The following is a 144179-nucleotide window of genomic DNA, read 5'->3' as shown; positions in this document are numbered from 1 at the left end:
GTCTAGAGTAAATCAGTAATAGGTAGAGCTCAAATCAGAAATCTGATTAAGTTGATAGCCAAGATGATACAGAGTCTTTATGGCTTAACAAAATCACATTTGGGTGAGCAGAAATCCCGAAATTGGATTTTGCGTGAAGGGTATGACTTGAGACGCGATAGGTTGAGGGTGCATTGTGAAATGGGAGTTTGGATATCAATATTTGAGCTTTTTGTTTCCATTCAACCCGCTAAAAGGCTTCTATTGATCCTTTGTATGTTATTAATGTTTTTAGACCAAGAACAAACTAAACCCGAAAGAGGAAAGCTCCTACACTTTAGAGTTGTCAAAGCTTGACTTTGAGGTAGGTAATTATTTTATTTGTCATATGTGTTTCATGTACTTGGTAAATTACTTCATTGTATGCATATGTGCATACGAATAGGGAAGCATGATATGAATTATGTGAAATGATCACTTACTGACCTGACTTGTGATGAACCTATTGATGATATGATGTTGACTATTAAATGTAATTGTGGCTGCCTTGTATGTTCTAGATCGGGTGTCACATTATGACACATAATTGGATATAGTGTTATGTACTGACACACCTTTTTATCAAGTGTCACTTTTTAACATAAACCTTGGATCAGGTGTCACATTTCGACACATAAATAAGTATTTGCACGTCCTATAATAGGACCCTTATGTGAAACTGCATAATATTGAGACTAGTGAACTATGATCTTGTTGAGTACTATTTGACATGGAAATGCTCAAGTTTATTCTGTATATATGTACTTACTGTGCTGGGTTTGCTTGTCCATGACTCACTTACTGGCTAGCCGTGTAATCCTACCATTACACTATTGATTTTGTGTATTGATACTACACTTGCTCTATTTTGTTGAGTACAGGAAATATTTAGTCGATTGCGGAGAGATCTCACTTAGAAGACTGTTAGCTGCTAAAGTCTAAGGGTGAGCCATTCCTTGAAGTTGTCGTGGAATATTCCTACTATAGTCCTTCTTTCAAGACTTGATTTTTAAACTCGGTTTGTTTTATGACATATTGGGATTGCATTCATTTTTCTAGACTTGATGATTTGCTAGAGTTTTGGTATGATTGAATTGCAGTTCCTAGGATGTTTTTTGTATGTTTTAAGTTGTAGATTGAATTTTGCTGAGTGTATGAGGACTCAGGCTTATTTCTCTAGTTAAGACTGCTTCTGCATCCTTATCTTATTCTATCTACTATGTGTTAATTATTGAGCTGTCATAATGGCTCTCTCACTGAAGGGTTAGTGTGGATGACAGTTACGGCATATCGATCTAGTAAAGTTTTGCGAAACTATATAGAGACGTCTATACTTTACTTCGAGAGGCTATAGAATTATAGGAAAAAGTTTCTCTATCTTCTTTTCTTCGTGCTTTAACTTGATTCCAATTGGTATCTAGTGTTCTAAATTGGTATCTAACCTCTTTCACTCTCTTGTCCATAAATTGTTAATACCTGCTATAATGGTGTTCGACCCGTAGCTCTAATTGAACTAGAGGAAGAGCCAGCCATATGAGGGAGTATCCAAGGTAGAGGCAGGAAGAGAAGGCGTGTCAGAGGCTGAGGGAGAATAACACTCGCAAAGGTTTAGGCTCTAGTTCAAAAAGTAGCAGTAGGTAAGGCCCCTTTAGCTTCCCAAAATAAGTTAAAGGAGAATATAAAAGTGGAGGGAGAAGGAGTTGCTAAGCAGGTGGAAGAAGACCAAGCTAGGACTATCGGTCTTCTCCCTTTGGACCCTATTTTAGGGTAGAAGATCATAGCTTTTCTATGAGGGTTGGCTGGCACTGGAGCCATTTCCACCATGCCTGCAGTACCCGTCCCTGTTCCTCATCCATTTGATGCTAAAACTCCCTTGGTAGATAAGGTGGTAAGCACTGATGCTGTCTTCAAAACCCTCATGGGTCCAGTTATGACCGACACTGAACATGTCACTAAGTTCCTAAAACTTAATCCCTTAGTATTCCATGGTTCTGAAAATGAGGAATCCTATAAGCTCATCCTTGACTGCTAAGAGAGGTTGCATAAGTTGGACATATTACATCATCATGGGGCAGAATTTGTGACTTTCCAATTATAGGGTGAGGCCAAGCAATGATGGAGAGCATATGTAGAGTGTCACTCGCCAGTGTTGTCCCTACTTACTTGAGTCTAATTTCATGCCTTTTTCCCAGAGAAATATGTGCCACGTACTTGAGGGACTACAAAAAGGATGAGTTCATGGCATTGGAGCAGGGTGGTATGTTAGTGGCTGCTTATGCCAAATTTCATGCGCTGTCCATGTATGCTACTCAGTTGGAAACTATAGAGGAAGAAAGAATCTGGTTGTTTGTAAAAGGGTTGAACCCCAAATTATAGGTGTTGTAAATTCACATTACTTTATCAAGCAGGAGATAAAGTCACATATGTTGTGAAGAAGGTAGAGGGTGTGGTGGGATGGGCAGGCCAAGACTTTGGCTAAGAAGTCCAAGAGTATAGGTAATTTCCAAATATCATATTCTAGAGGGTCAGTCAGGTCGATAATTACAGACTAGAAATTCATTCAGCTCTACCCCAACTTCTACTAGTGGTAGTTTTTTAGGTACTCCACAGCAACATCCTACCCACGAGGGTTAGGAAACATCTTTTTCAGGTAGCAGGCTATCCTTTAAGTGAGACTATTTTAATTATTGAGATTCGAGGCATATAAGGAGTGTGTCCTCACCCCCATGGGACAGATTTAGCACCCTAGTAAGCTAAAGCAGTATTACCCGAGGGTGGGGGAGGAAATTATAGAAGGCATCTATAAGGTGGCTGAGGAGGAAACCAGAGAGACCAGAGAGGCCATGGAGGCCGAGGTAATGGTAGTGCAGGTCTAGGAGTAGCGCAACCAGACAGGGAGGTGGCCGGTAAGGATTATATGTCCCAATTCTATGCGTTTGCAGGTGAGACCAAGGCTAAGACGTCTAACGCAGTAATCACATATACTATTCTTGTCTATGATTGGATAGCTACTATTTTATTTGATCCGGGGTGTACTTATTCATATGTATCTGTGAAATATACCTTGGGTTATGATGCACTTTGTGATATACTTGATGCCCCCATCCATGTTTCTACCCTTGTTGGAGAGTCGGTTATAGTCACCCATGTTTATCATGCTTATTCTATGATGTTTGTGGGATTCCAAACTTGGGTTTACTTGGTGAGTTTAGACATGAAAGATTTTAATGTAATATTTGGCATTATTTGGTAGTCCCCCTATTTTTCTATACTTAATTGTAATGATAAAACTGTGGCTCTAGAGATCACGGGGAAGGAAAGTTAGAGTGGGAAAGAGTGTACAAGACTAAGCTAACTAAGGTCATATCCTTTCTCTAGTCTAGAATAATGGTGGGGCAGGGATGTTTGGCCTATCTGGCTCATATTCAAAATATTGATATAGAGTCTCCCTTTATTGAGTCTATTCCGATAGTGCGCGAGTTTCCAGAAGTGGTTCCTCCAAACTTGTCTGGGGTGCCTCCTGATAGAGACATAGACTTCTGCATTGACTTAGATCTGGGCACTCACTCAATTTCTATTCTTCCCTACTGTATAGCTTCAGCAGATTTAAGAGAGTATAAGGCTCAAATCCAAGAACTCCTTGATAAGGGGTTCATCCATCACAATTCTTCCCTGTGGGGTGCTCCGGTATTATTTGTTAAGAAAAATGATGGTAGCATGAGAATGTGCTTTGATTATAGGCAACTGAATAAGGTCACCATCCGGAATAAGTATCCCTTTCAACGTATTGATGACCTCTTTGACCATTTGCAAGGTGCATCAATCTTTTCAAAGAAGATGATAGATGCAACCTATAGAAACCATTTTTTGAGCTTTAGGCACGAAATGAATTGACCTTTAAATATGAAATTTCTACCTTTCCATCTAGCACTAGCTCATAAGAAAACTGAAACTTAACCACACGAGTCCTATAACACATGACGCATAACATGCATGAAGACAATCCATATCGAGAATATATCAAAATCGCTCATGTCAAGCTCTACAAGATCAACCGAAGTGACTTTATGAAAAATTGAAACAGGAAAATTTCTATAGACTCTCTTATCCATAACTGAATCACCACAGGAGTGTAGATCGAAAAAGGATTTGATAAGATCTCGGGACTAACAATGAATTTTATTGCAAGATAAAGAGTAATAAATGATAGAGTAGCACCTGGACCTAACAATGCCTAGACATCAAATTCAAAGAGTTTCAACATACCGAATGAAGTATCCTACTGGGTTGGGCAATCTGAAGAATCACTAGGCTCAACTCATTGACAAATCTCCCTTTCCTTCCTAAAAGCCACTAGACAATCCCTCATCTTATGTCCACTCTTACCATAATCGTAGCAATTTTTATACCGACAAAGCACTCCCCTGAATAATTCTTACCACACCAATAGCACAAAGGGTAGGATCTTTCCTTTCCATCACTTTTCCTTGAATATAAGCCAGATGTTTCTCCCTTTGATACCTTCTAATGGTTATAGTCATTCCCTTTCCTAATATTCCTTTTTCTCACCTATTTTCTTTTCTTAACACTCGTGTTCACAGGAGTTACCATTTGTTCATTCAATTGAGTGGTCACCATCGTGGCAATAACAAGATGGCATCATGAAATTCTTTATTAGAGATATCGATACTTGAAGGTAGGTTAACCGGAGCGAAAAGGCTACTATCTTGATCAATCTTTTGGCTTCTTTCTTCTTGATGAGATATATTCTAAAATGCGTAAGATATAGGTTAGAAGGAATCCCTATAGAATTCAACTCTATTTCACGATAAGATTATTAAAGAAGTGATGTTTTTCCTAAGACACCTTATAGGCTCTTATTCATAGCTGTGGCACGTATCACACTGATGAATAATGCTCTACTTGATGTAGCATGTTAGAATCCCTAGGATACTTTAAATCTTGTGTTGTGATACCAAGTTTGTCATGACCTAAGCTACACCCTAGGTGCGACACGGTGATTAAAATCCCAAATAACCCCAAAAAAGCCTCTTAGCATAACATACATGAGCATACATAATGTATTTTAAACAACAAAACCAGCACACTATTGTGAAAATAAAGTCTCAATAGGAATATCTCAAGAAAGGAGAGAACAACATCCACAAAGCGGCAACATAGAATCCATTAACATCTCACATGCTTCTACTAGTCTCGATGGGGGGAATAAGACAAGATCCTAGCTTACCTATGACAAAATATAAAATTCATACGAATGGTGAAAGGATAAAAGTATTGTCCTTGAAGTATAAGGACTCACCAACTATAAGAAAGTGAGGCTCAACTCTATCCACGAGTAGGTGGTGCGCGATGATCGTTTGACCCTACATTATGATACAGTGTAGGCAATAAGTATGTATTAGTACATGGAATACACTAAGTATGTGAGAAGTATGCATGAACAATGTAAATATGACATAGTCAATATGAGTATGGGATTCATCACCAATATCTTTAAAACATGAGTAAAACCTTAAAAACATTTAAACATCATAATCATATAGTCAATGCATCAAAATATAATCATGAGAACTTATACCGTTACATATCTTTTGTGTGGTATAGGGCTTTTAACTGACATTTAAGACCATGCGAGCTAAAACATGGAATATGATATACTTTCATATCGAGAAGGGGGAGGCTACTTGCTAAGGTATACTCCACGATGAGACCTTTCTTTAACATTAAGTTATTTGTCGATCCACTAGCCACACGATAGTAGCACTTTAAACCTATACATGCAATGTAGTTAGGGACTAAAGGTTGCTACTATGATTCCCTTGGGTAGCTACTTCTCTACCGACCGAACCCCACCTTAAATTCTTCATAGTGCTTAGTTATTATCCTAATGGAATTCATGGAAACATATTCATTAACATCATTAGGAAAGATAATAATAGATATCAATCTTCATTATAAAATAATCATAAGAATAACTCGTTCATCATCTTTATGATGAGTGTGTGAGGGAAATCCCACCACAATCTTTATAGTTTTCTTGAATCATCGTTTGGAACATCATAGTTCATCATCATTCATTACTTTTTACTAGTCATTCATAAGCCTTGATAATCATTCATTAAATCAATAAAAATCCTTCATAGTTCATGATCATAAATCCTTGAAAATATACTTGAAAATAGCATATAGCACGGGTCATTAAAATTCAACTTGAAATCATGCAATGTAATGAAATTTATGCATAATGTAATCAATAATGATAAGATAAATCATAATTAAGAAGATTCAATGTATTAGGACTTTAGAAGAAGAATTCATAAAGAGAATTTGGAAAGAACCTTAGGACTCCATGGGTGAAAGGATCCATGGATGAATTAACAGATAACTTAGACTTTAGAAGCCCAAGTTTGATCTTGAATTGAATACTTAACTTGAATACTTGACTTAATTTCTCTCGGAGTTAGCTTGAGGAAGAAGAAGACCCTTCAATCAAAACTTTATAGAGAAGATTTTGGAATTTGGGTGTTAGGGTAAGAATGAAAGAGTTAAGAGGTCCTAGCTTAGTTAATAAGATAGAATAAACCCTTAAAAACCGTCCATATTAATTTATTAATGATTCAATAAAGAAAAGACCAAAATACCCCTAACTTAATTTATTAGGCACCTACATGGAAGGGACACCACGGCTCGTGAAGCTCAATACGACCCATGGTGGTGTGGTGATATTAAAGTTGAACTTAGATTGGAGGGGTTTCCATCATTGAGGGAACCACAGTCTGTATAGGGTTCCACAGACTATGGACCCTGTCGTGGTTCTCATATTTACTCAGGGATCTTAGGGATTGAATTACGGAAGGGTCTACGATCTGTGTAGGGTCCATATGTCGTAGTCCCTCTCGTATTCCTCTCCCCTATTTCCCCAAGTTCAAAGTCTCTACCATGAAGCCCATTATGGTCTGTGTTCGGGTTCACGTCTCATGAATTATGCCCGTGAAAGGCATCTAGTACATAAAAGTTGTGATTTTTTAGGAAATTCCTTTAAACTCCATTTTCGACCCTTTTGACTTTAAAGTTCTTACATGCCCCTAGATTTAGGAGGGTCAGTCCAATTAGTATGTTCAGGAGACATTAGCTACTGAGATAGTAGCTAACACTGTATGGGTGGTCCTAGCATGTGCCAGATTCTTAGGGGGTCAAATTCGGGTTCTATAGGTTGTGGTGTTCGATTTTATGTGAGTCATTCCTCTTAGGATTGTTATGATTGTGGTAAGTTAAACCACTATTGTTGGGATTGACCCTTCATGGGTTAGTCACTCCAGCTCCTACTATAACTAGGCCAATATTAGTGGTACCCCCTCTAGCTAAAGGTGGTGGTCAGGATCAGAATCATCGGAGCAGCCAACAGGGTGCTAAAGGTGGAGCATGGGTAGGTAGTTTAGGCGGTAGGTTAGATGCATAGGGAAAAGGTGCTTAGGTCCATTTATATATGTCTTTGTCAAGGGCGGAGGCTGAGGCATATGAAAATATAATCACATATATGCTTCTTTTATCTTATCAGCCCACCACAACTTTATTAGATTTGGGATCTACATTGTCATATGTATCAATTTATTATTCTTCCTAATTGGGTGTGAGTTCAAAGTCTTTGGCAGAGGCGGTTCATGTTTCGACCCCGGTGAGTGAGTCCTTAGTAGTTTATCATGTATTGCAATCTTTCTTAATGACTATCTAGAGTTATGGCACTTGGGTTGATCTTATTTTGCTTGACATGCTAGATTTTGATGTGATTCTTGGTATGGACTGGTTATCCCCTTCCACGTGGTTTCCTATTGCTACGCTAATACCATTATTTTAGCTATGCTTGGCATTCCTTCAATGTTGTGGTAGGGTGCTTATAGTCTCACAACGATGGGGATTATCTCTTTTATTTAAGCTCAACGGTTGGTTGCTACCATTGCAGCACCATTGACTTAGTTGAATTGCTAAGATTTTCTTTATGAGTAGTCTGAGGAGTGTGAGTTGAGCTCTTTGAAGCTCAAGGAGCTACTTACCACCACTTCGGTATTGATTCTTTCAGTTAAGGGTAGGGGCTTCATGGTCTATAGTAATACATTTGACATTAGTCTAAGTTTTGTGTTAATGCAGCGTGGCCGGGTTATATCTTATATGTCTAGGAATCTTAAGCTGCATGAGCGAAGCTACCCCATACATGACTTGGAGTTGGAAGCAGTAATTTTTGGGCTTAAGATTTTAAGGCACTACCTATATGGAGTTCGTTGTGAGACCTACACTAATCCATGAGCTTTCAATATATTATGAGCCAAAGGGACCTTAACTCGAGGGTACATTGTTAGATTGAGCTCCTAAAGGACTACGATCTCTTTATTCTCTACTATCTGGGCAATGCAAATATAGTATCACATTCTTTGAGTCAAAAGGAAATGGGTATGGATAATATAGACTTTCTTTCTATTGTGGAGCAACCTTTAGCTTTGGACATTCAGTCCTTGGCCAACAATATAATTCAGCTTAATATTTCAGGTTTGAGGCATATGCTAGACTATGTGCGAGTTCATTCATCTTTATTAGATCGGATTCCTGGTAGACAATTTGAGGATGAGGAGTTGGTAGCCCTTGGAGATAGAGTTTTAGGGGGTGACGCTAGTCAGGCTACCTTAGATTCAAATGGTGTGTTGAGGTTTGATGGACGCCTATGTATTCTGAGAGTTGGGGATTTAATTTAGTTTATCCTTAGATGGGATCATGATTCCAAATACTACATCTATCCGAGCACCACTAAGATGTACGTGACCTGAGGTAGCATTATTGGTGGAGTAGTATTAGGAGAGACATTACAAACTATGTATCTCATTATTTAAGTTACAGTAGGTGCATGCCGAGCATTCAAAATCCAGTGGCAAGTTTAGATATACCCATTTCAGAGTGGAAGTGGGAGCATATCACCATGGATTTCATTGTGGGGTTTCCTTGTACATCCCATTCATACTTCCTTCGATACTGAGAGATAGGCCCGTATCTACATTTAGGAGGTGGTTTGTCTTTATGGTGTTCCTGTGTCTATTATCTTAGACCGGGTCTCAAAGTTCATATCTAGCTTTTGGAGGATTTTTAGGAGGATTTGGGAACCCATGTTGATCTTAGCATATGTTTTCATCGACAAATAGATGGTCAGTTGGAGCGCACTATTCAGGTTTTTGAGGATGTGTTGTGGTCCTGTATTTTGGACTTTGGAGGTCAGGGGACCAGTTCTTTCCTTTGGCGGAGTTTGCATACAACAATAGCTACTAATTTAGTACTCTGATGGTCCAGTTTGAGGCCTTATATTATAGACATTGTTTCTCTCCAATTTGTTGGTTCGAGTCTATAGATCCTAGGCCGAGTGGTACAAATTTAATTCAAAAGGCCTTAGATCACATGAAGGTGATTCAGTATAGGCTTAGGATGGCTTAAGTAGACACTACAGTTATGCTTATCATAGACATCGGCCACTAAGATTTGTTATTGGTGATAGATTATTCCTCCAAGTATCGTCCATAAATGGCATAATGAGATTTGGGAGGTGGGGAAAGCTTATCCCCAGGTATATCGGTCCTTTTGAGATTTTAAGGACAATTGACATTGTTGCTTATGATTTGGCCTTGCCTCCAACATTCTTAGCGATTTATACAGTTTTCCAAGTTTTGATATTGCATCGATATTTTCTAGATGAGTCGCATGTGCTCCAGTATGGTTCAGTTAAATTAGAAGATCATATGACCTTTGTTGAGGATCTAGTTTCCATTCTAGCCAGAGATATGTGGTGGTTGCAACCTAGAGAAACTCTTATGGTTAAGGTCCATTGGAGGCATCGTCATGTCATTCTCCAAGAGGGTAACCGATGTGTGGCCGGCACTCGGAGACCATTGTTGGCCCCAATGAACCACTTGGTCCAAATTGATCATTCAGATCTATTAGTGAAAGACTTAAAATACTAAAAAGAGATACTCTAGTGGGCTATCAATTGATACTCATGTAGGTAAAATATAATTAAAAAAAATCTCAAATCAACTTCATATCATAAGAATAGTTTTTCAAGGAACATGTTTGAAACCAAAAAAGTAGCTCACACTATCACCATCTGACTATGAAGCCTCTATCATGATCAAGAAGGTGCAATGACAAGTCCATGGCTACCCCAAAATAAAATACTCAAAGCAAAAGATGAATCATATGGAGTTCCTCTAGATGTGAGGAGGACTCACCAAAAGCTAAAAGGGTAATGATCTTCAACGATGCATCTCTATCTGACAACTAGCTTTTATGAGCTAGTGATGATACAACAGTTTGCACTGTAGTTGTCGCAGCTATCCAATACCTTGCCAGGGTAAGGGACGATCAACCTCAATGGATCCACAATCAATCAAAGTCCATCATTTCTGGACTTGAGAGACATGGCCTCTATACTACACTAGCTAAGTAGTTTATGAGATTCGAGATATTATTTACTCTTACCCAAATTTGTGCTCAATACTACTCCCAATGGAACCAATATGCTCATATACTCAATTAATTATTATGATCAAATCAACTCATTTAGTCTCATTGGACCCTCATCAAACTCAATTTATCTCAATCATCAAACTCTTGCATTTAAAGCATGCTTTTGACTCATTCATAACTCCTCAGGACTCTATCGCAAATCCTTCATTTAACTCAATACACATCCTTTTTCATTCCTGAATCAAATGTTCTTAAACTTAGTTTTAAAATAATAATTTGTTAAATGCATACAAATCATTTTCCTCATCTCAAAATACATGCATATGACACAACAATGATCAACTCAGCTGGGGTTCATGGGAAAAGAGATCATGAATAGTCAACTAAGACTACAATCATAAGAATCAATATGATATATTAGTATATATGTATAGAACTCGATAAGGAAATACATAACAACTCAAGAACTCATTTAAATGGGACTAGAACTCCAACTAAATCTCAATTATGAGAGAAGGAATCCTTAGGGTGTGGTCAAACTCATTCTAATGTTACAATTAGCCTTACATACCTGGAACTCAAAGAACAATCGAAACTTGAAGAATGGAAGTGAACGCTTGAACCCTAGTCACTTTCTCCTCTCTAACCGTTGGTCTCAATTACTTCTATGTGTTTAATGGTTTTAGTATATAGGGTTCTGATAAGGGACTCAAAGTAATCCCAAAATGTTAGGGTTTTAGTTTGGGAAGGGTAGGAAAAGACCAAACTACCCTTCATTAGAAAATGATAATGACCGCCTATGGGTCGTCCTACAAGTCGTAGAAGACCATTCATAGAAGCCTGGACCCAAAACTTGGGCTTACTGGAATTTGCACTTCTCCCTATGAGTCATGTCTATTTGTTGTATACATGTCTACTTTTCGAAGAAATGACTCGTAGAATACGTTCACACTTTGTCAAATAACAGACCTTAGATCCTATCATACAATTCTTTTCTACAATTTGTCAACATTCCTACGACTCATCTTGTTAAGTCTTAACAAAAGTACTGAGGATTTTTTATTCTTCAAAAATCCAACATTGACCTACTACTCATTTCTACGAGTCAGAAACTTTCTTATGGGTCGTAAGGTGATTTGTAGGAAAGGTATTAAGAACACAAGATTTCACTAAATGTTAGAGGGACTACGGGTCATCCCTACAACTCGTAGAACTTTCTACGTATCATAGGGGACACTAGTGGTCCACTAGATTAGTACATTTTCTCAACTTTTCTCATGTTCCTCGAATTTAATCTAGACCAATTAAGGTTTTACTCAGACCACGAATATAATCTCGAACTCAGATATTTAGACACTCAAACAATAAACAACTCAGACTGAGGAATACTCATTATATATTCAAACTTGGAATAAACATCAACTCAAAGATAAGGGAAAGGAACATTACCCTTAATATCATCATTAGAAGGCTTGAATAGATGCTGAAATTTAACCTTCATATCCTCTTCAGCTTCCTTTGTGGCCTCTTCAACCAATTGATTTTGCCATATAACTTTGACAAATGTACCCTCCTTGGTCCTTAACTTGCGAACCCGGTGATCAAGAATCTGAAATGGAACCTCTTTGTAAGACAAAATCTCTTTCACTCCAATGATCTCAGTCGGAACAACAAGTCAATGATCTCCTAAACACTTCTTAAGCATAGAAATGTGAACCACAGGATGAATAGCCTCTAACTATGATAGTAGCTCCATTTCATAAGCTACATTACTAACCCTCCTCACAATCTGGTAAGGAACAACGTAATAGGAACTAAACTTCCCTCTCTTCCCAAACCTCATCACACCTTTCATGGGTAAAATGTTCAAGTATATCCCATCATTTGCCTCAAAGTCCATATCTCTCCTCCTAACATCAATGTTGGATTTTTGGCGACTCTAAGCAGTCCTCAACTTCTCTTAGATGATTTTTACCTTCTCCATGGCGTAGTGAACTAAGTTTGGTCCAATTAACTCAACTTTACCAACCTCAAACCAACCAATTGGTAATCTACATCTTCTCCCATACAGAGAGTCATAAGGAGCCATTTGGATACTCGAATAAGATATTATTATACACAAACTCAATAATAGGTAAATGATCATCTCAATTACCTTTGAAGTAGATAACACACGCTCTCAATATATCCTCCAAAGTCTGAATTGTATGATCTACCTTGCCGTTTGTCTGCCGATGAAAATTAATGTTAAGGTTCACTCTTAAACCCAAACCTCTGTGGAACAACTTCCAAAACTGAGCAGTAAATTAAACTCCCCTATCTGAGATGATAGACAAAGGGACCCCATGAAGTCTGAAAATTTCTCAAAGGTACAATATTGCATAGTCCTCTATGGTGTTCGTAGTCTTAACTAGTAGGAAATGGGTTGATTTGATCATGTTATCCACAATCACCCAAATAGAATTATGCTGCCTGTGGGATAGTGGTAAATCTGTAATGAAGTCCATATTTATCATCCCCCACTTCCATTCTAGAATTTGAATGTTCTGATCTACTCCACAAGGACTTTGGTGCTCAATTTTAATTTGTTGGCAGTTCGAGCACTTGGACACAAACTCTGATATATATTTTTTTATTACACTCCACCAATATACCTCTCTCAAGTCATGGTACATCTTTGTAGATCTTGGATGGATGGAATACCTGAAGCTATGGGCCTTTGTCATGATACTCTCTCGAATGCCTTCAACACTTGGAATACACAATCTCCCTTGATACCTTAAAAATACATCTCCCTTTTTGGAAAAAACCATTACCATCTACTCTTGGACATCCTCTTTCAATTGGAGTAGAATGGGATCTTGATCTTTTATTTTTAACTAGAGATTATACAGCCCCATTCTAACAAATAGTATCACCCTCAATAGAGTCAATAAGTTAAACTCCCAATTATGTAAGCCTATGCACCTCTTTAGCCAACTCTTTCTTTTCCTCCTCTACATGGGAAGTGCTTCCCATAGATAATCTGTTAAGAGCATCAGCAATCACATTATCTTTATCTGGTGGTAGAGGATACTCATGTCATAATCTTTGAGCAACTCAAGCCATCTTTTCTGCCACAGGTTCAACTCTTTCTGAGTAAGAACCTATTGCAGGTTCTTGTGATTAGTGAACACATAAATATGTATGCCATACAGATAATGGCGCCAAATCTTGAGAGCAAACACTACGATTTCCAACTCAAGGTCATGAGTCGGGTAGTTCCTCTCATAAATATTAAGTTTCCTTAAAGTATAGGCGATAAACTTATCCTTCTACATCAATTCACAACCCAATACAACTCTGGACACGTCATAATAGATAACAAACTCATTTGTTCCCTTGGATAGGGAATAAACTAGAGTAGTAGTCAACCTCATTTTTAGCACTTGAAAACTTTTCTTGCAAGCGTCTGACCATTGGAACTTAGTGTTACTATCAAAGCACACGCAAGTGTATGCGGTCACACAAGTAATACAGTGGCTCTTTTCAGAACCCGATTGTCGAACCCATAGGGACTTGTCAATTAATTATTTTCTAAATTATATTAAATCTAATTATGTATTTAATCAAAATAAAAATAATACTATTAATATTTTTATACTATAAATTACAAGAATTAAATAATAAAGTAAACTTCCAATATTATTGGGAAAATTCCAGGGTTGCAGCCTACTAAAAATTCATGTTTCGCATCTCTTTAATGAATTTCAGAAAGTTATCAAATTACTGATTTACAGGGTTGATTTTACAATCATGGTCTCTCAAACTCTAATTGACTACCTTTGTTAACAACCTAACTACATCGTTGAGCGGGGCTAAATATGAACCAACAGAGATGCATTAATTCTATCATCCTGTCTACTAACCAAACATGGTGTATAGGTATGTGTCACGTGCATCCTATACAAGAATTATCCTAAGCAATTCTAGAACAAACATGTTCCCTATATCCTAGTTTTCTATCTCCTTTATGTCTCTCGAGTTTCAGGTAGACAGCAAATTTATTCTAATGGTGCTCAGGCATTAAAATAGTATAAGTAAGAATATAGGGCTAATAAAAATGATATCAACTTCGTTCATAAAATAAATGTTCAACAATCTTTCATAGCCGTAGCCTCAGTACAAGGGTCTTTAGCTACTAATGTCTCAAGAAAACAAGAAGAAGAAAACAACCCTTGAACAAAAAGTTAAAAGTTAAATTCTCCTTTAAAAACTAATTTTATGAAATATTTATAGGTGTTGGAAAAAATTCAAATAGAATAACTGAGTCCAAAACAAATTGGGAAGCCCAAAACCGAAAAGAATATGTGTGAACTATTGTTGTGCGTGAACTGGGCGTCTCTTCAAATTTGACGCGTGGTAGGTTTTGCAATTTGAAGGTTTCATATATATAAATATTAATATAATATTCAATTTTATCCATTAAGTTGTTTGCTTTATTTACTTCTTTGATCTTCCATCTTTAATTCGTTTTGGCTCCAAATTTCTTAATTTTCATTTCAAATTAATCTCACAAATAAAATATATTATTTAGCACAATTCATAAAATTTATTCTCAAAAAGGATAAATAAAAAGACTAATTATGAGACAAATAATGATTAAAAATATGTATTTTTGGCTTTACATTACCAACTACACTTAAAGTTTTGCTAGTCCTTGAGTAAACAGCTCATTAAAAAGTCAATCTAGGAATTCCACCGTTTGGTTGATACAAACAAATAGACCATACACAAATTTCAAAACACCAAGTACTATTTCCGCTCATTATGCAAGATATAAAATAAAACAATAAACTTCTAACTTCCAAGCCTCAATGAAGGAATCTAACGCATCAAATTTAGGCTTGCTCACCTATTCCATCAAAGAAAGCTAATAAATCACCTATATATCATGAAAGAAGTGCCCTCATCAAAAGAAATAGCCCACACACTTAATTTCAGAATAGATATAAATTAAGGATTTAGTATCAAAGAGCAACTCACACACTCATAAAAGAATTCACATGTATGCACAAAGAACAATAGTCTTGCCCATTTTGTACATCTCCACTAATTAAGCATGCTCGAATAGAATCAAATATAACTTTTAACGAGTTGTAATATAGGCTAGGGGACAGGTAGGAAAATTATATAATAGTGACTTATACTTTTCTAAGCACTTTTGCACTTTAAGATGTCATCACCCATTTTTTTCTTTTTTAATATATTTTTTTATCCATCTTTTCAATAATTATTTCACTAGTAATTTCATCTCATCAAGAAAGTTTCACTTTTTTTTAATCCATTGTTTTCTCTTTTTATTTTCATGACACATTCTTTCAGAGAGAGTTTTTTCATCACTTTGTAGATATCATTGATTACCTTTTAAACTCAACCATCCCTTTTATTCAAATTTAGCAATTATAATAACTCTATGCTACAGTGATCAAGGAAGCAAGGTTCAAAAACTAGGGATTCAACAAAATAGTTAAGGCAAAAATATGGCAACTAACAAAAGGCTACAGACTCAAAATGGATAACTAGTGGCATAATAGCGGAAAAGGCTAAAATTTATAAGACAAATTAAAGAACGCCTATTATAATCTTCTAAACAGAGCAACACTTTTTCTTTTGCTTCAATAACATGCAGGGAAAGTTTTAGATTAAATGCAAAACATGGAATATATGCAAATTCTCACCACACATGGCACAAGTTTCAATTAAGATGGATTTTGCTTCTAAGATAGACAAATTCATAACAAATTATAAAATAAAATAAACTATATATAGAGTCACAACAATGAGCTTAGATGTCAAAAAATCTATTATTTAATGAGCAATCAAACATTCATAAAAAAATACCACTCAAGATTAGGCCTAAATAGCAAGTACCAAGTCAAAAAGGTTTTTTCTTTTCCTTCCAAAAAAATTAAAATACATAAATAAATAAAATTAAAAGAAAATTTACTCCTAAAAAATTAAAATATAATCGTTTGAAAGGGACCCCCCTCGGAAAAGAACCGAAAAGAAAAATCAAAGGATGGGCAAAGTGTTCTTGGACTAAAGAATAAAAAATGAAAAATAAACAAAAAAATATTAAAATATTTTTGTATTTTTTATATTTAAAAAGTAGATTAAGTGAGAAGAAAAAGAAAAGAAAAAAACAAATTATTAATTATTTTTTTCTGATTTTGTTTTGTTCCAGTGGAGTTCGCGACAAATTCGCGTTGCTGACCAGGCACGACAAATTTGTTTTATAAATAGAAAGAAAATTAAAATTTAAAAATTACTAAACAAACCTAAAGCGCACTCCACCCAAAATAATATATCGGAAGAATCTCCACCGCACATTTGCAAAGATGCTATGTCCCCAAAGCATTAATTATGATTTAAAGCAAGGGTTAAGAAAAACTTCCTGAGTCCTCTAGGCTTAGCTGGTAGCACGTTCTCTCAATGTTCATCAAGGGTCGTACGCACCACACACTTAAGCTCAAACATGCATGCTTCTTTGCTTCAAATATTTGGGTATTCAGACTTCCCTTTATCTGCAAAACTAAAAACACAAAAAAGTGACATTAAAAAATATTTTAAAAAATAAAATAAAAATAAGAATTTACACTACTAATTGGGTTACCTCCCAACAAGCGCTTGATTTAACGTCGCGGCACGACTCAAGTCTCCACCCCTATTTATCTCCACTTTGAGGATACGAATTGTACCCCTAATTTTGCACAAATAATAGAAGAATCATAATCAGGGCTCAGGGGGAGAGGGATAAGAGTTGTGACAACCATTCAAATTGTCATCTTGACCTCCACATATATGACAAATATTGCATTCAAAAAATTGGATAGGTGTGCATAATCGGCTAATCTTAATAATATGACAATTGACACCCTAGTGGAGTCCTCCACAGTAACAACACAGATATCCATCACCCAACCACCATTTATCCCACTCATCCATATCAATAAAATTATCAAGTTCTTTTTTAAATGAAATATATACACAAAAAATTAAAAAATAAAAAATTAAAACATAACCTAGAAAAATAATTAATTTCTAAGTCACTGGCAAAAAAATATTGCTACCAAATGTAACGACCCTTTAGGTCGTTTTGTATACTATGGCTTTTTATTTCATAAAAGACTCACCCCGTAAATTTGTAATGGGTACTTTGGACTAATTGATAACTAAGGTTATTTAATTGAGGGGTAACTTTAGATATTTAATTTAAATTTGTGGTTAAAGTGTTAATTTAATTAATACCCTATACCACTTATCCCCTATTTATTAAATTAAAGTAGATTAGGGTTGTATTTTTCTTCATGAGTTGCTACAACTGAAACAAAAAACGAAACGAAAGAAGAGGCAGAACCGTGAAAAAGAGGAGATAGCGAGCAATTACATTCAGGTGGCTAAACTCAATTGCTTTCTGCATGCTAATTTCTAAGTTATGTAAACATATATATAGTCAGCGCATTATTGAGATATGTAATTAAATATTAGATGTAGTGTTTATATGAAATCCATCAAAGTTATATTATTTGGAGGAATTAAGGTTTAACCCTAGTTTTGAAATTCATAAAATATGAGAGTTGACATGTTAAGTGACATCAAGATTAGAAAGGTGTTTATAGAATTGAGTGAGTTATTGGGGCTAGGTTAAACATATATATAATATTGGTGTTTATGGATTAGTTTACTTATAAATATTATATATTTGATAGACTGAGATTGGCCTGAGGCATTGAAGAAGGGGAAAGACATTGGTGGATTAGCTTGCTTTACTTCGGTTCTTTGGTTGAGGTAGGTTATGGTTTTTATTCTATATCATAGATAGACTCTTAATAGTGATTGATATTCATTGAGTAATGTGTGAAGTTTACTATGCATTTAATTGTTGTGGTTTGGATGGTTGATATGTTGTTGTGATTAGTCTGAAATCCCGAGGCCATGAAATCCATAATCTTAAACTTACCCTATCAAAAATGGTGCCTTGAATAAAGAAGGCTTGATAAAATATTGTTAATGAAGTGGAATGTAATCATGAAGAATGATAAATTAATTTGGATCGGGTGTCACATTCCGACACGGTATATTTGGATCGGATGTCACGTTCTGGTATGGTATATTTGGATCGGGTGCCACGTTCCAACACGATATATTTGGATCGGGTGTCACGTTCCGACATGGTATTATTGGATCGGGTGTCACGTTCCGGCACGGTAATATAAAAGGAGAACAATTTAAAATGACTTAATGCTACCCAATCTCCAATAACTCATTTTCCAAAAGAGTGTGTTGTGTAGACATGAGTCCTCCTGTGTGATCTTGATATTGTTGATTGGTTATGAAATTGTTCATTGTGTTGTCACTTGATCTTGATCTTGTTGGTTGCCACATATTAAGTGCTACGGTTGATTTTCCGCTATTACTTATTGCATATTGATTCCTATTTTGAGTCGGCCGATGATACCTACTCAATACATGTTGTCCTGTACTGACCCCTACTTGTATCTTTCTTTGTTTTATTTGTGGAGTGCAGCGAGTCTTCCATCGGCTTCGACTTGACTTCAGCTCTAGTTAATCTTCAGTTCATAAGATTTCAGGGTGAGCTATCCTTCTAGCTGACGATGAATTCTCTTAGTCACGACATGATGTCCTTAGTGTTTGGACATGAACTATGTCACTTATTTTATTTTAGTGTTTGACATTCTAGACTTAGTATTTTAGAAGTTAGATGTCCTTAATGTGATGACTTTCAGGTTTTGGGGAAAATGTATTTATTTGAGCTTCCGCGTTATTGTTATATTTATTAGTTGGGGTTTGTATCGTTGGTTCTCCCACTTAGGAGGTTAAGTGTGGGTGCCACTCATGGCCCATTTTGGGTCGTGATAAACTTGGTATCAGAGCTTTAGGTTCATCGATCTCATCACACAAGGACAGGTCTAGTAGAGTCTTGCGGAACGGTACGGGGACGCCTTTACTTTTCTTCGAGAGGCTATAGGACTTTAGGAAAACTCCATTCTTTCTTTCTTTCGTGCTATTACTTGAATCCAATTGGTATCTAGGTGATACAAATTGGTATCTGACCTTCTTCACTTTACTTTCGCAGATGGTTAGAACTAGAGCAACAAGAGCACCTGAGCCAGCTGTTGGGGCTGTAGGCAGAGGAAGAGTAGCAATGAGAGGCCGTAGTAGAGGTCGCAGAAGAAAGCCCACCAGAGGCAGGGTCCAAACAGCTGGGCCAGCTAGGGAAAGAGCAGCGACCCCTCCACTGGCTAAAGAGGTAGTTAGAGATGATGTTGAGGTGAAGGAGGAACAGGTTCATGAGAGGGAAGAACCACCTCAGCCTACTCCAGAGATGATCCACCAGGTTCTCACCTATATTAGTGGGTTATCCGGTCAGGGACAAGCTCCCCCAGCACCTCATATTCCAGGAGTTCAACATGCAGCTGTTATGGCTTCCCGCATGACTGCGTCCTTGGGGACAAGCATGTTTCCTCAATTGACTACAGGGCCGGTAATGACAAGTGACCAGCATGATCTCTTTGTTAAGTTCTTGAAATTGAAACCCCCAGTCTTCAGGGGTACTGAATCTGAGGTGGCAGTCTCACATGGAGTGCCGACCAGCAGAGGCACCACCTATGACCTGGGCAACCTTTTCTAATTGTTTTATGGAGAAGTATATTCCCCGGACCTTGAGGGACAGGAGAAGAGACGAGTTCCTAAATATAGAGAAGGGGAGGATGTCTGTTGCCGCTTATGAGGCCAAGTTTCGTGCCTTAGCCAGATATGTTACTCAGCTTTGCTTCAGTCTAGAGGAGCGAATTCGCCGCTTTGTGAAGGGATTAAGGTCAGATTTGCGAATTCCAGCTTTACAGGTTGCTGCTTCAGCAAAATCCTTTCAGGAAGTGGATGATTTTGTGATAGAGATAGAGGGGGTGAAGCCAGATAACTTCACTAAAGAGACAACATTCAAGAAGTTTCATAAAGGAGGTGAGTTTAGTGGTTCTTACTCTAGAGGGCAAAGTTCTGGAGATTATTCGACCCGTCCTATTCAGTCTTCATTGTAGGTTTCAGATGGAGGTCTGTTAAAGACTAGTCAGCCTTTTTCTAACTTTGGGGGTTATCTTCAGTCTTCTTCATCTTCACAAAGACCCACTCTTGACCTTAAGACTTGTTATGGATATGGTGAGCTTGGACATATCAGAAAATATTGTCCAATGCAGAGTCAGGCTTGGCATGAGCAGGGTTATAGAGTCCCAGCAGTTAGAGGTGGAGGCAACGGCTATGGTAGGGGCCGTCATTCTAGAGGATGTGGTGGCCAAGGTCGTGGTGGTCGCCAGTCTGGCTGGGGTAGCGGGCAGGTTGGAACTACTAAAGTACAGCCCGACAAGGGAAATAGTCAGATAGGTGACAGAGCCTATTGTTATGCTTTCCCAGGGAGGTCAGAGGCAGAGGCATCCGATGCTGTTATCACAGGTACTCTTCTGGTCTGCGATAGCTTGGCTTTCGTATTGTTTGATCCTGGATCCACATTTTTTTATGTATCTTCCGCATTTGTTGATGGACTTGATTTACATTGTGACTTACTTGACATGCCTATTCATGTTTCTACACCTGTTGGTGAGTCTGTGCTAGTTGAGAAAGTGTATAGGTCTTGTCTTGTGACTTTTGTGAGGAGCAGAACTTATGTAGATTTGATTATTCTGGAGATGGTTGACTTTGATGTAATCTTGGGTATGACTTGGCTCTCTCCAAATTTTGCTATCTTAGACTGCAATGCTAAGACTGTGACATTAGCCAAGCCTGGGATGGATCACTTGGTATGGGAGGGTGACTATCTTCCCGCCCCAGTTCGGATTCTCTCTTTTCTTTGTGCTAAAAGGTTGGTTAGTAAGGGTTGTTTAGCCTTTCTAGTACATCTCAGGGATGATAGTTCTGAAGTGCCATCGATTGAGTCTATTTCGATAGTGCGTGAGTTCATGGATATTTTCCCCGCAGACTTACCAGGTATGCCACCTGATAGGGATATAGATTTTTATATCGATCTAGAGCCCGGTACTCGCCCTATTTCTACTCCACCTTATAGAATGGCCCCAGCTGAGTTGAGGGAGTTGAAGACCCAACTTCAGGAGTTGTTGGGTAAAGGTTTTATTAGACCGAGTGCCTCTCCTTGGGGTGCTCCAGTCTTATTTGTAAAGAAGAAAGATGGTAGCCTTCGTATGTGCATAGACTACAGGCAGCTGAACAAGGTGACTATTAAAAATAGGTATCCTCTTCCTCGCATTGATGACTTATTCGATCAGTTGGAGGGTGTTTGTGTTTTCTCAAAAATTGATTTGAGGTCTGGTTACCATCAACTGAAAATACGGACGACAGATGTACCGAAGACGGCTTTTCGAACCAGGTATGGTCACTATGAATTCTTAGTAATGTCTTTTGGGCTTACAAATGCGCCTGCTGCTTTTATGAGTCTGATGAATGGAATTTTTAAGCCATATTTGGATCTCTTTGTTATTGTCTTTATTGATGATATATTGATCTACTCAAAGAGCAAAGAAGAACATGAAGAGCATCTGAGGATTTTTCTGGGATTGTTAAGGGAGAAAAGGCTATATGCCAAATTCTCTAAGTGTGAGTTCTGGCTTGATTCAGTGTCTTTCTTAGGGCACGTAGTTTCTAAAGATGGAGTGATGGTGGATCCCCAAAAGATTGAAGCAGTGAAGAGTTGGGCAAGGCCCACTAATGTCTTAGAGGTAAGGAGCTTTATTGGTTTGGCTAGCTACTACCGCCGGTTCGTCAAGGGATTTGCTTCTATTGCTTCCCAACTGACTAATTTGACCAAGCAGAAAGTTCCATTTGTGTGGTCGGATGAGTGTGAAGAGAGTTTTCTGAAACTCAAGACCTTATTGACTTCTGCACCGATTCTTACCCTGCTAGTAGAAGGTAAGAATTTCATTGTTTATTGTGATGCATCATATTCTGGTTTAGGTGCAGTGCTAATGCAGGAGAAGAAGATAATTGCCTATGCTTCAAGGCAATTAAAGGTGCATGAGCGTAATTACCCCACTCATGATTTGGAGTTAGCTGCGGTTGTATTTGCATTGAAGCAGTGGAGACATTATCTATATGGGGTGAAGTGTGAAGTGTATACAGATCATCGCAGCTTACAACATGTGTTCACTCAAAGAGACTTGAATTTGAGGCAAAGGAGGTGGATGGAATTGTTAAAGGACTATGATATCACTATTCTTTATCACCCCGGAAAAGCTAATGTAGTGGCAGATGCCTTGAGCAGAAAAGCAGGGAGTATGGCAAGTTTAGCTCATTTGCAGGTTTCCCAACGCCCATTGGTTAGAGAGGTTCAAACTCTGGCTAATGACTTTATGAGGCTAGAAGTAACGGAGAAAGGAGGATTTTTGGCCTGTGTGGAGGCAAAATCTTTTTTCCTTGACAAGATTAAAGAAAAGCAGTTTGATGATGAGAAGCTGAGCCGGATTCGTGATATGGTCTTGCAGGGAGAGGCCAAAGAGGCTGTGATCGATGAGGAAGGCGTCTTGAGGATTAAAGGGCGGGTATGTGTGCCCCGTATTGATACTTTGATCCAGACTATTCTTGCAGAGGCTCATAGTTCGAGGTACTCTATACATCTTGGTGCAACCAAGATGTATCGTGATCTGAGACAGCATTATTGGTGGAGCAGAATGAAGCGTGACATTGCTGATTTTGTTGCCCATTGTCCAAATTGTCAGCAAATAAAATATGAACACCAAAGGCCTGGAGGGACACTTCAAAGAATGCCCATTCTTGAATGGAAGTGGGAAAGGATTGCAATGGATTTTGTGGTCGGCCTTCCAAAGACATTGGGTAAGTTTGATTCGATATGGGTGATTGTTGATAGGTTAACTAAGTCTGCTCACTTCGTTCCAGTCAAGGTGACTTATGATGCCGAGAAGTTAGCCAAACTCTATATCCACGAGATTGTTCGATTATATGGAGTTCCAGTTTCTATCATATCAAATAGATGTACACAATTCACTTCTAACTTTTGGAGAACCTTGCATGCCGAGTTAGGTACTAGATTGGATCTTAGTACTACATTTCACCCTCAGACCGATGGGCAGTCTGAGAGGACAATTCAAGTGCTAGAGGATATACTTCGTGCATGCGTGATAGATTTTGGTGGTCATTGGGATCAGTTTCTACCCCTGGCAGAGTTTTCGTATAATAATAGCTATCACTTGAGTATTGATATGGTTTGAGGCATTATATGGGAGGAGATGTAGGTCTCCTATTGGTTGGTTTGACACGTTTGAGGTGAGACCTTGGGGAACTGATCTTTTGAGGGAATCACTAGAGAAGGTGAAATTTATTCAGGAGAAGCTTCTAGTAGCTCAGAGTAGGCAAAAGGAGTATGCAGACCGAAAGGTCAGGGACATGGAGTTTATGGAGGGAGAGCAAGTGTTGTTGAAGGTTTCACCCATGAAGGGTGTGGTGAGATTCGGTAAGCAAGGTAAGCTCAGTCCTAGGTATATTGGGCCGTTTGAAGTTCTTAAGCGTGTTGGAGAGGTGGCCTATGAATTGGCTTTACCTCTAGGTTTATCTGGAGTGCACCCAGTGTTTCATGTGTCTATGCTAAATAAATATCATGGAGATGGGAACTACATTATTCACTGGGATTCGGTCTTGCTTGATGAGAATTTATCTTATGAGGAGGAGCCTGTAGCTATTCTTGATAGGGAGGTCCGCAAGTTGAGGTCAAGAGAGATTGCATCTGTGAAGGTCCAGTGGAAGAATCGTCCTATTGAGGAGTCCACTTGGGAGATTGAGGCTGATATGTGTAGAACATATCCACATTTGTTCGTCGAGTCAGGTACCCTTTTCTTTATGGTCATAATATTGTAATTCAAGTTTCGACATATTGAGATATGTAATTAAATATTAGATGTAGTGTTTATATGAAATCCATCAAAGTTATATTATTTGGAGGAATTAAGGTTTAACCCTAGATTTGAAATTCATAAAATATGGGATTTGACATGTTAAGTGACATCAAGATTAGAAAGGTGTTTATAGAATTGAGTGAGTTATTGGGGCTAGGTTAAACATATATATAATATTGGTGTTTACGGATTAGTTTACTTATAAATATTATATATTTGATAGACAGAGATTGGCCTGAGGCATTGAAGAAGGGGAAAGACATTGGTGGATTAGCTTGCTTTACTTCGGTTCTTTGGTTGAGGTAGGTTATGGTTTTTATTCTATATCATAGATAGACTCTTAATAGTGATTGATATTCATTGAGTAATGTTTGAAGTTAACTATGCATTTAATTGTTGTGGTTTGGATGGTTGATATGTTGTTGTGATTAGTCTGAAATTCCGAGGCCATGAAATCCATAATCTTAAACTTGCCCTATCAAAAATGGTGCCTTGAATAAAGAAGGCTTGATAAAATATTGTTAATGAAGTAGAATGTAATCATGAAGAATGATAAATTAATTTAGATCGGGTGTCACGTTCCGACACGGTATATTTCGATCGGGTGTCACATTTCAGCACGGTATATTTGGATCGGGTGTCACGTTCCGACACGATATATTTAGATCGGGTGTCACATTCCGACACGGTATTATTGGATCGGGTGTCACGTTCCGGCACGGTAATATAAAAGGAGAACAATTTAAAATGACTTAATGCTACCCAATCTCCAATAACTCATTTTCCAAATGAGTGTGATGTGGAGGAATGAGTCCTCCTGTGTGATCTTGATATTGTTGATTGGTTATGAAATTGTTCATTGTGTTGTCACTTGATCTTGATCTTGTTGGTTGCCACATATTAAGTGCTACGGTTGATTTTCCGCTATTACTTATTGCATATTGATTCCTATTTTGAGTCAGCCGATGATACCTACTCAATACATGTTGTCCTGTACTGACCCCTACTTGTATCTTTCTTTGTTTTATTTGTGGAGTGCAGCGAGTCTTCCATCGGCTTCGACTTGACTTCAGCTCTAGTCAATCTTCAGTTCATAAGATTTCAGGGTGAGCTATCCTTCTAGCTGACGATGAATTCTCTTAGTCATGACATGATGTCCTTAGTGTTCGGACACGAACTATGTCACTTATTTTATTTTAGTGTTTGACATTCTAGACTTAGTATTTTAGAAGTTAGATGTCCTTAATGTGATGACTTTCAGGTTTTGGGGAAAATGTATTTATTTGAGCTTCCGCGTTATTGTTATATTTATTAGTTGGGGTTTGTATCGTTGGTTCTCCCACCTAGGAGGTTAAGTGTGGGTGCCACTCATGGCCCATTTTGGGTCGTGACACCAAAGCACATGCAAGTGTACACGGTCTCACAAATAATACAGTGACTCTTTTTAAAATCGGATTGTCGAACCCAAATGGACTTGTCAATTAATTATTTTTTCTAAATTATATTAAATCTAATTATTTATTTATTCAAAATAAAAATAATACTATTAAAAATTTTATACAATAAATTCCAAAATTAAATATTAAAGTAAACTTACAATATTATTGTGAAAATTTCAGGGCTGCAATGTACTAAATATTCATATTTCGCATCTCTTTCATGGATTTCAGAAGGTTATCAAATTATAAATTTAGAAGGTTGTTTTACAATCATGGTCTCTCAATGTCTAATTGCCTACCTTTGTTGACAGTCAAACTACATTGTTGAGCGGGAATAAACATGAACCAACAAAGATGCATTAATTCTATCATCCTGTCTAGTAACCAAATATGGTGTATAGGTATGTATCACGGGCATCCTATACACGCATTATCCTAGGCAATTCTAAAACAAACATATTCCCTATATCCTACTATTCTATCTCCTTTCCCTCTCTCGAGTTCCAGGTAGACAACAAATTTATTCTAATGGTGATAAGGAAATAAAATAGTAGAAGAAAGAATATAGGAGTAATAAAAATGATACCAACTTCATCCATAAAATTAATTTTCAACAATCATTCGTAGCCGCAGCCCCAGAATAAGGGTCTTTAGCTATTAATGTCTTAAGAAAAGAGGAAGAAGAAAAGAACCCTAGGGTAAAATATTGAAATTAAATTCTCTTCTAAAAACTAATTATATAAAATATTTATAGCTGTAGTAAAAACCAACTAAAATAACTGAATTCAAAACTAATTGGAAAATCCTAACCCCAAAAGAATTGGGTCTCGTACACATGAACTATTATTGTGCGTGAACTAGGCGTCTCTTCAAATTTGACATGTGGCAGACTTTTACAATTTGAAAGTTTTATTTATATAAATATTAATATAATATTTAATTTAATCCATTAGGTTGTCTGCTTAATTTCTTTCTTTGATCTTCCATCTTTAATTCGTTCTGACTCCGAATTTCTTCATTTTTGCTTAAAATAATCCTGCAAATAAAATAAACTATTTAGTACAATGCATAAAATTTATGCTAAAAAAGGAACAATAAAAAGATTAAATATGAGGCAAATAATGACTAAAATATGTATTTTTTGCCACAATCACTTAGTCTTCTTCTGAGTCAGCTTAGTCAATGGAGATGATATAGATAAAATCCCCTCAACAAATGTCCGATAGTAACCAACCAAGCCATCACTTTTGTGTAGTGTGTTTCTTTTCAATTTCATGAAATCTCACTTGTTCTACTCTTTTTACAAGACGGCTCACTCGATGGTACTGTAGGCGGGGCTGATGCACCTGAGCCTGTTAATAGAGCCCCAACTAGGGGTAGGGGATGACCTTGAGGTCATGCCAGGGCTACAACACTAGCCCAATATCGAGAGCAAACTCCGAAGTATGAGGTAGAGCCGCAAGTGAATCAAATTCACCACCAGCTGATGGTGCCAGGCCATCCCAACCACCACCTGCAAATTATGTCCCCTGATCTTCAGGCAACCATCACCCAACTACTGACCGTACTTGGGAGTATGCGGTAGTAAGCCTAAGCTTCAGCCATATCATGTCAGCACAATAAGGTCAGCCTACATAGCGACTCTAGGGATTTGACAACCACAAACACATGCCACCGCTCAGCCTGATGATTTGGATAGCATCATACTATTAAGAGAACAGAAGATGCTCAGGATTTTCTATGTCTATCAACATTGATATTTTCTGGGGCTAATAGGGATGATGCCCACGAGTTACATACAACTTACCGAGAGTGGCTATAGGCTTTAGAATTGGTGGATTCATAAGGAGACGACTTCACTGTATATCATCTAGATGGTCAAGCAAAACAGTGATTGCATTCATTTCTAAAGACTAGACCAACAATGTATCTACCGGTGTCACGGTCAGACTTTTCAAAGGCCTTCTTGGCTTGATTCATCCTCTAAAGTGTTAGAGATCAGCTTTGAGATAAGTTCTTGTGGTTTGAGCAGGGATCCATGAATCTGTCAGAGTATGAGGAAACATTCTGTGAGCTCTCTTAACATGCCACTTTAATTTTACCTACTGAGGAGGAGAGAGTTTAGTGTTTTGTTAGGGGATTGAGACTACAACTGCCGATTGAGACTTAGTGGTTTCAGTGGGCTGCTCCTTTCGAGATTTCATGGACCATTCTCTCACACTTTAGTAGCTCCATCTCGAGGCCCAATGGTGGAACAATAAGAGGACTAGATAGGATGATAGCAAAAGCGAGCCTTGTTTTATACCCAGGGATTCATATGATAGACCCAACCAAAGGTTCCAGCAGGGTAAGTCCTATCGCCTATTTCAAACTTCGTTGCATGATTTAGAGGGTGACAAGCACTGTCTGGGTATTTCTTGTGTCGGTCTGAGTGAGGGTTGTGGTAGTGCTTTGTCTAGTTCTTTAGGCTGTGGTGGTCGACCTCTAGTTAAGAGTAGACTACCATATGGTTGTTATGATTGCAGGGAGCTCAACCCCTAGTCCAGAGAATATCCTCTCCACAAGTCAGCCACACTAGGTCCACAAGCGGTGAGATCCATACTAATATAAGCACCTCTAATTAGAGGAGGAGACCACGGTTAGGACTGTCGAGTTGGCCATCAGAATGCATAGAGAGGTCCCTGGGGAGGCATGTCAGGTATCTTAGTTGATGTACGTGGTAGAGGCACCTAGGGCCACTTCTATGCAACTCCATCTAGAGCAAAGACTAAGATACCAGACGATGTGATTACATGTACGATTCTTTTATAACATTAACCCGCCTCCGCTTTATTTGATCCAGGCTCCATCTATTCATATGTATCAATAAATTTCTCTAAGTGTCGTTGCATGTTTTCACCCTAGTAGGTAATTCTTTAGTAGTGGATCAGGTTTTAAGATTCTGTTTGGTGACTATTAAGGGGAGGGACACTAGGGCTAATATTATTTTATTTGATATGTTGGATTTTGATATGATTCCTAGAATGGAATGGTTATCCCCTTACCTAACGGTCTTGGATTGCTATGCCAAGACCATTACCTTAGCCATGCTTGATATTTTGCTTATGGTGTGGCATGGCTTTTATAGTCGGATGCTAGTTTGGGTGATTTATTTCATTCGGGCTCAAAGGTTAGTGGTTAGCTGGTGCTTGGCTAACTTGGCTTATGTTAGAGATATTAGTAGGGAGGGACCTGTGGTTGATTTTGTGCCTATAGTCGGAGAGTATGCAGATGTGTTTCCTTCAGACCTGCCCGGCTTCCCCCGGATTGTGATATTGACTTTGCTATTGACTTGAGCTAGGTACTCTCCCTATCTCTATTCTATTACATCGTATAGCCCCAACAGAGCTCAAGGAGATCAGTGTTTAGCTTCAGGATCTCTTAGGTAAGGAATTCATTCGGCCTAGCATACTACCTTGGGGTGCCCCAATCTTGTTTGTGAAGAAGAAGGATGGTACTATGCGGATATATGTTGACAACAAGCAACTGAACAAGGTGATGGTGAAGAACTGTTGCCCTATGCCTCATATTGATGATTTAATTGACCAACATCAGGGTGCCATCATTTTTCAGAGATTTATTTGAGATTTGGTTATCATCAACTGAGGATTAGGGTAGAGGACATCCCTAAGAGCACATTTAGGACTTATTACGACCATTATGAGTTCTTAGTGATGTCTTTTGGGTTGACTAATGCACCTATCTCCTTCATGCACTTGATAAATTATGTATTCAGACCGTATCTTGCTTTCTTTGTCATAGTCTTCATTAATGACATATTGGTATTCTCGAAGAGCCGAAGTGAGCATGAGCAACATTTGAGGATAGTGCTCCAGACATTGAGATACCATTGGTTTTATGCCAAGTTCTCAAAGTTCTTTTCCCTAATTTTTTTTAAAATCTCACTAATTAATGCAATATATTTCTTATGAAACACTTTTTACCTATCAATTTTCACTTGTAATCATTAACAATCATAGCCATTTTATTTTATTTTATATTTACCTATGAATTATTTTTTGTAGCAATAGTTGAATTATTCAATTATAAATTTTAACTAGTTACTATTTAACAATTCTCATAGTTGGTGCTAATTTTTTGTTGCCACTAAATCACAAGGTGATTAGAGACAATAAAGTAATCGTCACTAATTTTTTATATTATTAATGAAAAAAATTAAGGTCACAAATTAAAGCTAAAATTTTGTAGCTAAAGATTACAACATTTAACTACAAATTTCAACATGTCACTATTGAATAACATATTTTTTGTGACAAATTTTTTTCGTGTCCAAATTTTAAATAATTTTTAGACAAAAATTAGTTCGTCACAAAATGGTGCATTATTAGTGACAAATATTATGTCACTGATAACCTAATATTCGTGGCTAATATTACTCAATAAATGGAGCCAACTTATTTTTTGATGGAAAATTCTAGAAGACAAAAAAATTTCTACGAAATATTGTGTTTCATTACTAAAAATATGTGATTCGGGCATTTAAGCACAAAATATAATATTTTTCACAAAAAATGAATAAGCAGTGTCGAATTTTGTATCGTAACTAATAATTTCATAGCTAAATATCAAATTTGTTGTAGTGATGGACAAACGGTTGGTGGCTTTGGAAACAAAACTCATAGACCTAATTTGATAGGTTATGGGCCACCTAACTTCTCATATTCTAAGAGATATGATTGTTAAGCTGACCCAAGTAAATTTTTTTATCAAAACTCAATCAGTAAAGAAGCTTTCAACTCAATTTTTTTCTAGAGAATTCTTATGACATTAATTAATCTACAAATTTCTCCTACACTATAAAAATTAACTTTACACCTATACACAATTAAAAATTACTCGGTACGATCCTATACGCATATGAAGAATGGTTCGGATCTTAGCTTAAAAATATTTGGGGTGTTATAGTATCTCCCCCTTGAAATTTTTCGTCCTGGAATGACGGTCAAGTTGGACTAAAAGAGAAATGATCTACTTTTACTATCTTTATGACTTTTGAACTTGCCCATTAACATAAATAGAACTGGTTTATGTTGAGAGTTTGAAAATAAACTAGAACACGCTTGGCATGAATGCTCACATAAGATTTCAAGGTTACATGTAGGCATGAAGTTTCTAAGAATCGTAATAGGAATAAGGCTATCACCTAAAAGGTTCTCATCAAAATTTCTTATAACCTTTTGAAGAAAGAATTACTGGCATGATGCATGTGAGATATCTTAACATAAAGCACTAACATAGTCTAAGTATCTGATTTATCTGACATGGGTTCATAAAGGATGAATGGTTTGGATTTAAACATAAGTCATACTCTATTTGAATCTATTTGACATGAAACATGGATATCTTTGGCATAAAATAAAAATAGGACTATTGATCCCAAGCAATAAGACTGGTAGCTTTTAAACTTAGCAACACTCTCAACTATGCCCCTCTTTTTGACACACCTAATTAGTTATGGCGTATAGATCCCACAAGGGTATATGTGTCTACTCCTACCAATGTCTGAGTTTAAGTGTATTTACTTATCATGTTCAATCCTAACTTGAAGTAACAAGGTGCTACACATAAGATGATTATATTAGTCTACACTACGAGATTCATGCTTTATAGCTCTATAGGTACAATCATCTCAAGAATACAACTTCTTCTTACAAACTCATTCAATAAACCTCAAGTTCATATTAAAGAGTGCTTAGTGCTTTATCCACATGTATATGAATACCCTTTTCAAGCCTATTACTATAATCATTTCATGGACTTCTAGGTAACCAATTCTTCTATGAATTTCCCACCTTCCTATTATCTCTACCAACTGAAATTCCAAGAATTACTACAAACAAACATACCAAATGTTTTCACTTAGGCAATATATATAACCAAGCCTCATTTTGATCTCTTCCTCCACACTTACAAAATACATACATGGAATAAGCATGCTATGCTCTTCACAATAAGAATAATCTACCCTCTTATATAAACTAATACTAAGCTATTATCAAAACTGTTATCCAAACTAAAAGAGGATCACTGAAAGAGCTTAGAGCGAAAAGATCATAAGCATGAATAGTTCAAGAAATTTGATTTAAGAATATGCATGACATAGGGTGATATCACTAGTCATTAAGGGTATATCATGAGTTCATGGGACTAAGCATATTGTGAAATATAAGTGCATATATCATGCTTTATATAACTTAGAGGTGCAAATTCTCAATTTCATAAAGTAAAATTGGGATCGTTATGCTGAATTATTTGCTTCTTGTTCTAGTAACTTAGCATAATCATGAATTTATCTGAAGTGTATGAGCATAGCTCATGAGAATAAAGCTGATATGAAAGACATAAGAAGAGAGTCAACACAATTAAAATCTAAGAAATACGCTAGAGTAGGAATGGACTGCTATATCATCATAAATATATCTAAACATGTTAGTAGTTGATTCTCAAAAATTGACTTGTTTCCTCACTCTATCATCTCCCCCTTAGGTTTGAAGCCACCATTATAAGTCTGTTGACCTATTTCATAACCTCTAAACTGGTCTATATTCACTATACTCAAGGATACTAACTAGGCACACATAACAAATTATAAATTTTGAGCCTTATATGACTATATACTATATTATCTTTGTCATGATCCAAGCCTAGGGCATAGACATGACATGATGAATGAGGAACCCGAAAGTACCTCAAACAAGCTTCTTAGCATTTTTTTAGCCTTTCATAGGTAATGACAATAAATAAACAAGCAGAAATCATAATAGTAAATCTTCAACTTATATATGTCAAACAATACCTCTAACTTTTAGTTTTAAAGGGGATAAGACAAGTCCCTACTCACCCTCAATCATAATAGAAAGAAATGCCATAGTAAGTGTCTAAAAATCTCAACATATCATAAGCTAGATAGATAAAGGAGTATTGTTCTTAGAACATAGGAACTCACCAAAAGTAGTCTTCAAACAAAATCTCAATTAGCCATATGGAGGAGAACGAGGAGGAGCACTTGTCCCTATATGGTGATATAATGTAGGCAAAAAAGTATGCATTAGTACTTTGAATTTACTAAGTATGTAAGCATGCATGAACATTGAGGAGACATTAAAATATTTATGTAAGATGAAACATAATGCAATGCAAGCACAATCAATCATATAGATATCCTTTACAAATTTATTTTATTGGAAGATGACCATAACCGAAATTTAAGACCATGCGAGCTATTACATGGAATCCAACATAACCCCCTACATTGGCCGGGGAGACTACTTGTTGGGTAGAACTCAGTCAACTTCATTCATTTGTTTAATTTAACTTTAAGGGCTATTTGAGGATCCATTAGCCTAAGCCTACAAGGGCTCCTATGTTGACACTTAGTTAATGAGACAAAGGGTTGCTACTAGGATTCCCTTACCTAATCCCACGTCAATGACCCATTCGTTGCTAAGTCAATCCCACGGAATAGCTTAATACTTCAAGATAGTAATAACATATAGCTTGAGAATTCAAAACATCATATTCTGTAGAATAGCTCATTAAAATCTTTGGTAATTCAAATATGCAAGAATTGTCCTTATTGCATAAAAAATCCATCATTCATGATATCATTTCATCATTCTTTTATTTCATAAGACTCTATTTTGATCATAGATATTGCTTTCATAAACATTCATTTGGAGTCAAATCTTTTAAGTCAAAATTCATTGAAAATATAGTAAAACTAGGTGGGATCAAATCACTTCAACTTTCAAACATGAATGTAAATGAAATTATGCATAAATACTTTGAAACCCATCAATTAAAAATCATGCTTTAAAAAATCCATCATGAATTTCAAGAAGCTTTAAAGAGCTAAATAGAGAAAATACTTGCAAACCATCAATTTATACATATAAAATCATTTGGCATCAAAATAGACCAATAATCATTAGTTTAACCATTATTCATGTTATTAAGTAGAACTAAGAATTATCCATAAGAAAATCTTACTTGAAATCAAGAGATTTAGTTGAAAGAGTTTTGAACTACATGGGTGGAAGAATCAATGGATAAACACCCAAATAACTTAGAGTAAAACTTAAAAAACTAAACATAATTTATCATATAATCAAAATATTTTAGGAATGAGAGTGAAAAAAATATTCTCATTGAAGCCTTATATACCCGGAATTCGAAGAGTTACTTAGAATTGAAGGACTTAATGAGCACTCTTGAATCCTAGCTTTTTTTCTCTTCGTCAGAGCATTTTGTGTACTACTCGGAGTATATGAATGACCTAAATAATATTTCTACACTACTAAGAACTAAAACTATATTTTCAGAATGAGTAAAGGAGTGTATAGAGAGAAGAGTTTTTTGAGAAAGCTTGATGAACAAAATAATGAAATAAGGTGGGTACTTATAAGTGTGAAGGAGGAACCTAACAATAATTAAAATAATTATAAAGAAAAATCTAAAAATTTAATGGAAAATTGTGATGTCATGGTGATGTCAAATGGATCTATATCTTTCCATGGTTGGTGATATGAACCTTCTTTTAATGGAATACCCTTTTTCAGAGCTGCATTTGAATAAGATAACTTGCTCATTGGGATTTGATATTTTCAAATGAATTATTGCTGTAGAAGTCTATTTTCATGTCATTCAAGAATCAACCAATTTGGAGCATCCTACAGTGATATATGATTTTTATTCTACAAATACTCCATTTTGCCACAACACCATGTCTTGGAACAATTAATTTATTTGACCTACATAACCTCCAAAACTTAAAATATGGTCTTCACAAAAGTTGTAGGTAATGATTTTGGGTTATTCAGAAATTTGAATCACCTAATTTGGACCATCCTTTGAAAGTTTATGCCCAAAATATAGAAGCTGTATCATTTTCATCAAGAATTGGAATATCATATACAACGTTTTTAGCGGGTGTTATATTATCTCCCCCTTGGGAATATTCATCCTCGAATGAGAAAAGACTTAGCTTGAGTAGAGTAGAGTGTAAACCAAAAACCCATCATTAATGCAATAGTGCAATTTAAAACATCGTTCGAAATATATTTCATAATTTTGCAAGTATATGAAAAGAAAAGTTGAAATGCAAGGATTTCAAGTAATTGAGCAAGGATAGCTTAATACCTTAGGTTTGGATAGAGGGAAAAATATGATGGTATCACTTAACCATATCCGCTTCTGCTTCCCATGTAGCACTTTCGACTTGTTGATTCCTCCAAAGGACTTTAACAGATGCAACTTCTTTGTTCCTCAATCTCTTAACTTGCTGTTCTAAAATCTCAACTGGGACTTCTTCGTAGGTCAAGTTTTCTTCAACATTCACTACTCCCAAAGGTACAATGGAACTAGTATCACCACACATTTTCTCAACATAGACACATGGAACACCGGATGAACTATGGACATTTCCAATGGCAACTCCAACTCATATGCAACCTTGCCAACATATCTCACGATTCTACAAGGCCCTACATACCTAGGGCTCAATTTTCCTTTCTTACCAAACTGAACCATACCCTTCATGGATGAAACCTTCAGATACACCCAATTGTCTATATTAAACTCAAGATCCCTTCTTCTAGTGTCAGAATAAGACTTTTGACGACTTTGAGTCATCTTCAACCTTTGTCTAATGATCTTCACCTTCTCTAAAGAATCAAGTACCAAATTGAGGCCCAACAAGGTCATCTCACCTACTTCGAACCAACTAACTAGGAATCTACATCATCTCCCATACAAAGCCTCAAATGGTGCCATATCTATACTTGAGTGGTAACTATTATTATAAGCTAACTCGATGAGCGGTAGATGATCATCCTAATTTCCTTTAAACTCCAACACACAAGCCCTTAACATATCCTCTAGTGTTTGAATCATCCTTTTGGCTTGCCCATCCATTTGAGGATGGAATGCAGTGCTCAATTTTACCTTAGTACCAAGGCCCTTTTGAAACGATCTCTAAAAGTAAGAAGTGAATTGGGTACCACGATCCAAAATAATGGATAACGGTACACCATGCAACCTTACCGACTCCCAAATATACAACTTGGCATAGTCTTCGGCACTATAGGAAGTCTTAATCGGTAAAAAGTGAGCCGACTTAGTCCTTTTATCAATAATTATCCAAATAGAATCATGATGCTTCCAGGTATAAGGCAAACCCACTACAAAATCCATATTCACATCTTTCCACTTCCAAGTAGGGATTTCAATATCTTGGCTAGGCCACCTGGCCTTTGATATTTGGCTTTCACTTGTTGGCAATTTAGACATTCAGATACGAACCTTGCTATGTCCTTCTTCATGCCACCCCACCAATAGAACTCTTTTAAGTCTCGGTATATTTTCATCAAACTGGATGAATGGAGTATGTAGAATTATGAGCCTCTATCAAGATACAACTCCTTAGACCATCAACATCCGGAAAACATAGCTGACCTTGGTAGTATAGCACCCCATCTCTCTCTTGGAAAAAGACCTCTATCTTCTTTTCCTTCACCAACTTCTTTAACTCGATAAACATCGAGTCAAGATCTTGGTTTGATTTAATATCCACCACCAAAGAGGATTTATACCTATTTTGAATAACCATACCACCATAATCGGTACCACACAACTTCACCCCTAATCTAGCCAACCGGTGCACATCTTTCACCAACTACCTCTTCCCTTCATCCACATGGGCCACACTCTCCATAAACACTCTACTAAGTGCATCGGCAACCACATTATCTTTAGCCGGATGATAGTGCACATTCATGTCATAGTCCTTAAGGAGTTCTAGCCACCTCCTTTGCTTTAGATTAAGGTCCTTTTGGGTGAACATATATTAAAGACTTTTATGATCGGTATACACATGCACCCCATAGAGTTAATGCCTCCAAATCTTCAGATCAAAAATAACGTCCGCCAATTCAAGGTCATGGGTGGGGTAGTTAGGCTCATTAACCTTTAATTGCCTAGAAGCATAGACTATGACCTTGACATTTTGCATTAAGACACAACCTAAACCAATTTTTGAAGCATCACAATAAACTACAAACCCTTCTAATCCTTCAGGTAGAGTCAAAATATAAGCGGAGGTAAGTCGATCTTTCAAAGTCTGGAAACTCTTCTCACACTCATCCGTCCATATAAATTTGGCTTTCTTTTGGGTCAATTTCCTCATAGGATATGAGATGGAAGAAAACCCTTCGATGAACCTTCTATAGTACCTGGCTAGACCCAAAAAGCTCCTTATATATGAAGGAGACAATGGTCTAGGCCAATTCTTGATTTTTTCCGTTTTCTTATGATCAACCTTGATCCCATCACCGGACACTACGTGACCAAGAAACTCTACCTCCTTCAACCAAAATTCCCACTTACTAAGTTTTGAAACAATTACCTATCCCTCAATGTTTGAAGCACAATTCACAAATGATTTTTATGTTCTCCCCCCCCGAGAGTAAATCAAAATATTATCAATGAAGACCACCACAAAAGTATCAAGGTAAGGTTTGAACACCCTATTCATCAAGTCCATGAATACCGTCGGTGCATTCGTCAACCTAAACCTCATCACCACAAATTCGAAGTGACCATACATTGTTAGGAAACCCATTTTGGGAATGTCACACTCCCTCATCCGTAGTTGGTATAGCCGAACTGAAAGTCAATCTTAGAGAAGTGACTTTTCCCTTGCAATTGATCAAACAAGTCATCTATTCTAAGGAGTGGGTACTTGTTCTTAATGATCATCTTATTTAATTGCCGGTAGTCCATGCACATTTAAAGTGACCCATCCTTCTTTCTCAAAAATAACACGAGAGCACCCCATGGCAAAACACTTGGTCTTCTGAATCCATTTTCTAACAAATTCTTTAATTGTTCCTTCAACTCTTTCAATTCTGTCGGAGCCATCCGATAAAGAGAAATAGAGATAGATTGGGTATCCAAGAGGAGATCGATACCAAAATCAACTTCTCTTTTAGGAGGGACACTAGGAAGGTCATCGGGAAAGACATCGGGGAACTCATTGACTATGGGAACTGACTCAATAGGAGGAATTTTAGAGTCGACATACCTAACCCTCACAATGTGGTAAATACAACCCTTAGTAATCATTTTTTAGGCCTTAAGATAAGAAATGAACTTACCCTTCACCACCGAATCACAAACATCCCATTCAATAATAGACTTATTTGGAAATTGGAACTTGACTCGATGTGTCCTACAATCTATGAAAGCATAAGATGCATGTAACCAATCCATTCCAAGAATGACATCAAAATCTACCATGTCAAGCTCAATGAGATCACATAGAATAACTTTATGCAAGATAGACATGGGATAATTCCTATAGACCTTTTTAGAAATAACCAACTCACCAATGGGGGTCTGACACCAAATAGGGCTCTAATAACATTTCAGGTGACACATCAAACCTATTAGCAAGGAATTAAGTAACAAACGTTAAATTTGCACCTGGATCTAATAGTGAATACACATCATAAGCAAAGACCTTTAACATACCAGTAATGACATTGGGTACGTCCTCAATCTCTTTTCTTCCATGCAAGGCATAAAAGTTGTTGGTGCATTGGATACTTCATTGGGCTTGTTGACCATGAGCAATTTGGCCTTGAGGCCTACCACTACCACCTCTACAATCCCTAGCATGGTATCTTAGCTTGCCATACTTAAAGCATGCATTGGAGCCAACTAAGCATTCCCCTTTGTGAGTCCTTCTACATTTCTTGCAAGTGGGGAAAGTTTGAGGACCAACATTTTCTCTTGGAACTATTGGGTTAGCACCCTTATCCTTGTTGAATCTTGGAGGAGAAGTATTGGTGGAACCTTGTCCTACAAAACATTGCCCACCTTGGCCTTTGCCATTGTTACCATAACCGGACCTTTGAGGGTTAAACCCTCCACCATCCACTCAAGCCTTTTTGAACCCCCTTGATCTCTCTCTCTACTTTTCTTATTCAATTCGTTCTAAATAAGTCATTAACCGAGAGATGTCCATCTTCTTGACCAACATGGCTGTTTGCACTCCTTAGACTCTAAGCTTAGTGAGTTTGAGAGCTCCCTCATGCTCATACTCCCTTGACGGAGGTTGATGAACTCTTGGATTTTGGCCTCCCTTAGCTTCAATAGGAAGAAGTAGGTCTAGAAGGCACCTTTGAACTCTTTCCATCCTATCGGCCCTATTTCTTCCTCTCTCTCAAGAACCCATTATTTGTACTACACCTTTGTGTTGATATACCACTAGATCGTCCTTCTCATTCGGTGGCACACCCATGATAGCCACAATTCGGTACACCTTATCAATGAACTCCATAGGGTCTTTATCTAGTTTAGAACTATCGAACTCTGCCGAATTCATCCTTCGAAAATCCCGAATCCTAGAGGCCGAATTTTGCATTTGGGGAGGAGGAAGACCTTGATGCCCCTAGTTGGCTACGACTTGAGCCAACAATGTAATGATATTGCGAAACTCGGCATGGGTTACCTCTTTCTCATGATATAGGGCATTGGGAACCGGAGGAGCTTGTTCCTCATCGTCAACCCTTGCTCTTGAAGGTGCTCTTCCATGAGTCATTATCTAGAGAAAATGAAAGGGTCATTAGTTAAAGAAAAGCTTAGAGCACTCTAAGGGAAGACATGAATTTAAAAGAAGTGAAAACTTTCCTAAACGTCTCATAGTCTCCTATTCATAGTTATGGCACGCTTCACAATCATGAACGAGAGCCTATTTGATGTGGTATGTTGGACTCCAAGGACCATTCAAAACCTCAGGCTCTAATACAAAGTTTGTCACGACCCAAGCCTAGGGCCTAAACATGACATGATGAATGAGGAACCTGAAAGTACCTCAAACAAGCTTTTTAGCATTCTTTTAGCCTTTCATAGGTAATAGCAATAAATAAACAAGCAGAAATCATAATAGTAAATCTTCAACTTACATATATCCAACAATACCTCTAATTTTAGATTCAACGGGGCTACGACAAGTCCCTAGCTCATCCTTAATCATAATAGAAAGAAATGCCATAGTAAGTTTCTAAAGATTTCAACATATCATAAGCTAGAAAGATAAAAGAATATTGTTCTAGGAATATGGAAACTCAGCAAAAGTAGTCTTTAAATAAAATCTCAACTAGCCACGTGGAGGAGAATGAGGAGGAGCACTTGTCCCTACATGGTGATATAATGTAGGCAAAAAAGTATGCGTTAGTACTTTAAATGTACTAAGTATGTAAGCATGCATGAACATTGAGGAAATATTAAAATAATTATGTAATATGAAACATAATGCAATGCATACATAATCAATCATTTAGATATCCTTTAAAATTCATTATGTGGTAAGATGATCATAACCGACATTTAAGATCATGCGAGCTATTACATGGAATCCAACATAACCTCTATGTTGGTCGGGGAGACTACTTGCCGGATAGAACTCTGTCAACTTCATTCATTTCTTTAACTTTGACTTTAAAGGCTAATTATGGACCCATTAGCCTAAGCCTACAAGGGCTCCTATGTTGGCACATAGTTAATGAGACAAAGGGTTTCTAATATGATTCCCTTACCGAATCCCACCTTAATGACCCATTCGGTGCTAAGTCAATCCCACGGAGTAGTTTAATACTTCAAAATAGTCATAGCATATAGCTTGAGAATTCAAAACATCATATTTGGTAGAATAACTCATTAAAACCTTTTGGTAATTTAAATATGCAATAATTTTTCTTATTGCATAATGAATCCATCATTCGTATCATTTCATCATTCTTTTATTTCATAAGATTCCCTTTTGATCATAGATATTGCTTTTATAAATATTCATTGGGAGTCAAAACTTTCAAGTCAAAATTCATTGAAAACATGTAAAACTACGTGGGTTCAAATCACTTCAACTTTCAGACATGAATGTAAATGAAATTATGCATAAATACTTTGAAACCCATTAATTAAAAATCATACTTTAAACAACCCGCTATGAATTTTAAGAACCTTTAAAGAGCTAAATAGAGAAAATACTTGCAAACCATCAATTAATACATATGAAATCATTTGGCATCAAAATAGACCGATAATCATTAGTTTAACGATAATTCATGCTATTAAGTAGAAATAAGAATTACCCATAAGAAAATCTTACTTGAAATCAAGAGATTTAATTGAAAGAGTTTTGAACTACATGGGTGGAAGAATCCATGGATAAACACCCAAATAACTTATTAGAGTAAAACTTAAAGGAAATAAATATAATTTATCATATAATCAAAATACTTTAGGCATGATAGTGGAAAAAATACTCTCATTGAAGCTTTACATACCTGGAATTCGAAGCGTTACTCAGAATCAAAGGACTTAATGAACACTCTTGAATCCTAGCCTTTTCTCCTCACCGGAGCATTTTTGTACTACCCAGAGTATATGAATAACTGAAATAATATTTCTATACTACGAAGAACTAAAACTATATTTTAAGAATGAGTAAATGAGTGTATAGATAAAAGAGTTAATTGAGAAATATTGATGAACAAAATGATGAAATAAGGTGGGTATTTATAGGTGTGAAGGAGGGACCTAACAATAATTAAAATACTTATAAAGAAAAATCTAAAAATTTAATGGAAGATTGTGATGTTATGGGTCATGTCAAATAGATTTATATCTTTCAATTGTTGGTGAGATATACCTTCTTTTAATGGAATACCCTTTTTCATAGCTGCGCTTGAATAAGATAACTTCCTCATTGGAATTTGGTGTTTTCATTTGAATTATTGCTCTAGAAGTCTATAATTTGTCGTTTAAGAATTAATTGATTTGGAGCATCCTACAGTGAGATATGATTTTTATTCTACAAATACTCCATTTTATCATAGCACCATGTCTTGCAACAATTAATTTATTTGACCTACTTAACCTCCATAACTTAAAATATGGTCTTCTCAAAAATTGTAGGTAATGATTTTTGGGTTATTCATAAATTTGAATCACCTAATTTGGACCATTCTATGAAATTTATGCCTAAAATATAAAAGTTGTATTATTTTCATCAAGAATTGAAATATCATATACAACATTTTTAGGGGGTGTTACAATCTTGGGTAAAAAACTATCAACCTATCAACATAAACTCCTTCACATGTTAACTCACATTCACCAACTAGACTTGATCTATACTAATGTAATGGCATACTCTAAGTCACCTTAACCAATAACTCCCTTTATGATACTAACATGAGATTTATACACACATTATGACTTACTAACTTGCTAGCTGCATAACTGTAGCTACATACATACTTCACTCAATCACTATCTTCACTCTTATAGGTTACACACTTCCAAATTCATACTTCTAACCCTGGACACTGCTACTACTCATGGTTCATGAGACTGCAATCACATTATCTTTCAATTCATAACACTATGCAAGCATTCTAAAACATACTTACCACTTAAAGGTATCATCTCTATTAAGGTTTCAAAAGGAGTCTGAGAAATTATTTTTCTATGTGAATGACCATTTTTCCCATTCTCCTAGCATTTTCATGCTTTAATTTTATTGTGAGGATGGTTAGTGCGGTTCCCGATGTGATCAGATATGATTTTGGTGATTTGAGATCTTGAGTAGAGCTTTTATTATGATAGTTGACTTTGGTTGAAATTCCAAGATTCAAGTGTCAAATGGGAATTCTGTCAATTCCGTTGTATTTGAATCATCGAGTTAGGTCTAGTTAAGTGTTAACTTAGAGCCTCCGAGACCTTAGAATGAGTTTGTGAGTATTAAATGTTGAGTTTAGCCTTAAAAAGAGGATCGAGAGGTTATTTTGATCATAAAAATCTTTTTTTTTCTTCAGATATTCGACGATTCCATTATTTTTAAAATGTGTTTAATAATCAATTTGCACTATTGGTTTGTTTTTATAGGGTTACGGATGAGTTTCGAAGGTCAAAAAGATATTTTGAAGGTTGCTGGTGCATACTTTTAGCGACGAAAAATATACATTTAGAGACAGAAAATGGGTTTTAGTGATGAAATCGCTGGGATAAATATCTATTTGAACTCATTTCATATTTTTGACATTTTGGGAGTTAGAAAGGTCGGTTTGTAGTGATTTTTGATGCATTTTTTCCTTATAATTATTGGGTACGTATTTGTAACCTTATTTTACTCGTTTATTAACAATCTATCTTTCATATTTCATGATTTTTATTCACAAAGTGGAGATTTTAAACCCCAAAGTAGAGAAATAAAAAATTATTTCTTTGAAGGTCGTTTTGGAATGAGTTTCCATTGATTTTTGGGATTTAAGATCCTTGTATTGTGGGTAAATTGATTTTGACAAAGCTTTTTCAAAATTTTTCATTTTAAACCACGTTGCAAATGTGGGTTTTTGGGTTTCTTCTCCAAGTTGGAAAATTGATAATTTTTTTATTTGAAGCTCGATTTCTATTCAATTTTAATGGATTTTTCAACCATGAACTTATATTTATTTGTAGAACATGATTTAAAAATAAAATTATGATTTCGACCTACTGGATTTTGGAGAGATTTTTGGATGATTTTGACCCTGATTTTAAAACCTTGCAATATGGGTATTGTTAGACTTCACTTGATGAACTCTTTCCTTTCTTGATAGTTGGTGATCATTTTGAAGTTGGTGTTTGTGAGTTAAGCTCCGGTTAGAGTGTTCTGATGAAGTTTTGTCCTTTGAGGTAGGTGTGGCTATTCTTCTTTGATATTGAAATTGGGTAATTGATCATTCTTATGTTGTAGACTTTAGGATGGCATCCTAATATTATTTGGTACTTCTGATTATGTTGTGATTGTCATATTGGGGCTTGATTATTTCTATTTTGTCATGGTCCGATTCCTCAAGTCATGACGGTACCTACTATAACCCACCAGTATGTATGCCAACCCATAAACCCAGAACATAAAGTAATGGGTTTGAGGGAAGAAACTAAACAAGAGTAGCAAATTATAAAAATAAGCAGAATGAATAAGCGGAAACAAAAAATGAAACATGATATAAATAACTAAAGATCCCTCCTAGAACTTGGATGACACAAGTACAGAGATGCTATAAAATAAAAGACGAGTACAAGTCCCGAAAGTGGATCGAAAATATATACAACAATTGGCTAGTCTCAAAAGGAAAAAGATGGACCATCCATACTGAAGGAGACAGAAATGATCTAAAATGCCAAGTGCTAACCCTAGTCTCCAAAGCTAACTGCAATAGGCTTGATCTATCTACGGTGGTAGTTGGTGCTCAGTTCTGCATCACAAAAATAGATGCAAAGTGTAGTATGAGTACCAAGACAACAAGTACCTAGTAGGCATCATAGGCCGACTGAGAAGAAAAGGTAAAAAAATATGTAAAAATGGAATAAGCCTAAATAGGAATTATCATAAGCATCTAAAGTGAAAAGAGTACTATCTACGAAAACTATAGCTAACTATACCTAACTGGGAGCCCATTAGCCCATCCAGGACAGTCGTTCGCAAGTTAAATAAAAACTGGGATGAACCCCCACAAGCCTGCTGAGTACACAGAATAAGTACAACTACCAAGGCTGGGAACCAAGAATCTGCAATGTTAGGAACCAAAGAACTGTATCATTTCCAAACCCAGAATCTCCAAGAGTCAATAAGCTAGGGGTACCTTAGGGGTCGAGGCTGGATTGGGATACAAATGCTCGCCCGAATGTCCAACATGGCCAAGGCTAAGATTGGGTACTCGGATGCTTGACATAATACATCAGTTTGGTAAAGGCTGGGATTGGTACTCGGATGCTCGCTGTAACATATTGATAAGATCGACGCCAAAGTAGCAAGCCGACAGAAGCGAGGTCTATGTACCCGGATGCTCCCCGATAATTCAGAATAAAAGTCGAGAAAATGTACCCGGATGCTCATAGATAATTCAAAATGGAGGCCAGGACTAGGTACCCAGATGCTCACAAATAATTCTGAATGGAGGCCGGGACTAGGCTCCCAGATGCTCACAGATAATTTGTCATATGGTGCTGAATATTGTCCTTTCTAACTAGATAATAACAGTATCAAGAATCTCCTCCCATATGTTTTAATTGATATGCCGTAAAAACTTGATCCGCAGTCAAAGTCAAACGATCACGAAATCTAGTTCTGCCGACGCACTTGTATCGCCTAGCTAAGGCCAAACTACCAGGGCAAACTTCCAGGCACTAGCCTGCTACACCATTGTACAAGGATCTAAGTCTGCTGGAGCGATGCTGGGGCATCTAAAGCAAGTTCAAACAACCTATACTAAAGTCAACATGCTCCACAAGGCCAAATATAAGAAATCGCCTTCACTTAAAGTACTAACATTCATTAGAGAGATCACATGCTTTCAATTATCCAAATTGCCCGATAAAAGCCTAAAACATAATTTCTAACACCTAAGATATACAGATAAGATGCCCAATCCAAATTCCATCAATCTCAACATGATTTCACACATTCTGGCTCAATCTAAACAAAGAAAAGTCGTAGCCTACTTATAGGCTGAACACGCAAGCTTTAAATCTCAAAACCAAAACTTTCCCTTTTGAGCAGCCTCTGAATGTTGCCATACTATCAATAATAGAATCATAACATTAATATGATCGTTATGACACTAAAATTATCGAATTTGGAGACGGACCAATTTTGGAGTCTGAAATCAAGAATAGCGGGACCCGCTCTATAATTCATGGAATTAACTCTGAGAATAGGCTCTAACTACTACCCCAACTCATACTCCAAGAAGGAATACAATTCACACCCTAAATCAGCCCCAACACTATCATGCATTCATGATCAACCTCAAGCTTTAAGAACTTAGAAACACTGGAAAACAGAGAAATTACTACAAGGGAAGCCTCAACTCATAATTTTGAACACACCACTAGATTCCCCACAAATATCTATGAAAAATAGCTTTTTGAATCGCCCAATAATTGAAGAAGCAATCAAACTTTGAGATTTTATTCAAAATCTGAAAAATCTAGTCTTAAGAACGACCCTTAAGTGTCGCTTTAGCGACCATCCGGGGATTGCTTAAGCAACACCCACCTGAAAGGCGGGCATAGCTTTAGCGATGACTGGTTGCTTAAGAAAAACCCATCTAACAGGGATGGTTGCTTTAGCGAGCTCCTAGCTGCTTAAGTGACACTCGCTTTAGTGATAAAACTAGATACAACTGGTGTAAAAACAAGCTTAGCATGCCAAATCATCCGACGGAGTGCTCGAGATTAGTTCGGAACCCTATGCGCGCAAACAAGATATGCTACCCCACTAATTTTGATTTTCTAAACTCAATGGTGTAGTCAAAATTTTCATATGAGGTCATTATAATTGAAAGTGGGTCCCACACCCAAAGGCTATTTTAAGCCAAATTCCATAATGGGCCTCAAAATTAGACCGAAAGCCTCAGGAAGTGAACGAAGGATTGTTCTAGACCAAAATTGACATTTTGAAACTAGCGACGCTGTCAAATTTTTTATCCAAGTGCATTTTCCAAGAATGTTGACCAAAATCAACTATATGCCAAATTTTAAAGTTAAAAGCGCTAAATGGTCTTAAACTCATATTGATTGCCTCAGTACCCGTGCCAACCATGCTACTATCCTAATTTGGCCAGCTAATGGAATCGTTAGAATCCCATTCTGAGGTTATTTTTCTAAAGTTATGATCGAAGTCAACTTTTCAAGATATAAAAACTCCAAAATAGGGAAATAAGTCTAAAACCCAAATAACCGACCGAGCGACCATGCTACTGGAGCCAGAAGGTCATAAATGACCTAGAGTCACTATAAGAATTCTCTACATGAAGAAACGGAAGCAGTATTAGGAAAATGACCTAAAGGGTCATTACAACATCAACTATTAAAAGAACTTTCATCTACAAAAGTAAAGACAAGGATTTACCTGGAGGCCTAAATTAGTTGGGGAACTGCTCCCGTATCTCTTGATCAGTCTCCTAAGTAGCCTCCTTAATCAAACTATGGTGTCACTCAACCTTAATTATCGATATGGACCTAGAATGAAGCCGACGAATATCGTTGGCTAGAATAGCAACCAGTTTCTCAACAAAAGTCAGACGATCATCTAACTCAACCAAAGCATACTGAAGCATATGAGACTCATTTGGAATGTACCAGAACACCATAGAAACATGAAAATAGGGTGTATAGATGAAAATACTGGCGACAAAGCTAGCTCATAAGCAACCTCTCCAACTATACTCAAAATCTCAAAAGGCCTAATATACCTGGGGCTAAGCATACCTCGCTTGTCGAATCTCATCATGTTATTCAAGGGTGACACCAGCAAGAACACCCAATCCTTGACCTCAAAGCACAAGGGCCAACACCTGTGATCAGTATAACTCTAGTGCCTACTCTGAGTTATTCTCAGGCTATCCAGAATAACCCAGGCCCTGGCTATGGCATCCCAAAGTAAATTGGTACAGTAAGGTCTAGGCTCTGAAGGCTCAAACCAACCAATCAAAGTGCGACAATGCCTACCATATATGGACTCGAATGGGGCCATATGATTACTAAAGTGGCAGTTGTTGTTGTACGCAGACTCCGCCAAAGGCAAGTACTACTCCCAATGACACTCAAACTCTAATACACAACCTTCCAGTATATCCTGTAGAACCTTAATAGTTCGCTCTTACTGACCATTGGTCTTTGGATGAAATATCATGCTAAGATCAACTCAGGTGCCTAAATCTCTTTGAAAGGACCTTCAATAACTGGAAGTAAACTGAGATCCCCTATCTGATATGATAGATATTAGTACTCCGTATAGATGGACCTCCTCTTAAATATAGATCCGAGCTAGACAATCCGCAGTAAACGTGGACCATTTTGGCAAGAAATATGTGACTTGGTCAATCAATCAATGATGACCTAAATACCATCATTACCTCTAGGTGTCCTAGGAAATCCCATCCCAAAGTCCATGGTAATCCTCTCCCATTTCCACTCGGGAATGGGTAATCTCTAAAAAACTCCACCAAGCTGCTGATACTTGGCCTTAATCTGCTGGCAACTCAAATAATGTAATACCTACTTAGCCATATCTCTCCTCATGATAAAATACTAGTAATGCTGTCTCAAATCTCGATATATCTTCACGGTGCCCGAATGAATAGAGTACCTAGAATTATGGCCCTCGCGAAGGATCAACTCAATAAAGTTTCCAACTCTGGGAACACAAAGGCGGCCATCAAAGTATAGTATCCCATCTAAATCTATAGAATCCTGGATAATGCTCTATCTTCAAATTGCAGGTCATGAATCTAGTCCAATTGAGATGACCGAGCTCCCACAAAAGCCAAAATCTGTTCGGAATCTGAGATGTCCAACCTGACCATCATGTTAGCCAAAGACTGGATATCCAAGGCTAGAGGTCTCTCCGCAGAAGACAAGTAAGCTAAACTACCTATACTCCCTACCTTTTGGCTCAAGGCGTCCGCTACTATATTTGCCTTGCTCGAGTGGTAGAGGATAGAGATTTCATAATCGACTAATAGATAAATCTAGCACCGCTGTCTAGAATTAAGATCCCTCATACTCATAATGTACTGTAAGCTATGATGATCTGTATATATCTCGCAATAGACTCCATATAAGTAGTGCCTCCACATCTTGAGTGCAAAAACTACCACCACCAACTCTAGGTCATGAGTGGGGTAGTTGAGCTAGTGCACTCTCAAGTGTCTTGCATCAGTACACATCGAAGAACTAAACCAAAAGAATCATAATATACCAAAAAAAATCTCCCTCAACTGGAAAAGCCAAAACAGGAGCGGTGGTGAGCAACTCTTTGAGCTTCTAAAATCTCAACTCACACTCCTCGGACCACACAAAACGAACATCCTGGCGGGTCAAATATGTTAGTGGGGCTGTAATGGTGGAGAAACCCTTGATGAAGCATCTATAATACCCCACCAATCCAATGATGCTCCGAATCTCTATCACAGATATAGGTTTAGCCTAACCAAAAATAGCCTCAATCTTCTCTAGATCCACCATGATACCCTCTTTGGATACCACATGTCCTAAAAATGCCACAAACTCTAACCAAAAGTCGCATTTTGAGAATTTAGCATAAAGCTGCTGATCTCTCAAAGTCTGGAGCACAACCCTCAAATTTTGCGCATGCTCCTCTCTACTCCGTGAGTATATTAGTATATTATCGATGAATACAATTATGAATGAGTTAAGCTAAGTCCTGAATACTTGAGTCATAAGGTCCATAAAAGTTGCAGGGGCATTATTAAGTCCAAACAACATCATAAGGAACTCGTAGTGGCCATAACGAGTCCAAAAAGCAATCTTAGAAATGTCGGCTACTCTTATCAACAACTAGTTGTAGCAGTACATCAAGTCAATCTTAGAAAACATGGCTGCACCCAAAAGCTGTTCGAACAGATCATTAATATGAGGCATAGGGTAATGATTTTCACCGTCACCTTGTTCAATTGCCTACATTCAACAAACATCCACATAGTCCCATCCTTCTTCTTAATAAATAGGATAGGTTCACCCTACAATGACATACTCGTGAAAATAAAGAGCTTACTTAGAAGATCCTCAAGATGCACACTAAGCTCCTTGAGCTTTGTGGGGGCCATATAATAAGGTGGTATAGAAATAGGCTTAGTGCCTGGATCCAAATCTGTGGCAAAGTCAATATCTCTATCTGGGGTAGGTCAGGTAGGTCAGTAGGGAAGACATCAGTAAACTCCCTAACCACAGGAACTAAATAAACAATATGGTCCTCACTGAACAAATCATAGACATATGCTAAGTACGCTAAGCACCTGGATGTAATTAGCTGCCAAGCCCACATAAAGCATATGATCCAGTAGGTGAGCGACTATAAGTGCCTTGCCATAAGACCAGGGGAATTCTAGGCATAGCTAATATAATGGTCTTGGAATAACAGTCTAAAACCGCATATGAGAAGATAGCCAATCCATGCCAAGAATAATATTGAAGTCTACCATATCAAGTAAAATAAGATCTTTCCAAGTCTCATGCCTCTGAATAGTTACCACATAGGATCTACAAACCTAATCCACTACTAAGAAATCCCCTACTGAGGTCGAAACATGCAACGATACCTCAAGTGACTCATAAGCAATAACTAGATGGGGAGAAAAATATATAAACACATAGGAATACGTGGAACCTAGATCAAATAAAGCTAAACCAGTCTGCTAAAAATAAGGATAATACTTGTGATAACATCATCTAATGCCTCAGCCTCTACCCTCATCGGAGTAGCATAGAAATGGCCTTATTAGCCTCCCCAAAGACCATTTGCCCTGCCACTTAACCTGCCTCTCCATTGACCTCCCCGAATACCCTGCTGACCATCGCCGTAGTCCTGACCCTGATCTATACCTTTTGGTGGAGGTGGCGCTATCGCCAATGGTCTAGCCTTGCTGGGACATTCTCTAGTCCAGTGTTCTAGTAAGCCAAAATCAAAGCATCCTAAAGTTGAGCGGACTATGATAAATCATTCATAGTAGGAAGGAAGCGGACCCAATCTCTGTGAGCTCTGTCCTGCAGTGGAACCCCCCAAACGGGGCTGACTACCCTTAACTACTGGTAGGGCGGCCTGAACCGATTGGCTGGACTAACCCTGATGGTACCTATCCTGCTATAATCATTAGCAGGGCCTATCATATCTATCATGGCTGCTACACTGGTACCCACTATAGCTTCCCTGATGTCTGGGTTGCTTATAGCTTCCCCTTTGGCATGGTGATGAATAATCTCGATGGTGCGGGCATGGTCTACTACATCCAGAAAAGAGCGGCCCTCAAAAACCAAGTTCTTGGTCTCCATCCTCAGGTAAGGTCTCAATTCACGCACAAAACATTATACCTGCTCTTGCTCAGTGGGTAGAATCATAATGGCATGCCGGGATAGTTGATGAAATATGGCCTCATACTCGGCAATCATCATGTGACCCTTCTCTAATCAAGTAAACTGATACTAGAGTCAATCCCTGATGCTCTTGGGGATGTATCGAGTTAGAAAAGCCTATGAGAACTGAGCTAATATTAATGGTAGTGATCTAGTTATCCTGGAATACAAATAAGAGCGACACCATTACCTGGCTGCCCCTCTGAAGTTATGAGCGGTGAAGTCAACGCCTATGGACTCTAAAAGACCTAGAGAGTGGAACTTGTCTTGACAGGTAGTCTAGAAATCCATGGCATCCTTGCCAATGGGTCTAGAAAATATCGGGAGTGACAGCCTTTGAAAGACCCCTAACATTTTCTGCTCCCGTAATGGCATCACACACTCTGAAACTACTGGCCCAACTGGTGGAGGTGGCTGAACCTCAGGTGCTGGTTAAGTGGGCAGATCGTATGGTGCTGCTATGACCACTGCTAGAGTTGAGGCCTCTTGTATAACCCTAATAGCCATGAGGAGTTGCATAATTTCTTCTTTTAGTACTGGGGTCATAACTGGTGTAGCTGGAGGCTGTCCTGCTGGTGGTGGCCCCTCCGGTTAAGAAGGAATGGGAGCGCCCTGATGCTCCTCTACCAGCTCCATCTCTATCTCTAGGTCAGGAGCTAGTACTGCTCCCCTGCCTACTCTACGGGGAAAACCTCTATGCCTTCCTGATTCTGGTGGGTCATTATCACCAGTAGTACCGCGCGTACAAACCATCCCTATGAAAGAGTGAAACAAATAAGATTTCAGAAAACCAATAAGACATAAGGATGCACAAAATCAAACAACATAGAGATCGTTCCTAATGACATCCTATAGCCTCCCGAAGATAAGTTACAAAAATCTCTGCACCTATCCAGGAGACTCTACTAGACGTTAGCTTTGTACAAGTGAGACCAACAAACTTGGGGCTCTAATACCAACTTTTCACGGCCCGATTCCTCAGTTCATGATGGAACCTACTATAATCCATCAGTAGGTAAGCCAATTCGTAAATTCTGAACGTCAAGCAATGGGTTTGAGGGCAGAAACTAAACAAGAGTAGCAAATTATAAAAATAAGTAGAATAAAACCAAAACATGATATAAACAACTAAAGATCCCTCCCAAAACCTGGAAGTCACAAGTACAGAACTGCTACAAAATAAAAAATGAGTATAAGTCCAGAAAGTGGACCGAAAATATATACATAATTGGCTAGTCTCAAAAGGCAAAAGACGGGCCATCCATACTGAAGGAGGCACAAATAATACAAAATGTTAAGTGCTCACCCTAGTCTCCAAAGCTAACTACAATAGGCTTGATCTATCCACGGCGGTAGATAGTGCTCGGTCCTGCATCACGAAAGTAGATGCAGAGTGTAGTATGAGTACCAAGACAACAAGTACCATTAGGCATCATAGGCCGACTGAGCAGAAAAGGTAAAAAAAATATGAAAAAGAGGAATAAGACTTAATAGGAATCATCATAAACATCTAAAATGAAAAGAGTACTATCTGCGAGAACTACAACTAACTATACCCAACTGGGCCCCCATAAGCCTAGCTAGGACAATCATGCGCAAGTTAAATAAAAACCCAGATGAACTCCCATAAGCCCATCAAGTACACAAAATAGATACAACTACCAAGGATGGGAACCAAGAATATGCGATGTTAGGAACCGAAGAATTGTATTATTTCCAAACCCAGAATCTCCAAGTGTCAACGAACTAGGGGTGCCTTAGGGGTCGAGGCCGGGACTAAGACACAGATGATCGTCCAAATATCCAACGTGTCTAAGGTCGGGACTAGGTACCCGGATGCTTGCCATAATAGATCAGTGTGGTCGAGGCCAGGACTAGGTACCCAGATGCTCACTATAACACATCGATATGATCAAGGCCAGGGCTGGGTACTCGGATACTCGTCATACTAGCAAGCTGGTAGAGGCTGGATCTTGGTACCCGGATGCTCCTCAATAATTTAAAATAGAGGCTGGGATAAGGTTTTCTAATGCTCACAGATAATTCAGAACAAAGGCCAGGAGTAGGTACCCAGATGCTCACAAATAACTCAGAACGGAGGCCTGGACTAGGTATCTAGATGCTCACAAATAATTTATCCCATGGTGCTGAATAGTCTCCTTTCCAACTAGACAATAATAGTACCGAGAAATTACTCCCAATATGTTAACTAATATAATACCAAAACTTGAACTACAACCAAAGTCAAACAATCACGAAGTCTAGTATTGCCGACACATCTCAAAAGTTATGACTATGCTGAGTTTTTGATGAGGGTGTTCTTAAGGGAAAGGGTATCGCCTAGCTAAGGCCAAACCACCAGACAATAGCCCGCTACACCATTGTAGAAAGATCTAAGTCCGCCGGAGCGATACCGAGGCATCTAAAGCAAGTTCCAACAACCTATACTAAGGTCAACATACTCCACAATGCCAAATATAAAAAATCATCTTCACTTAAAGTACTAATAATCATCAGAGAGATGACATGCTTTCAATCACCTGAAATGCCCGATAAAAGCCTAAAACATGATTTCTAACACCTAGGATATACAGATAAGCTACCCAACATAAATTTTATCAATATCAATATGATTTCACACATTCCAACTCAATCTAAAGAAAGAAAAGTTGTAGCCTACCTGTAGGATGAACATAAGAGCTTCAAATTATGAAAATGGAGTCTTTCCCTTTTGAGCTTCCTCCGAATGCTGCCACAATATCAATAATAGAACCATAACATTAATATGATTTTTATAACACTAAAATTATTAAATTTAGAGAAGGACAAATTTTAGAGCCTAAAATTTGGAATTATGGGATCCTCTCCATAATTCATGGAATTGACTCTGAGAATAAGCCCTAACTACTACCCCCAACTCATGCTCTAAGAAGGAGCACAATTCAAACCCCAAATCAGCCACAACACTATCATGAATTCATGATCAACCTCAACCTAGAAAATGGAGAAATTACCTCAAGGGAAACCTCAACTCCTAATTCTGTACACACCACTGGATTCCCCTAGAAAATCTACGCAAAATAGCCTTTTGAGTCGCCCAAGAATTGAAGAATAAATCAAATTTTGAGATTTGATTCAAAATCTGAAAAATCTAATCTTAAGAATGACCCTCAGGTGTCTCTTTAGCGACCACTAGGGTATTGCTTAAGTGACACAATGACCCGAAAGGCGGGCCTCACTTTAGCGACTACTGGTTTCTTAAGCGATAAGTCACTTCAGCGATAGGGCTATCATTTAAGTGACACCCTCCCAATAGGGTTGGATGCTTTAGTGAGCTCCTAGATACTTAAGAGACACTCGATTTAGTGACCAGAGGTCGCTTAAGAGATGGCACAAGATACAACTAATCTAAAAATAAGCTTAGCATGCCAAATCCTCCGACGGGGTGATTGGAATTCCTTCAGAAACCCGTACACTCAAATAAGATATGCTACCCTACCAAATTTGATATTTTATACTTAATGGTGAAGTTGAAATTTCCATACGTAGTTGTTACGACTGAAAATGGGTCCCACATCCAAGGCCATTTTGAGCCAAATTTTACAACAGACCTTGGGATTAGATCTGAAGTATCGGGAAGTGAATGATGGGTCTTTCTAGAACAAACTCAATATTTTAGATCTAACTAAATTATCAGAATTTTCATCCAAGTGACTTTTCAAAGAATGTTGACCAATGTCAACTATAGGCAAAATTTTAAAGGCAAAAGCTCTAAATAGTCTTAAACTCGTACCGATTGCCTCGGTACCCACGCCGATCATACTACTAACCTAATTTGTCCATTCTAAAGCTGATGAAACTGTCAGAATCCTATTCTAAGGTTGTTTTCCTGAAGTTACAACCGAAGTCAACTTTTCAAGTTATAAAATTGCCAAAATAGGGAAATGGGTCTAAACCCTAAACGAATGACCAAGCTACCATGCTACCGACGCCAATAGATCATAAGTAACCTGGGGTCGCTATAAAAATTCTCTAAATGATGAAATGGAAGTAATATTTGAAAAATGACTTGAATGGTCATTATATGTATTGCCTGTGTGGGGGCTTTACTTCCTATTCTATGTATTTCCTTCCCATTACAATCTATTGAGGGTGTATAGCATGTTTAGGTTGAGTTTTGAGAATTTGAACCTTATATTACATGTTGAGTTGAATGTTGCTTCCACCCATATGTGTTGTGATGCATTCATCCTCATTCATCATATCATTAATCTTGGAAAGTTGAGAAATATGGAAATTCTATTTGAGAAAGAAAATATGACACCTCTTTATATCCTTGACCAAGAGCTAGGTGGTAAGTTGATTAGATATTAAGATTGTGATTTGGTATATAGACTGTGAGTCCCTCATGAGTCCTTGTCTAAAAGCCTTAGCTTGATAGGTGTATACGATAGGTTGTGCGACAATCTTAATGCCACTATACCACCACATCATTGCATCAACTTATTGCATTGCATTGCTCTTTTGATTATTTAATTTATCTAATTATATCTATTATTGAACTGTCCCTATATGCTTACTTTACTCATGTTGTTCTATATAAATTGGCGACATCAATGTTGGAATGAGACTTTTCTATATGTAAATGGAAGCGTTCCTTAGTTTATTGCATAAGCTTGATTTATCCTCTTGATTTATCCTTATACTAAATCAATAAAAGCTAGTGAGTACATATATATTGTACTCACCCCTACTTCCATGTCTTTTTTGATGTAGATTCTAGTCAGGATATCCCGCGCGGAAGCTAGTCTCTCTAGCGGATAGGGTATTATTAAATTTATGGTGAGATCCTGTGACCTAGATCTCCACTAGTTCTATCTTTCACTTTTAGTCTTTACTATTACTCAAAGACTTATGATGTATATCTGATTCGACTATTATACTAGATTCTCTTTACACCATATTTTGGAATATTTTCTTTGTCGTCTTTTTATTTCTTTTGTGGTCCAACTTCCCTTTTGGGAGTCTCATATGATTTTTATTATTAGGCTTACACATAAGGTTAGATTTTGGGATGTGAGCCATCATGAACTCAACTTTTGGATTGTGACAAATTAGTATCAGAGCACTAGATTCACTGATCTCATACGTTAAATAGTAGAGTGTCTAGTAAAGCCTTATGGATCGGTACATAGACTTTCGTACCTATCTTTGATAAGGTACAAGATATTTAATAGGAAAATTCCTTTCATTTAATTCCTTTCGTATGAGTTATTCATTTTAAGTGTTGTAAAACTTTAATCTATTCCTTATGTATTAAAAGTAATGGCCGAGTTTGAGAAGGCAATGCTTGATTTAGAATGATCTAGTGAGGCCCCACCTAAGCGCAATTACGGGTATGAGTATATGGAGCATCAGACTGAAGTAGTGGGGAAATAATCGATTAGACTTTGGGTGTTAGATTTCATATTTTGGGCTTCCATTCAACCTCACTTTTCATTCCTCTGAGATCTGTGGCTTCACCTATATCTGCTAGTGTTTCTATGCCTACTTCTGAGCAAAAGAGTTATGAGAGATTCATCAGATTATTGCCTTCCAAGTTTGATGGTATCACTAGTGAGGAGGCTTATGACTTTTTGACTGAGTGTCAAGATAGGTTGTTCAACATCTTAGAGGAAAATGGAGTGGCTTGCACTTCATACTATTTTGTTGGAGTGGCAAAGGAGTGGTGGAGATTAGTTCTTTCTCTCAGACCTGGCGGTTCTCTTATGGTGGGTTGGGAGTAGTTCATTGAGGTGTTACTTGAGAGGTTTGTGACGTACAACCTAGATGATTTCTGAAACATAAACTTTAAAATAGATATAAAAGAATTTCATGAAAATATACTTTCTTGAACTGTCATGACCCAAGGTAGACCCTAGATGTGACACGGTGAATAGGATCTCGAAAGACCCTAAAAACGACTCTTATCATAAGCATGACTTAAGATAACATGAAAATCAATATAAAATGAAATGTGGAAGATAATTCTTAAAGGAAATCTCGGTCATAAAGAAAGAAAATTTGAGTACATGTCTGATAAAGTGAAATAAAATATACTAAGTCTGACATAGCCTCTAACTATCATAGATGGGGCATAGGACATGCCCTAGATCACCGAAAAAATCTGAAACCGAAAGTCATGAAATAAAAGACATCATAATATGGTTATGTCTAGAAGCATGAGGATACACCAAGCAAAGCTACACCTATAGGATCCAATTGTTAACCATGAGCATGAGTGGGAGCTTCATGATGTATATTATAAAATAATATAGGCAAAGAGGTATGCGGTCAGTACTATAAAATGTATCGAGTATGGAGAATGTGCAATACAGGATATAAGATATGGTAATGCAATGACCAAGTTAAAATATAAAGAAAGTTGTTAAAATATGGAACATGGTCAATGCAAAAATCATAAGTAAATCATAATCAAAACATAGCATAGTGAGAGATATCATTAACCAACATAAACCATGTGAGCTATAACATGGAGTTGGGTGTCATACCTCCCCCACCAAAAATAGATTGTCCTACTTACCAAAGTAAGGACCATAAACATGAGCTATTGTGGATCCAATACTAGAGTCAATTAAGACTAAGTCCTATGGGGGCACGTAGTTATTTGACAAAGGGATTGCTACTAGAGACCCTACCTTTACAAATAGGGGAGTCTCCATTCCAATATCCACTCTATGCTAGGTAAGCTCTCAACAAGAATAGTTATAATCATAGCATAATCTTTGAAAATGCTAGTAAGTTTATAAGACCAAATTCATCATAAATACTTGAAAATCATAAGAATAACTTCTTTAGCAAATCATGATTTTATAACATGTTCACAAAGACACTTATCTAAGCATCTACATAATGATAAGTTGGTACATAAAAAAATCATGGAAATCCTTCATGATGAGAATACTGCCCTTTTCAAGCAATCTTGTTTTCACAAAATTCACATTGATACTTTGTCTAAAAGCATCCTTAAAATCATAGTTCATAAATTCATGATGGATGCATCATTCTCAAACATAGTTCATAATTATAAAATAGGCATAATGCATGGGTTCATATAAAATTCATCAAAAATATGTAATTAAGATCGAATCATGCATAATAAGACCAATAGAAGTTAAATAAACTATAATTGATTGAACCCAATGTAAAATCATCAAAACCTAGCATTTACGAAGAAATCATAAAGAGAAATTGAAATTACTTTGGGACTCCATGGATGAAAAAAAATCCATGGATGAAATTCCCACATACCTCACTAACTTCTAGCCTTGAACCTTGAACAGGAGACTTGAGTTCTTGAAACCTTAGCTTGGTGGAGAAGAAAACCTTGGGATAGAAATCCTTAAGAGATTTAGAGATTTTTAGGTGAATGAGAGGGAATGGGGGAAATTTGAAGGGTTTGAGTAGTTATAGGTCATGGAGAATAGTCCAAAATGACGTACTTACAGGTTAAAAGAATGAAAAATGTCCAAATTAACTCTGGTAAAATATGCCGAAGTCACCATATGGACCCTACATATGGGTCGTAGGTCATTCTATGAGTCGTCTATGCATCATCAAATGGATTCGTGAAAATCATGATAAAAAATCCAAGCTACTAGAGTTCACCCTACAACTCTTCCCTATGGGTCATACGTGGGTCTACGATTCATGGACCTCAATCTTCTTGTATGACTCAAAAACCCACTTCTCTGAATCTCTTGTAATGGGCCACCTATGACCCGTACCTTCTTCTACGGTCTGTAGGACCTCTTCGTGGAACTCGCCCCCTAAGACAGAGTCTCTAAACTCATCCTACGCATGCCTCCTACTGTCTATAGGTCCGTGTACGGATTGTAAGTGGGCTTGTCCAAATCTTCAAAACTTTAGAAATTTTCTCAAGTGTCAATGCTACCTATGACTGCCCTCTTACGGGCCAAAGAAATTTTGACAATCCATAGGTTGGCTCGTAGGAGCCTGCACTAGTGATTTCTGTAACTTTTCTTTCCTTCTTTAGATTTTCAAATTTGGAGGTGTTACAATATCTCCCCCTTGAAAACATTCATCCTTGAATGAGGCTCAAGCTTGCATGAATAGGGTAGATAAAGAGATCTAACAACCCTACATGTATGAAAAATACGTCAAAATATATAAAACCAAGGAGTAATCAACCCAAGCTAAAAAATGACTTTTAAAAACCAATTTCATAAACATACATGCATATGGAAACATGAGAATAGCTGAGATGCATGAATATGAAAAAGTAAACATGAGGAAATAATATCTCAAGTTGAAAATGAATCGGAGGGAAATATATAAGGATAGCGAGATAATATATTGGCTTCAGTCTATTATGTAGCACCCTCAACTAATTGATTCCTCCAAAGAACTTTCACGAAAGCAACTTCTTTATTGTTAACATTTGGACTTGATGATAAAGGATATCAACTGGAACTTCTTCATAGAAGAGACTTCCTTTTAGACCAATATTGTCCAATAGCTCAAATGAGGTAGGATCACAAATACATGTCTTAAACAAAAAAAAACATGAAATACAGGACGCACCGATGCCAATTTCGAAGGACAATCCAACTCATAAGACACTTTACCAAAACATTTCAAAACCTGATATGGGCATACATAATAGTGACTAAGCTTCCCTTTCTTACAAAAATTCATCACATCCTTCATTGGTGATATTTTCAAGTAAACCCAATAATTAACTTCAAATTCAAGCTTTATTTTTCTCACATCCGCATAGTATTTTTGTCGGCTTTGGGCAGTCCTCAACCTCTCTCTAACTTTATCCATGGCGTCATGATCAAAGACACATGTCCAACTTGGAACCACCCAATAGGAGAACTACACCTTCTACCATAAAGAGCCTCAAATAAAGCTATTTTGAATACTTGAATGATAGCTGTTATTATAGAAAAACTCAATCAAATAGTCCGCTCGACTTGACCATTGGTTTGAGGGTGAAAAGTTGTACTAAGCTTAACTTGAGTACCAAGACCTTTCAGAAATGATCTCCAAAATAGAGAACTAAACTAAGTACTTCTGTCTGAAATGATGGACAATGGAACACCATGCAACTTAACAAATACTGAATGTAAAGCTTGGCATAATCCTCAACTGACTAAGAAGTCTTAACGAAAAGAAAATATGCTGACTTAGTCATTCAGTCTACCACAAGTCAAATAAAAAATTGTTGGCAAAGAGTACGAGGCAAACCCGTACGAAAGTCCATATTTAAATCTTCCTACTTCCAAGTAGGAATCTCAGTATCTTAAGGCAAAACTCCTTGTGTTTGATGCTCAACCATCACTTGTTGGCAATTCAAACACTTAGCCACGAACTCCACAATATACTTATTCAGACCATTGCATCAATAAACTTCACTCAAATCACGATACATCTTTATATATACTAGGTGAATAGAATACCAAGATTTATGAGCTTTTTACCTCAAACTATCAATATCCAAAACACATAAATGATTGATGAAGCACACCATCTCCCTCTTAGGAAAAGGCTCTATGGATTTTTCTAAAACCGTTTTCTTTAATTTAACAAAAGTTGGATCACTATCTTATTTTTCCTTCACATTTGACACAAGAGACAATTCTGAGCCATTTTGTATGATAAAATGATACACCCAAACTTACACTACAATTAAGAAGTACAAAGTAGTCGCTGTCAACTATAGAACCCAACTAGGTTGGGTCGACACAGGAAATGTGGAGGAAATAAGTCTTCTAGCACTTATGTTCAGTTATAGTCACTATTTCCCGAAAGTAAAAATGCATAAAGTAAATTGGGGTTTTATTTATTTAATTAGTAACAAGCATAAATGTTCGTAGTAACAAAGTAAAATATACTTAAGATGTTGAAAAATATGACAAGGTATCTAGGATTGTGTTCCCTATGACACCTAATTCAGCAGACGATTTGTATTGCTATTTCAATGTGTCGCATATAAAATCTAGCAAGTTATGTACATATAAATTTCTTATGGCCCTACTACATAAATTTCATTCTTTACCTTCTGGTCTCTGAATATATAACTATCAAACCCTTACTTTTAACCTCCGAAAACTATCCCTTCCCTTGCTCAATTCTTAGATAAAGTTTTGTAACTTTGAATCTCTATTGTAGTGATCTTTTTTTCTACCCCTCTCCCTAGCATGTAATGAATACAAGTGAGTTTTAACGGGTTCACTTGTTAAAAGGAAAGCAAGATGAAGAAAATTACAATGCATGCTCAAATAATAAATGAGAATCACCTATACATTTGCCTACTTCGTTATTCTTCCATGGTTCCCACAACTCTAGTTATGGTATTTAACTACTTATATTCATAAGAAAGGTATTAATAATTGGTGTATAATTCATAGAACAATACTTAAATTTATGAAAAAATAAACCTTGGAAAAATGAACGAACAACGAATCGAGAAACAAACAAAAACTTATATTTATGTTTGATTCCCAAAAATGGTTCGAAAATATGTTTCACAATGTTCAAGACCTAAAAAATCAGTAAAGTACATGATGTCAAAAATAAAACCTATGTGAGGTATTTATAGAGTACAAAACCAAATCCTAAAAAAAGTAGGAAAACTTAAGTCGGTCAGGTTCATATTGACTGTTAACGACTCGTAGTGACATTCACGCCCTGTAGAGGTCTTCCATGATGTTTTACTTTGCTTCACAACTTCTGAATACATTTTTTCACGGCCAAGAATCACGGACTGTTTAGGACACCATGTTCCGTTAAGGGCTCCATGAGGGTTACCTTGAATTTCTCTTGAATCTTCTAAGTATGATCTTTACGGTTATTGTTGATGACTCTTAAACTTTGCACGAAATGTGGTGGACTTTGTGGGACTTGTCTTAAGATTTTGTAACAACTTTGATGCTTGACTTTCACGCTCCTTTTTCATGAGCCATGATGACTTCCATGGCCCGTTAAGGGTCTCATGAGATTTCACTTGCACAAATATTTTTTAATTTTATTTCCTCTTCTGTTAATGGCCTATATCCATGGGACATATAGAGGTTTATAGTCCATGGAGGGACTTGTGAAGCCACAACCGTAGTCATCTTCAATAAAAAATAAACACTTTACCTCAACCTTGTGCACGACTTAGTTTTGCTACAATAAAACAAAAACACACATCATATTTACAACAATGTACATGAAACCCACACTAATTCACCATTTTAACTATCAAAAGTGTCGTAAATACCGACACATCAACATCCTCAATTAGAACCGTTGTTATTCCTCAAGCAATGACAACTAAACACAACACAATGACATGTATACAAATGACTATTACAAGGAATACAATAGCCCAAACACAAAGTACACAACCCTCTCTTTTCACTAACTCAGCTATGCAATCCACCAAACATTCCAACTAAGTCACAAGGGTTGATTTATGATATTATACTACTCATAGTCAACCAAGCCAATGCAAACAACAATGTACTAATCAAATAAGCAAAATATTATGCAGTCATAGTGCCCTCACCAAAATGAAGTATAACACAATGTACATAAGAAAAAAGAGACCGGAATGATATCACTCACGCTCTCAAATGAAGTTCAACCAATGCACATATACATACCATAGGCTTTCCCTTATTTTCTACAATTTAACTTTCGAATAGCTCTTTTAGGATCAAAATAGGACTTTCTTTGCTTGTAATGTAGGTGTGGGCTTAGGTAGGTTATATTTAGGATATAAGTGACTATTTTTCCCCTACAAGATGCTATATTGACTTAGCTGCACATTTTCCAACCCCAAACTCGTGTTACGCCTACTTTCTTCTTTTATTTATGCCCGGGTGTGGTTTCCGCTCTTTTTTTTCTTTTTCTAAGTATTTTCTCATTACTTTTGTTTTTATGTTATTTTACTATTATTTTGCATTTTACTTGCAGCCACAACCCCAATTTTTTTCTTTTTCCTCCCGTCACACACTTCTTTCACACCCCAACTTTTCCTGCTTTTCTTTATATTATCAACCCTCAACTTAGGCATTTAGCTTGAGTTGAGGTGTACATTGTCCTAGGAGGGTCCATGGCCAAGATAAAAGTCTACCATTAGATGAGAAAGGTAAATTGGGTTATTTTGAAGAGAGTTCTTTTTTTAGACTCAAACTTTTGGTTCAAAAAGGTACAATTTCATTTGTTTGATTGTTTTTAGGCTAAGTGGACTATTTTCAACAACGGATTATGATACCATCCTAATCAAGCTATTCAATAATTTTGGTAAGACTAACTAGGAAAGTTTTAGATTATATATGCATCGTTTGAACTAGGAAATTCAGGTCATACACACATGACACATATCCTACACTATTTAGCATCAATCAACACAGAAATATTCTAGCTAATATTTGATCAACAAGTCAAAAAGTACAATTTCCTATAAAGAACCTAACAAGTCAATATCCATATTTCAAGTACATTCACTTAGCAGTTTTCAAAATTTTCAACTCGGGGTCATTTTCATTCAATTCAAAGCATGAAACTACATAGGCTACTGCGTACTTCTACAAAAAATTGTATTTCTAATAAAAATAACCTAAACATTCCAGTTCTAGTAGATACTACGCTTGAGAGAAAAGAAATGTGGCAACAAAAACTTCCAATCAGCCAAGATGTATCACCTCCCATCAAAAAGTTGTGAATTATTCCTAATGCACGTCAAAACTCTAAAAAAGTAAAATAAGGGGGATGATCATACATGCAATTCCCTAAATGTCAGTCGGTGGCTCAGACATGGCACTAGTGGTGGCTGGTGCACTTAATAATGTGGGTTCACTCAAAGGGTCATCACCCATAGTAGGAGTGGGTGTTCCTAGAGGCCCTCCCAACTGGTAGTAGTCTCATAGATCGGAATATCAAAAGTCTAGGATGGAGTGACTCCACTCGCTGAAGGTCCAACTCGTGTAGCCTCAACCTACTGCCCCTCTCTTTCCCCTCACTCTCTCGCCTCCTATTTTGAAGCCCGTGCTACCCTTTAAAGGTGCTTGGCCTCAGCCATCTTTATGTCATCTAGAGGACTGGACCTATCACAATATTTCTTATTCTTGCCCTTTTTATCAGGCTCAAATATCAAAATTGTGCCCCATACCTAATCAAGTATCGTGGTCTTTGAAGGGAAAGAAAATATATACATCAATACATCAATGGCTAGAGGAGGAGCAATAGTGACAAACTTATCTTTTAGTGTATCCAAGTCCTAATGTAGTGATGCCAACTATGTATGCATGGACTCGGCCTCCAAAGTACCCAATCTATGAATCTGCTCTGTGAGGTGTGCGTCTAGGCTATCTATACGACCCTATAAAAAAGTAATCTATCGCCTGATGTCAGTGTAAAGTTTGTCCTTTGCCTGTTGTACTTGATTCTAGACCACCTGTGGGAGTCGCTCAATAACCTACTCCTAAAGCACCCTAAGCTGACATTGACTAGCTACCAACCAAGAAAGGAACTCATACGGCACGATCACCATTATCCTAGTGTATACTTCTGTAAGAGGAAGCCATCTCTTACCCTCTGGCTGTTTAAAAGCCTCACCAATAGGTGGGGTAGTAGAGCCCACTTCCAAGGATAGAGTGGTCAGCAGTGGACCCGGTATGATAGTGATTGGGATGGCATCCTAAGATGTCTTCACCTTATAGAGTGGGTCGTTGATATTCTTGACCAATGCGATATTTGTTGACTTACTGACTGTGGTATGCTGATCTATGAACTAGATAATAGGAAATCTAGTATTAATGAACAATCTCTAAATCAAGCATGGAAATGGTAGCCGACTTTTTCATTGAGGGCTCGATATTGATTTTTGGTCATAATCAAACAACCTGCATTGAAAGCATACCGAGCCATGATATAAGCGACAAAGGATGCCTTAGACAAGAAGAGGGTATTATTATTAACCTTCAGTCTCAAGAGAGAATAAACCATGGCCCACTAGAATTGTCACGACCCAACCCCGTGGGTCGCGACTGGGGTCCGACCTGGACCCTTCGTACATATATCTATTAGCTGAGGTCACATTAAACTATAAATAAAACAATATCATGTAACAGAGCCCCATTGGGCGATAACATTTACATACACCTATAGCCCTTTTTGTTTGTATCACAACATGACAGGGCACGCAAGCCGACAAGGCTGCCATAACATAACAACATATACTATATATATCATATAGACCCAGCTGAACCTAACTGACATATACAACCCACACATACATGTCTGCAGACCTCTAAACATATAAATGACAACATATGGCGGGACAGGCCCCCGCCGTACCCCTGAATGGATAAAATAATTTCTATACATCCGTGGACAGTATCAAAACTAGGCCCCGATACAATGGAGTTGCTTGGTATTTTTTTCAAAAAGAGTAAAACTCATTCGCGGGACATCTTATCCTTCATCCTGCTTAAATAAGCTTTTGTTCCTCCGACATAAAATTTTTCAAGTGAAAAGGGTGCCCCTTATCGACAACCTGAAGGATACCTCTTACAGCTTTAGTTGAACACAATAGGGGTACTTGGTATCAACTTCTCAGACATCTCAAAAATCTATGTTTCATTTCCTTTTCCCCGTTCTGGGAAAATTTTGGTAGAGTTTCCTCTACACTTCTTACTATCCCACAACCTGCACGCAGAAAATACCAACAATGCCTCACTGGGCCAACACACACACACATACACACACACACACACACACACATATATATATATATATATATATATATATTCATATCATATCACAGCCACACAGGGCTTTCAATGTCATCTCATATCGCAGCCACACAGGGCTTTCAACATCAACAATAATATAAAAATACTGGACTTACCTCATATGTCCAACTTCAAACTGCATCTGTTGCACTTTCTGTCTGCTTTCCTTTCAGGTTTCAACTTTATATTTCAATACCTTACCCGAAGGATATCTTCCATGGATTTACTTCACTTACCTGCATGCTTCGTAACTTTCCATGTCGTCAATTACTTCCTTCTATTGGTGTCGTCCTTCTGTTAATATCCAAGATTAGTATAAGGAATTTTCCAATGACTCGGATCTAAAGCACAATATCAGATGTAGAAGAAAGGTAACACCCTAAATGTCCTGTAGCTTCATGTTTATAGATGTGGAGCACAACACATCGATAACCAAGACTCTATTAGACACAGTCTGCAGACAACCCGAGGACGAGCTGCTCTGATACCACTTCTGTCATAACCCAACCTCATGGGCCGCGACTAGGGTCCGACCTGGACCCTCCGTACACATATCTATTAGCTGAGGTCACATTAAACTGTAAATAAAACAATATCATGTAACAGAGCCCCACTGGGCGATAACATTTACATACACCTGTAGCCCTTTTTGTTTGTATCACAACATGACAGGGCACACAAGCCGATAAGGCTACCATAACATAACAACATATACAATATATCATATAGACCCAGCTGAACCAAACTAACATATACAACCCACATATACATATCTGCACACCTCTAAATATATAAATGACAACATATGGCGAGACAGGGCCCCCCCATACCCCTGAATGGATAAAACAATTTCTATACATCCATGGACAGTATTAAAACTAGGCCCCGATACAATGAAGCCTCTTCTAGCTGAGCTGCGTGGAATCCTAACCTGACGGACTCTAAAAATCTGTATTTGTACCTGCGGGCATGAACGCAGCCCCCCCGGGAAAGGGGTTCAGTACGACATATGTACTGAGTATGTAAAATGTAACATAATACACTGGAGGTATATTCGAAATAGAGAAGCAGGGGAATAAATTATTAAATCGAAGTCATATACCTATACTCTGTGAATCACAAAAGCATGCATGCTCAATTTATACAATATAGCCGGCCCTTTCAGGGGTCCAGTGAATCATATCTGTAGGACCATCATAGGCCTGGCGCCATCACCACCTTATTACAACACATCATCATATATCTATACACGTATCCTATCCCTCTATTGAGGGACTCAGGGAATAATGTAGTGAGCTGTGCACGAGAACATATCCTGGCTCGAGACTCAAGAAAAGAAGTGTTACAATATACACGAGTAGAGTAGTGAGTAACTATATGCAATTTAAATCATTATTAGAGACTTGACCGTATAAAAAGATTAAAATTTTGTCAGAGGACTCGAGTAGTAGTGTAGTCATCTCGAGTGACTTCTAAATGCTATTATGGGCAATATCAATTATAATCTCGGGGCTCCTAGACATGTACTAAAGTAAAGCCAAATTGCTTATGGAACCAGAAACATTTGTTAACATATAGTCTGTAAGACTTGGAGCCTGTACATTTGTTACCTCTTTAACATATAAAAGTTTCCAGGGAAATAGTTCAACTACTATCAGAGTTCGATATTCAAAAGTACTTAAGATATGTTTAAGAATGAAGTTACCTCGGAGTTCAGATCAGATTCAACTTACGACTAAGACAAGGACATGCCCCAAAAGAAGAAAGAGAATAAGCTCTATCTAGTCTGTACTTTCCTTCATGTGATCTTCATATAAATATTTCGTACCCGGCCCTTCACGGAGCTCGGTGAACCACTATGGCATTGTAACCTCATTTTCGTATCAAATACATCTCAATGGAAATGAGAGATAGCTTTCCATACATTACATTCTGACACATAGAAGCCCTACTAGGCAATACTTAATCTTCACAGGAACTCTAATACCGAACAGTGGATAGGGGTTATGAGGCATACTCGAAATTCTGGGAAAGGAATTATCCCTGCACTTCATATATAATTCACTTAAGGCTAAACATTGCCAAAAGGAAAGAAAGATAGCTATACGAACTTATACCAAAACATGCCAAGAGAAAGCTTTACATACCTTGTCTGAGTTATTCCTCATCCTGTTCGCCTCGTCGTCCTTTGAACCTATTCAACATGAAAGTAATATGAATATCAACCCCTATTAACTTTTCAGCACCTTAGGTTACATCTTAGTATTAATGGAATCTATTTCCTTAGTAGTTTCCCCGACTAGTTCTGTTATTCGCTAAGGCGTCGATGAAAATTGGGCAGCACCTCCCCTATAATGTGCCCTATCCAAATTTCCAATTAGGTCCCTAAGACCTACAGCCAACCAACAACAACAACCTGCAGCAATTCATACCAACCATATATAACATGAATTCCAAACGACTTATTCAAAATTACGATATCAAAATAGGGTTTCTAGTTTACATTTTTGTCAAACCTTTAACTGTACGAAGCGGGGGGTAGTGTGTCTGTAACCAGAAGATACCCCACCTCATTTAGAACATTTTTATACCCTTCAACCACAAGCCACACCCCTGCAGTAGCACCTCACAAGAACAACACTCTATTTCGGCAACAATTCAACTATAGCGACTTCAATTTAGTTTATTCCGAATGTTGAACTTTTTACGACTTTTCCACAATTCCAGCATCCCAAAAGGTGTGTAATACACTGTCACGACCCAACCCCGTAGGCCGCGACTGGGGTCCGATCTAGACCCCCGTATACCTACCTATCAGTTGTAGTCATATTGAACTATGAACAAGGTGTTACTACTCACAAAAAAAAACCAATGAGTTAAAACTTTTTCATGTACATGTAGCCTCTTTCATTTGTATCATATCATGAAAGGGCACGCGAACCGATAAGGCTGCTATAACAAGAACATTCACAACATATCGAATAGGCAACATCGAAACTAACTCACAAACAACCCACATATACATATATCTACAGACCTCTAAGAATAGTAACAACAACATATGGCGGAACAAGGCCCCCGTCGTACCCCTGAATGTACAAATATATACATTAAGTGATCAGCATCAAAATTTAGGCTCCAGAACAGTGAAGCACTTCCGACACAGCTGAGAGGAACTCCTACGCTGATGGATCTCCAGAATAAACATCTGTACCTGCGGGCATGAAACGCAGCCCCCCGAAGAAAGGGGGTCAGTACGATATATGTACTGAGTATGTAAAGCATAACACATCGTAACTGAGATCATAACTGAAATAGGGATGCAGGGGACAAGTATAATAACTAAATAAATTACTGTACCTGCACCTTAGGACACATAAATCATACACATCATCATATGCTGTGCCCGGCCCTTTAGTGAACTCGGTGTTATAATCACTTCTTCATAATCACATATCATCATATCATAATGCATTTCATTTCATCATATCATCGTATACGGTATCATACCATCATATACGATATCATCTTATCATGTATATCATCGTATCACACCCGGTTCACTGCGGGGCTCAGGGTCACAATGTATTGCTTTAATCTCATATGCATGCCTACATAAAGTATCCGGCCCTTTAGTGAGGGACTCGGTGAATGGAGTAGTGTACGTCTATAGCGTACCATCATAATATACATATATACCCGGCCCTCTAAGGAGGGACTCAGTGTTCCTTCCTTATTTCACCACATATACTATCATATTACAGCCGGCCCGGGACTCGGTGAATAATCGTATCGTCATAACATATAACATATATCACACCTCACGTACGGCATCATCTCCTCGTGCATGGAACTATACACATCCGGGCCGGGACGCGGTGAAAGAAGCAGTAACACTGTGCACGATAACATATCCTGGCCCATCGTGGGACTCGAGGAAAGATGGGTTACAGTATGCAAGAGTAGAGTAGTGAGAAACCATATGCAACTAAGTCATTATCTAAGACTCAATGAAACAGTCAAGTGAACCGTCACCTGAAGACTGGGGAGTAATTATCCGAGGTATCCCTTTAGATGTCATTAGGGCTTACATCAGTTAGGGCCTCAAGAATCACAAACATGCATCCAGACAATGCCATATAACTTATGCAATCAGAAACATGGTTTATGCAATCAAAGACACAGTTATGCAATCAGAGACACAGTTATGTAATCAGTGACATTGATCATTCCAGAGATTTCAAGGAAAGGAGCTTGTATCTCCACTTACTATTCACTGTATAGCAGTCTTGAGAATAATTGTTTGACTACTTTCAGACTCTTAATATTCAGGAGTAACTACAAGTCACGAGTTACAATCAGAGCTCATAAATGGAATTACCTCTAAACCTATATCATATACTATTTAACTTAAAATTAAGCCATTCCAAAGGAAAGGAGAAATGGGCTATACATGTACTAGTTTTCATCACATAAAAGACTTAAGGGCAACAACTCAGCTATTGCAGGAGTTCTAACATCAAGAAGTAAATAAGAGTTTCGACTTATATTCAGAGCTTTATGAATGGATTGAATCCCACATATCATATACATATCATTTATAACTTACATCTAAGACATGCCAAAAGAAAAGAAAGATAGTTCTACATACTAATTCCAAAAACATGCCAAAAGAAAGCTTTACATACCTTGTATGGACTTCTCTTAATCACGTCCACATCGTTGTCCTTGAAACCTATTTAACATGGAAGTAATGTAAGTATTAACAACCTTGGACTTTTCAGCAACTTAGACTACCCACGAGTATTCATAACATTCATCCCTTCGCTCGCCTTCTCGACTAGTTCCTTAACTAGTTAGGATGTTAACGAAAATCGGACAGCACCTCCCCTGTAATATGCCCTATCCGAAATCCCAACCATGTCCTTAGAAACTGCAGCCAACTAACAATGCAACCATCAGCCCATACATATACATATTATGACAAAATTACTCAATATGAACCCCCAATAATTCACTCGAAACTAAGATACCAAAACTAGAATTTTTAATCTTTCTTTCGTGAATTCTTTAATTGCAAAGCGGAGGGTCATGTGGCTGCAACCAGAAGCTCCCACACCTCATTTATAGAACTTTTAGACCCTGCAACACGCCACAACACAACCAGCAGCAGCCCTTACACGTACAATACTTTATTTCGACAACAACTTAACTATAGCGATTCTAAATTCGTTAATTTCGAACGCTGAACTTTTCAAACCTTTCCTCCAACTTCCAGCAGATCCTAAGGTGTGTAATACACCATAATTTAACATAATAAACTTCAAATTAGAGGGTAAGAACTTACCTTTCCCGAAATTGGCTAGAACTCGCCAAAATCGCGCCTCGGAAATATTTTCAGCATGCTGTAACGTCATGGCAGCTTACTGTCCGTTTTTTGCTGAACCAAATCCTAATTTTATACTACTAATACTTCCATATCATCGTAGTATACTCTATATAATTAATTTACGGAACGAAATTGGGACTTACCTTATTTTTCTCCCAAGCCGTCGCAATTTTCTCTCCTTAGCTTTAGGGTTCTTTGTTCACGTTGCTGCTGGAAATTTTTGACTGAACTGAAGATATTTGGATACATATCAACTAATATAGGTGGTCCCAAGTGGTGACACGTGTCAGCCCCTAAGGATGACACGTGTCAAGCCATGATTGGCCACCGTGTCATGCTGCCAATTAGGGGCTGCCACGTGGCAGCGGGGTCCACCTCCCCCAAGCAGCTGCATCACCTACTTGACCCTAAGTAGGTGCATCACCTGCTTGCTTGAGGTGTTGCCACGTGTCGCTTCTCCATTGGCTGCCACGCATCGTCTTTTTCCCTTCCTCGCGGGTTCGTAATCTCGTCTTACTTTAAGAGCTCATGTAATCCGCACTAAGTAAGCTTGGTATATCCTTAAGCAACTTAAGTGTATAAGACTCTTAACTTAGTGTCTTACGTAGGTAAATCGAGTCCTACGACTCATTTCTTAGCCTCCAACTCTTTCCGGATTCTTATGACTCTATCTCCAACCTCCCTTCTCGCGAGGTATCACAATCTTCTTTCCTTAGAGTTGTTTGATAGTGTCGTAGCTTATCCGGCTCACATGATAGTGTCTAAGGAACTTAAGAAGATGTTTCGAGCTCAAGAGTGCGGGGTGTAACATCCTTCCCCCCTTTAGAACATTCGTCCCCGAATGTTGAATAAAACTTTCCTTAAGACTTTATACGGATCATAGGGAGATGCCTTTCTACTGGAATGGCATACAGTTTCGTCCAAGTAATTAATATACGAGTTCCAAGACTGGGGCTATCCGTAGACATCGGTAATAGGTATGGACACTTGTGTTTCATGTCCTTTTTAACCTCCCAGTTTATGTCTTCACGATTCTTATTCCTCCACAGTACCTTGACGGAAGCTATGTCCTTAGTTCGCAACCCGTTTAATCTGCTGATCCCGGATGGAGATAGGTTTCCCCTCGTAGGATAACTCCCTGTTACGTGGACCTCCTCCACGGGAAATATTCTGGGAGCGTCGTTCCCATTCTTACGGAGCATTGATCTGTGAAAACTGAATGTGTTGTTTCAAATCGGACGGTAGGTCCAACTCATAGGCAATCTTACCTACTTTACAAATGACTTAAGAAGGACCAATGTATCCCCTTCTTGCCGACTCTAGGCTGCTAATCGATATCTTGTCCTGGAATAAGCTTTACTTTATTAATAATTTAGTGGATCACATTCGGGCCTGTCCCTTAATCGAAGGGCAAAATGTCATACTAAAATTCATCTGGGTTCCTCAATCCCTTTCGAAATAATTTCCAGCAGTTAGCTGTAAATTAAACTTTTCTATCTAAGATAATAGATGTGGGGACTCCATGAAATCTTATTGTTTCCCTACTATGTCATTTCGCAGAACCCTCAGCTGAATATGCCTTTCTAACTGGAGAGGAACAGGTTGATTCTATCAGCCCATCTACCATAGCCCGTATGAACTCCTAGTTTCCTTAGAATGCGAGGTCAGCTCGTACTATAATACATATTAACTGCTTCCCACCTCTAAGTTGGGGTTTCCATTCCCTGAGATAGGCTATCAGACTGCTGATGCTCCTTTTAACTTAAGCTATTGTATAACTCCTCTTAATCCAACTTGTAATACCTTAGGTATGCTATCTTTCTCTTTTACTCAGATCTTTTCTCCAGTTTTCTTACCATACGTCATATTGTAATCCTTACATAAATGTGTGTACGGACATAGAGCAGTCTAGACAATTCCTTAACATTGCTATACTAGTGGCTTACCTCCTTTAGTCTAGGTCAAGGTTCCACTATGGCTCTTGTCCTTCATACCGATTATATCTGAATAGTTCTGCCTCGAACCATCTTACACTTTTCCTGAATAGATTCTAAATATGGCAATCACATTGTTATTACTGACTTTCTTTTATCGAGTAATCATTTGACCTCGCTCTTAGTATGCCAATATTCATAAGCTGCAAACTATTCTTGTGCCATTTTCACGAGGTGCATTGTATTTCAGTCATAATCTTTTTCTGCTCTTGGCTTACTCTATTCTATATGTGTCATTGTACCAACACGCCTTTATAATCTCTTTTTGTCATACTTGTTTTGTTCTCTTTCTCACTTCCCAGGGGGGTCACCCATCCCAGTGCTACTCTCATTCGAGCACGCTTAACTTTGGAGTTTTGACAGAATCTAGTGCATCAGTTTGGGTATGATCACGTCCATCCCTTATGGGGTCTCGTTTGACATTTAAGCGTCCCCATTTACATGCGATAGTATCAGTTGATTTTCTTTTACGCTTGTACTTCTTTTGTCCACTTCCCCCCTTTTGGGGTGTACCTATGTCATTCTCCGTATATCTTCAGCTATTTACACGCGAATGATTCTATTCCAACATATGTAACGGGTTGCACCATATCTACATCTTCTGTTAAATCATCCCCACGTTAGGTTGCCTTTCTAGGAAACCCTAGCACAATCATAGGGTGCTGTAATATTTGGAATATCTCGAATCGAATCTCATATAATGATTGATACTCGAGTAGTATCCGTAATGTAGTAGTGCACTCAAAGCCACAATTCCATTCATCCCAATCAGTAATTAGCGAGGGCTCATAATTGGTGCACATTCCCCACTCGAGTGTACTTATACTTTAATGACTCATGTTTCGAGCTTCGTCATTATACTAACTTTATTCCAGTGGATACCACTAATCATTAGAGTGGAGTCACGTGTACATCATACTTCTTTACGCCTCCTGAGCTTGCATCTTTGTTGTGTGCTTTAAGGCTCATTTCTAATCCTGCTTAAAACCATATCAATTTCGTGGTAGTAGGGGCCTTATCTTATTACTTTTTCATCATACTATACTTTCAATTCGTAACTGTCTATGTCTCTTTTTGTTCGATACTTATACTTAATTAATCACATCTATTTTGAGTGCCTCTATTAGAACTTCTGTATTATTCCTTCAACTCATTTCCATTTTTGGTTGGGCGTAAGGAATTCCATATTACCCTTTATTTCCTTGCACTAGCCATCCTTTTCGTCATCATATAACCTTTATTCGAAACTTTCCTTATGGAACTTGATAAATCTTCCTTATTTGTTCTATAGCTTGCTTTTCCGTTCCACACCTATCTTTACATTCCATTTACATGGACCACATCATACCTTCTAGTTAATTCCTTACTAAGTTTTGCTTATTCTAATAATGGTTTTTGTTATGTTCACCTGGTACCTTGTTCGCATTCAGACCTATAGTATAATACCACTTAACTTTCTTCACGATTCTTACTATGGGTTACTTACCCTTCTTAGCTAGTCTTGTCCTTAATGTCTCACAAGCTATCTTATTAACACTTCATATCCGTCACAATTCTTTTCCCTTTGTACTCTTGTCTTACTCTTGTCTTAACCATACGGTTACTTCCTTCAACTATCACTTGTCATAGTTTATCCCTATATCAATTCAGGAAATGCCTTACTATCTCGTTTTATCCCGATCTATCATTCCTCTCTGAGTCATTTTCTTTGGCTTATAGGTCCTTTCTAACTTATTCTACTATTCCAGTATTGTCCTCCTAGTTTCTATTGCCATTAACTCAGCAATTAACTTATTCCTCGAGGTCGGCCATACTTGTTTAGTCAAATCTCATCATTGTTACGACAACAACCTTTCAAGACATACTATAGCCCTGTATCTCATTCTCCTCTTATTTCTAGGAAAATTTGGGCAGAGTTTCCTCTGTATTTCTTACTATCTCAACACCTGCACGCAGAAAATACCAACAATGCCTCACAGGGCACACATATATACATTCATATTGTATAACATCTCAGCCACACAGAGCACACATATATAGTCATATCATCTCACATCGCAGCCGCACAGGGCGCTCATAATTAACAGTATGAAAATGAACTTACCTGTTATGTCCACTCGAGCTGCACCTGTTATACTTTCCTGTTTACCTTTCCTTTCACTTTTCAATTGTATCTGTCAATCGCATTTCAATACCTTACCTGACATAGGGCTTTCGTGCCTTTGCTTACCTGCGTGCTTCGTAACATCCAATATTGTCAGTTATTTTCTTCTATCGGCGTTGTCTTCCTGCTAAAATTGCAGGTTAGTATGAGGAATTTCATTTCCTATAGCTCGGCTCTATCGCACGATCTTAGATATGAAAGAAAGTAACATCCTAAATATCCTGTAGCCTCCTATCTATAGATGTGGTGCACAACACACCGATAAAAAGGACTCTACTAGACACGGTCTGTAGACATTCCAAGGACGAACTGCTCTGATACCACTTCTGTCACGACCCAACCCCGTAGGCCGCGACTGGGGTCCGATCTAGACCCCCGTATACCTACCTATCAGTTGTAGTCATATTGAACTATGAACAAGGTGTTACTACTCACAAAAAAAAACCAATGAGTTAAAACTTTTTCATGTACATGTAGCCTCTTTCATTTGTATCATATCATGAAAGGGCACGCGAACCGATAAGGCTGCTATAACAAGAACATTCACAACATATCGAATAGGCAACATCGAAACTAACTCACAAACAACCCACATATACATATATCTACAGACCTCTAAGAATAGTAACAACAACATATGGCGGAACAAGGCCCCCGCCGTACCCCTGAATGTACAAATATATACATTAAGTGATCAGCATCAAAATTTAGGCTCCAGAACAGTGAAGCACTTCCGACACAGCTGAGAGGAACTCCTACGCTGATGGATCTCCAGAATAAACATCTGTACCTGCGGGCATGAAACGCAGCCCCCCGAAGAAAGGGGGTCAGTACGATATATGTACTGAGTATGTAAAGCATAACACATCGTAACTGAGATCATAACTGAAATAGGGATGCAGGGGACAAGTATAATAACTAAATAAATTACTGTACCTGCACCTTAGGACACATAAATCATACACATCATCATATGCTGTGCCCGGCCCTCTAGTGAACTCGGTGTTATAATCACTTCTTCATAATCACATATCATCATATCATAATGCATTTCATTTCATCATATCATCGTATACGGTATCATACCATCATATACGATATCATCTTATCATGTATATCATCGTATCACACCCGGTTCACTGCGGGGCTCAGGGTCACAATGTATTGCTTTAATCTCATATGCATGCCTACATAAAGTATCCGGCCCTTTAGTGAGGGACTCGGTGAATGGAGTGGTGTACGTCTATAGCGTACCATCATAATATACATATATACCCGGCCCTCTAAGGAGGGACTCAGTGTTCCTTCCTTATTTCACCACATATACTATCATATTACAGCCGGCCCTGGACTCGGTGAATAATCGTATCGTCATAACATATAACATATATCACACCTCACGTACGGCATCATCTCCTCGTGCATGGAACTATACACATCCGGGCCGGGACGCGGTGAAAGAAGCAGTAACACTGTGCACGATAACATATCCCGGCCCATCGTGGGACTCGAGGAAAGATGGGTTACAGTATGCAAGAGTAGAGTAGTGAGAAACCATATGCAACTAAGTCATTATCTAAGACTCAATGAAACAGTCAAGTGAACCGTCACCTGAAGACTGGGGAGTAATTATCCGAGGTATCCCTTTAGATGTCATTAGGGCTTACATCAGTTAGGGCCTCAAGAATCACAAACATGCATCCAGACAATGCCATATAACTTATGCAATCAGAAACATGGTTTATGCAATCAAAGACACAGTTATGCAATCAGAGACACAGTTATGTAATCAGTGACATTGATCATTCCAGAGATTTCAAGGAAAGGAGCTTGTATCTCCACTTACTATTCACTGTATAGCAGTCTTGAGAATAATTGTTTGACTACTTTCAGACTCTTAATATTCAGGAGTAACTACAAGTCACGAGTTACAATCAGAGCTCATAAATGGAATTACCTCTAAACCTATATCATATACTATTTAACTTAAAATTAAGCCATTCCAAAGGAAAGGAGAAATGGGCTATACATGTACTAGTTTTCATCACATAAAAGACTTAAGGGCAACAACTCAGCTATTGCAGGAGTTCTAACATCAAGAAGTAAATAAGAGTTTCGACTTATATTCAGAGCTTTATGAATGGATTGAATCCCACATATCATATACATATCATTTATAACTTACATCTAAGACATGCCAAAAGAAAAGAAAGATAGTTCTACATACTAATTCCAAAAACATGCCAAAAGAAAGCTTTACATACCTTGTATGGACTTCTCTTAATCACGTCCACATCGTTGTCCTTGAAACCTATTTAACATGGAAGTAATGTAAGTATTAACAACCTTGGACTTTTCAGCAACTTAGACTACCCACGAGTATTCATAACATTCATCCCTTCGCTCGCCTTCTCGACTAGTTCCTTAACTAGTTAGGATGTTAACGAAAATCGGACAGCACCTCCCCTGTAATATGCCCTATCCGAAATCCCAACCATGTCCTTAGAACCTGCAGCCAACTAACAATGCAACCAGCAGCCCATACATATACATATTATGACAAAATTACTCAATATGAACCCCCAATAATTCACTCGAAACTAAGATACCAAAACTAGAATTTTTAATCTTTCTTTCGTGAATTCTTTAATTGCAAAGCGGAGGGTCATGTGGCTGCAACCAGCAGCTCCCACACCTCATTTAGAGAACTTTTAGACCCTGCAACACGCCACAACACAACCAGCAGCAGCCCTTACACGTACAATACTTTATTTCGACAACAACTTAACTATAGCGATTCTAAATTCGTTAATTTCGAACGCTGAACTTTTCAAACCTTTCCTCCAACTTCCAGCAGCTCCTAAGGTGTGTAATACACCATAATTTAACATCATAAACTTCAAATTAGAGGGTAAGAACTTACCTTTCCCGAAATTGGCTAGAACTCGCCAAAATCGCACCTCGGAAATATTTTCAGCATGCTGTAACGTCATGGCAGCTTACTGTCCGTTTTTTGCTGAACCAAATCCTAATTTTATACTACTAATACTTCCATATCATCGTAGTATACTCTATATAATTAATTTACGGAACGAAATCGGGACTTACCTTATTTTTCTCCCAAGCCGTCGCAATTTTCTCTCCTTAGCTTTAGGGTTCTTTGTTCACGTTGCTGCTGGAAATTTTTGACTGAACTGAAGATATTTGGATACATATCAACTAATATAGGTGGTCCCAAGTGGTGACATGTGTCAGCCCCTAAGGATGACACGTGTCAAGCCATGATTGGCCACCGTGTCACGCTGCCAATTAGGGGCTGCCACGTGGCAGCGGGGTCCACCTCCCCCAAGCAGCTGCATCACCTACTTGACCCTAAGTAGGTGCATCACCTGCTTGCTTGAGGTGTTGCCACGTGTCGCTTCTCCATTGGCTGCCACGCATCGTCTTTTTCCCTTCCTCGCGGGTTCGTAATCTCGTCTTACTTTAAGAGCTCATGTAATCCGCACTACGTAAGCTTGGTATATCCTTAAGCAACTTAAGTGTATAAGACTCTTAACTTAGTGTCTTACGTAGGTAAATCGAGTCCTACGACTCATTTCTTAGCCTCCAACTCTTTCCGGATTCTTATGACTCTATCTCCAACCTCCCTTCTCGCGAGGTATCACAATCTTCTTTCCTTAGAGTTGTTTGATAGTGTCGTAGCTTATCCGGCTCACATGATAGTGTCTAAGGAACTTAAGAAGATGTTTCGAGATCAAGAGTGCGGGGTGTAACATACACCCTATAATAACACCATAAAGTCCAAATTTAAAGGAGAAGCCTTACCTTACCCTAAATTGTCCAAAACTAGCCAAATCGCAACTCGGAACTTCTTCAAACGCGCTGAACTTGAGCGGGCTGTTTGTGTGACTTCCTCGCTGCCTCAAATTGGATTTTCTCATTATTAAACATATTCATATAACCAAGGGATACCATAATTAATTAATTCATGGAACAAAACTCGAAAGCTTACCCAAAAAGGGTCAAATCCGTAGCCCCTCTCCCTTGTCCCTTTCACGCTTTTCTCTTGTTTTCTCTTCCAAATTCCAATTGCAAAGCTGGAGTTTTAGTTCCATGAATGTCTTAAAATAAATATATACGTATCCATGTACTTAAGGTACACCGTATATAATTAATTCATGAAAGAAAATTGAAAAACTTACCTTTAATCTTCAACGACCATGGCTGCCTCTCTATCTCTCTCTCTCACATTTGTTTTTTCTATGTTGGCTGATGTTTTTGGATAATGAACAGATTAAGAATCATATACACATACATATATGATGTGACACGTGTCACCCCTAAGGGTGACACATGTTAGGCCCTTATTGGGCCACCTCAACCATGCGACCAATGGGGTGCTGCCATGTGGGAGTGGAGTCCACCTCCCCAAGAAGGTGGGTCACCTACGTGAACCCAAGAAGGTGGGTCACCTGCCTACTTAGGTTCTGCCACGTGTTACCCTCCCATTGGCTGCCTCAAAATTTGTTTTCCTCTTCCTCGTGGGTTCGTAATCTCGTTCGTAATCTCATCTCACTTTAAGAGCCTATGAAACCTTTGCTACATAATCTTAGTATGGAATAAAGTAACTCATGTATGTAAGACTTCTAACTTAGTAGTTTACGTAGATAAGTCGAGTCCTACGACTCGTTACTTGGCCTCCAACTCCTTCCGACTTCTCTTGACCCTATTTCCAACCTTCGCTACCATGGGGTGTCACATTCTCCCTTCTTAGAATTGTTCAATAGGGTCGTAACTTAAGTAGCTCACATACTAGCTTCTAAGTAACTTAGGAGACATTCCGAGTTTAAAAGTGTGGGGTGTAACAAGAATTTGGCTGCAAAAGTCAGGGATGACTTTGTAATCAACTCTCTTGAGTTTTTCACCCAACATGACTCGGCGCCCTTGATAACAATTTGTTGTGCTATCCACCTCAGAATGTCAATCCAAGAGGTAGGATCCTCCATCTTATCCTTATACGTAAAAAAATGGTGCCTGTGCTCATATAGCCACATCGAATGTGGAGCATAACCTGGACCATGCAAGAACTAGAGCATAGTGTCCTCTAAAATGTTAATATGAGCACCCCTTACATGGACCTCCTCTAAAGGTGGTTGATTTAAAGCCAATTCCTTATTTTTCTTCTGCGAGGACTCATCAGTGATGGAGTTTAATGATGTGGAAGCATATGCGGCATAGAATTCCTCTGTAAGCTACTCACCGTAGTATCCCTGTGGTGCACTCGTCTATTTAAACTGGTAACGAGCAAACACTTCTTTGATCTACAACACTCATATTAGGTTGTTGGTGACAACCCGGATCTCCAGTACTATAGCTCACATTCTGAGGCTACTGGAATGGTTAGACAGGTTGTGGTCAAAGATTTGTTGGGACCCTGGCATAGTCTACCTAATCCTCAAGAAAGCAACAAGTGATCTTCGGGCGACCGGATCAGATTCCCTAGTAGCCGCAAACCTCTCAATTTTGTGTACTCTCTCAACTTCTTCTTTACCACTATTGGAGCCACCAACCTCATCGCCAAACTACTCTTCCTCTATATTTTCCTCATTTCCCAAACCCGCTACCTCCTCTTCAGATTGGAAGTGTGCAGTTTCAGCTTGACCAATAACTTTATCTTGGTGGTACGAGTTGAGTGAGGGGGATTGTTGTGGTACACCATACTTTGGAACCAATAGATGCTTCATTTCCCAACTTGTTTTCTAATTCATTGGTCAAATGATCAGATGGCGAGTCATAGATTTATGACTTAGGAGTCTTCCATTTGGATCTGCAATACACTTCGGTAACATAGAAACATGAAAATTCAGGTGTACTGCATCCAACTCCGAAGGTAATTTCAGCTCATCGGAAAGTTTTCCTATCTGTCACCAGATGCGGTAAGGATTAATGTATCTAGGGATAACTTGCCCTTTTTGCCAAATCTCATAACACCTTTCACAGGTGAAACTTTATTAAAGATGCAATCATCGACATCAAACTCTAAGTCTCATCGCCTAACGTTCGGATATGATTTTTGAAGGCTCTGAACTATCAACAAATACTCCCTAATTAACTTAACTTTTTCCACGACCTGCTACATTAAGTCTGGTCCAAAAAATCTTGATTCTCTAACCTTAAATCAACGAAGAGGGGATCTATATTTTATTCCATGTGAAGCCTCATACAATACCATAACAATGTTGGAATAATAACTATTATTATAAGCAAACTCAAAAAGTAGGAAGTGATCATCTCAATTTCCTTCAAAATCTAACATACACGCCCGTAACATATCCTTGAGAATTTGGATAGTACATTTGGCTTGACTGTCAGTCTAAGGGTGAAATATTGCACTAAGATTGACCCGTGTCTCCAAAAATGTGTTGTAAACTATGCCCCTCTATCATAAATAATTTATATAAGGACACCATGAAATCTAATAATCTCTCCAATATAAAGCCACATATAATATTTAGCTGAAAATATGGTCATGACTGGAAATAATGAGCTGAATTCATCAACCTATTGATAATCACCCAAATGGAATCAAACTTCCATCGTGAGCAAGAAAAATTTGTAACAAAGTCCATATTTATTGCCTCCCACTTCCATAATGAATGTGTATCTCTTGAGTTAGCCCACTGAGTTTCTGATGCTCGACCTTCACCTATTGATAATTAGGACACTGTGCTATGAACTCAGCAATATTTTTGTTCATCCCAGAACACTAGTAAATCTCATGAATATCATGATACATCTTTATAGAACCTGGATGAATAGAATATCTAGAATAGTATGTTTTCCCCATAATCTATCATCGAAGACTAGCAACATATGGAACACACAATCGATGTCTGTATCTAAAGACTCCATCTAATATAATATTGAAGTCTAAAGACTCTTACTGTTGAGCCTTTCCCCTAAGCTACTCAAAGAGGAGATCTTTATGTTGTCGTGCCTTCACTTTTACAACCAGAGCTGATACGACTGTGTCCTGAATTGTGACCTCATCATTAGAATCTAACAATCTAACCCCCAAGTTAGCAAGTTTATGAAGCTCTTAGGCTATCTCTCACTTCTCCACACCCAAATACGATAAGCTACCCATCTATTTATGACGTAGGGCATACACTACTACTTTGACTTTCCTGGATGGTATAGGATGTCCACGTCATAATCGTTCAGCAACTTGAGCCATCGGCCTTGTTGCTGATTCAACTCTTTTTGCCTAAAAATGTATCAGAGGTTTTTATAATATGTATAGACATTAACATACATGCATAAAAGTAATGCCTCCAGATCTTCAAGGCTTGAATAACTACATCCAATTAAAAATCATGGGTCAGGTAGTTTTTCTTGTGCTTCTTTTTCTATCTAGAAGAATAAGCAATTACCTTACCATGTTGCATGAGAACACAACTTTACCCGAGGTTGAAGTCAATTTGTGTTATATCCTGTACTTCTGTACCTTGAGACGTGTTCTTAAGCTTTTTGAAAATCGCCATGTGATCCCTATTATCTATCACGTTACCAAATAACTCTAAGGAAGGGAGGATGTGATGCCCCATGAGAGTAAAGGTTGGAAATAGAGTTATAAGTATTTGAAAAGAGTTGGAGGCCAACTAACAAATCGTGGAACTTGACTTGCTTGCGTAAGCTACTAACTTAGAAGTCCTACACACTTAATCTACTTGAGTACACGTCGAGCTTAAGTAGCAAGGAGTGCATAGACTCTTAAAATGAGATGAGATGATGAACCTACGAAAGGGAGCAAAAACTAGTTTCTGAACTTACGAAAGTAAAACAATTAGGTGACAAGCAAGCAGGTGATAAAAAAGCTGGTGACAAGCAAGAAGGTGACTCACCTACTTGGGATGGGCCCCATGCTACCACGTGGCAGCTTTGGATTAGAAGCTTGGACGAGGTGGCACCCTAGGAGGATGCCACGTATCACCCCTAGGGGGCTGCCATATGTCACCTCCTAAGGAGGTGTATATATACATGTTGGCTGACTATTAATTCATTTTCCATCCAAAAACATAAGCCAAAAATAGAGAGGAAACGTGAGAGAAGAGAAGGAGGCAGCTATGGCTTGAAAGAGTTCAAGATAAGTTTTCCAATGTTTTCCTCCATGAATTAATTATCTACGGTGTTACTCAAGCACGTGAAGATATATATATGTGTGTTATGTGATGTATAACTTCAGTTTCTATCAAAAAATATCAGCCAAGGAGAGGAAAAAACGCGAGGAAGATAAGAGAGGCAGTTTTGGAGAAACTAAGGTAAGTTCTCCAATTTTTCTCTACGAATTAATTATCTATGATGTTCCTCAACCCCGTGGGGTGTATATATGTATCTTAATATGTCTACGGAATTAATTCTTCAGCTTGAAACTTGAGAGAAAGTTGAAAAAACAAAGAGGGAAAACGTTAAAAACTAGTTAACAAACCCATTTTTGGATGGGACAGTTGTTAGTAATATTGGTATAACTTCTTGTGTACAGTTAGTTTCGGGTGATTAAATATATTTTGAAAAGGTATTTCATACGTCTATAACTTTTTAGACTTTAAAATCCAGTTTTGCTTTTAGCTTCTCGAAAAAGGGTGATGAAGTGTAGAGGAGGTACTGTCCAGATTTTGGTTTTGGAAATCTTACACGGACTGCTGTTGGTGTTTTGGACATATCTTTTTGTACAGAATTGATGTAGGGGTGATTCAAAATTTTATGTGACCCTAAGACACATGTCTATAACTTTCATGCAGGACGTAATCGTGTTTCCCTCAATTAACCCTTCGAAACAAAGCGATAAGGTAAAATAGTAAGCTGTCCAGAATTCATGTTTTGATAGTTTTGAGTGAGTTGTTTGGGGTTTGTATTGTGTAAGGTTGGTGTGAATTGCTTGTATATATGTTGTAGGTTGTTGTTGTTAGTTGGCTGTAGTAATTGGGGATGTAATTGGAAATTCAGATAGGGCACTTTATAAGAGAGGTGCTGCCTAATTTTTGTTAACGCCTTAACTAATTAAAGAACTAGTCGAGGAAACGAATAAGGAAATAGGTTCCAGGAATGCTAAGGTGCAACTGAGGGCACTGAAAAGTTAAGGTTGTTGATACTTGCATTTCTTCCATGTTAAATAGGGTCGGAGGACGATGACATAAACGTGATTAAGAGAAGTGAAGCTTTCTTTTGGCATGTTTTTGGCATAAGTAGGTAAAACTATTCTTCTTTTTTTTGTCATGTCTTAGACGTAAGTAATGAATGATATGTATATGAGCTTGGGTTAATTCCATTCATAAATTCCAAGCATGAGCCATGAGTTTCATTAACTTCGTGATATTAGAACTCCTGTAGTAATTGAGTTGTTGCCTTTTAGGGCTTCTACATGATGAAAGGTGGTATGTGTAAAGCCTGTCTCTTCTTCCCTTTGGAATGTCTTAAATGTAAGTGAATTGAGGTATGATATGAGTGTAAAGGCAGTTCCATTTGTAAGTCCTGACTATAACTTATGACTCGAGTTCACTCCTAAAGGCTAAGGGTCTTGAAGTAGTTAAAATATGACCCTCGAGACTTCTATAGGCTGGATAGTGATTGGGTGTGTAAATTCCTAAATCTAGGGTTTCTTAGGCATATTTATGATAATGGTTGGGGGATGTCTGATATGTTACCAAGTCTTACATGCACGTATATGCATTGTTGTACGATATGTGGATCGGGCCATCATTCCTCGGCATTATTATATGATATGCATGTATACAAATTAGGCCGTCGTTCCTCAGAACTAATATATGAGATACGAATCGGGCCATCGTACCTCGGCATTATCATACGATATGTGTATGAAGTTTGGGGTAACTCTATTCATGAGCTCTGAACATGGTTCATGATTCATAATTCGTGTTCACAGTTGAATGTTAAGACTCTTAAAGTAGTTAAGCTTCCATTCCTCAAGTATTCTATATACTGAGAAGTAGTGTACGTAAAGTTATTCTTCCTCTCCTTTGGCACGACTTAGATGTAAGTATTGTGTATATGAAGTTTGAAGTTATTCCACTCTTAAAACTCTGAGGGTGAGTTAAGACTCTTGTTCACTTCCTACTGATTAGAACTCCTGTGACAAGTTGAGTCATTACTTTTCAAGTCTTCCATGTGATAGGAAGTGGTGCATGTAAAGCTTGTCTTTTCCTGCTTCGAGAAAGACTAAACTAAAGGTTCTATAGGTCATGGATTTGGATATAGCCCCATTTATAGATTCTGGATGTAACTTATGACTTGTACCCACTTTTGAATGATAAGGGCCTTGAAGTAGTTGAACTACGACTCTTGAGCCTTCTATAGGTTGAATAGTGTTGGGATGTGTAAGCTCCTATACCTAGGGGCTCTTAAACATGCTTTATGATGATATCTAGGGGATGTTTGATATGTTACAGACTTTTGCGTGCACGTATATGCATTATGATATATATATGGATTGAGCCGGACGTACCTCGGCATATTTTGCTATGTAAGGACTGGGTCATACATTCCACGACAGATTATGCATTATACGAATCAGGCCGGACGTACCTCAGCATATTTTGCTATGTAAGGATCGGGTCGTATGTTCCACGATAGATTATGCATTATACAGATTGGGCCATCGTACCTCAGCATTATTATACATTATACGGATCAGGCTATCATACCTCGGCATCATTATATGATATATGGATCGGGCCGTCGTACCTTGGCATTATCATGTGACATATGGATCGGGCCGTCGTTCCTCGACATGTGCTTGCTGTATACATGAATTGGGTTGTACGTCCCATAGTGCTAATAATTTGCATATTCCTATCATGATAGATGATGTGTTTGTAACACCGAGTCCCTGAGTGGGCCGGATACGATACGTGATAATAGTATACAGGACTTAATTTTTTAGGTACAGGTACAATACCCTATTAAATGTTATACTTGGTTTCCTGCATCCCTGTTTCAGTTGTTATCTCAGTTATGTTATGCTTATATACTCAGTACATGTATCGTACTGACCCCTCTTTCTTCGGGGGGCTGCATTTTATGCCTGCAGGTACAAACGTTCATTTTAGAGATCTGCCAGCTTAGGATTTCCGCTCACCTATGATTGGAAATGCTCCACTATTCTAGAGCCTAGTTGTTTTTTGTACTGGTCCTCCGATGTATATATGTATTTGTTTATTCCGGGGTACAGCTGGGGCCTTGTCCCACCATATGTTATTGTACTATTCTTAGAGGTCTATAGACATGTATGTGTGGGTTGTTCATGAGTTTATTTCGGATGTGCCTATATGGCACATTGTAAATGTTTTTACATTATAGCAGCCTTTTGGCTTGCATTCTCTTCTATGATACGACATGAATGAAGGAAGCTACATGAACATGAAAAAGTTTTAACCCATTAGGGTCTTTGGGGGGTTTTATCACATTACCCATAGTTCAATTTTGTTATATTTGGAAGTTACATATACGGGGGTCCAGGTCGGACCCCTGTCGCGGCCCACAAGGTTGGGTTGTGACAATCTGCCTTTTAGCTCTTGGAAGCTCTGTACACATATTGTGGTCCACTAAAACTTAGATTTTTTCTAAGTTAGCTTAGTCAAAGGTGATGAAAGAGAACATAATCCCTCTACTAGCTTGCTATAATATCCTACTCACCCTATAAATCTATGAAATTTTGTTGGGGTTGTAGGTCTATGCCTAGTGTTCACGGCCTCACTCTTTTGCAAGTCAATTTGTATACCAACATCTGATATAATATGGTCTAAGAAGGCCACAAAATGCAATCAAAACTCACACTTCGAGAGCTTGGCATATAATTTCTGACTTTGGAGTACCTGAAACACCGCTTAGAGATGGTCTCTAGGCTCAAACTCTCATTGTGAATATACAAAAATATCATCAATAAACATAATTCTGAACAAGTCTAAGAATGTCCTAAATATGTTGTTATGAGGTCTATAAATATTGATGGGGTAATTGTTAATTTGAAAGAAATCACAAGAAACTCAAAATGATCATATCTAGTATTGAAGGTTGTTTTTGGAATATCACTCTCCCGAACCCGCACCTGAGGGTACCCTGAATGTAAATCTATCTTTGAGAAACATCGAGCACCTTGTAACTGGTCAAATAAGTCATTAATCCTTGTAACTGGGTATTTTTTCTTTATAGTTACCTTATTCAGCTGTCGGTATTCTATACACATGCTTAATCAACCATCTTTCTTCCGCACAAAAATTATAAGTGCACCACACAGTGATGCACTTGGTCTAATGAAGCCCTTATTTAACAAGTCTTTTAACTGCTTCTTCAATTAATTTAATTCTATTGGTGCCATTCTAAATGGAGGAATTACTATCGATCATACACTGGTAATGTATCAGTAAAAACATTAATCTCCCATTTTAGGGGAATACCAGGTAGCTCATCTACAAATTCATTAACCACCAGTATAAACTATAAGGTCGACAGTTCAAGGTCAATATCCTGAACCCTAATAATATGATAGATGCAGACTTTATCAATCAATTTCCTCACCTGAATATATGAAATAAATGTACCCTTAGGTTTCCTTGTACTACCCTTCTACTCTCGAACTACATCTCATGAAAAGTGGAATCTAACAATCTTTGCTTGAAAGTCAACATTGACATAACAAGATGTCATCCAATCCGTACCCATAATAATGTCAAGTCCAGCATATTTTGCTCTATCAAGTCTGCAAAGGTCTGAAGGACAATAATCTCTATTTTACAACCTTGATAGGCACTTTTGGTGATAAGAGAGTCACTCACTGGGGTAGACATAACAAAATTTCATTCCAATGACTCTATTATTATTGAAAATTTTCACAGCATCTAGGAAGAAATTTGAGTTTCGTTGGCTCAACAATGCATAAGTATAATTCTAGCCACTATTAGCATAAGATTCTCCCCCTCGGCCTTATCCTTTACCTGACAAAGTTTGGGTCCCCCTATTTATAGGACGTACTAAAGCAGATGGCCTTAAAAATATGGCATAGTTAGTCAATAAAGTGTTGAAGGTCCTCACTGCGGTCTATCCTTGTATATTGGAAGAAATCTAGACAAGGAACTCTCGAACCCTCAAGATTTTAGGCCCTTTAGAAGGACCTTCTATATTTTGTGCCACTGGCTGGAGTAGAGTTGTTGTTAACTAAGTCAACATATACACAATACTCTTGAATTCTCAATCTGTAGGAATATTTGGAATTGGAGGTGCCGATGGAGGTCATTAGATCCTGGGGCCTCCTGATGTAAAAGTGGTGCTGGGAGGGATGTGAATATGTCTCCCCTACTTCCTTTTGATGAACTTCTCTAGCGGGTGTGTTGGCACCCTCACATGTGGGTATATCTAAATTCTGGCTAGCTACTATGGACATGTCACTATCATCTCTTCATTTGTATAAGGACAATTATCACGGCCCAACCTAGGGCCTAGTCATAACACGGTGATGGAAACCCTGAAGAGATCCAACCAAGCCTCTTGTATATATCATAAGCATACATAAGATGAAATATAAAAGAGATGCCTCTAAACATGTCTTATGACAACATAGAATCAAACATATATCCAACGAGATGCCTCTAAATATGAGTAAGGGCGGGAGCTAAGACATGTCCTTATCTCACCCTCAACATACAACAAAAACAAAAGTCTTTTGAAAAGGAAACAGTAATAACTTGAACTAGTCCCCAATCAATGAGGACTCACCACAACACCTTGGGATAGGAACGCCTACTAGATACGTGGACGATAAGGATCTTCAACCTCAACCCCTACATTATGAGATAATGTAGGCAAAAGTATGCATTAGTACGTTGGAATATACTAAGTATGAGGGCGTGACATGCAACATAAACCATGGAATGCAAAGGTCAAGTAAAACATATGATAAGTTGGAATACGTAAAGTCATGAGAAAATCATATTGACTAAAGTATTTAAAAACATAAATTTGAAATCATAACATACTTGAGAGATCATACATATGTGGGATAGGAACCATAGCCGACAATAAGACCATGCGATCTATAACATGGAATCCGATGATCCCCACATCGAGAAGGGGGAGGCTAATTTGCCAAGGAGACTCTTAATCATAAACATGTGCTATTTGTGGATCCACTAGCTAGGCCATAAAGGCAATCCTACGGTGGAACGTAGTTATGAGACAAGAGACTTTATATAAGGACCCCTTGCTTCGATCCCCCATCTCAAGTCCACATTCGGTGCTAAGTCAAATCCCACAGAATACATACTTAACATAAGATCATAATTTCATATATCATAGTCATGATCATCAGTTTAAAATCATAGAGTAGCTCATTTTTATACCATACTTGTAATGTGAGAATTGTCCTTTCATCATTACAATCATTTTTGCATAATTCATATCGTTAGGCCTTAGGTCGCCTTACTTCATAACTTGCATGAAAAATTATAATTTGAAACATACTTATAATTCATGATCATAATGGAAACACATAGTCATAATTCATACTTTGAAAATTCATGACCATAGCTTGGACTTGAAATTAGGGTATGACATGAACGCATGATCAATTTACTTGAAAATCATGAAATTAACTTGAAGATATGCATTATCATAAACTTTATATCAACCCATACATAATTTATATAGATAATATCCTTTATAAGTATAAATCAAAATACTAATAATTTACATCATGAACCCTAAAAATCAAAATAGGAGAATTTATGGAAAAACTCTTCAATTTAATTCAATAACCATTAATTTATATCAAAATAAACTCGTGGTCATACTTTAAATCAAAATTCATGCAATTGGAATAGAGATCACAAAACCCATAAAGTACCATACTTTAATTTGATAGAAAATCTTGAGAAATTGATTAGGCTTCATGGATGAAAGGATCCATGAATCAATACCCACATACCCTGAGAGAGAATACCAATTAGTTTGGAAGAACTTGAGAATTTGATGGAGAAATTGAGTTAATTTGCTTGAAGTATTCAATGGAAACCCTTGAGAGCTTTTTTGTAGAAAGAGAAATATTTTATAGATGAATTGTCGAAGAATGAATGGAAATAGAGGTTTAAGTTAATTTATAGAGTTTAATTAGATCCTAAAAACGTCTAGGTTCATTAACTAATAATTTGGGAAAAGTCTAAAACACTCTTAAAAAACTAAATTCATCCAAGAAACCTTCCCAGGTTCGCGATGCGGTCCTGTCGCGGACAACTAGGCCGAAAAACTGTCCCCAGGTCCGCGACGCTATCTTGTCGTGGACCACACTATTTTATGGATTCTTCGAAAATCCATCTTTCATTCTACGAGTCTTAAAAATCCATCGAGACCATTTTTCCGCAGATTTTGATCCCTTGATCAATATTTCAAACTCGGATTTTTCAAAAAGATTAAGCATAATGTGTTACAGGAGCTGCCTATTTTCAAGGCATTCTTAAGGCACTTATGAGCATTTTGTGAGCATTTTTTCTCTTTTATTTTTATTTTTAAGGGATGTTACAACAATAGAAATCATAAGTCAAAGAACTCAACCCTTATGATTCATCTCTGTATCACGATTTAGGCAAAATAAGGGTCACATTCCTTAATAAGTTCTATATATTCTTACTTATAGAATGTGGTGCACAAGAGAATTATAAACAAGAATCTACAAGACACGGCTGGCAGAATACTTAGTATACTATATTGCTCTGATACTTAGTTTTTCATGCTCCAAACTCAAGGGGTTCAACTGGCACCTAATGCCAAAAATTAGGCCAAAGCTAATGCACCTGAACTATTTCCTAGTCGTGCATAGTAGCCACACATAATCAAAAAAATAAATAAGTATATCCAGCTTAAAAATTAGCCCTAGCCAGCAAGTCCCCTATGGGCAGCTCTAGAAAGAAAATAGCTACACCCAATAGTTCATATAAAGCAATAAGCAGGCAGCACTAATCTTGTTTAGGCTGTTGAGGTCGGCATGATATCTAGAAGCATAAACTCTATGCGGGATATTGAGGCCACCATGATCGCTATATAGAAATTAAAAACATGTATATATAATGTAAACTAGGACAGTAAGCCGCTAAACTACCTACGACAAATTGGCTAATAAGCTATAACTAATAAATATACATGGCCAAAACGGCCAACATCATAGCTATGCAACCCAACTAACTAGTCTGCAAACCTCTATGAATATAATATTTGGTGGGAAAGGGCCCCAACCTACCCAAAATCCATAAATATCATAAGGCAAATGTTTGAGACTCTAGCAACCCCTAAAAGGAAAGGGGTCAACCAACCTGCTGAAGCTTAGCTATGCTACTTGACACTTTTGTTTTATCATTGGTCAAGACCTGCAGGCATGAATGCAGTGCCCCCAGGCAATAGGGTGTCAGTACAAGGTGATGTACCGAGTATGTAAGGTAACTAAAAGCTGAAATTGAAGTATAAGTATTGAATGAAAAGGAAAGGGGTAAAACATAAGTACAAAACCTTATATCTCTATAACAAGGCCATATAAACACATAACAGGAAAAAACCTAACCTAGCCCTCGTAAGCCCGATAGGTGGAAATAGCACACAGTCATTATAATTCCTAATGAGAGCAAACAATCGTTAAATACCCATATTAGCCTTCTTACCTGGATATCAATGATAATCAGCTCTGAACTGCAGAAATGTACTTGTACCATGAATCAAGGTAGATCTGAGGATCAGTTGTTCAATGCATATATATTTCTCGTAGGTACAACCTACACATCCCATATGTATAGTCTACCCAACCCACAGGCTCAGTCTACCAGGCCCATAGGCTCGGTACACTCGGCCCGTAGGCTCGATATACCACTCAATCTTTATTCTCAAGAACTCTATAGTGTCAATGTCTTTTGAGGCTAAAAAAATCTCATAGGTAGTAGCTAGATGATAAAACATCACAATAATAAAAAGTAATGATAATTGATCATTACACAATCATATTTCCAGGTCAATAGGCAAGGAGTAGAGTGTTGGTGATAGACATTAATCATAGGGTGGTAGCCAACTCAATAGGGTAAGCCTAAAAGTGATATAAAGGCTACAAATAGGCCATGACAAGCTTAGGAAATCAGTATCATGTCAGAAGAGAAATAATAGCCTTAACATACCTTCCAATCAAATTCCAAAATGTGTCTCTATGAAGCTTGGCCAACCAAGGTAAAGAAACAATGCAAAGATTGACAAGGCTTGCCAATATAAATCACTATCTACAATAACATACTCAATAACTAGTTGCTATCTATCTATCACAATACCCCATGATAATATGCCATGAAATTGACAGGAAAAACTACGCCAAAATGATGAAGTCTCGATGTAGATCAACTTTTGTTAAACTTCCGAGTTGAAAGAATCAATACCCATGGAAGATTTGGTAGCTTGGAGATAGATATTTCTAAGTTTTTTGATCATTTATCATGAAAAAAAATGAAGGAGATAGATGTATATAAAGATAAATTGACTTATAGTTGGGGACACACTTTGATGTACCTACTTGTGCGGTATCACAAAAATATGAACATCTCTAAATTCTAAAGTCATATGGACAAAATGTTTAGGGTGTTGGAAATTAGACTTGATTGGTCTTCGATTTGATAGGTCATGGGCATTTTAACTCGTTATATATTAAGAGAAAAGTGCTGAGACATTTGACCCAAAATTTCAGTGAATTCTTTAAGAACTTTGCAATAACTTTTGCCGATTTTTATTTCGCAACTTCTTTGCCTTCCACCATTTACATACGAAATTTGTACAATTAAAATAACTCATAAAACATCCTTCCTTATATGTTAAGAAGTATTATTCTTATTCTAAAAGTATAAGTTAATTCCAATATTCAAACAAGCGGGGTGTTACATCTAATTTGACCAGCCCAAAAAACTACAAAAATAAATATCTTTAATCTTAAAAATAAATAATAGAAGCTAGGTGAGAGCAAACAATTATCTGAAAAGTGATTGTCGGTGATGCCTCTTGTCTAGTGAGTCGCTTTGTTTCCTCGCCATTGATTTGGTTTGGCTATTTCTCTTTTTTTCTTTCTTAAAAAACCAAATTAATTTTCATTGATTTATAAAATTAAAAATTAAAAAAAAACAAATTAAACCAACAAAATATCAATTTTTCTTTCGATCAACTTGATCCAGGTTTTAGATTTGGTTCATTTTTTCAAGTTTCAGGAAATAATATATAAAAACTATTTATATATCATTCAGGAAAATGCTATGATAGTAAGAGTAAGACAGGCAGTTGGGGGCAGGGGTAAGGAGTGCAAGTATGGACGAGGGCGAAGCTTGGGATAGCAAAAAGGCGGAGTGGGTTAAATTTTCCCATGCTAAGGTTTTTCCCTACCTTGTTAACTATTTACCCTATTTAAATTTACCCCTGCCTTACCTCATTTAACCCTGTTTAGTTGCGGAATGTGAGCCCCCTATTTATTTTTCTTTTTTATTTTACTAAATTTTTAAAAATTCAATATAATCCTCTTAAAATCATCTTTAATTTTTTTTTGTTTTTGCAGCTTTCTAACTTATTAGTTTCTTATTATTTTATAAAAGTATTACTATTAATACAATTTGATTTGTCAAGAACATTACCCACTAAATCATCTTTGTTGTATATCGCTCTATCATTTTCTTCTATGGGGTGTTTATCTTTTCTTTTTTTAAAAAAAAAATCTGGCCAATTTAAAATTCTCATAGCAATTTTTAAGTAGATCACTTTTAAACCAAATAAAGCCTCTTAAATTTTATAAAAATAATTAAACTTGTTATAAATCCATTGAAATATTGGATTGTCCATTTACTCAATACATGAACTACTTACATTCATGTATATATATTCTCTAGAATCTAGGAACTATTTTGGATAAAAATGTATCCATTAATTTGGACATTTAACATAGTTACTTTTAGAGTGATTTCTCAACTTATTAATAGAGTTGTCATTCACCATTGTAAGGGATACTTGAAGATATTTGAATTAGATGATCTCGACTTCTACTCTCCACATCTCTTGTCTATATTTCTTCTGGTATATTTATATTTTACAACACGTTATCAATACGAGATTCTATCCAATTGATATTGAGTTTTAATTTTTCTTCAACTCATGTTTTGGTTGATCTCGTTATGAGAATCGAGAGGAAAAATGACAACTATTGCAATCAAGAATATTATATGCATAAAATCAGGTATGTATTTTCTAAAATATTTTTATGATTTAGAAATAAGTTTTCAGTCAATACTCTACAGTATAATAGTGTCCAGTCACTAACATTGACTAAGAACCAAAGACAAATACTCCTACTGGTTGAATATTCTTTTCTCCATAAAATTCCTAAATGGGAGAAGGTATAAAATTTTGGTAGCACGAGTTTGCTTAACTACAGATAAAGAATGTAGAGCTCTCTAGAAAGATTGAGAGCATGGCGAGTCACATTTCTATTCATTTCTCATTTAACATAAAATGGATATAATTGATAGAGTATTGTTTTGATTACACTAATCTTGAGGGTAAAATTTATATTTATCTTATTATAATTACTTATATTCTTGAAGGCATTAGTTGACAGACGTAATTATATTTTGTGAATTTTATTTAAATATTTTGAAAGACTCAAAAGGTGTAATACCCCTATTCTTGAGAAATTACTTTTTGATGAGAAATAACCTTTCCCACCTTCCCAGTAGTGTTTTCATATTTTGTATGTCATACGGAGATATTTGGCATGATTCTTGATGCAATCGGGTGTGATTTTAACAATCTGAGCCCTTGAGTGGAAAGTTTCATTGAAATGGTTGATTTTGGTAAGAATATTGAGATTCGAGCATCGGATGAAAATTTTGTCAATTTCATTGCATCCAAATATTGAGTTTGGTTTAGTTGAGCGTTGACTTATTGCCTCAGGACCTTAGTTTTCATTTTGGAAAAATAGGCCTAAAGTTGAGTTTTAGGCCTAAAAGTGATCCGAGAGGGTAATTTCATCATAACAACCATTTTTAAGAAATGATTTCCAAAGGTCCAATCAGAAGGATTTTTGTTGTTTCTAGTGCAGGCTTCAATGCTCTTCTCGTTCTCGACCTTATGGCCGCATTTGCGATGAGTTTTCCATGAGTAGGTCCTTCGCGATCGCGGAAAGGCCTATCCCAATCAAGATTCTCAGTCCCCTTAAACTTCGCAATTAAGGATAGCTGTCTCGCGTTCGTGATGCCCTAAGCCTTTGTGCTTCGCGATTGCGGGGGTTAGTGGCCCGCGATTGCAATGTGTAATTGGTGCCTGAACAGTGTCAAACTCAAGAATTTTTCCCATTTTCCTCATTCCACGTTTTTTACTCATTTGGAGATTTGGGGGAGGTGATTTTGAGTCAATTTTTGGAGAATCTTCAGTGGATAAATTCCATTTCTATTCTAAAATAAATTCCTATCAAATTTTATCTTCTTAAATCATTGTAAAATAAAGATTTTAAATGGGGTTTCAGAGATTTTTCTTCCGAATTTCAAGCTTGATGATTTAATGATTTCTAACTCATTTTTAGCTAATTTTTATGGGGTTTTCAACCACGAGATTCCCTTGGTGTGTAGAATAGGTTTTGAAAATAAAATCCCAAAATTTCCCTTTTTATTTTCGAAGTGGTTTTTGGATGATTTTGACCCCGATTCTAATACCTAGCAATATGGGTATCATTAGACTCCTTTTAATGAATTCTTTTCATTCTTTATAGTGGGTAATTATTTCAGAGTCGGTGTTCATGAGTTGAGCTCCGATTAGAGTGTTCATGTGAAGTTTTGGCCATCGAGTGTAATGACCCTCTAGGTCATTTTCCTTATTCTGCTTTTATTTAGTCATTTAGAGCATTCCTAGGGCGACCCAAGGTCATTTATAACCTACTGTGCCGGTAGCTCAGTTGTCTGATCGTTCTGTATTTTGTGTAGGTTTCTATGTTGGAAGGCCTTTATAACTTGAAAATTGATTTTCGAGTTAAAGTGCGGGAAATTAGGCTAGAAGCATGGTTGACTCGAGACTTGGGAAGTAGTTCACTTTGATCAATATTCTTGAAAAACGCACTCAGATAAAAAATTTGACAGCACGATTAGCTTTGGAATATCAATTTTTCTCTAGAATGACCTTTCCTTCGACTTCCGAAGCTTTCAGACTCATTCCGAACTGCTTGGTGGAATTTGATTTAAAATGGCATTGGAAGTGTAACGACCTTGTATGGAAATTTTTACTAAGTCATTAAGTCCAGAATGTTGAATTTGGTTGGGTAGCATAGTTCGTTTGCACGTTCGGGGTTTCGTACAAATCTCGAACACCCCATCGGAGTTTTTAAACTTGGAGAATATCAGCTAAAAAGGTGATATCTGGTGCTCATCAGCCATTGTATATATTTTCAAACGTCATACTAAATTCAAAATATTTGATTCAATGGCCTAAGTTTAAGGAAATTTTATCGGAAATCCATTAGTGAGCTCGGAATCTTGATTATAAGCTTCGTTTGAGCTAAATTCACGACTTTAGCTGCTGTCTCTTGTCATTTTTGGAATGGAATTATGGTGGACTTTGGGAAATTTTTTCTTGATGATTTTAGGTCCCTTTTCCACGATTCTGAAGCCTATTTTGTGGGGTTATTTGTGAGGATCGTTGTGGTATGATTGGTTTTAGATTTTGAGGCTGTGTTTTGGTAATTTTTCCAGCTTAAGTTGTTGTCCTGTGCCATTTTTAGATTTTTGGTGAATTTTGACACTGATATCTTGAGCATTTTGGGTCCATTTTCAGGGATTCTTAAGTCTATATTGTAGGGTTTTCTGCGAGAAACATTGGGTGGGCTTGGTTTTAGTTGTGGAGACTTTGTTTCGAGTATCTTCTAATAAATCTCTGAAGCCATAGTTAGTTTTTAAGCTAAATTTGAGTTTTTCTTGTGCGTTGCTTTTGAGGTACTTCTAGGCCCTGAATTGTCTTATTTTTGGATATAAACTTGGGGTGCTACTTTGGATCGATTTTTGGGTCAATTTCGGAATTCTGGATGTAGGTCCTATATTTTACTTTTTTGACCCCGATATTGGTCCATCTCTAAAAATTATGGTTTTAGTGTCTAAACGACCATAATGTCATTGTGATTTTATTTATGATAGTGTGGTAGAATTCAAAGGCTGTCTAGAAAGAAACAACTTTGTCAAAGTAATTTGGAGCACGCGTGATCAGCCTACATGTAGGCTACGACTTTCCTTTCTTTAGATTGAGCTGGATTATGGGAAAACATGTTGAAATTGCTAGAATGTTGGTGTTAGGTAGCTTATTTATATGTCTTAGGGTAGAAATCATATATTAGGTCATATTTCAGTTATTTCGGGTGTTGAAAGAATATGACCCTTATTTTATTTGGTGGTTCTGTTACTGGTTTCTCTCTCATGTTATTGGTACTGTGATATATGTTGGCCTTAGTGTAGGTTAGTGAAAACTTTCTTTAGATGCCCTGGCTTCGCTCCGATGGACTTAGATCCCTATAGTATGGCGTAGTAACTAGAGTTTGGTAGTTGGGACTTAGCTAGGCAGTAACTGTGCTCCCATGAACAACCTTATCCATAATTTCCTAAGTTTGAGACTTTTGAGATTCATCGGTGTTCCTAGACCTTGTGTTCGACTTATTTCGGTTCTAGTTGAAACCCAAGTGTATACGATGAGTTTGTTATTTATGAAAGGAGATCTAAGGATGTTATACTTTGTGTATTTGTGGCTTAGACTTGGTAAGGAAAGAGAGCTTTGGGTGATTTACTAGGCATCTTCTAGAAAAAAAAGTTGGATTGGCATCCGAATTAGATACTTGCGTGGAGCATTGGGGTACATGCCCTGCCTCTAAAGACTAACTACTTATATAGAGCATCGGGGTACAGGATTTACCTCTATTGAGTTGGCCATTTATGATAAGTATCAGGGTTACCGGCCTTATCTCTACCAAACTATCAAATTGAATGAGTATCTACGGTTACAGGCTCGGCCCTAGTCCCTAGGGAATTCACTCTTAGAGAACCCTATCTCCTACCCTCTTTAGCTCAGTCATTCTGTGTTCTCAGTGGGATTATGAGGGCTCGCTCGGGTTTTACTTTAAATTGCACACGTGTGTCCCGATTGAGCTTATAAGAGCCCGATTGGGTGTACTTAGTGTAGATCACGTAGCTTAATTTAGACTATCTTTATTGATGATACTTTTCCTTACCTTATACATTATATTATGGCTTCTATCGAGTTTCTTCCTTTTTTTCATATTTCTTTCACCTTCCTTGTTCAATCGGCCTATGATGCCTACTGGGTACCTTATATCGGATAATCATACTACACTCTGCATCTACTTTTGTGATGTGGGTCCGAGTACCAGATATTGTAATTGATAGGTCAAGCCTGTTACAGCTAGATCCGGAGACTAGGGTAAACACACGTCATTTTGAGATCATTTCTACCAGCTTCAGCTTGAATGGCCTGCCATTTTGTACTTTTTAGACTAGCCAATATTGTATATATATATATTTGGTCTACTTTTTGGACTTTTACTCATTTTATTTATGTAGCAACTCGGTACTAGTGACTTTTATGTTTTGGTATAGATTTAATATTTTGTATTTTGTATGTATTTTATCTAGTTTCTCCTTATTTCAACACTTACTATATTTCTCTTAGTTCTATTTAGTATTCCCCTTTTAGCCATTACTTGTAGTTTCGGGGTTACGGGCTTCGCTTACTTACTGAGGGATTATGGTATATGCCATCACGGCATGAGAGATCGAGTCATGACATCGAGGTAGGTTTGGCTATCCATTAAGAATTGGATAGGGTAATTAGTCATACAAAATTTATAGACTTTGGGATGGGGATTTAGTATAATTTGGGATAGTAAATTTCATTTTGATGCACGTGTGAGGGATTATTTATATTGTGATATCCATGTGGGAGCTTATTTGTGTTGTGTAGCTCGTATGGGGGCCTTATTTGCTATCTTATTTGCTTTGAAAGCATGTGATTTATGATTTTCTTGTGAGAGAGGCTTGAGGAGACTATTTGACTTGTAATTCCCATCTGAGGGGTTGAGTTGGGGGGTTTTGTGCATAGTTGAGTACTCAAATGTTTTCAAAAACGGTGAACTCTTATTTCAATGTATTTTCTTTCCCATTACAATTTTTTGAGGGTGAATATCATGTTTAGGTTGAGTTTTAAGAACTTAGAACCTTGTATTACATGTTGAATTGAATAATTCCTCCATGCCATGGGTGTTATGATGCATTCATTCTCATTCAATACATAATTAATTTTAGGAAGTTTGAGAACTGTGGAAATTCTTTTTGAGAAAACAAATGTGGCACCTTTTTATATATCCTTGACCATGAGCTAGGTGGAAAGTTGATGAGATATTGATATTATAATTTGGTATATGGACTACGAGTCCCCCATGGGTCCTTTTTTGGAAGCCTTAGCTTGAAAGGTGTATACAACAGGTTGTGTAATAGCCTTGGTTCCACCACACCACTACATTAATGTATCATCACATTGCATTGCTATTCATACTACTTGACTTATCTGATTAATTGTAATATTAAATTGTCCTTATGTGTTTACTTTCATCATGACGTTTTATATAAATTGGCAGCACTAATGCCAAAATAGGACTTTTTTATATGCATGTGGATGTGTTTCTTATTTTATTTCATAGGCTTGATTAATTCCTTATACTCAGTCGGTCAAACCTACTAAGTACATGTGGATTATACTCACCCCTACTTCTTTTTTCCTTTTTGTTGCAGATCTTAGTTAGGGCATCTCACATGGAAGCTGATCATTCTAGCAGATTCTGCACATTTAGATTAGTGGTGAAATCCTGGGATCTGAATCGCCACTAGTTCTCTCTTTCATTTCTCAGTCTTTATTATTACTCAGAGACTTATGATGTATTTCAAATTTGATCCCTGTACTAGATGTTCTTTATACTTTTGACACTAAGTTTTGGTATATTTTCTTTATTGTCTTTCTTTCCATTTTTTTATAGCATGACTTCCCTTTTGGGAGTTTCATATGAGTTTTACTTTTAGGCTTACATATCTGGTTGAGTGTTGGAATATGTGTCATCATGTCCTCAGTTTTTTGGGTCGTTATAAATTGGTATTATAGTTCTAGGTTACCAATCTCATAAGTTAAAGAGCATGGTGTCTAGTAGAGTCTTGCGGATCAGTATGTAGACGTCCTTAATTATCTTTGAGGGGCTATAAGATACTTAATAAGAGAAATTTCATCTTTTGATTCCTTTTGTGCGATTTATTCATATCAAGTGTTGGATACCTCAAATCTATTCTTTCTCCGTAAATAGTGAGGACTAGAGCAGAGTCACCGAGAGTGAGGTTGCACCTACTGTCCGAGCCTAGTTCATAGGTGAGGTAGAGGATGTGGTAGCGATAGGGGTCGAGGCTGAGTAAGATAAGCAACATCTAGGGAGCCATCACCTGAGCCTACATATGAGCATAAGGATAGCCTTGAGCAGCAGACTAAGGAGCAGAAGATAGCCTAGCCTCCTATAATTTTTGACAGCGCTCCGATGTTTCAGGAGCAACTAGTTCAATTATTGGCTAGATTGGATGGTGCTACTTCTCCTGGTGTTCTTTAGGGTACTTTAGGATCTCCTATTACAGTTGATTCTATACCACCAGTTTAGGGGCCTAGTGTGGTATTTTAAACTCCTTGTTCTTCTTTGGTGCCTTCTATTGCACCTCCTTGATTTGTAGCTCCGCTAGTTTCTGCTAGTATTGTTATGTCACTATCTGAGTAGAAGAGTTTTGAGAGGTTTATTTGATCAGCACCTCCTAAATTTAATTGTATAGTCAGATAAGGCCTTTGAATTTTTGACTGACTCTCAAAATAAGTTTTTCAACTTGGGCATTCTAGATACACATGGAGTAGCATACACTTTATATCAGTTTGTGGGAGTGGAAAAGAAGTGGTGGAGGTTGATTCTTGCTCGTAGGCCTGTTGGTTCTCCTATGATGAGTTGGGATCAGTTTATTGAGGTGTTCCTTAAGAGGTTTGTTCTTATAGCCTCCGTGATCAATGCATGAATGAGTTTGATAGGTTGGAATAGGGTTCCTTATCAGTATCCAAGTATGAGTCTTATTTTTATGAGTTGTTTCATTATGCTATGTCGAGTATTCCCACAGAATCTGAGTGGATCTGTAGGTTGGTAAAGGGATTCACCGTTTATCTTAAGAAGGCTACAACCTCTCTTGTATTATCAGGTGGTATATTTCAGAGAATTATTGATCATGCCAAGATGATTTAGAGTATCTGACATGCTAGATAATGTAGGCCAATAAATTATATCGATAGGGTCAGTTCAGCATTCATTCCTCTAAAGACAGAGTATTCGAGTCCAAGTGTATTATTTTGGTTTTCTATCATTCTACTTCAATATTATTTGATCTAGGTTCTACCTACTCTTATGTCGACTTATTTTGATATGGGTAATGATTATGTATGTTATCCCCTTGTTGTGCCTATTATTATTTCTACCTAGTAGGTGAATCTTTAGTGGTAGATCAAGTATACAGGGGGTGACTGGTGATATTTTCAGGTAGAGAGACTTGAGAAGACTTTATTTTTATGTGATATTGGATATGAATTGGTTATCTCCCTATCATTCTACTCTAGATTATTATACCAAGATTGTGACCTTAGCTTATCCTGATTTGCTTTATTTGGTGTGGTAGGGTAATTCGAATTCGTATTCTAAGGGTATGATATCTTATATTCAAGCCCACTATATGATGGATAAAGTTTGATTGTCTTATTTGGCTCATGTAAGTGATCTTACTAAGGAGTCATCTTCTTTAGAGACCACGAGGGTGGTGAAAGAGTTTATGGATGTATTTTCTATAGACTTGTCAAGTGTTCCTCTTGACCGTGATATTGACTTTGTGATTGATTTGGAGACGGAAACCAAACCCATATGTATTTCTCCTTATTGGATGGCTTTGGCATAATTAAAAGAGTTGAAAGAACAATTGAAATATTTATTGAAGAAGGGGTTATTCGACCTAGTGTATTGCCGTAGAGTGCACCAATCTTATTTATGAAGAAGAAGGATGGTACAATGAGGATGTGTATTATCATCGGTTTTTTCAGAGTTTTTCTTCTATTGAAGCCCTTTTGACTAGGCTAACTCAAAATACCACGACATTTCAGTGGACTGATAATGGTGAAGTGAGCTTTTAAAAGCTCAAAGAATTATTACTTTCAGCACCTATTATAGCATTACTCGAGAAGGGTGAGACATTTATTATGTTTTATGATGCTTTAAGCTTCGATTTGGGTGTGGTATTGATGCAAAATGGGAGAGTTATAGACTATGCTTCTCGTTAGCTTAAGATGCATGAGAAGAACTATACTACTCATGACTTGGAGTTAGAGAATGTAGTGTTTGTTTTGAAGTTAGGGAGGCACTATCTCTATGGTGTGCATTGTGAGGTCTTTATCGATCATTATAGCCTTAAGTATATCTTTTCTCAACTGAATCTGAATATGAGATAACATAGGTGGTTGGAGATATTGAAACACTATGACATCACCATTCTTGATCATCTGGGTAATAGCAGATCATCTGGGCAAAGCTATTATGGTAGTGTAAGCCTTTAGTCAAAAAGCACCTAGCATTGGTAGTTTAGACTTTCTTAACGTGGAGGAGAGACCTTGAACTTTAGAGGTTCACTCATTGTCTAGACAATTGGTTTGTCTTGATATTTCTAAATCTCATAACATTTTGGCCTTGCAGGATAGGTCTACCTTGATGTATCAAATTCATGCACATCAATTTGATGATGATAAGTTGAGTACTATTTGGGACAAAGTGTTGAGAGGTGAAGCTAAGTTGGCTTCTCTTGATCCTGAGGGAGTTTTGAGGATTAGTGGTCGTATTTGTGTGTTGAAGGTTGGCGATTTGATTAGTATGATATTGGAAGAGGCTCATTGTTCCAAGTATTCTATTCACCCTGGAGCAACAAAGATGTTTCATGATATGAAACAACACTATTAGTGGTGTGTCATAAAGAGAGATATTTTTTATTTTACGGATAAGTATTTAAATTGCCAACAAGTTAAGTATGAGTATCCGAAACTAGGTAGTCCTACAAATGATGTCATTCCTGAGTGAAAGTGGTATCATGGACTTTGTGATGGGGTTACCGTTGACTTTGGGTAAGTATGATTTAGTTTGGAGGATTGAGGATCGATTGACAAAATCAACTTATTTTATTTCGGTGAAGACTAGCTAAAATACAGAGCAGTTGGCTAAGATATGCATTAGTGAGATTGTTCGATTGTAGGGAGTTCCCATTTATATTGTGTTTGAGGGGGGTACGCAGTTTACCTTTTATTTTTGGAGCTCTATATAGGAGAAGATATGTACCAAGGTTGAGTTGAGCATAACTTTTCATCCTCAGACCGACGGTCAGCTAGAGCAGACTATTTAGATGCTTAAGAACATGCTCTGAGCTTGTTTTATGGACATTAGTGGTCATTGGGATCAGTGTCATCCTCTTGCAAAGTTTACTTATAACAATAATTACCATTCCAGTATTCAAGTGGCGCTATTTGAGACCTTATATGGGAGGAGGTATAGATCTCTCACGGGATGGTTTGATTCTTTTGGGGTATAACCTTTGAGTACCAATTTGTTGAGAGATACCATGGATAGGGTAAAGTTAATTCAGCAGTGCCTTGTGACTGCCTAGAGTAGGTAGAAGAGTTATGTGGATAGGCATGTTTGTTATATGTCCTTTGGTATCGGTGAGTGAGTGTTTTTCAAGGTGTCACCCACTAAGGGTGTCCTAAGATTTTGGAGGAAAAGGAAGCTCAATCCGAGGTTTATTGGCCTTTTGGAGGTGTTAGAAACGTATGGAAAGGTAGCCTATAAATACGCCTTGCTCTCAAATCTTTCAGCTGCTCATTCTGTGTTTCATGTATCGATGCTTAAGCAAGACCTGTATGATGAATCTTATGTGATTCAGTAGGACTCGATTGCTTTGGATCAAGACTTGTCATTTGAGAAGGAGCCTATTGCTACCTTGGATAAGAAGACCAGACAGTTGAGATCAAAGCATATTATCAGTAAAAGTATAGTGGAGGCACCGGCCTGTTGAGGAGGCTACATGGGAGGTTGACTCCGACGTGCATCATAGATATCCTCAGCTTTTTGCCCCTACCGGTACTTTACTTTTGCTTTTTTATTCGAGGATGAATGTGTGTTTGCATTTCAGTGAGAAATGACCATTTTTCCTTCCCCATAGTGTTTTCATACTATATTCGTAATATGGGGATGGTTGGCATGATTATCAATATAATTCGATATGATTTTAGCAATTTGAGATCTTGAGTGGGAAGTTTCATTGAAAGGGTTGACTTTGGTTAATATATTAAGATCTGAGCATTGGATGAGAATTCTATCAATTCATTTGCTTCCGAAAAGTCGAGTTTTGTGTGGTTGAGTGTTGACTAAGAGCCCCGAGACCATAGTTTTCAGTTTGGATAAATAGACAGGCCTAAGAGGGGTCCGGAAGGATAATTTCATCATAATGACCTTTTTAAAAAAATCTAACTATTACATTAACTTTGAAATATCGAATTCAATGTAGTAGCATATCTGGTTTATTTTATCGGACCCCGAATTATTTTTGAAGGTCCAATCAAAAGTGTTTTTGGAGTTGGCAAACTACTGTGATCAATGCTCTTTATGTTCACTACCTTGTGGTCGCATTTGCGATGAGTTGTCCATGCATGGGTGCTTAGTGATCACGGAGAGGCCTATCACATTTGTGAAGATAAGTCCCCTTGAACTTCACGATCACAGACAGGCATCTCTCATTCACTATACTCTAAGTCTTTGAGATTCACAATTGCAGGGGTTAGTAGACTGTGATTCTGATGTGTAATTGGTGCCTGAACAATGTCAAACTCAGGAATTTTTCCTCTTTTTCCTCATTCCATCATTTTTAATCGTTTGGAGATTTGGGGAGGTAATTTTGAGTCAATTTTTAGAGAATCTTTAGTGTGTAAGTTCCATTTCTATTCCTATCAATTTTTATCTTCTTAAATCATTGTAAAATAAAGATTTAAAATGGGGCTTTGGGTTTTTCTTTCCGATTTCATGTTTGAAGATTTAATGATTTCTAACTCGTTTCTTGACCAATTTTTATGAGTTTTGCAACCACGAGCTTCCCGTGATGTGTAGAATATGTTTTTAAAATAAAATTCTAGGATTGCCCTTTTTATTTTTGGGGCAGTTTTTAGATGATTTTGACCCGGATTCGAAAACCTAGCAATATGAGTATCATTAAACTCCTTTTGATGAACTATTTACATTCTAGATAGTGGGTAATAGTTCTGGAGTCGGTGTTCATGAGTTGAGCTTTGGTTAGAGCATTCGTGTGAAGTTTCGGCCTATGAGGAAGGCTTGACTATTGTTCTTTCAGACTGGATGGGGAAATTAGTCATTCTTATGTTATAGACATTGCAATGGGGTTGTAGTATGACTTGGGACTGTTAATTTCCTTGTGATTCTCGTATGGGGGCTTATTTATATTTTGATGCCCATGTGGAAGCTTGCTTGTGATGTGTAGGTCATGTGGGGGTATTATTTGCTATCTTATTTTCTTTGAGAGCATGTGATTCATGATTTGCCTGTGAGAGTGGATTGAGGATACTATTTGACTTGTAATGCCCGCCTGGGGGATTGAGTTGGTTTTTTTAGCATACTTGAGTACTGAAATATTTTCAAAAAGGGTGAACACTTATTTCAATGTATTTTCCTTCACATTACTATCTTTTGAGGGTGAATATCATGTTTAGATTCATTTTTGAGAATTTTGAACCTTGTATTATATGTTGAGTTGAATATTGCCTCCACATCGTATGTGTTGTGATTCATTCATCCTCATTCATCATATCATTGATCTTGGGAAGTTGAGAACTATGAAAATTCTTTTTGAGAAAGAAAACATGAAACCTTTTATATATCCTTGACCATGAGCTAGGGGGCAAATTGATGAGATATTAACATTGATTTGGTATATGGACTGCGAGTCCCCCATGGGTCCTTGTCAGGAAGCCTTATCTCGACAGGTGTATACGACAGGTTGTGCGATTGCCTTGATTCCACCGTACCACCACATCATTACATCATCACATTGCATTGTTATTCGTATTACTTGAATTGTCCAATTAATTGCGATATTGAACCATCCTTATATGTTTAGTTTAATTATGATATTCTATATAAATTGGCGGCACTAATGCTGGAATGGAACTTTTATGTATGCAGGTGGAAGTGTTTCTTAATTTATTTCATAGGCTTAATTAATTCTGTATACTTAGTTAGAAAAAACCTGTTGAGTACATGTGGATTATACTCACCCCTATTTCTGTGTCCCATTTTGATAAAGATCCTACTTAGAGTACCTCACATTACAGCTGATCATTCTAGCAGATTCTGCACTTTCAGATTAATGGTGAGATCCTGGGATCCGAATCGCCACTAGTTCTATCTTTCATTTTTCATTTTTTATTATTACTCAGAGACGTGATGTATTTTAGATACAATCCCTATATTAAATGCTCTTTTTACTTTTGACACCAGGTTTTGACATATTTTCTTTATTCTCTTTCTTTTCATTTTTTGTTTGTTGACTTTCCCTTTAGGAGTCTCATATGAGTTTTACTTTTAGGCTTACACATCAGGTTAGGTGTTGGGATGTGTGCCATTATGACTTTGATTTTTTGGGTCATGATAAAAGGTTTGTCATGTTGTACTTTGGTCTATTATTCCATTTGTTTAGAGTAAGTCGGTGGATTCAAGTTATATCACACCAAAAGGGTAAGACATTAGGTTAAAGTTCGGATGCACCAAAATGAAAAATGTTTGAGGGTAAGACAATAGATTTTAGTTCTATCGCGCTAAGATTGTAAGACATCAATTTGAGTTTTGATGCACCATGATGATAAGCTATTTAGGTCGATTACTATAAAATTATGTCCTAACACACCTTATATATGTAAGACATTATGTTTGAGTCTCAATACACCATAGTAATGATATAATGATGACTAAGGCAAAAATAAATATTTTGATGAAAATTCATGAAATTCATTCCCTAGAATTGCTCAATTCCGTAAAGCAAATATGGTAGCAGAACATGATAAGTTTGAAACCCGCCTAATTGATTTACCTTAATTCATCATGTGAATATGTTAGCAGTGAATAATGAGTCTGAAAGATGACAAGTGATTGAATGTACGAATAAAAGGCATAGGTGGACAGAATTATAATAGTCATCATTGTTCTACGTAATTATAAAAGAAAGAAGACTTTGGGTTCTCCAAATAGTCCTGCAAAATGAAGGTAATTTTTATTATCGAAATAGTATGAAAGGTTATTAGACTTGTGGTTGTTATGTGTAACACCTTGGAAGTTGGAAAATTAAGACTTGAAGAAAGTTGTAGAAATCTACTGGTGTCAGTTTGTACAAGCCCTCATATAGTCCATACAAGGACCTACAGATCATAGGAGGCAGTTGTGGAAAGGAGGCTTAAGACTTGGAAGAAACTTTTGGTCAATGATGTTTTAGATGAGACCATCTACAGATCGTATAAGTTCCTAAGTTCCGTAAAAGGGCCTTTAGATGGAGATTCAGAGACTTGGAGTTTTGGAAATTGGCAGGATGAGAGGGTTACACGGTTCGTATAACGTTCTATGGACCATAGAAGTAGATCGTAGAGGGAATATTTAGAAATTTGACATTTAGTGCTTTGGATCTACCGATAATTGAAATGGGTCAATAAGTTTCTACGGACTGTATAAGGGACCCGTAGACCTTAGATTCAGAAACTCAAGGTATTTTCTATAGACAACCCTCTACGGGCCATATAGGCTTCTACGGTCTATAGAAGCACCCATAAACCTGGCCGTCAATTATTTTCCTAGGCTTTTTGGATATTTTTAATTTATTTATGACCTAAGATACCTCATTTTAGACTACTTTGGATGACTTATATCTACCCAAACCCTTCAAATTTCTCACATGCTCTTAAAATCTCTAAGGGATTCAAGGTTTTCACTTGAAGGGTCATTTTCTTCTCCAATCTAGTGTTCGAAGAAGTCAAGTTTGCTCTCAAGTTTCAAGGATAGATTTTTTTGATGTATATATGAAATTCATCGATGGATCCTATTTCATCCATGAATTCCTAAGTATTTTCAATTCCTCTTATGATTTCTTCCTAAACCCTAGGTTTTCAATGATTTTGTATTGGGCTCACTCAATTATGCTTTTAATCCCTGTATATGTTTTTATTATGCATGAATGGATCTTAATTACATATTTTTGATGATTTTTACATGAGCTCATGCAATATGCCTATTTCATGAAATTGACCTATGTTTAAGGAGTATGAGTAGCTCATGAATTTATGACTATTGTAGTTTCAAAGATGTTTTTATGTAAAGAATAAATTACTATTTTGATGAAGACAAAGGTTTCTTTAATTTAAATTACTATATTTGTGAATTTTATGAGACTAAGGTTTAATTCGAAAGGTAAGTAATCTAGTCATGAAGGTTTTTCATGATTTTTCTACGAATGAGCTTATCGTTATTTTGATGCTTAGATCAGTATTTATATGAAAATATTATGATATCATGATTCTCTAAATGAACTATTCTTATTATTTTCAAGTATGCTATGATGATCTTATGATATGATTATTACTATTCCATTGAGAGTATTACCTAGCACCGAGTTAGACTAGTAGTGATTACCCAAGTTCTAGAACTAAGCGCCCCAGTAGGATTTCCATAATTGTACTTAGCTAATGGATCCACAATAACTCATGTTTATGGTCCTTATTTTGTCAAGTAGGATATTTATTTTTGGTGTGGGAGGTACAACACTGTATGTTATAGCTCACATGGTTTATTATCAGTTAACGGTATCTCTTACTTATGTTATGATTTGACTATGAGTTCCTTCTCTGTTTTGCATTGACATGATTTATGATTCCAATGATGTTTTTGAAGGATTTTAACATGTTTTAACTTGGTCATTGCATTATTACATATTATGTCATGAATTGCACATTCTCCATACTCAGTACATTCCATTGTACTAACGACATACTTGTTTTGTCTATACTGTTGTATAATATAGTTCATGACACTCCCCATCCATCTCACAGTTAGTATTTGCTCTAGTCAGCATTACTTATTGGTGAATCCTCATGTTTCAAGGGTACAACCATTTTATCATGTCTTTAATTTCATGTTTCCTTGTCTCAGATGGTTTGGATAAAATAGAGCTTATCCTATGCCCCAGTGTATAGTAATAAAGGCTTTATCAGACTAGTATGGTTATTTCAACTCTGCAAGTTCTATTCTCGGATTATTTTATTTTGAGTTGCTATGACAAGATTATTTTAAGATTTATCTTCTGCATTTACCTTATGTTGATCCTTATGTCATCCTAAGTCATGCTATATTTATCTAAGAGGCTTGTTTAGGGTCTCTCAGGATCCTATCCATCCTATCATTTAGGTTCTACCTTAGGTGTCTAACAAAGCCGCATTGAGTAGAGTCTTGTTCATGGGTGTGAAGTGTTCCATATTTATGAATGAGAGGCAATGAGGCATTTAAGAAACTTCACTTCTTTCACCATTGTTAAGTCATACGACAGTGTTGGACTCAATAAGGTTTTCCTTCTAACTCTTGTTCTTGCGTAACAGAACCATGCCTCCAAAAAGAGCTCCATCGAGAAGGAATATGAATGAAGATGAGGAGCACCAAGCTCCAGTTGATCCCTTAGCTGAGTGAGTTACTCATTCAAATTGAGGGATGGATTTCAAGTGCTTTCCCAAGATATTGCAACATAAGCCAACCAAGAGGTGGTAGCTCCCATGAACCCAAATATAGGTACGATAGCAATAGGAGTTCAAGGATTCACAAGAATAAATCCTCCAGAATTTCATGGTTCAAAGATGGATAACAACCAACAAAAGTTCATTAAAGGCATTTAAAATATTGTTGATACAATGGGTATGACTCCATTGGATAATGGGGATTTGGCCTTTTATCAATTGAAGGGAGTGGCTCAATTTTAGATTAACCAATAGAAGGAGGAGAGATCTATGGGTGGGGGTCCCTTGGATTGGCGCAAGTTTAAAGATGCTTTTATAGACCTCTTCTTTCCCTTTTGGCTTAGGGAGGTAAAAGTGCAAGAGTTCATAAATTTGAGATAAGGCAACATAAGTGTGAGGGAGTATGCTTTGAATTTCACACAATTGTCCAAGTATGCTCTAGCTTTGGTGGCTGATTCAAGGGATCGTATGTGTAAGTTTATTTTTAGTGTTCCATACATGGTTGTCAAGGAATATAGAACCACAATATTGATCAATGAGATGTATATATCTAGGTTGATGACTCATGCCTAACAAATTAAGGAGGAAAAGTAGAGAATCTAAGAGGGATCAGACAGATAGTGGTGATTCTCATTCGAGGTCTATAATAGTGGACTCCCTCATTTTCGACAATAGTTCTCCAGACAGAATTAATCTAGTGTTTTGGTTCAAAAATACAACCAAGAGAGAGTGTCTAACCCTAAGCCTTGATGAAGTGCTCTGATTGGTCAGATTGTCCTCATGTGTAGGAAAAGTGGGAAGAACCATCAGAGAGATTTCTTAGCAGGTTCTAATGCATGTTTTGGTTATGGTAAGATGGGTCACAAGATGAGAGATTTCCATTCTCTTTCTACCAAGGGTAGAGATGGTAGACGTTCAACTCAGAATACTTCTTTTAGTCAACCAGATCAGCAGGGTACTTCATCAAGTTCTGGTGGTGGTTAGCGCCAGAACAGTTTTTATGCTCTCAAGACTTGAAAGGCTTTTGAGGACTCTCTGGATATGGTCACAAGTATATTCGACTCTTTAAGTTTGATGATAATGCTTTGTTAGATCTTATAATAAATATTTCTCTCGTGACTCCTTATATTGCTATAAAGTTTGATGTCAGTCCGAAAATCTTGTTAGAGCCTTTCTCAATCTATACTCCTATCGGTGATTCAATTTTAGGTTAACGGGCCTATAGAAATTATCCGATCTCAATTTTTCATAAAATCAACTCAACTGATCTTGTAGAGCTTGATATGACTAACATTGATGTTATTCTTGGTATGGATTGGCTTCATGCTTGTTATGCCTCTATTGACTATAGAATTTGGTAGTTAAGTTCCAATTTCCTAATGAACTAGTTATAGAGTAGAAGGGTAGTAATTTCATATTTAAGGGTCAGTTTATCTCATGCCTTAAAGCTCGAAAGATGATTTCTAAAGGTTGCATCTATCATCTGGTATGGTTTAGGGATATAAATTCTAAAACTCCTACTCTTCAGTTAGTTCCTATTCAGTTCCTATTGTAAATGAGTTTCTGAAAGTGTTTCCTAATGATCTTCCTGGCATTCCTCCCAAAAGGGAAATAGACTTTAGTATTAACCTTCTCTCAGATATCAACCTATATTTATTCCTCTTATAGAATGGCTCTTATAGAAATTAAGGATTTGAAGATTCAATTAAAGTATATTTCATATAAGGGATTTATTGGACCAAATATCTTTCAATGGTGTGCTCTAGTCCTTTTTTTTTGAAAGAAGGACGGTTCCCTTCATATGCGCATTGATTATCGATAGTTGAAAAAGGTCACAATCAAGAGTAAGTATCACATCCCAATGATTAATGACTTTTTCAATCAACTTCAAGGTGCAACCTACTTTACAAATATTTATCTTCAATCGGGTATTATCACCTTAAAGTGAGAGACTGTAATATTCCGAAGTCGACCTTCAGAACTCAATATGGTCACTATGAATTTTTGGTTGTATTTTAAACTAACAAATTCTCCTACATCTTTTATGAATTTGATAAACAGGGTGTTCAAGAAATATTTGGATATATTCGTTATTTTATTCATTGATGATAATTTAATCTATCTTGGAGTAAGGATGAGCATATCAATCATTTGAGGATTGTCGTATAAGTTCTCAAGGACCATAAATTATTTGCTAAATTTAGCAAGTGTGTGTTTTGGTTGAGATTGATTGCGTTCCTTGGCCATATTATTTTTAGTGATGGTATTAGGGTTGATCCTAAGAAGACCGAAGCAGTTAAGAATTGACTAGACCTCTTTCTCCCTCAGATATTTGGAGTTTCATAGGTTTAGATGGTTACTACAGATAGTTTGTGGAAGGATTTTTCTATATTGATTTTCTTTTGACTACGTTGACTCAAAAAAGGTGAAATTCCAATGGTTCAAAGCATGTGAGAAGAGTTTCCAAGATTTGAAAGATTGACTTACTTCTGCCCAATATTGACTCTATCGGAAGGATCTGATGGTTTTATTGTGTATTATGGTGCCTCGAGGATTGGTCTTGGTTGTGTGTTGATGCAAAATGGTAAGGTGATAGAATATGCTTCTAGACAACTTAAAGTTCATGAAAAGAACTACCCAACTCATGATTTGAGTTAGCAGTGGTGGTGTTTGCTTTGAAGATTATGAGGCACCATCTATATCGTGTTCATGTGGATGGATTCACCGATCATAACTATTTGTAATATGTATTTAAGAAAAAGGACTTGAATCTTTGTCAAAGTAGGTGGCTTGAATTGTTGAAAGATTATGACATGAGTTTCATTTACAATCTGAGAAAGACAAATGTGGTTTTCGATGCTCTTAGTAGATTGTCCATGGATAGCATTGCCCATATTGGGGATGAAAAAAAGAATTTGGTTCATGATGTGAATAGACTAGATCATTTGGGTGTTGGTTTGGTTTATTTCAAGGATGATAGTGTTATTGTGAAAAATGACTCAGAATTGTCTTTAGTGTCAATGTGAAGGCAAAATAAGATAGTGATCCAACTTTGGTTGAGCTGAAGAAACCAGTTTCCAAAAACTGAGGTTTTCTCCCAAGGGGAGATAGTGTTCTTCATTATCAAGGTCACTTATGTTTCCCTAATGTTGATGTATTGAGCAAAATGATATTGTTCGAAGATCATAGTTTTTGATATTTTGTTCACTCGAGATCTGCCAAGATGTATCACGATTTGAAGGAAGTTTGTTGGTGGAATAGCATAAAAAGGGACATCGTGGAGCTTATAGCTAAGTGTCTTAATCGTCAACAAGTGACGGTTGAGCATAAAAAATCGGGAGGTTTAGCTGAAGATATTGAGATTCCTACTTAAAAATGGGAGGATTTGAATATTGAATTCATTATGGGTTTACCTCGTAGGCAAAATGATTCGATTTAGGTTGTTATAGACGAAATGACCAATTTGAGGCATTTTTCTCCCGTTAAGACTTCTTATTAAGCCGAGTATTATAATAGGCTCTATATTTGAGATTTAGTTAAGTTTCATGGTTGTAACACCCCCTAAATACGTTATATATGGTGTTCTAATTTTTGAGAAAAGTTATACTACTTCTATATTTTGGGCATAACTTTTCATAGGATGGTCTAAATTAGGTGATTCAAATTTAAAAATAACCCCAACATCATTACCTACCACTTTTGTGAGACCATAGATTAAGAATCGAAGGCTATGTAGGTCAAATAAATTAATCTTTACAAGACCTAGTGTTGTGATAAAATGGAGTATTTGTAAAAGAAAAATCATATCTCACTTTAGGATAATCCCATTCAATTGATTATTGAATGACATGAAAGGAGACTTCTATAGACAATTCATATGCAGACACGAAATCCTAATTAGGAAGTTATCTTGTTCAAACAAATCTCTGAAAAAAGGTATTCCGTAAATAAAGAAGATTCATCTCACCAACCATTAAAGATCTAGATTCATTTGACATCACCTAGGATATCAATAGTCCTTCATTTGACATCACCCATGACATCACAATCCTCTATTAAATTTTCAAATTTTTCTTTATAATTATTTTAATTATTGTTAGATCCCTCCTTCACACCTATAAATATCCACTTTATTTCATCATTTTGATCATCAAGCTTTCTCAAGCAACTCTTCTCTCTATACACTTCTTTACTCATTCTCAAAATATAGTTTTAGTTCTTATTAGTTTAGAAATACTATTTTTGTGATTCATATACTCTGGCCAGTACCCAAAATGCTCCGGCGAGAAGAAAAGGCTAGGATTCAAGAGTGTTCATTAAGTCCTTCGATTCTGAGTAAAACTTCAAATTACAGGTATGTAAGACTTCAATGAGAATATTCCTTCCACTCTCATTCCAAAAATATTTTGATAATATGATAAATTATGTTTATTTACCCAATTCTTTTCAAGCTTTACTCTAAGGTATGTGGGTGTTTATCCATGGATTTTTTCACCATGTAGTCCAAAACTCTTTCAACTAAATCTCTTGATTTTAAATAAGATTTTCTTATGGGTAATTCTTATTTCTACTTAATAGCATGAATCATGTTTAACCTAATGATTATCTATCCATTTTGATGCAAAATGATTTCATATATATGAATTGATGGTTTGAAAGTAATTTCTCTATTTATCTCTTTTGAAGGATCTCGAAATTCATGATGGTTTATTTAAAGCATGATTTTTAATTAATGAATTTCAAAGTTTTTATGCATAGTTTCATTTACATACATATCTGAAAGTTGAACTGATTTAAACCAACTTAGTTTTACTATATTTTCAATAAAGTTTGACTTGAAAGCTTTGACTCCAAATAGATGTTTGTGAAAGCAATGTCTATGATAAAAAGAGAGTCTTATAAAATAAAAGAATGATGATATGATATGAATGATGCATTCTTTATGCTATAAGGATAATTCTTGCATATTTGAATCACTAAAAGTTTTTATGAGCTATTCCACCGAATATGATATTTTAAATTCTCAAGCTATATGCTATTACTATTTGGAAGTATTAAACTATTTCATGGAATTGACTTAGCATCGAGTGTGGCATTGAGGTGGAATTCGGTAAAGGAATCCTAGTAGAAGCCCCTTGTCTCATTAATAATGTGCCAACATAGAAGCCCTTGTAGGCTTAGGCTAATGGATCCATGAAAGCCCTTAAAGTTAAAGTTAAAGTTAAAGAATGAATGTAAAGTTGACAGAGTTCTACTCTAGGCAAGTAGACTCCCTGAAAAACACAGGGGGTTTGAGGGATGGGCAATTGTTTGCAAAATTTAGTAAGCGTGAATTTTTGTTGAAGGAGGTGGCATTCCTTTGTCATGTAATGTCTAGTGATGGGATCAAGACCTTGGAAGATTAACTTACCCCCTCTCCTATTTTGACTCTACTGAAAGGATTAGAAGGGTTTGTGGTTTATTGTGATGCTTCAAAGATTGGTTTAGGTTATGTATTAATGCAAAATGGCAAGGTCATAGACTATGCTTCTAGGCAATTAAAGGTTCATGAGCGTAACTACCCTACTCATGACCTTGAATTGGTGGCCATTTTTTTACTTTGAAGATTTGGCAGCATTACCTCTATGGGGTGCATATGGATATGCATACAGATCATAAAAGTCTTCAATATGTGTTTACCCAAAAGGACCTTAATCTAAGGCAAAGGAGGTGGCTAGAACTCCTTAAGGACTATGACATGAGTATACTATATCATCTGGGTAAAGCCAATCTGGTTGCCGATACACTTAGTAGAGTGTCTATGGGGAGTGTGGCCTATGTTGATGAAGGGAAGAGGGAGTTGGTGGAAGAGGTTCACTGGCTGTCTAGATTAGGGGTGAAGTTATGTGGTACCGATGATGGTGGTATGGTTATTCAAAATAGGTTCGAATCCTCTTTGGTGGTGGATGTTAAGTCAAAGAAAGATCTTGACCTGACGTTTATTGAGTTAAAGAAGTTTGTGAAGGAAAAGACGGTAGAGGTATTTACCCAATAGGGAGATGGAATGATATACTACCAAGGTAGGCTATGTGTTCCTGATGTGGATGGTCTAAAGAGTTTTATCTTGATGGAACCTCATAATTATACATACTCCATTTATCCCAATTTGACAAAAATATACCGAGACTTAAAAGAGTTCTATTGGTGGGATGGTATGTAGAAGGACATAGCAAGGTTCGTGTCCAAATGTCCAAATTATAAACAAGTGAAGGCTGAACATCAAAGGAGGGGGCCTAGCCCAAGACATTGAAATCCCTACTTGGTAGTGGAAAGATGTGAATATGGATTTTGTAGTGGATTTGCCTCATACCTAGAAGTGTCATGATTTAATTTGGGTAATTATTGATAGAATGAATAAGTCGTCTTATTTCCTACTTGTTAAGACTTTCTATAGTACCGAAGACTATGCCAAGTTGTATATTCGAGAGTTGGTGAGGTTGTATGGTATGACGTTATCCATTATTTAGGATTGTGGTACCTAATTCACTTCTTACTTTTGGAGATTATTTCAAAAGGACCTCAGTACTAAGGTAAAATTAAGCACCGCATTCCAACCTCAAACTAATGGGCAAGACGAAAAGATAATTCAAATACTAGAGGATATGTTTAGGGCTTGCATGTTGAAGTTTAGGGGAAATTGGGATGATCATCTACCGCTGATCGATTTTGCCTATAATAATAGTTACCATTCAAGTATTGAGATGGAACCGTTTGAGGCTTTGTATGGAAGATGATGTAGATCTCCAGTTGGTTGGTTCGAAGTAGGTGGGATGACCTTGTTGGGCCCCGATTTGGTACTTAATGCTTTAGAGAAGGTGAAGATCATTAGAGAAAGGTTGAAGACGGCTCAAAGTCATCAAAAGTCCTATTACGACACTAGAAGAAGGGATATTGAGTTTAATGTGGACGATTGGGTGTATCTGAAGGTTTCACCCATGAAAGGTGTGGTTCGGTTTGTAAGAAAGGGAAATTGAGCCCTAAGTATGTAGGGCCTTATAGAATCATGAGACATATTGGCAATGTTGCACATGAGTTGGAGTTGCCATTGAAAATGACCATGGTTCACCTGGTGTTTCATGTGTCTATGTTGAGAAAATGTGTAGGTAATCCTAGTTCCATTGTTCCTTTGGGAGTAGTGAATGTTGTAGAAAACTTGACCTATGAAGAAGTCTTGGTTGAAATTTTAGACCGGCAAGTTAAGAGATTGAGGAACAAAGAAGTTGCATTTGTTAAAGTACTTTGGAGGAATCAACCAGTCGAAAGTGTTGCATGGGAAGTAAAAGCGGATATGATTAAGATATACCCTCATCTTTTTCCCTCTACCCAAGCCTAAGGTATTAAGTTATCCTTACTCAATTACTTGAAATCCTTACATTTCAACTTTTCTTGTCATATGCTTGCAAAATTATAAAATATATTTTGAACAATGTTTTAAATTTCACTATTGCATCAATGATGGGTTGTTGGTTTATACTCTACTCTACATAAGCTAAGTCTTGCCTCATTCGAGGATGAATGTTCCCAATGGGGATATAATGTAATACCCCCTAAAAACATTGTATATAGTATTCCAATTCTCGACAAAAATGATATTGCTTTTGTATTTTGAACATAACTTTTCATAGGATGATCTAAATTAGCTGATTCAAATTTTTAAATAACCCAACATCTTTAACTACAACTTTTGGAAAGACCATAGCTTAAGAATCAGAGGCTATGTAGGTCAAATAAATTAATCTTTACAAGACCTGGTGTTGTGATGAAATAGAGTATTTGTAGAAGAAAATGCATATCTCACTGTAGGTTGATCCCATTCAGTTGATTCTTCAATGAAATGAAAGGAAACTTCTAGAGATACAATTCAATTGAGGACACCAAAAATTAGGAAGCTTTCTTGTTCAAACGTATCTTTGAAAAAAAGGTATTCCATAAAAAAGAAGATTCATCTCACCAACCATGAAAGATCTAGATTCATTTCACATCACCTAGGATATCAATAGTCCTCCATTTGACATCACCCATGACATCACAATCCTCCATTAAATTTTCAATTTTTTCTTTATAATTATTTTAATTATTGTTAGGTCCCTCCTTCACACCTATAAATATCCACCTTATTTCATCATTTTGATCATTAAGCTTTTTCAAGCAACTCTTCTATCTATACACTTCTTTACTCATTCTCAAAATATAGTTTTAGTTCTTATTAGTGTAGAAATACTATTTTGGTGATTCATATACTCTGGGTAGTACCAAAAATTCTCCGGCGAGGAGAAAAGGCTAGGAATCAAGAGTGTTCATTAAGTCCTTCGATTCTGAGTAAAACTTCAAATTACAGGTATGTAAGACTTCAATGAGAATATTCCTTCCACTCTCATTCCAAAAATATTTTGATAATATGATAAATTATATTTATTTACCCAATTCTTTTCAAGTTTTACTCTAAGGTATGTGGGTGTTTATCCATGGATTTTTTTACCATGTAGTCCAAAACTCTTTCAACTAAATCTCTTGATTTTAAATAAGATTTTCTTATGGGTAATTCTTATTTCTACTTAATAGAATGAATCATGGTTAAACTAATGATTATCTATCTATTTTGATGCAAAACGATTTCATATATATGAATTGATGGTTTGAAAATAATTTCTCTATGTATCTCTTTAAAGGATCTCGAAATTAATGATGGGTTATTTAAAGCATGATTTTTAATTAATGGATTTCAAAGTTTTTATGCATAGTTTTATTCACATACATATTTGAAAGTTGAACTGATTTATACCCACCTAGTTTTACTATATTTTCAATAAAGTTTGACTTGAAAGCTTTGACTCCAAATAGATATTTGTGAAAGCAATGTCTATGATAAAAAGGGAGTCGTATAAAATAAAAGAATGATGATATGATATGAATGATGGATTCTCTATGCTATAAGGACAATTCTTGCATATTTGAATCACTAAAGGTTTTTATGAGCTATTCCACCGAATATGATGTTTTGAATTCTCAAGCTATATGTTATTACTATTTGGAAGTATTAAACTATTCCGTGGGATTGACTTAGCATCGAGTACGGCATTGAGGTGTGATTTGGTAAGAGAATCGTAGTAGCAGCCCCTTGTCTCATTAATAATGTGCCAACATAGAAGCCCTTGTAGGCTTAGGCTAATGGATCCATGAAAGACCTTAAAGTTAAAGTTAAAGAATGAATGTAAAGTTGACAGAGTTCTACCCTAGGCAAGTAGACTCCCTAGCCAACATAGAGGGTTATGTTGAATTTAATATAATAGATCATATGGTCTTAATGTATGTTATAGTCAACTCCCCACAAAAAAATATTTCAAATGCTATTTATATGATTAATCATGCATGTATATATCAACATATGTATGAGTTAAATGCTATCTTCTTGATTTCTTATGCATGCACTTATTTATGTACTTTACCTTATAAATTTCCTAAATGTTTTACTTTGTAGTGCATGCCTACATACTTAGTAAATTCAAAGTACTATCGCATACTCTTTTGCCTAAATGATATCATCATGTAGGGACCGGTGCTCCTCCTCGTTCTCCTTTATGTGGCTAGTTGAGATTTTGTTTGAAGACTACTTTTGGTGAGTTCCCATATTCCGGGAACAATACTCCTTTATCTTTGAATCTTATGATATGTTGAGATAATTAGACACTAAATATGCCATTTCTTTCTATTATGATTGAGGGTGAGTTAGGGACTTGTCTTAGCCCCATTTAATCTAAAAGTTTGAGGTATTGTTGGACATATGTAAGTTAAAGATTTACTATTATGATTTTTGCTTGTTTATTTATTATCATTACTTATGAAAGGCTAAAAAAAATGCTAAGAGGCTTGTTTGAGGTACTTTTGGGTTCCTCATTCGCTATGTCAGGTCTACGCCCTACTCTTGTGTCATAATAATGGTGTCCCATTTTTAATCATTTTGGACCGAGGTACTATCACGATCTGACCTAGGGCCTAGTCATTACACGATGATTGAAACCCCAAAGGGATCCAACCAAGACTCTTGTACATATCATAAGCATTCATAAGGTAAAGTAAAATCGGAAATATCATAAGAGAATCTAAACCATGAATAGTAAATGAAGAATGTCACATAACAACATAGACTCAAAATATTTATCCAACTAGATGTCTCTACTCATGAACATGGACGGGGGCTAAGACATGTCCCTAGATCACCCTCAATATAAAACATAATAAAGGTCCTTAAAACAATAACCAACTCGTTGACTAGTTCCTAATAAACGAGGACTCACCACAAACATCGCCGATAGGAAAGCTTAACTAGCCACATAGAGGAATATGATCTTCAACCTCAACCCCTAAATTATGAGACAATGTCGGAAAAAGTATGCATTAATACGTTGGAATGTACTAAGTATGTAAGCATGCAATGCATAGAAAAGCATGTTTGTACAAATGACCTTTTTACATAGTATGATAGGAGAAGTAGTCGAAAATCATAAGTAGTCTTTAAGAAGGATCAATGCATAATAAACCATAAGAGTATCATATAAAGTAAAAGATAGGATTAGTCATTTAAAACATCAAAAGAACCATACATATGTTGTATAGGAACCATAACCGACAATAAGACCATACGAGCTATAACATGGAATCCCAATGTTGCTCGTACATTGGAGAAAGGGGAATCTACTTGCCAAGGTAGACTCTACCCCACTAGGCGAGTCATACATATGTTATATGTGGATCCATTAGCTAGGCCAATGAAGGCAACCTACAGTGGCATGTAGTTATGAGACAAGAGACTTTATATAAGGACTCCGTATTTTGAGCCCCCACCTCAATTCCACATTCGGTGCTAAGTCAAATTCCACGGAATACATACATAGTATAGAAATCATAATTTCATATGTCATAGTCATAATCATAGGTTTGAAATCATATAGTAGCTCATTTTCATAACATACTTGTAATATGAGAATTGTCCTTTCATCATTACAATCATACATACATAGACATAATCCATACTTAGAAATTCATGATCATAGCTTATACTTAAAATTAGGGTAAGACATGAATACATGATTAATTGACTTGAAAATCATAAAATTGACTTGAAAACATACATGATCATAAACTTTCTTTCAGCCCATACATAATTAATAAAGATAATATCATTTGATAAAATTGAAAATACTTATATTTTACATTATGAACCCTAGAAATCAAAATAGGAGAATTCATGGAAAACTCTTCAATTTAATGCAATAACCATCAATATATATCAAAATAGACTTATGATCATACGTTGAATCAAAATTCATGCAATTGGAATAGAGATCATAAATTCCATAAAATACCATACTTTAATTTGATAGAAAATCTTGAGAAATTGATAGGACTTCATGGATGAAAGGATCCATGAATCAATACCCACATACCTTAAGTGAGAACACCAAATAATTTGGAAACACTTGAGAATTTTGATGGAGATCTTGAGTGAATTTACTTGAAGTCTTCACTAGAGTCCTTGAGAGTCTTTTGTAGAGAAAGAAATATTTGAGTAGTGAAGAATGAATAGAATTAAATGTTTAGGTTAATTTATAGAGTTGAATTAGGTCCTAAAATGTCTAGGTTCATCAGTTAACAATTTGGGAAAAGTCTAAAATACCCTTACTAAAAATCCAACTCGGCTAGAAAACCCTTGCCAGGTCCGCGATGCAGACTTGTTGCGGACATTTTTGTTTTGTGCAGTTTCTCAAGAAATCTATCTTTCGATCTATGGGTCCTAAGAATCCACTGAAACTATTTTTCTATAGGTTTTGACCCCCTGATCGATATTCTTAACTCAAATTTTCTAAAAAGATTAAGGATAATGTGTTACATGAATGGCCTAATCTCAAGGCATTCTTAAGGCACTTGTGAGCATTTTGAGGGATATTATAGGTACTCATCTTACTTCACAGTTTTGGTGATCATTTTAAAATGGCCTAGGTACTCAAGTTAATCTTAGTAAAAAATTTTAATCTCAGACCGATGGTCAACCCGAGTGGACTATTCAGACTTTGGAGGATATTTTGAGATCTTTTGTGATTGAATTCAAGGGTAATTAAGATGACCATTGGATATTAATTAAGTTTGCTTATAATAATAACTATCATTCGAGTATTTAAATGGGTCTATTTGAAGCTTTATATGGAAGGAGGTGTAGATCTCTTATAGATAGTTTGAGGTTGACAAGGTATGATTTGATATGGCCCGAGTTAGTTTGTGAAGATATGGAGAAAGTTTGACTCATTAGGGAAAGGTTGAAGATTGTCCAAACCCGATAGAAATCCTATTTGAATGTGATGAGAAGAGCTCTTGACTTTGAATTTAATGATTGGATTTACTTGAAAATCTCAGCTTTGAAGGGTGTGATGTGTTTTGGTAAGAAATGGAAACTTAGTCCCTATTATGTATGCTCATATCATATTTTGAAGAATTTTAGTAAGTTGGATAATGAGTTAGATTTTCCCTCAGATTTGGCATCAGCACATCCAGTGTTCCATGTATCTTTGTTGAAAAAGTTTATTGGTGATCCTACTTCTATTATTCTATTAGAGAGTGTTGGTGTGAAAGAAAACCTACCTTATAATGACGTTCCAGTTAAGATTCTTGATTGTCAAGTATGAAAGTTGATGAATAAAGAAGTTACTTCCGTTAAAGTCCTTTCAAGGAATCAATTAGTTGAGGGTGCCACTTGGGAGACCAAAGATGATATGATGTCCCATTATCCTCATCTCTTTCCCTCCAATTTAGTTTAGCTTGAGGTATTAGTTGCTTATGTTCACTCTTTCGGATTCATGTGCCTTAGTTATTCTCATGTTTCCTTATGCATGCATGTCCATGAAAACGGTTTTAAAAGTCATGTTTTAGCTTAGGGTTGATTACCTCATGTTTTTATACATTTTTGATGTGTTTTTCATTTTTGTTGGGTTGTTTGATCTTTTTTCCTACTATATTCATACTAGATTGAGTCCCATTAGAGAACAAATGTTCCTAAGGGGGATATAATGTAACACCTCAAAATTTAAAAAATTAAGACCTGAAGAAAGTTGCAAAATTCTACTACTTTCAATTTGTACAAGTCCTCATATGGTCCGTAGAAGGACCTACAGACCGTAGGATGCAATCGTGGAAAGGAGGCTTGAGACTTTGGAGAAACTTTTGGTCAATGATACTTTGGATGAGACCATCTATGACCACATAGGGTCCTACTATCCATAGAAGGGGCCACAGATGAAGATTCAAAGACTCTAGAGTTTTGGAAGTTAGCAGGACGAGAGGGTTACACAATCCGTGTAATATTCTATGGACTGTAGAAGAATCTTTAGAAATTTTACATTTGGTTCTTTGGGTCTATCAATGATTGAAACAGTTCATATAAGTTTCTACGAGACGTATAAAGGACCCATAGACCTTGGATTCAGCAAAAATACAATGCTAACTGGTAGCTCTAACCACATAGTAACCTAGGAACTATTTCGACTGAGCCTAGCAGGAAGAACCAACCACCATCCAACTAAAATACCACGTAGACCAACTACAAATACAACCCAAAGGTACCAAATACAAGTACAATAAGAGATAAGAACAAGTATAATCAGACAATAACCTACTAGACGTCCATACCCCCGAAAGCTACAAATAAGGACAAACATACCCCCAGTCCCCATAAAATCGAGGGACCATACCATACAAGCATGATGGTGATAGGCAATGCTAATGAATACAAGTCTATAGTATAAACTAGTGACATCATCAGTGGTTTTCAGAGATCAAAAACAACAAATATATAGACTCACCCTGGCCCTTGGCCTGCCTGGTGGGACCCATATGACTACCTCATCAAGTTTAGTGGTGCACTGGGTAGAGGGGCCCATAGAGGATATGGGAAGTCTGTATACATTGTTTGGGCCCAAAACATGTCTTACATAGATAAATAGTATCCCTGTAGTGGTACCGGAGAGTGAGCAGCCAAGCCGATTTAGAAAGGGTGACGCCATGTCGAATATCAGTAAACCAGTAACCTCAACCGTGAGCATCCTGAAAAAGGGACACCCACCCAGCTAGTGAATTAGTGGATTTTCTATTTACTCAATACATGAACTACTTACCTTCATTATATATATTCTCTAGGTTATATGAACTATTTTGGATAAGAATGCATTCATTAATTTGAAAATTTAACATAGTGACTTTTGGAGTGATTTCTCAATCTATAAATATGGTTGTCATTCACCATTGTAAAAGATACTTAAAGAAATTTGAATAAATTGATCTCTACTTCTACTCTCCACATCTCTTGTCTACATTTCTTATAGTATATTTATGTTTTACAACAAAACTCGTGTTAAAATATTATTTTCTTTAATAAAGGCTATTGCTTTTCTTACTTTCAATGCATTTATTGTTGTTATTAAATAAGTTTCAAACTTATACCTTAATAGGCAAGAATATGTTAACTATAATGTTTATCCAATGAGAGTACGATTACAGTTTTAATGACCTTGAAGGTCATTTTTGACCTTTTTTAATAAAATTACTATTTACCCCTCCCGTTAGTTTCTCCGAGTCACTTTTGATTGGATATGAAAGTTAGTTTTTAAAAATCTTATGAAAAGTTGAGTTTTTACTTGAAAAATGTGTTTTAAAGGCTTTAAGTAGTAAAATTTTTAGTTTCGGAGTCATTTGGAGCTTTGAGTCTCAGAATGGAATTTCATCGATTCCATCAGCTCCGTAATGTAGCAATTGGTCTAAGAGAGTTGTTGGAATCAGATTTAGAGTTAAAACATGAAATTTAGGTCTGAAGTTGAAAATGGAGTTAAAATTTGATCCAAGTTTGACTTTGGTCAACATTTGAGGTTCGGATACTCGAATTGGATTTTTGATGGTTCAAATTATTTTGGAAGGTGATTCTAATAGTATAAATGGCTTCGTTATAATTTTTAGAGGTCCCGAGAGTATTTTGGGTATTTCAAGTCCCAAAACTAGTTTAGTTGCAACTTATCGGGTTTCAGGTCAAGGAGACCTCGAATTCAAATTCTGATACTTTCATTGAGTCCGAAACATCAAATTTAGTGGGGTTGCATATTATTTTTTTTCATGGGGTTCCAATCGAATCCCGAGGGTCTATTCGGAGACTTAGCTTTGAGAAATGGATGTTGTCAACTAGTGTCACCATTGTTGTTCGCGTTCACGAAGGAGTCCTGCCGTGATCGCAAAGCACTTTTTTATTGATCTTTACGATCGCGAGGTTTGAGCCACAATCGCAATGAGGCAAAATCCTAACCTTTGCATTCGCGGCTTAAGTGGATCACGATCGTGAAGGGTTAAGTGGGCCTAAATGGCGTCTTTTCCCAAAAGACGGGATTAGGGTTAATTTCCTCCATATTTGATATTTTAAGCTCGGTATAGCGAATTTCAAGGGAAATTTTGGGGAAAACAATTGGGTAAGTCATTTTCAACCTATATCTTTGATTTCCATTGATTAATTCTTTGTTTTAACTTCAAAATTGAGATTTCAAATAGGATATTTTGGAGTTTTTAGCCTAATCCAAATTTCTAACACAAGTTGGGTTTTTAACTCATTTTAACTCTATTTTTAATTAGTTTTCGCCATTAGACTCCTTATTACATGGATAATGTTTTTATCTAAAAATAATCAGATTTCGAGTTTTATTTCTGATATGGTATTTTTGACTATTTTACTATTTTCACCCGAATTATTTGATTTTAGTGTCAATAGCTTTAAAATATAATTGTGAGTCTATATTTGATTAGATTGTGGTGGTTTAGAGTATCATCGGAGATGAAAAGCAATGATTTTGGATTATTTGTGACTTTTGGCTAAGGCAAGTGGAATTCTAATCTTTGTTAAGTATGTTGAACCTTGTATTTTCCTATGTGAGGGGATTAGGGTGTGTTGGATCATTAGATTGAATTAAATTATATGAGTTGAATTGTGATAGTGGGGATTCAAATAGGAGTAATTGTCTAAGTGTTGTGAATTATGAGACATTGATATATTGTGTGATTGTGGACCATATGACATCTTTTGTGAATATTTATCCTTTTTCACTCATTACTTATGTATATATTATATCTTTGATGGCTAAGAAATAATATGAGTGATGTATTGGATATTGGGATTGAGGTTTCTACCGGTCGAGGTGATTTGTCGAGGTTTCTTCGGGCGGTCGAGGTCTCTTCCAACAGATATTATGGCTGAGGTCTCTTCTGGAAGCTATTGGTCGAGGTCTTTTCTGGTAGATATATAGTCTATATGAGGCCCCAATGGGTTCCAATCTAAGGTGATCAGCATATGTGTTTGCCTGAGTATAGTGGTGAGAACGCAATTGTACTTTCTATTTGTGGATTATCTAGTATTCTGGTATAATTGTGATATAAACTATATGGATTGGGCTGTCTGAGTGCAAGTGTGTAGTTGTGGAGGATTGTAATTGGGATGTCAGGAGTACCTGTATTCCGCATTGCTTTACTTAGGGTTTAGTTTCTATTTTTCTAAGTACGGTGTTATTGGTGGTCACCCTTTGCTTCTACATTTGTGTAGGTTCTGAGCTCGAACACTGATCCAGTTTTTTTTATTTTCATCTGTGGATTTCTGAGGCAATTCGAGAGGTAGTTGTTGATGCCGACCGTCTTTCCTATTCCTCTTTACTTATTACTTTGTTCTATTCGACAGAAAAAGATTGAGACTTATATTTATTTAATATCTTGTAATTAGAAGGCTTGTGCATGTGACAACCAGTCCGTGGGAGATTTTGTAGTTGACTAAGTTTCTGTTTTATTTATATTTATCTATCTAAACTGCTTTCTGCTTTTATCTTCCACATTTAGAAGGTTTAGGCTGACTTGTCCGGTGGAAAAGGATAAGTGCCATCATGCCCGAATTTTGGATCATGACAAGAGTAATGTTTAAATTCTAATATGAGTAGGTCTCGTGATTTAACTAAAACATTTTTTTATTTAATCAAATAAGACTCTACAAAATTAAAGAAATATAGCATAAAATAATACTCCATCGGTCTCAAATTTAGTGTTTCCTTAGCGAAACAGTTTTATCTTAAAATAAGTGTCACCTTAAGAATTCAAAACAAAAATTAGTATGTTATTTTCAACTATACCTTTGTACTCCATCTTTTTAATAATATCTAATTTTCAAGAGATATTTATTAAATAGGAATAGTTTACATTGTATTTATTAATTATTAGTAGATGTTATTTTTGTTAAGAAGACACTTATTTCAAAATAAAAAAAGTATAATAAAATTAGATAACAATTCTGTTTCCCCATGTTCCCAATTTTTAAACTAAGTTTGCAATAGAAAGCCTAGAATTTCATGAAAAGGCAACAAAATGGCTAAAGAAGCTCAAATGTAGATCCTCGCCGTCACCTATCCTATTGTTAGGGTAAATATTATTAATCATGGGTTTAAACATATCATGCTAATAATTTTCAAGATTAAACATCTAAGTGGGAGATTTTTAGGGTATATACTATTAACCATGCATTTAGTTATAACATATTATAACAACTGTGGTGGACAAAAGTCTAAGTGGGGGATTGTTGGAATATATACTATTATCCATGGAATATATACTATGAACTATAAGTTTAGATATAGTATTTATTATAAAACAATTGCTTATTCAATTTTAATAAAAGTATTACTAGATAATATATTCATTTATGTGTCCATTTACTTATATAGTAGATGATTTAGTGTATAGCATTTTAACCTATACACAGAGGATTAAATTGTAGGTTCTTATAAGTATAAAGTTTTTTTGTTCATAATTTAAGATGAAAATTGGAAAAGTCATCAATATAATTGCAGCAATAGATTATATATAATTCATCTTGATTATGAGAATGTTGTAGTCCCGACTTCTTATGCTAGTGCATTTTGTATGTATTGAAAGGGATCAAACAAACATAGATGTTTTAGACTGACTGATAAAAACATATTCTCTAAACTGCTAAATGTACTTATATTCTCAATTTTGATATAACTATTATGATCTGTAGATATTAATTATCATTTTGATTTATTAAAAGGTGAGATTCTGAGATGGGACAATATACCTGTAATGACCCTCTAGGTCATTTTCGTCTTTTTTGATCTTTTCAGCATTTAGAGTTTTTGTGTAGCGATCCCAAGTCATTTATGACTTTCCAGCACTTAGAGTTCGGTCGCCTTCGTTCATTTGGGCTTATGACTATTTCCATGTTTTGGAGCTCTTGAAGTTTGAATGGTTAACTTCGGTCATAAATCCATAAAAATGATCTCAGAATGGAATTCAGATGGTTCCATCAGCTCTAAATGGTCATTTTAGGCTAATAGCATTCTCAGCTCGGGTTCCAAGAATTTCGGTGCGAGTTTGAGTAATTAGGCATTTTAACCTTCAAGTTTTAGCCTAAGGTTGAAATTGGTCAACATTCTTGGTAAACGCATTCTGATTAAAATTTTGTTAGTGTGGTTATCTTTAGAATATTGAGTTTAGTCTAGAATGACCTTTCGTGAGGTTCCCGAGGCTTTTGATCTCATTTTCAGCCTCCATGTAAAAAGTGAAAAAAATGGTGCATGGGAGTGGGACCTCTTTTTTTATTGAGATGACCTTGCCATAAAATTTTGACTACGCTATTGAGTTCAAAATGTCAAATTTGGTGGGGTAGCATAAACCATTTGCACGCAGAGGATTTCAAACAAATTTCATGCACCCCATCGGATGCTTGTACTTTTCCAAACTCACTATTGTAGCTGAGTCTGGTGTCATCGCTAAAGCGGCCCTTGTTCACTAAAGTGACCATCACTAAAGCGGTCAGGGCATTGCTAAAGCGATGGCCGACCCTAGATGGTTGTTGCTTAACTGACATGGCCTTCGCTAAAGCGATCTGTCACTTTAGCGACATGGGTCTCACTTTAGCGAGGCCTTCCTTTTGGTGAGGCTCTCTTAAGCGACCTTCGGGTTCGCTTTTCCAATAATTGAGAGTCATTTTAAGACTCAAGTTTCAGACTTTTCCCCAACTTCAAATTGTATTTTTGAGAGCTATACACCTCTATTTTGGGTGATTCTAAGTGCATTGGGTTTGTGGGAGTCATGGTACATGTTGGTATGTTCAGGGAAGCATGTAAGGCGACGGTTTAAGGTAATTTCTGCCCCAAAGAGGCTGCCCTAGCTTAGCTTTAAAAGCTTTAATGGTGAAGTTATTTGTTGGGTTGTTTTCTCTCGTTTTGAGCATCAATGTGTGCCCCATTTTGGTGTACAAGCTCAATAATGCATTTGGAATCTTTTTACGGAGTCAAATTTAGAATTCCCATTGAGGGTCCCACAATCCCCTTTTTAACCCAATTTTGGGTCTATCTTCTAAAAATATGAATTTAGTGTCAAAATATTCGTATTGATGAGATGATCGACATTTTGATAGCGTGGAGGAAATTAGAGTTGATTTTGGAGAGGAAAGTGGTCTTTGAGAGTGCGGGTCTGGCTTCGAGGTAGGCTACGGTCTCTTTTCTTTTGATTGAGCTTTATGAGGTAGTGTATAGTATAAATTACTTATGGTTTGGATTGTATATGATAGGTTAGGTTGTTATTATCTAGTTGACCCGATATGATCCTTAGGCTAGGTTACCTTAATGAGATTTCATGTCTAGTTGGTAAGATTATTGATTATGCCTTAGTTCAGCCTTGATTAGCCTATTTTAGGTGGTTTGTTTGATGTTTATGGTGGTTGGAGGATTTGTACCTTAGAATTGATTTTGGGAAGAACCTTAGTTTAGGTAGCCATTGGTGGCGGGAGTTTCTGAGACTTAGTGTCCTTCACTATTGTAGCACCTATTTTGAAGTCTTTGTGTAGGGGTTTTCACCTAGTTAGGCTTGTGAATAACTTTTGGATCCCATTTATGGATTTCGAGATAGAATCCCCTATGCTTTCTTTTTTCTACTTTGTGGGGCTAGTTGTGTTTGTATATAATAAACCAGCTCATCGTTAATTAAGATTACAAGAAAGCACAAGATATTTTACACAATTGAGTCCCACCATCTCGCAGAGAGGGATTGTCCCACTTTAGCGGCGCCGCCAAAGCGGGAATATGGTCGTTAAAGCAGAAGATCGTGGAACAGAACTTAAATCATGACTTTATTATTTCTCCCACTTCTCTCAAGAGTTAGTTAGAGGTGAGGGTTACTGAAAAACCCTCCAAAACTCTGTTCTTGACTTGGGAAGGAGAGGGGGAGAAATCTCAACATTGGAAGGCTTTTAACTGAATTCAGTCCGGTCTTGCACATAGAACATCTGGAGACAAGGATTTTAGCTGCAATATCTCTCCACAGTTGCTTGACGTCTAGGTAGGCAAGGGTTCTCTTTTCTGAGTATTAAATTTATACCTATTGTGTATTATAAAAGGAAATTTAATGAGAAATCGTATAACTAAGTTGTGGTCATGGGTCATGGGCAGACATTTGTTGTGTTACGATTTAATTCGAATGTGACCTAGGTAAAAAGGCATTGTAATAATTGGGGAAGTCTCTTGATTGTGATATTATTGAGTACAGTTGGTTAAATTATAGCGAGCATAGTAGTATGTACAGAAATATAAAACAAGTAGATATTGAAGATAAGCCTTAAGAGTTTGGTAGTGTAAGCGATGGTTTGTTTCCCGAGAATGCTTCAGGTACTTTTTGAGTTACTAATGATATGCCTAGGTGTGTGTGATTAGGGAAAACATGCTAGACTCTACGCAAATGATCACTTGCTAGCTTGTTTTGTAATGGTACCATTCTTGTGAAACATGTGGTCTAATGTTGATAGTTTGTGATTGGTTTGATTAATTGGATCAGGTGTCACATTGTGACACATATTTGGATCATGTGTTATGTTTTGACACGTATTTGGATCAGGTGTCATGTTCTATCACATCTATGACTAGATTGGGTACCCTAAAAGGGTCAAGTATGTGTGTAGGACTTGATGATATATGTATTTTCGTGTAATAATAAGGCTAGTAGTAAATGAGCCATGAAATAAGGACCTACAAAGGAACCCTTGGGTTAAGGTGTATTAGTTATAAAGAGATCATGTATAGACTTATTCGTGGTAAGATGGTGGACTGTGTTAGACCTCGATGTGACATATGTGATAAATGAATTAATCTATAATTATAGGCTTAGAGGTGGAGGTTTCTTGTTGACAGAGAGTTTTATTATTGAAGTTTCCACGGGTAATTGTGATAGTAGTAGTGGTTGTCCAAAATCGGGTTTAGATAAGATGCATGGCTATGGGATGAGTAGGCCCCTATATTGTGAGACAGTTGGACAAAGACCAATGGTGGTTGGGTGAAATCATTGTGCGGTTAAGGTTGTCAGGTGGAGATCATTAAAGTGAATGAATAGTAGTATGGTGGGTCCATAACTCACAGGTCTTAAGTTGTAACTAGAGTTGGTAGTGGAACTCTGGAGAGTAGAGTGGTGAAGACCTTAAGAGTAAGAGTAAGGACTGTACTTATTTGGTTAAGGTGAATAGTTTTATAAAGTTTGATTATTATGATATCTCTTATTTTTCTGTTCATATACTATGCGATAGGTATCAGATTGAACGATATTGCATACCAGTACGTGTTGTTTGTACTGATACTACTTTTGCTATACCACTTGGCATAGTCTGGTTGCAGGGTTAGTTATATCTCTAAGGTGAAGACGAAGGCGATCCTCCATCAACTTCTATTTTTCCTTCATATGGTAGGAGTTGTATCATTGTTCTTTTATTTTGTTACCACATTTAGAGGATCTGGTACCTGTTTTAGACTAGTATCTTTGAGGGCTTTGTATAAATTATATAAGCTAGATTTAATATAGCTTTCTTTAGATATTTTGCTTAAATACTCAAGTTTTTGATTTAAATTCTGCAATATTTTCATAGAATGGTTTAGGTTTTTCCTACTTAGGGTGTAGAGTGGGTGCCCGTACGGCCTGGTGGATTAGTTTATGACAATTTGGTATTAGATCCTAGGTTACTGGTCTCTCAATACAAGAAAAAGTGTGGAATAGACTCTTATGGATTGATGTGTTGATGTCCACGTCTAATCTTCAAGAAGCTATAAAGCATTTTAGGAAGTAGTCCATTCTTTCTCTCTTATTCGTGCAATCTGTTGCTTGTGGTATGGGATGAGTCTAATTGATATCTTCAGACTCCAATTGGCATCCCAACAAAGTAAAAAAGATGTTGTTGTCACGGCTTAAGGGACGCAAGCAAAGGAAATTGGAACCGAGAAGTTTCTAGTTGGTATCTTCCCTTAAAGGCTATGAGAATGCATAGATGATCAACTAATGGTCATCCATGAAGAAGACTTAATTGATAGTTTTGAACTTGCCTAAGTTATGTAGCTGAATATGTGATTATGTGCATAGTAACTCCCAATTTAATGTGTAAAATACCTTTTCCTACATGATGAAATTATGTGATATGTCTTTGCTAGTAATTCTGTGTGCTAGATTTCAGAAAAGAGTCATAACTAGATTATGTGCACTAGTCTTTTGTAAAGCACAAGGTAATTAATGAATGATTCCTGATGTGTTAAACAATATACTTGTGTGAGGGAATACGGCTTGTAAATTGTGCATGGACTTACCATTGGTAAAATTGGTAAGGGAAAAGAAACAAATTAGGACTGTAGAGAAACTCTGGTTTTGGGGTAGTCAAAATTTGGTTGGGAACCAAGTGAGAAAAATGATCTAGCATTGTACATTAGCATAAGGGTGGTTATGAAAGATTTTCTTAAGATATTTAATAACTGGGATAAATCAATGTGTCGTTAAATTATGTCTATCTGTCGTAATGTGTTGAATGGTTAGCTTGAGTTAATAAAAACTAGACGTTACAAGTTGTTATAAATTATCTTATTTATATTAATGTCTTGGTAGATTGGGGGTATTGAACGGCTCCTTGTGGTGTACATAGTTGTTATGTTTAGGTAATGTGGAGCGGTAATCTCCTATGTATAGTGCTGGGTTCAACTGTTAGTTTTCTCATGAAAAAGAGTCAAATGGGTTAAATCAAACTCTGAGAGTCTAAGGGGGATATGGGATAGGAAATACCCCAGGAGGATAATTTCCTAAGGTTCTGTGTTGGTGAATCCTGCCCCAGCTAGAATATCTTGCCAGAGCGGGATTTCGTGAGATAGAAACCTTAGAAAAAGGTCCCCTGTTTTTCCCCTGCTTTTGCAATGAACTCCTAAGCAAAATTGACTAACTCTAGGGTCAATATAGTACTCAACAAAGATGGAATGGCCATAAAATAGTGGTATTTATATGTGCAACAATGTGAAGTAATTACAAAGCATCTAGTACTTACAAAAATAGAGAAATTAGTAAAGAAAGTAGTAAAGTGTTCGTTTCATGCCCAAAAGGGGGAAACCAGATAATAACAAATCCTAACTGGGACGAGGGGAAGTGTCAACATATGAATCTAATTCCTCTGAGGGGCACTCTCCTTCCCAGGCTTCGTTCAAGAATTGGAACTTGCAAAAATCATTGGATTCCAATCTAGGAAGCTCCCTCTGGGGAGAGATACAGGAGAAGATGGTCTTGATCATCTTCCATATCCGCATCATGAGGTGATCACTCTCTATGTTCTTCCTCCTCTCCCACCATAGCTGATGGAGGAGCATCTCAATCTCTATAGCGATGGTTGGTGGCACTAGAGCAGGGGTCTTGGAAAAGTGGCCCCCTAGCCACCTTCGTACCACAGCTAGATCCTCCTTCAAGCGAGGGTTAACTAGTGGTTGTGACTGAGTAGAAGAGGCATCATCCTTGTCCTCATCCTCGTTCTCTATTTTTACTGCCCGAATACACTTGGCCCTGTTGGTCCTCTACTTTTTCTGTCCTCGAGAGAAGTCCCGCCTGATAAGCAAGGGATGAAAAGAGAGATCCATAGGGAGTACCTAAATGGAGTCCAGTAGTGACAGCCCAGCTGTCTTACTCATAGCGGTGATCAGGCCTGGCAAGAAGAACACCTTCTTGTTACCCCGATAGAACATCATCCACTCAATTATGATCTGGGCCCCTACATTCAGGCCTATGCCCTGAATAACATAAGCCACACAATAGCTCGTGGGAAGGTCACATTGGTACGATTGCTAGGAGGAAGGATTCTCCTAGACACTAGTGTAGCCACCTCTTAGAATCAACAAACCAGTCAGTGCTACTGATGCCCTCTATACTGGTCCAGTAGACCTTGCTCCGGTGCTCTAGGCCACTAGAGTGTCTCGTAACCACTCTAGGTCCATCTCCCTTAGCTTGGCCTCATAATCAGCCTTGGAGGCCTCAAGTACTTCTAGTACAACATTGATGTAGGGGGGAGTTAGTGGGATGTCCACTCCTCTTAGGCGAAAGGTAGGATCAGGGTCATCCCAGCGTACCATAGGGAGTATAGCATAGAACTCCCTCACCTAACTAGTGCATATGGAGGGAAAGGATTCACTCAAAGGTCCCCACCCCAAACTCCTCTAGTCGGGCATAGCAAGAAGGGATTTTTTCCACTACTCCCAGCATGTAGAACCCTCTCTTGGCGAGGAATTTGTTATATCAGAAGTCGTGGTACCTCTTTCAAGTAGCGGCATTAGGGAATTGGTCAAAGGGGAAGTTAGTATCGTCGTTGTAAGCATAGTGTTGTATCTACAGATTTCATAAAAATTCAGCTAGAACTCTATTATATCAATATAAAAATAGAGATTAGGGGGGAAAGGAGAGAGAAGGTCCTCGAATAGGAGGCCACTGCCTGGCAAAAATCCCGCTAGAGCGGTAGGATTCTGCCAGTGCGACCCTGCCAGAGCGGGCTTCATCCGAGAAGAACACCAGGCAAGTTCATGGTGCCTCCCCACCCCTAAATCATATTTTTCTTCAAAATGTGTTGCAGATTAGTGCTCCTAAATGTCCTAACAACCTTATTTAGAAAGGAAGTTGGTTCAAAAAATCCAAATAGTTAGCATAATCAAGGTTTGGGCCAAGAAAAACATTTCAACTTCCACCCCCCTCTATTCTAGTCTGATTTAGATGAAATCCATTGCTAACCTTACCCCAAGACTTCATGAAGACATTATGGACATAAGGGGAGGGTCCATGCTATGTTAATCTACCAATGTAAGAAATGTATTTCAAAAAAAGGGGATGAAAACTACCCTATGAGCATTTAATTCTACTGATTCTTAGCATGTTATCATTAGAATGTAAGTAGTAGCATTTGTCTAAAGTTAGGGACAAGATTCTTATTGTAGAGTGGAGGATTGGAGTGAGGAGTTTGAGGGAATTTTGGGAGAGTTGAGTGAGGGAATATGAAGAATGGGGAGAAACTATTCTTCTCCCCACTCTATATTGATAGTGTCATCCCACCAGAGTGGCAGGGTCCCCGCACCAGCGGTGCCACTCCAGTAGAAAGAATCCAGCCAGAGCGGGTGAGGTGGGCGAGTGTATTTCAAAAAAAGGATTAACTTCTTTTAAATAATCCCTTTTGAGCATGAATTTATGGTAATTACATTCGCACCAGAATTTGGAGTACGCAAATTTTCCATAGAGTATGGCTAGTAGTCGTTTCTTCAAGAGCACCCTAAACCGGCTAGTTTATTTCCTCATGTGTCATTCAGGGATGAACAAGGGTTAAATTGGTATTTACTGTAATGACCCAACTCATAGTTAATTAAGATTAAAAGAAATCACAAGAAATTTTACTCAATTGGGTCACACCATCCCGCCAGAGTGGGGTGGTCTCGCTTTACCAGCTCCCCTAGAGCGGTACTGTGGCCGCTAGAGGGAAGAATGTGGGACAGAACTTAAGTCGCAATTTTTTTATTTCCTTCATTTCTCCCAAGTTTAAGTCAGAGGTGAGGATTACTGCAAAAACCATCCAAAAGGCTGCTCTTGACTTAGGAAGGAGAAAGGGAGGAATCTCAACATTGGAAGGCTTTCAACCGGTGGAATTCAGTCCGTTCTTGCCTGTAGAACATCTATAGACAAGGATTTCAGCCGCAATATCTCTCCATAGTTTCTTGGCACCTAGGTAGTCTAGGATTCTCTTTTATGAGTAGTAAATCTATACTTATTATGTAATATAAAAGGAAATTTAATGAGAAATCATATAACCAAGTTGTAGTCATTGGTCACGGACAGAAATTCGATTGTGTTAGGGTTTAATTAGAATGTGACATGGGTAAAAGGCACTATTATGATTGGGGAATTTTCTTGATTGTAATATTATTGGGTATAGTTGGTTAAATTATAACGGGCATAGTAGTGTGTACAGAAATATAAAATAAGTAGGTATTGAAGGTGCTTTTAGCTCCTCTTCTCACGGCTCCCTGCGTTGATATTCGAGGAAGTAGCTCTCGACACGAGAGATATATAAGAAAGAGAGCTTCTTATGAGCCTGAATGTCATCTTTACCTTAAATCTTCTTAAGATTGTTAAACTTCACTATTCGAATTGATGCGCTGAGAGCAATGAAAAAGGATTTTTAGGGTAATGAGACCAGGAAAGAGGATCTAGATGGAAACAGCCTTCTACCTTCAAATCTTTTCAAAAGCACTTGTTATCGGTGGTCAGAATTTTTTCCTATTCACATCTTTCTAAAAAAACAACCTTAAGGGTTTGGTATTGTAGGCGATGGTTTGTTTCATGAGAATGTTTTACGTACTTATTCAGTTATATATGATATGCCTAGGCATGTGTGATTAGGGGAAATATGCTAGACTTTATGCAAATGATCACCGTCTGGCTTGTTTTGTAATGACACCATTCTTCTGAATCAATGTGGTCTATTATTGATAGTTTGTGATTGGTTTGCATAATTGGATCGGGTGTCACATTCTAATACATATTTGAATTGGATATTGCATTCTAATACGTATTTGGATCTGGTGTCACCTTCCAACATATTCTTGGATCGGGTGTTATATTCTGATACATGTATGACTAGATTGGGTTCCATAAGAGGGTAAAGTATGTGTGTATAGATGGTCTCATAAGAGGACCTGATGATATCTTTATTTTCGTGTAATAATAAGGTTAGTGGTAATGAGCCATGAAATAAGAACCTATAAAGAAACCCTTGGGTGTATTGGTTATAAAGAACTGCGAGCCTTTATAGACTTATTTATGGTAAGATGGTGGACTGTGTTAGACCTTGATATGACATATGTGACAAATGAGTTAATCGATAATTATAGGCTTAGAGGTGGAGGTTGTTTTGTTGACGAGGAGTTTTATTATTGAAGTTTCCATGGTTAAATGTGATAGTATTAGTGGTTGTCTAAAATCGGGTTTAGATAGTAAGCGTGGTTATGGGATGATTAGGCCCTTATATTGTGAGATAATTGGACCAAGACCAATGGTTCTAGATAAAATCATTGAGCAGTTAATATTGTTAGATGGAGACTGTTAGAGTGAATAAAAAGTAGTATGGTGAGTCCATAACCCACAGGTCTTAAGTTGTAACTAGAGTGGGTAGTGGAACTCTAGAGAGTAGAGTGGTGAAGACCTTAAAGGTGAGAGTAAGGAGTGTACTTATTTGGTTGGGGTGGACAAGTTTATAAAGTTTGATTATTATGATATCTTTTATTCTTTTGTTCATATACTATGTGGTAGGTATCGAATGATTGTGCCTACTAGTATGTGTTGTTTGTACTAATACTAATCTTACTATACTACTTGGCATAGTCTGGTTGCAGGGTCAGTTTTGTCTCTTAGGTGAAGACAAAGGCGATCCTCCAACAGCTTGTATTTTTCCTTTATATAGTGGGAGTTGTGTCATTGTTCTTTTATTTTGTTACCACTCTTAGAAGCTCTTGTACCTATTTTAGACTAGTATCCTTGGGGGATTTTGTATAAATTGTGTAAGCTAGATTTAATATAGCTTTCTTTAGAATTTTGGCTTAAATACTCAAGTTTTTTATTTAAATTCGTCAATGTTTTCATAAAATAGTTAAGGGTTCTCCTACTGAAGGTGTAGAGTGGGTTCTCGCATAGCCCAGTGGGTTGGGTTGTGACATTGTATTCTTGGGGTTGTAAGCCCAGTTAGATCTAGAGGTATTGATTGACTAGTTGTTCACTTATTTCCTCATATCCTCCTCCTTATTACACAGTTAGGGTTGAGCTCCCTTTTGTTCCTTGTGGTTGAGTTAGAGTATATTTGATATTAAGGCCTTCATTAAAAGTCGATTGCATTTGTTAGACCTATTTTCATCATCTAGAAGGTAAGGTGCTTATGGCGTCATTATTGTATGTGATTGTACGTGTTGTTTTGGTGCTGGTGAAGGATTGCATTGTGTTGGATCCTTGTTTTCTCACAGATGTAGTCGACCTTGGTGCATGCATTGGTTGTTGGCATTGATTTGAGAAAGATGGGTTGTAACTCAGACTATTTTATACTTTTTTAATAGGGGGTCGTACTACCTTTATTACTACTATTTATAGTGGACTAGAAGCATAGAGGATGTGCTCATTTTATGATATTGGTTTAGTCGGAGAGAGTTCCCGACCTTTTATATAAGGACTAACCCATTGGTGGCCCCTCAAAGTTGGCACCAACTTTCACTTAGACACCTCAACTAAGCTTTGTTCATTTTAGACACCTCAAGTAAGGTTCTGATGTATCATTTTGACACTTTCTTTACAATCACCTAAATATCTAAAGTGTGTGTAATACACTTGACGCTGATGTGTCAAAGTGACCAATTAAATGAAGAAATGTGACAGATATATCAAAAATAATTTTAAAATAATGACTTTTGATTAGAAAAAAAGTGGTCATTAACTTCATTTAATTAGTCACTTTGACACATCAGCGGCAAGTGTATTACACACACTTTAGATATTTGGGTGATTGTAAAAAAAAGTTTCAAAATGACACATCAGAACCTTACTTGAGGTGTCTAAAATGAACAAATCTTAATTGAAGTGTCTAAGTGAAAGTTGGTGCCAACTTTGAGGGGCCACCGATGGGTTTTGCCTTTATATAATGATTTGACTATTTATCTCCGGTCACTGCGATAGAGCGAATTTTGGATAATCAGACATACAGATTCATACATATCTATATTGATATATGACCTAGATTGGGACCATTTAGGTATATAGAGGCATTCCCGAGCCTCTCATAGCGATCCTAGAGAGGCGCATGGGTCCTACTTCTTGGCTAGGAGTTGAAGTAGGTGTATATATCTTGGTATGAGGCTCTTGAAATTGATGGTACTACTGGTTTTACTACATGACTTTCATTCATATATGTATTGTCTATCACTAGCATGGTTTTTTGTATCTGTCGATAGTATGGGATGTCGTTTGGGTTTACCTATTTGTGAGTGAACCTACTGGGCATACAGTGGCTCGGGAGGTATTTTCTGACTATTTGTGAACTTGTGGCGGTATAAAAGGTGGTCTTTTGTTTGAAGGTAGTTACTTCCCTTGTTCTTATTTATCTAACCTTTTATGCAGGGATTTAGTTGTTGCAGTCCTTTAGGCCTTTATGTGATATCTTTGTTTACTTTTGTCAGTAGGTTGTCACTTAGTTGTCCTCCTTCATAGTATGTTGTCGTGTTTAGGTTTTGGGCTTGCGCCACCATGTACGTCCTTTGGTTTCATGCTTGTTTCCTATCCTCTCCCTTCCTTTATCAGATGTTTCTTATTGCAGGCTTCCATATTATTATTGTTAGTTACTTGTGATTTCTTATTGCAGGCTTCCATATTATTATTGTTAGTTACTTGTGATATATACTCCTTTCTTACATGTTCTTTTTGCTTTATCTTTGGAGTTTAGTCGGCCGATGTCTGTTGAGTGCCACTTGTTGGTACTCATACTATACTTATGCACCATACAAATCATAGTACGGGTTTTCACAAATGATTTGGACATCATTGTAACACCCCCTAAAAATATTGTATATGGTATTCCAATTCTCGACGAAAATGATACTGCTTCTGTATTTTGGGCATACCTTTTCACAAGATATTCTAAATTAGGTGATTCAAATTTTTAAATAACCTCAACATCATTACTTATAACTTTTGTTTTTTTTGTCCCACTCTTTCTATTGGTCAACAACCAACTAGACCATAGCGTAAGATTCGAAGGCTAAGAAGGTCAAATAAATTAATCTTCGCAAGACCCGGTGTTGTGATGAAATAGAGTATTTGTAGAAGGAAAATCATATCTCATTGTAGGATGATCCCATTCATTTGATTCATGAAAGACATGAAAGGAGACTTCTAGAGCTACAATTCATATTAGACACGAAATCCTAATTAGGAAGTTATATTATTCAAATGTAGCTCCGAAAATGGTATTCCGTAAAAATGAAGATTCATTTCACAAATCATGGAAGATCTAGATCCATTTGACATCACTCATTAAATCAATAGTCCTCTATTTGACATCAACCATGAAATCACAATCCTCCATTAAATTTATAGATTTTTCTTTATAATTATTTTAATTATTGTTAGGTTCCTCCTTCACACCTATAAATACCCACCTTATTTCATCATTTTGTTCATCAAGCAACTCTTCTCTTTATACACTTTTTTACTCATTCTCGAAATATAGTTTTAGTTCTTAGTAGTGTAGAAATACAATTCCGGTGATTCATATACTCCGGATAGTACACAAAATGCTCCAGCGAGGAGAAAAGTCGATGATTCAAGAGTATTCATTACATAATGAATTTCAAAGTATTTATGCATAATTTCATTTACATACATGTTTGAAAGTTGGACCTGTTATGCCCCGTACTTTTGTACTTCAAAAAGCTTTTTTAAACTTCTTAAAGGTTGCCACGTGACCAAGATTATCTATAATGTTATCAAATAACTCTAAGGAAGAGAGGATGTGATGCGCCATAAGTGAAAAGGTTGGAGATAGGGTTATAAGGAATTGAAACAAGTTGGGGGCCAAATAACAAGTCGTGGGACTCGACTTACTTGCGTAAGCTACCAACTTGGATCTCTTACGTACTTAAGCTACTGGAGTATATGTTGAGCATATGTATCAAGGATAACATAGGTTCTTAAAGTGACACAAGATTACGAACCCACAGAAAAGGCGGAAGGAGGCGTAGCACCTACTTGGAAGCAAGTAGGTGATGGACCTACTTGGACTAAGTAGGTGATGCACCTACTTGGACCAATTAGGTGACTCACCTACTTGGGTGGACCCCACGCTTCCATGTGGCAGCCAAGGATTGGAGGCATGGCATGAGGTGGTGCCCTAGGGGGCTGCCACATATCACCCCTAGGGGGGCTTCCATGTTTCACCTCCTAAGGAGCTGTATATATGTACATTATGCTGAAATATAATTTATTTTCAGCATGTTTATCCTTGGAAAAAGAAGAGGAAAATGTTGAGGAACAAGAGAGGCAACCACGGATTTGGCCAATTTGAGGTAAGCCTCCAATTTTTGTTCTGTGAATTAATTATCTAGGGTATAACATGATGAAATAAAGGTGTTATTAATGTAAATTTATGGTTTGAAGTAGCACCAAAAGGATACAAACAGTCCGCTAAAGTTTCAGCACGGTAAGGAACTTCCGAGGCCAATTTTCAGCAAGTTTGGGAAGCCGTTTGTTAAGGTGTGGCTTGATTATCTTATCCCACGTTTTGGTAAAGGTTTAAGAATGTTATGGGTGTGTAAACATGAGTTGAAGACGTGAAAATATGGAAGTTACGGGTGAAGGAAGTTGCAGGTCGTGTAGGGACTGTTTTGACGTATTCTAGTGGCTTAAAATGTAACTAGTGTCGTTGTTATTGTAGTGTAATATGGGGAATTGTTTTATAGTATTGAAGGGCTGAAAAAATGTCTAAATATTGGTATAATATCTTCTGGTTTCATCCACATGACACCCCATTTTGTGTGGTTAAGATATTACAAAATAAAGATTGAAAACCGTATTTTGGAGTTGTAGTTTTGAGCGGGCTGCTTGGGACTTGTTTTATGTGATGTTGAGGTGGTATAATTGTGTATTGGATGCTGGTTGTTGTTTTTTGTTTGCTTTACTAATTGAAAATTTAATTGGAAGTTCGGATAGGGCAAGTTATAGAGGAGATGCTGCCCGAATTCCGTTAACTTCCTAACTAACTAATAGACTAGTCGAGACTAGTCAAGAAAGGTGAATAAGGAATTCATTCCTATGGGTTCTTACTTGTGGATTTATAAGCTGGAAAGTTAAAGATTATTAATGTTAGTACTACCTTCGTGTTAAATAGGTTCAGAAGGCGACGAGGCAATAGTGGTTACGATTACTCTATAAAAGGTATGTAAAGCTTATCTCTTCCTTTCTTTTGGCATGTATTCAAGTTAAGTAATAAATGATATGAGCTTGAGGGTAAATCTACTCATAAATGTCAAGCATAATTCACGGTCCTTACTTACTTCTTGATGAAAGCACTTTTATGGTAATTGAACTAGGGCTTCTCAAGTCTTCCATACGTTAGGAAGTGATGAGTATGTTAAGCTAACCTTCTTTCCTCTTGGCATGTCATAGCCATAAGTTTTTTGTATATGAAATGTGGGGATAATTACATTCATAAAACTCCAGGAATGACTCGTAATTCTTACCCACTTCGTGGTATTAGGACTCCTATAATAACTGAGTTATTGCCTTTTAAGGCTTCTCTATGATGAAGGGTCGTATACGTAAAGCTTATCTCTCCTTTCTTTTAGAATGTCTTAAATGTAAGTGAATTGATATATGATATAAGTTTTCAGGGAGTTCCATTCATAATTTTCGGACGTAACTCATGACTCGTGTTTGCTCCTGAATGCTAGAAGTCCTAAAGTAGTTGAACTACTACCCTCGAGCCTTCTATATGTTGAGTAGTGACTGAGTACGTAAGCTCCTATTTTTAAAGACTCTGTGATGATAAATGTCTTATATTGCATAAGCTGTGTAGCATTATCTTAATAAAAGTCTATGATTTCTGAGACTCCGTTGATATGGCCCCTAATGGCATTTAGATGATACTTGAGATGGTGATCATTTTGATCCTCAAATGATAGTTCATGACAATTGTTATACCGAGTCTCAGATGATGAGCTAATTGCATATGGTGACTCACTACTCTACTCGTGAATATTGTTAATACATCTTCTGCCGAGTCCTATGAAGGGACGGGTATGATCGAGTCCTATAAAGGGCCGAGTATGATATATGATGATATGTTTATTCACCGAGTCCCTTGAGGGGTTGGGTATGACCGAGTCCCATAAAGGGTCGGGTAAGATATATGATGATATGGGCATCGACCGAGTCCCATAAAGGGCCGAATATGATATATGATAATATGAGCATTCACCGAGTCCCATAAAAGGCTGTGTACGACCAAGTCCCATAAAGGGCCTGGTACGATATATGATGGTATGATTATTATGATAGTATAAATGTTTACCGAGTCCCTCACTAGATGGACGGGTACGACACATATATGCATATGATGACCTAATGAAACATTTATGACACCAAGCCCCATGATGGGCCGGATATAGTATATTTGTACGTTATATGTACACTACTCTCTTTACTGAGTCCCTCACTAAAGGGCTGGATACAGTATATAGGCATGCTTATGAAAACATAATGATGTATTTTTAATATATGAGATGACGCCGTATACAATGATATGATAACACCGAGCTTCACAGCAGGC

This window comes from Solanum dulcamara, chromosome 2 (assembly GCF_947179165.1).
Source record: "Solanum dulcamara chromosome 2, daSolDulc1.2, whole genome shotgun sequence".
In the NCBI taxonomy this organism is placed as follows: Eukaryota; Viridiplantae; Streptophyta; class Magnoliopsida; order Solanales; family Solanaceae; genus Solanum; species Solanum dulcamara.
The sequence above is the reverse complement of the archived record's forward strand: the minus strand, read 5'-3'. Positions refer to the sequence as shown.